General features: G+C 46.6%; 2 protein-coding genes and 1 non-coding gene across 8 annotated transcripts; 2 read left to right on the forward strand and 1 right to left on the reverse strand.

Annotated features, from left to right (window-relative positions):
• Positions 1-17,772: 17,772 nt before the first annotated feature.
• On the reverse strand, positions 17,773-28,366 carry LOC138521841 (NF-kappa-B inhibitor-like protein 1). Of its 6 annotated transcripts, none has more exons than XM_069634982.1 (7): positions 28,154-28,284; positions 27,819-27,916; positions 27,060-27,166; positions 26,073-26,374; positions 25,704-25,816; positions 18,766-18,898; positions 17,773-18,480 (listed from the first exon to the last, which is right to left on the reverse strand). In XM_069634982.1, exons 4-7 carry the CDS (start codon positions 26,341-26,343, stop codon positions 17,921-17,923), a joined length of 1,077 nt encoding a protein of 358 aa, XP_069491083.1. In that variant the 5' UTR covers positions 26,344-26,374; positions 27,060-27,166; positions 27,819-27,916; positions 28,154-28,284; the 3' UTR covers positions 17,773-17,920. The 6 variants fall into 6 exon arrangements, with proteins under 6 accessions (XP_069491083.1, XP_069491080.1, XP_069491082.1 ...); XM_069634979.1 differs by having other exon boundaries at positions 28,135-28,259; XM_069634981.1 differs by having other exon boundaries at positions 28,096-28,226.
• Positions 28,367-28,691: 325 nt separating this feature from the next.
• LOC138521840 (spliceosome RNA helicase DDX39B) lies at positions 28,692-113,408 on the forward strand. The gene is made up of 11 exons (XM_069634976.1): positions 28,692-28,896; positions 40,574-40,846; positions 50,754-50,881; positions 51,874-51,966; positions 52,337-52,520; positions 52,933-53,051; positions 63,085-63,216; positions 63,600-63,709; positions 63,790-63,934; positions 111,526-111,673; positions 112,693-113,408. Exons 2-11 carry the CDS (start codon positions 40,636-40,638, stop codon positions 112,707-112,709), a joined length of 1,287 nt encoding a protein of 428 aa, XP_069491077.1. The 5' UTR covers positions 28,692-28,896; positions 40,574-40,635; the 3' UTR covers positions 112,710-113,408.
• LOC138522167 (small nucleolar RNA SNORD83) lies at positions 40,332-40,408 on the forward strand. Its single transcript, XR_011283268.1, has one exon. It is a non-coding gene; the product is annotated as a small nucleolar RNA SNORD83 (small nucleolar RNA).
• Positions 113,409-144,179: the final 30,771 nt, after the last annotated feature.

Genomic DNA, 144,179 nt, shown 5'->3' on the forward strand with positions numbered 1-144,179 from the left:
TTGAATTTCTGGGCTATGTCGGAACGCATGTCCCTGATTTCTTGCAGGATTGAGGCGAAGCCCCTCTCCATTGCTATCGCTGAGGGTGCAGAGGCCTCCAGCTGGGCCATTTCTCTATCGTGGGGCAGACTGTTGTTGTTGCTTCCTGCCTCTTGGTAGAGGTATTTCTGTAGGTTCTCCTGCCAGTTCATCTGGTTGCCCCCTGGGCCCCGCTGTTGGGTCTTCCGCGGCCCCGTTGGGGGGGGGGGGGTGGATCGAGGGTTCCTCTCCCGGGCCGGCCAATGCTTTCATGATGGGGGTGCCCCAGGGGAAGGGGGGGGGCAGGCCGGGGCCACCCCCCTCTTGTCTTAAGTGTTCCATCGCCGTTGCTGGGGGGGGGGGGTCGCTTACGGGCGGGCACATGCCCCGCCGATGCCGGGCGGGGGCCTCACACCCAATTCTGTCTTCCCGGGGCTGTCAGTGTCCTCTATGCACTCGGGGGGGGGGGGGTGGTTTGGTTGGTGGGGTCTGCTTGGGCAGGCCTGGGGGGTCTCACCCTCGGGGGGGGTTGCCCGCGGTGTCCCCCGACCCCCACCCAATGAGACTTATCGCCTCTTTAGCTGTTTTTGGGGGGGCGGGCACACGCCCTGTGCGGACCTCCAGGGGCCACCACCCTCACGAAGTCCAGGTTGCAGGATTATGTTCCTCGGGGGGTAGGCGGGCTGTACTCCTGTTCCGCTTGAAGATTTGGTGGGGGCCCGTCTGTTCAAGGTCGCCTCTCAGCGGTCTTTGCATCCTCTGTTGGGGGAGCCCGGGAGCCAAGACCGAGCGACAGGGAGAGAGGGAGGAGCTCCTTCCTGAAGCGGGCTGAGGCGCAACCCTGGGGGCCTCCGCGCCCATGCCCGTAGTCCCATTGTCCTTGGAGGTTGGGCGGAAACAGGGGGGTCCGGTCAGGGCTGCGTGCTCTCACCTTCTGTGGTCCCGGACTGCCGGAGTGGCTTTCACCCGCACGGGGGGGCGGGGGTGGTGGGGGCCGCCGCCTCGCTCCAGGGCTGCGAACCTGTCATGTGGGGGCTCGATGTCCCAGCTCCACGCTCCCCTCTCACGAGTGCGTGGTGCCGGACGGGAGGGGGGGGTGGCCCCTCTAGCACGGTCCTCCAGTTCCTCCACTGGTCCCGCGGCCGATCCAGCCTCTTGTTGCTTTTTCTCCCCCAAGGCCACAGAGCCTGTTCTCTGTGTCTCCCGGGGGTCCCGGACATCGCTTTTTCTGGCAGGGGAAGCCCAGGAGGGTCACCATCCGCCCTGGTGCCTTTGATCCGCTTGGGGGGGGCTCAATCCCCATCTCGACCTGGCTTTGGCGGGAGCTTGGGTTTTAGGCAGCCATTGCCTGTGCGCCCCCTGGTGGCCTCCTCGATGCCTTTCTTAAGGTCTCTCCCGAAGCGGCCCATAAATGAGAGCATGCACTCGTCGATCTCCGATCAGCGCCCTTGTTGGGCAGGCGACGTCGGGGGCATTCGGCCCAGAGTTTATTGTGGGCCTCTGTTCACAGGCATGCTCCCCTGACCTCCTGCTTTTCTTTGAGGCTTTGCGCGGCCTCTCCACGTCTGGAGGACTGATCTTCCTGTAAGGATATTTGGCGTGTTACAGTACAGAGTACAGCACTACTGCACAGGTAGCAAACAGCACAGAGTACAGCACTACTACACAGGTAGCAAACAGCACAGAGTACAGCACTACTGCACAGGTAGCAATTTTTTTCGCAGCACCACCACAAGGGTGCGGTGCATTGCTATATGGGTTACCAGATTAACAAGGAAAGACAGGCTATTCAGTCAAAAACGATTTTAACATATAAGATGCAAATCTATTTTTACAGTTAAAAGCACACGTGCTCATTTAAAAATGCACACTATTTTCACCTGAAATGCCTATGGTGCGAGAGACACATTTGAAAATTAACAGCTAACCTATTAACCATTAACCTGACTAATAAAACCTTATTTAACATAACCCACTAATAAAATGTGTTCTCCACTGCAGAATTAGGCATACTCTGAAAACCATTTAAATGTGTGTGCAGATTTTTTTTCTTCTCTTCTTTGTCTGCTTCTCTGTGTTTTTGTGCACAGTAACTGCAGGAAGAAGGAAGTCAGATTTGCAACAATTGCAAATGTATAAGCGAAGCTATTGTTGAGAGTAGGAGGATGAGAGATGATGGATTTCATTGGGACACGTCATACAGAGGGCTGAGATGAAAGTTTTAGTGGGCAGTATCGGGGGAAAAAGACAGGGAGACATTTTTCTGCACTACTGGGGAGAAGACCTGGCTGTGGGACTCCTGACTGAATGCAGATCCCTGCGTCCTGCTACAGTCAAGATTTGGCAGTCGAGATTGGGGAGAGCTGAAAGAAGGACCTTTCCTCTGGCTGAGGCGTTCCTATCTGAAAAAGCTGAGAATTCCAGGCAATGAACCCGGTTTGAGAAGGCAAGCGTTCCTTTTTGCTGGAGTTAATCCAAGGGAGCCACATTCACAAAGAGAACAGCCAAAGAGAACAACTAAAAAGATAAGGTAATGAGAAGTGTGGGAGCTGAGTGTGTACGGTAATATGCAGTCAGTGTAGGATTCCTGTGCATGCTTTAATCAAATGCTAATGTTGCAATTTGAGTTCTGTTCTCCGCCACGCTCTTTGCAGTGTGTCATAGACAATGCTTTTACTGTACCATTTTATTTATTTCTGTAAAGAGTGAGATCGTGTTTAAATGCAACTTTTATAATACAGAAAAATATTTGAAAACAGACGGGTGGTGTATTTAATATTTACCATTACAATGCCGATGAAGTGGGGGAGATTTTTAAACAGTGCAATGGTCATTTTAAGACAGATGTGTGCATGTCAGATTCAGTATGAACAGTTGTGAGTGATTGTAGCATAGCTCGTTGGAGGTACATGAGCCAACGGGAAGAGAGACTCTCAGAACATAGCTCCCTACCGTATATAAGGTAGTGGAAATTACCACAAGATTACCATATATAGCTCTCTGTCGTAAATAAGTCAGTGAGATCGCCCATGGTGGCACACTATCACTGAAAAATGTGGTTTTCCTAAAATGTAGGTCTGAGGTCTCTCTAGTGATTACACAAAAAATCTAAGCAAAGATAAGGGATTTTGGACATTGGGGACACAAATAAAACAAGGGAATTATGCTCACCAATATACCACCAACCGCGCCTACCACCCACGCATACCAAATATGCATGCCTGGTTGCTGAAATAATGCATGTTCACTGTATTATTGTTGTACATGGCCCAATCTGAATACAAGGAGTGATTGTTGCTAAGTTATATTTCGGCGGTAAGAAAATACCGTCAGGCCCCAAATCTCCACAAAATACCCTACATATTTATGGTGCGTTGCAGGCCGGGAAAGTGATCATAGAGTACCTACTGGGCGTGGCAAGCGTGTCTCACACTGCCATTTGCACATTAAAGGGAACCCATTTTATAATAGCAGTGTGCCACTAAAAACGAATTTCAGAATGTCACAAAGGGAAACCACATTCTCAGATCTAGTGCAATATTTAGAGGCAAAGTTATTTGCACATGGGAATTGGTCTTCGAATAGCACGTTAGAATGGAGTAACCGCATTCAGGGTGAGGTGCAGAAAGAAAAACTAGACAGTATTTTTGCAGAAGGCAGCATAATTCAGGTCTGCCTTACAAGATTATTGAATGCAGCCGATAAAAGTGCAGAGAAAGACTGTTTAATACGGCTATGCGGCAAAATATGGTTTATTTTAAACAAGTCCCTGCGAATGCAAGAGAATGATACTCAGCTAATTAACAGGTTAAAGACTGAATTAGAAGGGGCAAGTAAAAATCAGGAAATGTTGAGAGCAGAATTGGATGTATGCCAAAAAGACATGCAATTAAAATACAGAGACTTGATACTCAGTTATCCAAAAGCAAGAAACAATTTGAGGATAGTGAGCAAGAATTGGCACACTTAAAAGCCTTAGTGGATCACATTAGGCAGGATAAAGATGAAGTTGTTTCAGAAATGCAGATTTTACAAAAAGAACATTGTGAAAAAGAAGGTGATCTCCAGAGTGCAGAACAAGAAATGATTAAAATGATCCAAGAAAGAGACAAGAGAAATAAAGAGTTCAATGAATGCTAAATGCAAATGTGCGAAATGCAGGAGGTGATTAATAAAATGAGTGATGAAAATAATTATTTGCATGATGAAGCCAACAGACTCCTTAAAAAGTGTAAGGACTTAGAACAGCAAATGTGCATTCCCAGGTCCCAGGAGAGGCGGCAGGGTACATTCAATGGAGTGGAGGTGATTTCTAGCTCTGCCCAAAGAGCTAGTGCCCCAGTGGCTGGGCCGGTGACTGAACTTGGTTGCAGCGCCCTTGGGGGATTTGATACTCCCATTGGGGGCAGCCACCAATCTCATACACCTGAAAACAGGATTGAATCACAAAATAGTGCAATTCCATGCATTGCAACAAGTAGCCCCATAAAAATAATGAAATCCATTAAAGCCCTGATCAAACCATTTAAAAAGGGAGGAGAATGCTGCATTGAGGATCACTTAGAAGCGGTGCATGACATTTTTAAAGCACTCCAGATACCTAGGGAACAGTACAGACAATATTTTCATTTAACTTTAGATGCCCCGACGGCCAGCATCATAAGGGGATTAAATGAACAGCAGAATATGACATGGCTGGAGTTTGAAAAAGAAATTAGGCGTCATTTTTCTCCTTTTCAGTCATTGCAGGAGGCAAAGAAAGTCGCGTACACAATTACTGCTGGACCTAATACATCCCCTCGCCAATTTTTACAAGACTTAAAAAGAGCATTCTCTCGCTTTGATGTATCTTTTGACTCAAATTCCAATGAGTTTAAAACTGCATACTTCTATGGGCTACAGAAAGACATCATATCCCAATTGGTCCGTGAATTTGACCGTGACAAGTCCCTTGAATGGATTGTACATCAAAGCACAAAGCTATATGAGGTACTCTATTGTCAGGTAGAGAAAGTGATAACATGAAAGATACTAGGCCTAAATCTAAAGAACCCTCAGCCACAGTAATGGAAATCAGGTCAGCCAAAATGTCCCTTGAGTCTGCTCAAAGCCAAGGTAAAAATAATGTGACACCTGAACAAAGGGGTAATCAACAAAGATCGCCATTTCCTGTACCAATGTTCCAATCACATGATCCTAGTAATAGAGAGAGCTACATCAGCCCTAGGTATCAAGGGGACAGACCCCGGGTAGGATATCGGCCTGATATGGCAGGTATGAACAATAACCAGAGACAAAATCAAGATCAAAGAAATGATGGTCCCTACCAGTCATTGGGGACACAGAGCAGATTTGATCCCAGCACCATGATATATGGTAATCAGGATAGGCCCCGATATGTGGATCGATTTACTGATAATGGAAATCAACATAGGGGCCAGTACCCACAATCTGAGAGACAGGACATGAGGCAAAACGTGAACTACAATCCACGCCAGTACAATGATTCCCCACCAGGGGACTATAATCAAAGGATGGGTGCAACCCGCTCCCCTCCACAAATGAATCAAGAGTTCAGAAACCATCCCAACCGACATCAATCACCTGAGAGGTATCAGAATAGATCCAATCAGGGGGAAAACAACCAATATCGACCTAGGCCACAGAAAGAGGATCCTAGAGAGATGGAAAGGTTCCAGTGCCTTGAGGCCCAAGTGAAAATGTTAGCTGAGCAAATAGGAAAGCTCTATACAGCGCAAAAACAACCTTCCAAAGAGGGGGCTGATGGCCATAGCAATGACCGGGGGGCTTCCGAAAAGTGACTAAGTACTCATGATAACTGCAGTGCCAAAATGACAGATTGCTCTGATATAATTTTGCATAACAACTCTGAGATGACTAATGGATTAAAAATGAAAGTACCAGTAAATGAAATTGTGATAGAAAGTGCAAATACTTCTAAAAAAGAGGTACGGTTTAAATTAGAGCTAAATAAAACAGTAAAGATTTGCACAAATGAAAAAGAAACATTAGGAATTCCAAAAGAACAAAGGGACAGATTTAAGAAAAATGACTCATGCATGGGGAATACCAGTGAACAGGGAGTAAGTGGGGATGCCATAGCTCCTTCCCTGGGCAAGCAAAACAATGACCAAACACAGACAGAAAAAGGAAATACTCACAAGGAGGGTACAAGTCAATCACCTGAAGAATTCTTTGAGCCACATATTTTTGAAGAGGCTGAAAGGGCTGGTATGACACTAAATGATCACAAATGCACAGAATTAAAAAATGACAAATTGCTGAATGATGTTGTTACACATGTTCAGTTGGAAGGTTGTAATGTGGTCTCTGATGTTACCCAGATGGATGGGCGAACAGTGGCCACACTCCAAAAAACCTCTGAACATGGAGAAATGAATAAAATATCTCGCACAGAAATGGGTAAAAAGGAGGGAAAAATGTCTTTTCATTTACCAATGTGCTTAGCCAAAAGTGAAAAAGACCTGAGAAAGGTGAGCCCTGAAATCAGTAAGAATTCACATTTCTTATGTGTATTAGAGGAAGTTGAGGACAGATATTATGCACCCATCACTGTAGAAGAAAAATGCCACACCTTCGCTATGATTGACACTGGCGCACAGGCCACAATTATGTCCAAGGAGCTGGTAAAGAGTATCAATGAAGGGAGGCCTCCACAGAGTCAGATCACAGTGAAGGCAAATCAAGGCCCAGTGCATAACTTTAATGGGGAGGAGGTGCCCATCATAGGTGTAACTGAGGTTGACATAAAAATAGGAAAGCACAGAATGAAACAAGAGGTATTGATCACATCTATTTGTGAAATTCCATTTCTGATGGGGACAGATTGCCTGAAAAGATTGTCTCCTCTCATAGATGGGGTGAATGGAGTGCTGTGGTCCTTAACCAAAAAACCATTGAGGCCTAAGAAACTAAAATCACAAAACAGCAATATAAATGAATGTCACACCGTTGCCAAAACAAATGATGCTGTGGAGGTATATCTCCAGAATAGCTGCATACCTAGTGTCACTGTTATATTAATGTGTCAAGACAAAATGCAGAGCGACAATGAAAAACTACCTGTACAAATATACTTGGACCCAAGGAAAGATTGGCAGACTGCCATAGATGAGCACACATTACGTTTCTATTTAAAAGAGAAAACATGCAAACAGAATATTGCTCCTAAAACAGATTCAGAAAAACACATTACCACTCTGGCAGAAATACACATGGGAGATGAGCAACCATGGGTTCATGTTGGTATAAATGATTATCTTAAAACAATAGAAGCCACTTTAGCACTTGAACATGAAAGGAGTTTCATTAATGAGAAATTGTTGCAAAAAATTATGGAGAGGGAAGAAATCCCGAAATTTAGGATTAAAAACCAATATGTTTCTGGGTTGGACAGTCCAGACTTTGAAAACCGAATTGCAGGCAGATGCATGCTTAAAATTAGCATTGGGCAGAAAATAATTTACCATAATGTATGGATAGTGAGTGGAGCACAAAATGAATTTTACATGGGCAATGACATCATGCACAGAATGTGTATGGTGTTAGATTTCCTTAATCAAAAAATATGGTCACGCCTAGGTGGTCCGGCACCTGAATTTGAAGACAAAAGAAGGGCTTATCATTGTGCACAACTGGTTCCTTATGCAGTCGAATTACAGATGAGGAAAAATACTATTATTCCTGCATTTACAAAACAGTTTGCAATAACACTGAAATGCAAAAATGGACAGCAGATGAAAGGCTCTGATGCATTTGTATGCCTGAATGAATCCATAAAACAGCAAGGCCTGGATTATGAATACATTCCATTGGTAGACATTGGTGAGGGATCTGTAAAAATCATGGTAAATAATAAAGGTTGTCAGGATATTCATTTAGAGGAAAACTCCCCATTAGGAATGGCCATACAAAAATCACATTATACGGCAGATTTAAATAACATGGTGATTGGGAATATTCCTGAAAAATATGTAGATGCCAAGGGCGAGTTGCCAGAACACCTGGACTCTCAGCCCAAAGGAATATTTAAAATTCATTCTGTGTATCCTTATGATTCAAATGAGACAGTGTGTTGCCATCAAGAGGATTGCATAATATTTAATTTAAATGAAAATGAAACAGGAAATCAGCCCATTGAAGTGGAAGCTGATATGCCAAAATATTTAAAAGTGGCAGCTCTACAAAAAGATACAGCCACACAGTTAGAGGAAAGCGCTGAGAGTCCTTTACCAGAAGAGTTTCCAGAATTTTCCAGAATGGTAGAAGAGCAGATCTCCTTAGCGGATGCATGTGACAGCGATGAGGATCGAAACAATCTGAGGGAAATATTTATGGAGTTTAAGGATGTATTTGCAAAAGATGCTTATGATTGTGGTTTAACTGATTTACATGTGGCCACACTACCAGAAGGTTGTAGCAGAAATCCAGTGTTTGTACGCCAGTATAGACTACCGCTGGCATGTTTAGAATCATTGGCAGAGATTATAAAAAATTTGGAATCACGGGGAATAATCAGGCCCATTCATAGCAAATCCAATACGCCTATTTTAGGTGTGTTAAAGCCAAATGGTCAATGGCGGCTGTGTGCAGACTTAAGAGAGTTAAATAAAAGAGTACCAGTATCTAGATGGCCACTACCATTCATTGATCAGGGCCTAGCTCAGATACATGGTTCAAATGTATTTACCACATTAGATCTCACATCTGGATATTGGTGTGTGCCATTGGCAGAGGAGATACAACACTTATTTTCCTTTACATTTGACAGGACTCAATATGCCTGGCTTAGAGCTCCGTTCGGGTACATCAATAGTGGGAGTGAATTTGGCATATTTTTGAGAAAGGCCATGCCGGATGCAGCGGAAAGAGGGACAATAGTTTATGTGGATGATGTCCTGATAAAAAATGAAAGCCTGAAAAGCCATTTTGATGAAATAAGACATGTACTTGGCCAATTGCAGAAAGCAGGCGCCAAAGTATCTTTGCAAAAAGCACAATGGTGCAAGAAAAAAGTGAACTTTCTAGGGCATGAAGTGACTGAACGTGGGCTAAATCCACAAAGGAAGAAAATAGAGGCCATACAAAGATTAAAAGATCCTAAAGATGTGAAAGGAGTAAAAAGTTTATTAGGGATGACAGGCTATAACAGAAAGTTCATTGAGAATTATGCAGAAATCACTCAACCATTGACTAAACTGCTTAAACTAAATACTCCCTGGAGATGGGAAAGAGAGCAGTCTGATGCAGTGGCTAGATTGAAGGAATGTCTTGTAAAGGCACCATGTTTAGCCTACCCCATAAAGGACAGGGATTTCTTTATAGAAATAGGTTTTTCTGAACATTGTATGTCAGCAGTATTATCACAAAAACACGATTTGAATCACAAAACCATTGCATATGCAAGTAAGGCATTTTCCCAAGTTGAAATGAAATTTAATGAATGTGAAAAGGCCCTATTAACCACTGTGTGGGCGCTACAACATTTCCGCCCCATTGTTCAGGGAGAAAAGGTGATTATTGAAACAAATCATCAACCTTTGCAATTTTTAGAGAGTAAAAGGATTAGATCAGGCAATCTAGCGCAATCCAGAATCACTTCATGGACGCTGGCATTACAAGGTTTTCCCGTAGAAGTGAGATATGGACAAAATAAAAAGAGCCCAATTGCTCAAGGGTTAGCTGACTTACATGACTGTGCAGCTGAACAAATACCAAATGAAATGGAAGTGGAAACTAGTTTGCAGGAATTTGAACAATCATCACACAAAGCTTTTGATGAAAAAACATGCAAGGATTTGCCAACTGTATATGTGGATGGTTGTGCTTTTCACATTGAAAATGACAGTAATAAACAGTTAGTGGCAGGAATAGGAAATGTCTGGTTGAAATGTGAAGGCGTCCCCAGTATAGGGATGAGGATTGGGGATAGGAGCAGTCAGGTGGCGGAATTGGCAGCCATCTATAAAGCAATTGCTACTGCAGTTGATAAAACGTTCAGTGAAATTGTCCTGGTGACTGATTCTGACTATGCACGGAATAGCTTTGTGGAGTATTTGCCTGGTTGGAAAGCAAGAGGCATGGTTACATACAACAAAAAGCCACTTAAACATGGGAAAATGATACAAGCCATAGACAAATTGGTGTCAGAAAATAATTTAACAATATACTGGAGAAAAATTCGTGGGCATTTAAAAACACCAGGAGAGGATAAGGAGGGAAATGATAAGGCAGACCATCTGGCTAAGATTGGGGCTGTGATGGGAGAATTGCTACATATTGATTATTTAATGGGTGAAATACAAATTGATGCAGTGACACGTTCTAAAGCACCAAAGGAGATAGATCAACCGGTGGTGCAGTGGAGTCATGACACGCCAGACCAAGATTTGATTGAGGCACAAAAGAATGATCAAATTTTGGGAATCTATTATAATCATTTGATAGATCCTGAACAAAATCCTTTAACAGAAAAAGATTGTATGGGAAAAGAAGAGTTGAGGGTGTTATTAAAGAACAAAACACGAATTAGATTACAGGATGGGCTCATGATTAGAGAGTCCATAACAGGGCAAATACAGTGGGTAGTACCCCTTTCATTCAGAGGACTAATGCTACACCATGCACATGATGCCATAACTGCAGGCCATAGAGGTTCACAAAAAACATTAGAAATACTAAAAGATTATGCTTACTGGCCACATATGTCCCAAGATGTGGAATTATATACTAGAGGATGTCTAGTATGCGCCCAATTTAAACCTGCTTCACCAATGCATAGAGCACCATTGATGAAAAGAGGCCTAACTCTCCCATGGTCAGATTTGCAAATAGACTATGTAGGTCCTTTAAAAAGGTCGAGCAGGGGACACCGTTATATTTTGAGTGTGGTATGTTTGATGTCGAAGTGGATTGAGTGCATTCCTGCACCAGATTGTAGTGCGCAAACAGCAGCCACATTACTGGTGAACCATGTGTTCTCAAGGTTTGGGTTGCCACAAAGAATTGAGTCAGACAGAGGAAGTCATTTCACAAGTACTCTAATGAGTAAGGTATGGCAAATACTAGGTGTGAAAAGGAAACTACATATCGCATATCGGGCGGCGTCCTCAGGTACAGTTGAAAGAAGCAATAGGTCTGTTGTGGATATTTTAAAGAAATTTGTGGCAGAAGCAGGTTCCAGCTGGGATTTGCGTTTACCATTGGTTTTGATGGCAATCAGGTCGACTCCTGCCAAAGCAACAGGTGTTAGCCCCCATGAGGTCTTAACAGGTAGGAAAATGGTGTTACCACAACACCTACTATAGAGAACACATGAGCAAACCCTTGTGAGTGCATCCACAGTTCATGAATATATTGATGAACTGAGGAGACATTTGCAACATGCATTTGCTTTTGTGCAGAGAAATCTGGAAAGAGCTGCTGACAGTGCAAAGTCATATTATGATAAAAAGACATCAGTAAAGGAATACAGTGTAGGGGATCAGGTGTACAAGTTTCATTTTGGAAAAAGTAAACAGAAAAATTCTAAATTTCTAGCGGCCTGGCAGGGGCCATTTCGAATTATAGATAAGGTCTCTCCTGTAGTGTATAAAATTTTGAAAAATGAAGGTGAAACAGCAATAGAGCAGTTTGTCCATGTAAATCAAATTAAACCATGTCATCCCAGACATGAGATCAGGCAGCTTGAGCATGTAGAGACAGATAAAGTCCCTTGAACAAAAAAGGAGAAAATAAGTGGGTGTAGTCAGGAGGCAGTGACAAAGAAGTTAAAAAAAAAAAGTTGATTGTTATGATGGCACATAAACACTGTAATATATGTAAAAATATATAATAAATAAATAAATAAATGCACATATAATGGAAGCTCATGGTTGGTGTGCAGAGACTTTCATCAGAGGGATTTGCCCACCTGTCCTAATCCTGGCTGTTCAATAGGGAGGTATTCTCACTGGCCTCTGCTGTCCCATGACCTTGCACACTTGTGATGTTTCCTGAGAAGGGTGCCCAGGGAGGCCTGGCACTCCTCGCCCTGTGGACTTTGGGTCTTACCCCTTCTCTTTGAGAGTCCCTGATCTCCTGCTTGCCTTCTGAGAAGGCTTTAAAATCATCCAAGGTACCCAGCTGTTTGCAGATTGGCCCCAAGCCGGCGCAAACTGCCTTCTGAATCACCCTCCCCATGGAAGGGTGCAGCCACTGGCTGCAGTGTGGCTCGTCCGACTCTTCCGTGGAGCTCTGCTCCCTGTGGTTCATTGTGCTGTTGCAGGCACTGGGTTTGTCTCACATGTTAACTTGGGCCTGTTCCTCGTCAGAAAACTAGCAACAAGGCTTACATGTTTGGTTAGGCAGGCGAAAAAGATCTGGGAAGCTTTTGAACAGTATTTTCTTGGGACTATGCACATGTGTTTCCTGCCGTGGGGCTGAGACTGCATTGCGACCGAGCTGAGTTCGTTACTGAGATTTTTTATAAATGAGGTTGGCCGCCACGTGGCGCTGCAGATCGCAAAGCGTATCCATGTATTTACTTGTCTGTAGAGCACCGGGTCTTGCCATTGGGAAGGGAGGCCGCCGGCTGTCGGTGCCGATAAATGCTGCTGTGAAACTGACTCGAGGCCCACAGAAGTGCGCAGGCGAGCACCGGAACCCAAGGTCCAGTTGCGCTTGCCTGTGTGCTTACGCAGAGTCTGCCCGCTTCAGAGTCAAGTAATGGAGCGTCGGAGGCCCCGTTGCACAGAACTGAATCGCGGAAACATTCCACCTCACGAGCGCAGCACTGTTGCAGCTTTGCACTGCCTTGCCCTGCCAGCAACGGCTCGCACACTAAGTAAAATAATAAGAAACTTTTCAAGGTAATAACGCTCACGCAGCCTCACACGCACACATATGAGAGAAAGTAAAAGCCACTTATCTGCTGCTCGAGCAGCAAAGAAAAGAGGAAGAGTTAACCAGTCAGGAGTGGCATAGCTTCAGCTGGACTACAATTGGCTGGTAGGGTCACATGGATTTTTCTCATCCTACCAAGCCCAAACTACAAAAGTACTGGTTATTCATGGTTATTGTCGTTTTTTCTTGTTTGTGCGAGTAACAGTACTTTTGTAAAGAAGCTGCTCGTGAAGTAGAGAGTAGAGATGAGCATAATCCGAGCCTCCTCTTGACATTGAATCAAACCGTCTCCAGAGCCCTGGTTCTCTCCAGGCTGGACTATTGTAACAGCCTCAATCTAAATCTGCCTGCCTCTACTCTCCGCAACTTATCCAGAACAGGACCACAAGACTTGTCCTTGGCCTCAAGCCCAGGGATCGTATCTCTCCAGGACTGAAATCTCTGCACTGGCTCCCAGTGGCTGCGAGGATTAAGTTCAAAACCCTCTGCATTGTCCACAAGGCCTTCTGGGGCCACAATACCTTCAACTTTCTCTTCCTAAATATCTTCCCTCACGAGCTCTTCGCTCATCCGCCTCCAACTCCCTCAGGGCAGTCACTTCTCCAAGCAACAAATTGGTGGTAGATCTCTCTCTCTCTTCGGCAGGGGCCTCCCTGAAACTTGAGAACCGTCTCCGGTTCCAGAAGCACCTCAAAACCTTCTTCTTTGCTTCTGCTTTCTCTCCCCCAGTGAATTCCTGGATGAAACTGCACTGGTTAACTGGCCACTCTTTCTGATCCCGGGCCCAGCCAGTTGTACACCTGCACTACCTCTCTGGCAAACCCCTGCACTTGGGGACTATTTTCTGTATCCCTACAGTCCCCCCATCAGCACTTATGTCTGCACTTACCTTGCACTTGCCACCATCTGGCTGTTTTTATTTATTCCACTATCCCATGTACTGCACTTTTCCCGTTCCCTCTTCCCATGCACTTGCCCGATCTGAATGACACCTGGCCTAGTAAGATCATTGTCCGTCTTTCCTTTGTTCTCCCTCCCTTGCCTCATCGCGCCTTGAAACACTTGTGTATAGGCGCGTTATAAATGCCATATCATATCAGAACACACACTCACTACCTCACTTTCTCTGCCTCTGCTCTCCGACCTCTGGGATATTCCCAATCCTCCCCCCTCTCTGTCTCTAGCAACACTCATCCCATCTTTTCAACCTGCCTTTGCTCCCCCCATATTTTCTCTTCTCTATACACTCCCCCACTCTCCTCCCTTCCTCTACTCCATTCCCCATCTATGTCTCAGTCCTGATCTTCACTCTTCATCTATCTCTCCAAACTACCTCCCTCTACCCTCATTGATTGATATTTTATTTCTATCGCGCTGGTACACAAGTGTTTCGGAGCACGACAAGGCAAGGGAGGGAACAGGGGAGAACAAAACAGCGATCTTACTAGGCCCAGTGACATTGAGAACGCGCAAGTGCGAGGGGGAGGGGAAAAGTGCATGGAAGGGGGAGAGGTGGAAAGTGCATCAGATTCAGCGTATCCTTCCCCTTCACCCTCCTCACCTGGATCTTCGGATGAAGTTTCGGGAGTCTCAATCATCTTGCTTCTCCTCCTTGGCTCTGGTTTGACTTTCTTTTCCGTTTTAACGAAGAGAGAAGGGCGAGCTCCTCCAGAGGCCACTTTGCCTGAAAGAGGAACAGACAGGCAGTGGGGACTCCAAGGAGCCAACCCCTACCAGAGAAAAAGCCTACGGCAGAAAAAACCCTGGGATCTTGTTGGAGCTGCAGGATAGATGTGGAAGAAATCAGGATGGAGTAGAATCTTCCGACTGACGTGATGATAGCAGGTTCGCTAGACTGAAGGTAAGTAATCCTCAGAGCAAGACTTTGGGTTCTTAACCCCAATGAGAATCAAGGGAGTACAGCCAGCAAAAGATATTGCCCTCATACAGTTTTCCCAAAAGGTGCATACCACTGAATGGACTCGAGTGAATGTATGACCTTATATGCACAAGAGGGAATGCTATAGCACAAGGCACCAACAGTGACGCAAGTCCAAAAGAAGACAGTGCAGAGACACAGCGCACCGTGCAAAATGCACAAGCAGGAAGGAAAAGCAACGCCGAAGCGAAACAAAGAAAGGAAAGCGGCGTCTCTGGGAGGCAGAACACCTAGCAGGAGGCAGGAATGAACAGAGTAAATTCGAATGGCAAAAGAGAGCAACGCGGCCTGTAAGCGTCTAACCTGAGTAGATCGGGTTGCAATGCGCAAAACCAGCAGATTGGAAGCCGGCTTGTAGTGGGAAATAGACTAGACGGCTGGATGCAAAGCGGTGGAAACGTGACGGAACCATCAATGGAGGCGCCAACGTCTCCATAAGCCGCATTTGCGATGCATGACACTCTCCTACCATACACCAACATTAACACTCACTCTTACATCTTCTCTAAATCCCCATGCACTTCTCTCCCTCCATTTCTCGCCAACCTCACGATACTACAGTCGACTGGAACCACACACACCTTATCTGCACTCTCTCAGAACACTGGGCCTCATATGCTTGGCGGTGGCCTTGCCGGTAAACCGGTAGGCTGCCGCCAAACGTCTGAACATTTCCAGCGCACGCGAATGGGCAATCACTGGGGCAGTCCGGTCCCGCCGGACCCGGTATTTGCCCAATCGCGGGCGCTGGAAAAAAAAAATGCTCCCCATTCCCATTTGAACCCCAGATGGCTCAATGGGAATGGGGAGGTCGGATGCACCGGCACCATTCAGAATGTTGCCGGTGCATCCGACATGCTGTGATCGCGGGTATCGCTCTGCCCGCCAGGTCAGACCTGACTGGCAGAAATGCACCCTCGAGCACAACCCATAGTTTGCCAGTCCGGGTACTACGGTACCGGCAAGCTTACCGGTACTCCAGTTCCCGGACTGGCAAAATTGTAATGAGGCCCAGGGTCTACGTCTCCTCAGCAGTCCACTCCATTGTTCACCTTCTGTGCCTTCTTGGGTCCACCACCACTACACCTAACCTCAGTTGAACACTGTTAAATCCTTTAATAGGCCAGCCTACCCCCTTCCATCACTCCTCCTGCCTCTCAGTGGTGTCCCTGGTCACTTCCTCCTCGTGGCCAATCTCTGGCAAAGCTATCTGAGGGATGGGCCTTCCTCTTCAAAGCTTTAAGAAGGATTTAGCCCCAGCCCCTTTTCAATCTCCATTTGTGGGATGAAAGCCATGTGCTCAGGCTGCTTCTTTTCCTCATGGTTTGGTTCAGGTGCATGGGAGTTTTGTTTCCAACTAGGTTTGGGGAGACTGTCTCTGCTGCCCCCCCTGCAGTCCTTTTTCTCATTCTATTCGCTTTCTGTTGCCCCACCATTCTCCTGGGTGCGTTGGTCAGGAGCTAGGTGTCTCATCCCATTTTGGGAGCAATAATTCATAGTCCATTTCAGGCCTGATCTGGATTCCATTCCTCTGGTTCCAGTCCTGGGAGTTGCAGTCCTGAAAAAGATAAGAGTGCAATGTCGCTAGAAGAGAGGCTTATCGGCATTGTAGAGAAGGAACACTGGTACCAGCAGTCATATACAATACACACTCCAGCGTCAGGGACTGCCGCCACTATCCAGCCCCAACTTCCTCACTCCACCTATGGTATACACCCTAGAGATAGTCTATCCTAAATCGGATTGGGACCCCATTTCTCCCCCCCACACCCAGGCCTGATGGGGCCATGGCCCTGTAACAGCATGTGAACCCGTTGAGCATCAATACTCATGACACACAAGTTCCTGACACAACATGGACTAGCCTACAGAAAACTACCTAGCCCTCACTTTGTACGTCATTTGCAGTAGGATTCCATCAATCTTCTTGCTTTCCCGCTAAAATGGGCCCTTTAATTTTACAGTGGGCTGCCCTGTTCAAATAGATGAAAAGAGCGGCTTAAACAGAGGAGAAGCGAGTGCTAAAAATCAGAGACGGAAGTTAGAAATGTGTACGAGAATGAAAAACAAAAAAGGGAAAAGGGTGCAAAAGAAGAGATTCAGATAACAATATCAAGTAGAAAAAGCATGCCGGAGGAAGGTAGTAACAGGGAAAGAGCAGGACTGGTTAGGCAACAAGGGAATGTAAATGGGTGTAAGTGAGTGGGAATGTACAAGAACAATTAAAGAGGGAGAGGTGAGCATATTGTGTCAGAGGGTGTTCATGTCTCGGGTGACAGGGACATGAGAATAAAGCATGTGCGAGAACCTAAAAGATAGGGAGGGAGAAAGATATACAGAAAAGTGATGAGCTTGAAGAAAGCATGAGGGAAAATGAAATTCTAAAGGAAAGAAAGCAAAAAAGTGTGAAACTGCGAAAACGCAGAAAAAAAAACAAACAGATATAGAAAAACGGGAAAACACTGCAGAAGGATCGAAAAAAGAAAGATCACACTGCAAAAGAGACAATTCATACATGGAAGAACAGTGAGGAAAATTAAGAAACTACAACACAAAAACAGAGTGAAAGTCAATCCATTAGAGATCCTTGGAATTGGAAAATGCAACCAGCAAAGACAAAATGTAGGTTAACGGGCCCAAAGGGAGAAAAAGTGAAAGACCCTCAACAAGATCCAGACCGACAGAGAGAAGCACTAACACTGTTATTATGCTGATCCAACTAGTGAGTACCTGCATGTCCTCCTCTCCTCACTGTTTAAGGCACTGCCACGTACTGTACACAGAATCACCTTCCAGCAGCAGCGGCAACAACAAAAATCAGGTACCGAAAGAAGAAGAAAAAAAAGGCTTTGACGGATATATATGGAAAGAATTAGAGAGCAAGAGCAACATAGCTGGAAACGAAGTGGTTTACTTTTCACAGCATGAAGCAAAATGTGGAAGGTAAAAAAGGCCTTTTGTCCTTTCACCATCACATTGTGCAATTTTGTGCCAGGTGTAAACAGAGTGAATTTTCAGAGTTCAGTGACCATTGCCTTTTTATTTAGCATCCTCGGCTAACTTATTCAATCTCTGTGAAAGTGCCATCACTGTGTCCAGAATGTGCTGACGTTCAGTCTCATCTAGACGAGTTCCACAGCGCTGCTGGAACCTGTCTGGGTGCCACAGGGCCTGCTGTCGGCGCAGGTAGCTGCGGAAGGCCGATTGGTCTGAAACATCAACGCCATGTGTGATGACACCAATCATATCCTCAATGCTGCCCGCACTGCCACCAGGCCAGGGGATGTCTCGGTACCGCAGTTGGTGAGAGGCACTGTGTGAAAAGACAGTGGCACATCGCCGCTCGTACTGGTGCTTCTTGCTACGTGTCAACTCCTCCCGGAGCATGCTGGCCCTCTGCTGGTACTGCCGGTGTTCCTCTTCTAGCCGACGGCGGAGCTCCTGCTGCTCCTTCTCCCGCTGTTCCTTCTTGGCTGCTGCAGCTGCTTTCGCTCTGTGAGTGGGGTTGGTACTCTGACGTTTTCTATCATATTCTCTGGCCATTCGCTCTGCCCAGTCAAAATGGTTTTCAGGCTCGGGGTCAGTCCTTGCAAAATCATCTGTGTTGCAAAAAAAAAAAAAATTAAAAACATTTTTTTAAAAAAAGAATGTATCGCTTTTAAGTACAATTTTCTTAAGTATCACATATGGGACGGTAAGGTAACTGCCATCCATCAGCAGTGCTCTAAAACTAACCACTTTCCTTCCTCCATCTTCCCCCCAAATCTGGGTGGACTTCATCACAGTTTAAGAAAAATAACAACTGAACTATCTAGCAAATAATGGCTGGTCATGCTTACTTCTCTTTCCCTCTACCACCTGCATCTTTTTCTAATCATTCTTACCATCGTATTGGCCAAAGACCTCCTGGTATTCATCCATGCATTCCCCGAAGAGCTTGGCACGGAACGCCTGCTCCTCGTCACCCCTGAAGTTATCCGGTTTGTCTTCCCCATCCCATGGCGGCGGGGCGGGGGACTACAGATAAAGAAAGCACACACACAAATAAATGTTATCTCTTTGTAGGCATGAGACACAGTCAAAGCCCACACGTTTCCATGTACCCCCAGCAGAGAGAAAACCTCTAGCCCACAGGTCCTGATGTTAGCAAACAAAGATAACATGGCTCTAATAACTTGGTACTAGTAGCTTAATGGCTCCACTCCATCAATCAAGAATGCCTTATTCTAGTGGGATGACGAAGGGACCTCCCCAAGCTACAGGATGATGGCCCTAGATGGAGAGGATCCTAGATGGAGAGGCTTTCGCTGGGGAGGAGACTGTTATATTCCTGGCAAAGCGTTTCTAGCGCTTACCATAAGACATGGACCCAACGCAGAGGAATGAAATGCACCCCTACCCACAAACCAGAGTCGAACCCCCACCCTCTTCCCAAAACCTCAACCACCTTATTAACTCAAATTATGACAACGCTCAACGCAGGCCCTGCTAGAGACATAGCTCCACTGAGGTATGGAGTCTGCATACATGCATAAACAAGTAATACAAACTAACATCCCTGCTTCTTAAAGACACAGTCCAGCAGCTATATCAATGACATGCAAAGACATGCTCTTTACCCTTCCACAACAACCTATCACACGGAAGCACTAGTAATGATGCGCCTGTGCAGGACTTTTCCACACACCATCCGCTCCATGAAGGAGATGCTGCAGTTTCCAGGTTTAACTGAGTTTGGTTAACAAACCAACCCTCCTCCTATTCCCAATACCACCTGAACGCTCCGGCGTCCATTTCTGTGCTCACCACATAGCACTCCCTCCCGCCCTCGTGCACACCCATTGGCTGGAAGAAGGATCAGCTGACCAAGGAGCCTCAGCCTTCTCAGTAGGCCCCCTAACAACCCACAGGGCAGTGTTGCCCGGGCAGGCAACTAAGGGCTACAGCAAAGGGAACTTCCAGAGGGCACCTCCCTCGCCCGTTTGCCCTGGGCACCATCTACTGCAACAATCAGGTATAGTGGGAAGAGTTGGAAGCACAGCAAATAAAGTACTCATGAAGCCTTGCCACTACTTTAATACTGCACCTAGAATGCTGCCACTGCGCTGATGTTAGCTGCGCTCTTCAGTTTGCCATTGTTTAGAACGGCTGCCTTTGAAATTCTGTCACTGTGTTGAAGCTGGTTGCGCTCTAATGTTTTAAATTTAGTTGCCACTGTTTCCCTGTGATGTATGCCATTGTTTAAACCCTGCTCCCTATGAATTCAATGACTATTTGAATCCTGCTGCACTGTGAAGTTTGCCCCTGCTCCAAATTCTGCTGCCTTTTGAATTTTGCCACTATTTGAAACCCTACTGCTCTTTAAAGTTTGCCACTGGGCTAAATCGATCTGCCCAGTGAAGTTTGCCATGGTGCTAAATCTAGTTTCTCTGTGAAGTTTGCCACTGCTTTAAATCCTGCTACGCTCTGAAGTTTGCCAATGTGTTCAAGCTAGCCTCGCTCGGATGTTTAACACCATTTCAAATACTGCTGCCCTTGAATATTGAATCTAGCTCCGCTTTGTAGTCTTCCGCCGTTTTAAATCCTGCTACCCTTTAAATTGTGCCACTGTGCTGAATCTAGCAGTCGTGTGAAGTTTGCCATAGTGTTGAATCTGGCTGTCCTGTGAAGTATGCCACGGTTTTGAATGCTGCTACCACTTGAATTTTACCACTATTTGGATCCTGCTGCCTTTCAAGTTTGTTGACTCCAGCTGCCCTGTGAAGTTTGCCACGGCTTTATATCCTGCTGTGCTCAACCACCTAACCACCCCCGGCTCCTCTCCAGCATAACTCACACATAGCAGACACACCCAAGGGGCCAGCCATACTACACATAACACCACACATCCGCCACAAGAACAAACAGCCATAAACAACCTAGACACTGCCACTACAATTACGTAGCATCATGCACTATCTCCTCCTCCAACCCTACAGTCTGGCACACTCCTTGGTCTGTTTGTCCCAGACCTATCTGTGAGCACTTCGGCTTCTGTCCTTTACCCCACTAATGGGGGTACTTACCCCACCTCCACTCGAACTCCCTTCCCCAGACATAAAAAAAGAAATACCCACTCTTAAATAAGCCCTCAAGTGCTACATTTGCCTTGAAGGTCAAACACCCTCCTCTTTTTCAAAGAGATATAATCCAGACCAGGAGAAAGATTGAAAGGCAAGAATCAGGAATAAAAACAGTGAAATAAAAAAAAGCTTGAGAAATGAAAGAAAGCAAAAGAACATTCATAGAAAGAAAGTTCTCGAAAAGTGGGTTAGAAATGAGAGAAAAGGATTACAAACGCTAATTGGAAAGAAAAAGCTTGAGAAAGAAAATGTAGAAACAATGTTTTAATAGTCAAAGGAAAAGAGCAATGAAATAAAAACATCCCACCTGCACATAAGGATACAGTAAGTCACCTTGGAGATCCATGGCCTCATAAAAAGGTATTAGACTTGCAGCATTCGGTATCTATGTGATCACTGCCCGCATAGAAGACTAACAATAAACATAACTATTTAGTTTGATGTTCTTAACCCCAAATATAAGGATTCTAGATTTGGCTAAAGCTTATGTACATCCTTTTTTGCATCTGCTTCCTCTCTTCCTTTCCCCTGCTGATGCACCGATGCGCCGCGCACTGGTTACCCTCTGAACTCGGTCCCAGACTCCTGCATGTCCAGATGCCCTTGCACTGCCTCTGGGCTCCCCAGCACTTAAGGCTCTGTATCTGAAACCGAGCAGTCCCTTCTCTCTGCACTTATGAGCCACACGCTGGCTGCACTTATGAGTTAACTGCACTTCCCTCTTCCCCCGGCACTTCGCCCCTTCCCCGATCTGAATGAGACAAGGTCTAGTAAGATCGTTATTTTGTCCTCCCTTAGTTTCCGCCGCCTTGTTTTGTCGTGCTTAGAATCACGTGTGTACAGGCGCGTTATAAATGCCACATCGTATATCGGGAGGGTGTGTCTCAGGCTTTACGTTCTTACAAATTGGCCTTGTAAATTCTTGCCTAGGTTTTTATTAGAGCAGCATAGGAAACAGAAGCAGACAGAAAACGAGGGTGCACGTTGGTATGGTAGGAACAGAAGATTACAATTCTGAGGCACTTGATGCAGGGCCTCTGATCGCTGCCTATTCACAAAGAGTCTAAATGCTGGTGCAGCATAGTGCCTTTTCTCTTTTGGGTGGAGGAGGGGCTGAATTACACTATCAATACCATTCCGGACCACATAGTCTGTGCCCTCACTCGCCCTTAACAGCAGGCCAGTCTCATGCTTTCCTGTGCCACTGAGCCGACAAAAACCTCAAACTCAAGGCCTCCCAGGTGCAACACTGCCAGTATTTCTTGTTGGTACTTGAAGGTTCCAGCCTATTTGGAGCCATGCATATTTCACCTGCTTGGCCAGACCATAACCGTATATCATTCTTGATAAAAATGTAAGCAGAGCAACCCCCCCCCTTCAACCTCGCCCCACCTACCCACACTAGGAATAATCGCAACAGAACAGTGGAGAAGTTGCTTCCTCTACTACAACCGATCACCAATGCCACCACTACTAAACATTCAGACCCCACGGTCTTAGTGGATCTTTTCAACCATACTCTACTTTAAACACAATTGCACCTCTTAAACTGTGCAAGGCCAAACCCCTCGTGCTTTTAAACTCATGGTTCACCCCACACATTAGATGACTGCGCAAATCCAAAAGAAATGCAGAAGCACTCTGGAAAAGTCATCCAATAGCTACCAACAAAGATACATTCCCAATAACCTCCCTCAACTACAAGGAGGCGATTCAACAAGCTTAAAAAGAAACCTACAACAACTACATCACTCAAGCTAAATCTACCACCAAAGAACTCACCACCTCCAATCATCTGCATCAAAGACCACCTGGTGCACTAACATTCAGTCAGCACTACTGGATAAAATAGCGATGCTACAAAACACAATTGAAGCCAAGAAACTCATGCTCTTAGAGGCCACACCCAAACCTTCCACCAAGGGCACCGACTTCAGGTTTTCCCGGGGGGAGCGGTGCCCGAAAAAAAAAAAATACTAAATTAAGAAAAAAACAATTTCCCAATTAAAGTATAGGGAAACGCAAATGGCCTTTCGCGGGGGGTGCCTGGGCCCCAGAACACCCGCGTACTCAGCACCCGTGCCTTCCACCTAAACGCCTTTCCTAAAAACACACAACTTATCTCCTCTCACTACCAAAGAGGTAGAGGACATCAAGACAAAGCTAAAACCATGAAGAGGCCAGGGTGACATCAGCCCCACCCCTATCATTAAAGAGGCAGCCATGGATCTGGCCCATTTCATCAGATCAATAATCAACTCTTCATTTGAATAGCATGGTGCCGAACAACCTAAAAGACACGTGGGTTCTCCCATTATTAAAAAAGCTGACTCTAGACCCTAACATTCCCACCAATTATAGACCTATCACCACGGTTCCATTCTTATTGGAAATCCTTGACAGAGCAGCCTACCTGCAAATTGAAAAGCATTTAGAAACGAATAACCTCCTTGGCCTCAGATAATCAGGCTTTCGGCCCAGGCACAGCACAGAAATAGCTTTGATTGACCTCAAAACACAAAATCGAGGAATTAAAAGACAGGCAAAATGGCCCTCCTCCTATTATTAGATCTGTCAGCTGCATTCGACTTAGTTGATCACAAAGTCCTCTGTCAAAGCAACCACTTGGATCCAGTCCTTCCTCGATAATAGATCAATGAGAGTCTTCTCACCCTTGGCCTCTGCTGAGCCTGCACCAGTTCCCTGCGGAGTACCCCAAGGTTCATGCAGGTCTCCCACCTTATACAACGTATTCACAAAGCCCCTGTTCGATAACCCGACTGTCTGGGAGTCCCCTACACTAATTATGCAGACACCCAGTTACGCATACCCATCACTGGAGACTACGATACGGACACTAAAGTACTCTACAGCATCATACAGACCTGGATGGCTAAGCATGGTCTCAGTCTCAATGACGAGAAGACAGAGCTTCTCCTCTTAGACTCCAAACTAGGATTGGTCATTACCAAACTACTGTGAAACACTTTTTAGTAGGAATGTATCTTCCTTAGAGGACAGCGATTCCTCTGAGCCTCTCGAACTTTGAAAGTCCTCGCCCCCCAAAACTACTTATTGATGAAAATGGTTAATTACTGTATTATTACGTTGATTGTTATTTTCCTTTGCTGTTTTTGAAAAATTTCACTAATGCACCTCAACAGCCTTTCTCCTTTCTTTTTTGAACTTATTGGTTTGTTCATCTGACTGTAAAGTAATGTCCTTTCTGTTCATATGAAATGTATTCAGATTGCACAAACTTGAGACCAATGCTCAGCTTTGATGCCCATTTTCAGACATATGCATCCTGCTTTTGTCCGTCCTTCTACCTGTGTTGGCCAAAATGGCATGTATCACCTTGATTGTCCTACTACCATTGTTCTAAACATGTAAATTAAATTCATGTATTTTTGATACTAATGAGATTATGAATAAGACCGATTCATTCCAAACTGGTCTAAGCAATTCACTACATTTGAATTCTAACAATTATTCCTTTTGGGTTATTGGTGATCCACTAAGAACACCCAATTAGTTCTGTCAGAACAATATAACATACAAAACTAAAGGTATGTTCCAATTCTAAACCGGCGGTTACCACACCCCCTAGTTATACACTGTTGTAGACAGACCAAAGTTCTAAAACTCAGACTAGACTAACAATTTGACTCTTTCAATATAGAAGGTAACTCTGTCAGGGTCTACAAGGATGTGAAAACACTTAGCATCTACATCGACTTATCTCTAACGCTATCAAGGCAATTCAATGTGACAGCCTCTTCAACAGCATACACCTGCAAGTTAATCACTGCATACAGACCTTTCCTTACAGCACCTAACAACATCACCATAGCTTGAGCCCTAGTACTCTCTAAATTAGACTACTGCAATGCACTGTACCTTGGAACCAGTCAACAGAACCTGAAAAACATGCAAGTCCTACAAAACAATGCCATTAGGTCAGCACTGAATATCCCCAGATCCCAACATATATCAGACTCCAGATGCAACCTGAACTGGCTATCAATCAAGCAAAGGATTGCTTTCAAATCCCGGTCACTTACCCACAAGTGTCTTGCAAATCTGACACGGTTACTTGTCCAATAACTTTGCACGCAATACCTCAGATCGCCCGGCTAGATCTACCTATGCACACTGCCTCAAAGTCCCCAGCTTCAAGCTACAGAAGGCCGGAGGCAGTAGCTTTCCCGTTTTAGCAGCCAAGTTATGGAACACCTTACCTCTTCCATTAAGAGCTACCATTAAGAACTGAACCTAACTATCACCCATTCAGGAGAAATGCAAAAACATGGCTCCTCGCCAAGAAGCCTAGACATCCCTCTGCCGTATGCCTGTTCGCTAGCTAACCTGCAGTACCTTGCTAATTGTATATATCGGCTGACTCTTGCACTAACAGCATATGTAAGACATGTATATTTGTAAATACTGAATCTTTGCTTTGTAATCTTGTAAATTATTTTGTATGTCTGTACAGTCTAACCTGGTCATGTAAGAAATGCGCCCAGATGCCTCAGGGCTGGGAGCGCTTTACAAATAAACAAAATACAAATACCTACCCAAAGTCACCCAGAATGTCATCCTCATGAGCAAGCATCGAACAACGTCTTCTCATCCTACCCACCTAGCTTTTACTCTGGCACTCTAACTATTAAGCATGCTTGTACATTCCATATCCATACCTGCTCAGCGTTTCCCCCCTTTAGGAGATCCCCAGGGGTCTTTCCAGCGTGGTTGGTGATATTCATTGCGGCCGGACTATGTCTCTTGAGTGGGACCACCAAGTCTTCATAAACTGAACGAACAAGAGCATTTATTTTAGTATGTACAAAAACCTTGTACAGTACTGTAACTTAGCCTACACCATTGTTATCAATTCATACCGTTAATATAGTAACAGGTAAGCTGTTACAAAAGACAGCAATACATTACCCGAGATAAAACGAAGTTTTATTTACAAATCTCGAAGGTTCTAAATGAGTTTTGGCCACAAGGATGTCTCGAAGTCACTGTGGAGCGTGCGTGAAAATATTAGGATGTGAACATCTTACCTCTCTTCCCATTGCATGCTGCTTTCTTAGCAGCAACATGCAAGGCTGTATTACCCCGATGGTCCTGGTTCAGGGGACTGGCACCATGCTTCAGCAGAAGGTGCACCACAGCATCATCCAGCAGCGCACAGGCTAGATGGAGGGGTGTGCGACCCTTACGCGCAGCAAAGTTCAGGTTTACGCTTCGGTGCTTCCGGAGGTAGGACTTCAACTTGAGCACACTGCCCTCTTCTACATAGCGCAAGAGCTTTTGCTGCTTGCGGGAAGCCATGTCGGGTTAGATTAGCTACTGTTCGTGCAGGCTAGACCGAAGAAAAAAAATACATTACACACTGGGTTTTAAACATCAAAACAATAAGATGACGGTAGAGACATCTTCAAAAAGATGAAATAATAGATAATACAAGCAAATGCTGACTGCTCCTTTAATGTTCAATCATTTGGTCTGCCAATAGCCAAGTCTCCATCCCGAAAATGTACTATATTTGGATGCGGTGTAAGCACCACCACGGTAAAGGAATTCTACACATCACCATATCCAATTCCTACTACTAAGATGGGACCACCCATGTACATGTCAAGTAGGGTCATACAGACCCCCCATATCCAACCCTCGCTGTAGTGCAGAGGTAATCATAACAATAATGTAGCAGAGCCCCATGGATCATCACATTCAAATGGTGCTGCTGTCCACGGATCACCACTGCATTATTGTAGCAAAGTAATATAGACCACCATGTCCCGTGCAGTGCAGGACTCAACACTGTAGAATCCCATAACCAACCTGTCTTTCCATCTTACACAACACACACTGGCCAGTCAAAGAAAGAGCAGTGACCCAGCAGCTATCACTTTAACAGCCCTTACACCTCTGAGCAAACACCCAGTAAAATGTACACCTTACCTTGTTCACCACACCATACCACACAACCTGAAAGAATGGAAGATCTGGAAACTTATTAGCAAGCACACAAGGAGGAGTCATACCTTTCAACCAATGGAGTCTCCAAGCGTTAGAAAGTCAGACGATTTTGGAAGGTGGTACCATTTTAATTAAATAAAAGCCACACCTTTTGCTGTAAGATTCTGGTAACCTATAAAAAAAGACACACAGCTTATTGAGTGTATGAAAGGGAGTCCAGGGCAGGTGAAGGATGGCGAGTAGGGAGGTCTATGGATACCACCACCTCTGGGAACACAACCTTCATGTGCCCCAACCCAAATCCCGTAGAATCTTCTGAGCACACAGTAAATATCAGCACACAATAAACGGGAGTTCCAATCTGCCAACATCAACACAACCGAGTTTCGCAGATTGGCAGACCCTCTTAAAATCACCAATCCCAAACCACCCCGACTCTTGCAGAGTCATGCACCAAGAGGCATCTCAAATATTATTAAATATAGGGAGTTATAATTGTCAAAACCAAGTCGTATTACATTGCTATGCATGTAACTATGCCATCCTTAATTTGCTACTACTCAAGCCCATACCCCTCAACCTTTTCAAATGCAAATCAAAAGGTGGGTGAAAAAAGGGCATTTAAATTTTACGAGTGAAACTTCAATTAACACGGGTGAGTGGACGGGTATGTAAACCGCCCCCACTTGGCAGCTCAAAGGGCCCTTATTGTCAGAGCTGAAGGAAAATGCAATGTGGCCTCAACCCGTCCTCCGGAAGTCGACATAGTATCACAAGAGGAAGTGGGTAATAATACTGGCAATTGCAGATTTTAGTCACCGTACCGCAATGATAAGACACAGCTGGGACACATCTCACTCAAGCGAGAATTTCAATGGGGAGTTTGCTTCTCTTGCTGCCACCGCCAGGCCATACCATTTGCCTTAACAGTGGAAAATATCATAGTTAGAAAAATGCCTGCTGCTGAAGCAGCAAACAACGTCCACGGACAAACTGAAAGGAACAGAAAGGGCCAAATACGCGACAAACCGATTCGAAACAAAAAAGAAGCAATTCATTTAAACAAGGCTACAAACAAATAAAGATGTTAAACGTCATTACGTAAAATATTACTGTGCTGGAAAAGAAAATGGACGTGACTAGACCATGGCTCCTATACCCTGGGCGAGAGACGTCACGGGAGACCGGGGAAGAAGGGCCCGTTATGATTAGTGCGGTCCGTCCAATTGTCTCTCCTTCACCCCCAAAAAGCAGGACACTAAGCCAAAGGAAAAGGCGCCGGTAAGCGGCATTGCCACCCACATACGTATTACGGACAGTCCGCTAAATACGTCAGAGCCATAGGCTTCGGCAAAAGACGAAGGAACCGTCCATCTTGGAGCGGACTGTACTCCATTCACATTCAAAGATATTTCGTAGATAACCCCTCATTTGGACTGAAAAAACACAGAACGGCGCAAATTCAGATACGCATTATACTTAGAAAGCATTGCTAAATATAATACGGTACATTTCTACTCGTGTGAAAATATCGAAAAAAAACAAGAAGTGTATTTATTTTAGAAACAAGTTCATGCATTCATGTTCGGCATCCTTGCATATCGGGCAAGGACTCTTATTACCACTGAAACGGCCACAAGGTAGGTAAACTCGCACGACATGCGTGCGTAAATTAAAATAAACCCGCACATATAGTCCTTCTGTTATGCCTATGAAAGAGGCGCTCCTGGTTTGGTTTCTAGTCGTGGGAGCTAGGGGGCGCGGTATCCTGTTGTACGCAGCGCGCGCGCGCGCACGCCGGAACTGCTCCATCGAGCCACCCCCCCCCCTCTCTCTCTTTGACAGCGAAGAACAGCTCCGCGGACACTCAAAGGGACCGCACCGCCGGCCTCACTCGCTAAGGTAAACCCGCCCAGCGTGCGGCTGTTTCTCGTCATCCCTCTTCCATCCGCGGACCCTTTTTTTTTTTTTACTAGCCATTTTGGTTTTCTGATGTGGGATTATATCCCGGCGGACCAGCGAGACAAAATGGAGGCCCTCGAGTAACTGCCTTAATTAATCAGGCGCGCACCACCGCCAATCCTATTCGGCGATGGCGGGACGGTGATGCCAGGGAGGGGGCAGGGGGTACGATCCCGGGGGCCTGGCCGCAGCTGTATTTTGATATCTTAAAGTCCTGCTCTGCTCTCCCCCGAGTCACGGAGGCCTTGCAGGCCAAGCGTGCGTTCTCCAGTCTGAATGAACGCCCGCCACCCCTAGCCCTAGTATTTAGTTTGTTTCTGTGGATCCCGGAACTGAAACCCTTTAATTAGGGCTGTCGATTTCGACCCAGTTCTATCGTGCACAGCTAATGCCACGAACACACCCAGTGGGGGTCTCCTGGGGCAGATTTATTTTCATTGAGACCTACGAGACAGTGTTTCGTGCCTCCTGTGCTTTCTCAAGACCTTAACTTGTGCTGTGGAGGAGCCACATTATATAGTTGGTTGTCAGCAGCAGCTGTTATGTGGTGTCAGAGATGTGTATGGTAGTCGCGACAGGGAAACGCAGGTGCTGACGGCGCACCAGTTCCAGTTTTCCATGTCACTAAGGATTCCTGCCAAATCGAGTTGGGGGGTTTGGGGGGCTCTTGACGCGCAGGCGTCGTGGTACCCGTGTCTCCTTTATTTCATTGACAGTGAATCCTGATTTATTGCCGCCATCACGAGCATCCATTGGCAATAGTGTTAATATGTCGCACTAATTGAAATGCTTTTGGGGCGCAGAAACTCGAAGCCCAGTATATCCAGCGGCACTGTGTTTTGCACAGTACTTTTTGGCTAAACACTCTATCTTGGTACATCGTTTAACGGCGCAAACTACGTCGCTTTCCCTGGTTTTACCAACACCGTGGCAGCGAATGCGAGTGTTGTAAAGTTTCCTGTGCGCCAATCCGGCTATGCATTCTGTATACATCTGGCGGTCTATGTTTTTGAGGGCCTTATGTAACTTTTGGGCTTTTATTCTTCTGTATCAGCTTAGTATATGCGCGGGCATAGCATTCCCAGATTGGGACTTGTCGGTTTAAGATCCATTAATGCACACATGACTAAGTGGGCACTTGGCATATTTCTTTTTCAATTCGGCGCGCTAGTAAGGTGGTATTCATGCCATTAACATGTGTTGACGGTAACATTGCCCCCACTGCGTTGTTGTCTTAATGTTCCGAGTGGCATCAAAGATCATCTTTGCATTTAATGTACCATACGTATCGCACTAAAGCCAAATGGTGATGCTTTTGAATTAATTGTAACCACTGGCATTGCTCTGTTCAACTTTGTGCCACGACGAAAAGGGACCGATCATTGCTACTAGGTAGAATACAGAAAGAATCAAGACGCCCTTACAAAAAGCAGATACCAAAAAATTAGCCTCATCCTAAACAATAGAAACACGGTTTTGAGTGGAGTAAATTAGTCTCCCTCCTGGCTTGCTCTACATTTCTTTTGGTTTGTTACTGTGTCAAAGCTGAGTCCTCCGACATTCAGATCTCTTGACATGTCGTGGTTCCTCCCAAGCCTTCGTTTTTATTCATTTGGTGTGTGTCACCACCTGTTGCACTTGCGCGGGCTCTGTCATTTGCACAGCAGCTGGAAGTCTTGGTTTTCTAAGAAGGAACCACTCTCGCTCATGGGACACTTGGCCACTTTCAATCAGGCGCTCGGCTAAAACACAGCACAGTACACCGTTATGGTTTATTTGGTATGATAGTTTGTAGTATGCCGAGGGATGCCTCTTACCTATTGGTGCTGAAAAGATCATGTTAGCTGGGCATATTTACTTCAGGTTCTAATTAAGGTAAAATGTGGCCTGGCATTTTTGAAACTATTGGCAACATTATACTGAGGAGCCAAAGCACATGTAACTGTAAATATGTTAACGTCTGCTTTTATTCAATGTTTAGCGAGGTATGTAAACAGCTTGAGGAGCACACTGAGGTATGTAAACAGCTTGAGGAGTACACTTTCACCCAAGGGTATCATGGCGCTGGGATAACATAGAACAGGCGAAACCTAGGGCCTAGAAGAGAAGGGTCTTCAGAGATTGCCTAAATTGCAGGTGGTTATTAAGTGTGGGGAGCAGTGCGTTCCACAATTGCGCAGCAGCCACAGAGAAGGCCTGACCGCCCCCACTCTAGTGAGACAGAAATAGGGCACACATAACAAGCCAGCAGACCCAGACCAAAGCTCATGATTCGGAGGTTGCGGATGAATTTGTCACACAGGTATTCAGCCCCGAGACACTGACGGGTGTGATGAACCAGGCTGTGATTTAAGTTAAATACTTTGGGCCACAGGCAGCCAAGTGCAATGCGTCAAGAACTGGGGAGATAAGCCCTCCATACAGGGCTCTCCTAGCAACTCGGGCAGCAATACAAGCGGCTAAGAACAAGGGCAGCTTCGGGAGGAATAAGGGGAGCCCTTTCCGCAAGCTCTTCAATTGGCATGTCCCACCTTACAACGGCCAACATCTGATAATCCAGCGAGATGGTGGAAGAAAGCCTAACCCCAAGATTCTTGACAGTGGTTACCGGAACGGAGAGCTGAGCGCCGACGGCCAGAAAGAGGTCACCCAGAGTGCAGAATCAGATGGGGCGTCCACCACCAGTACGTCTGTTTTGTCTCCGAGTTTCATCCAATCTCCCACGGCAGAGACACTGGAAGAGGCACGATGACATTTCAGCCTGAATCCGGTCAAACCGAATCAGGATTTCATGAGCATATGAGTAGCATCTAATGCAGAAGGAGTGGATGAGACACTCAATTGGCTGAATGTATATTTTAAGTATCATCAGTGACAAGGCAGCGGCCCTAAATGACACCACAAGAGGGGGAACACAGGTGTGTAAAGAAAGGAGTACTTGGGCTCTCTCATCCAGGAATGAGGTGAACCAGGCTAGCAATGCCCGTCTGGGCAAGCCGAGCCAACAGGGTGGGGTGGTCGGCAGTGTTAAATACTGCTGATCGAGTAGTATCAGGGCACCCACCCGCATCAACCAGCCTAGCCATATTTTCCTGAACAGACACCACGACACTGTGCTCTCGCTGGAATCCTGACTGGAATGAATCGAAGAAGCCTGAGGCCTCCAGATAGGAGGAGAGGAGTGGAGAGATCAAAGCCTCTAGAAGTTTCATAAAGAAGGGTATTGATGAGATCGGATGGAAACTAGAAGGAAGTGGTGTCCAGAGAGGGTTTTTTAAAAAGAGGAACGACAGTGGCTTGCTTCAGTTCCTTAGGGGTGTACCCTGCCTGGCTGGAGCCGTTGATACCCTGTGTAATCTCGCCCAAGAGGACAGTGGTTGTATCTTTCAGCGGCAATAAATTAGGTGCACAGCAGGGGTGTCTATTTCCCCCTTGTATTGTTTGCCCTTTTTATTGAACTCTTGGTCATTTCGATATGCAGTGATCCTAATAAGTGCTTTACGAATGGTGCCTTTTATTTCAAAAGTTCTGCTTTGTTCGGGTGATATAGTATATGATGTGTGGCTGTACACAAGTGTTTCTAGGCACGTATTTTCTGATGTGTAATATTCCTTTCACTTACTGATGGGTGTCTTAACTGGGAGATTATCTGATTGTCAGTTATTCCCTGTAACAATATCATGCCACCAACTTTTACTTGGAGTGATCCACAATTCATGGGCCAGTAAGTTTTCAGATATTTGGACATCCAAATGACGGACTTTTATCCGATGTTGACATAATAATCAAATGAAATTAATGGAGATGGATGCATTACGTAAGAAAGGGGCAAATCAAACTCAGGCTCTGGGGGAAGATTAGGGCTATTAAAAATACTTTATCTCCAAAATTGTTTATTAAGTATGCTGAAACTTATAGCAAAGCCAATTGTCGGGTTCAAGGGGGGGAAAGCAAGAATTCTATTGGATGTTCTTCAATGCCCAGTGGGAGGATTTGGATACCCCATGCTAAAATTGTATCTTGCAGCATATACCCTACATTCATTAACTTAATGCAGATTCAATAGGAAAATCCAGACAGTTCAAATTGACCGATGCTGTACCTCTGATTGCACTGCCCATCTCCTACCCTTGCTAAGGTTCAAATGTCCAACCACCCTGGGCAGCTCCAGCAATCTCTAGCCAACATTGCCCTTGCCGATCCAACACCCTCAAACCATGCCCCTCATGCTGTTTAGTGCTTGTGTTCCCTCTGCAGTCGCTCACGCCACAGAGATCGACCTTCTCACGTACAACCATGACTCCCTCTTTGTCACCGAAACATGTTTGTATGTAGTCAGCGTCTTCTACAGGAGTGATTGCCTCTTATCCATCGTCCCCTCTCACTGAACAATCTAATTTCAATAACTCACCTGCTTTTTGCCTTTATTTTACAAGGAATCCATTACCGTTCACCTCATCTACAAACCACCTGACGGGAGTGACTTAATTGCCAACATCTCCAGCTTGCTTTTCTCTGCCAAACAAGCGCACACTTAAAATGTCTTTCATGGAGATGTTAACGTCCCAGCGTTTTAATGTGTCAACCACAGTCAAAGCACACTTTTTGCACTTCCAATATCATGGACGTTATGCAAAACCCCACAAACGAATGCAACACCCTAGACTTATTCTTTACCCCCCCCCCTCTGCGCAGCCCCTATTTGTATTTAAATCCAAGGCACTTTACAGTTTAACAAGAATACATCAAACGGGGAACAGAAGAAGCAACAATATATATGAATCAAACCAAAAATCCTTATCCCAATCGCTGCCATACTTCTGTTGACCACAACCCACAAAGGTCAAGCTAAACACCACACCACTCATTGCCACACATTCACAGGCTTTCCGGAACTAGAAGCAACGTTTGCAGACCTCCCCACCAAAGGGAATGACTTTGTCCTTCTAGAATTATTCAACAACTCTATGAATCTGATGAATGGTCCTGCCCCCTTATACGCCACCCAGGCTAAGACCAAGCAATCCACCTTTGGTACAGACCTGAGCTCGCCATCATCAAATGCTCAATTGGATCCCTAGAGAAAAGATGGTGCTAAAACCGTAACCATGGCACGGTCACCAACCTCTCCAGTATTGTACAAACCCTTCACCTGACACTGAGGTGCAAGCAACTCAGTAAAAATTGAACTATATCAACTGTTGAAAAAACAGACAAAATCCGACAGATCATCAAATCAACCTTGAATAACATTGGTGCCTCCGGATTCCCTTCCCCTGTGCACTCTAGCATGCACACTGCTGCTCTGGGTGAGTCCTAAAAACAATTCCCTCTCTGAAACCTACTTCCGATATCCTGGCCTCCATTATTAATCAATTGATCTGCACGGAGCTCAATGCGCTTGCTACTTAATGCATCCATCACAGAAGGGTCATTTCCAGACACCCTCAAGACTGGTCTCCTACAACCTCTTTTGAAAGAGCCCGATGCCTAGATGACCTGGCTGACTGCTGGCACATTATGCACCGCCTGTTGATTGGGAAAAAGTAGTCCCTACACAACCACTTGTCAGAATCGATCAACACCTAAACCATTATCAAACAGTGGATTGTCCCAAGCATGGAGACGGTCACCATGCAGGTAGTGGATGATGCCCTCCAAATCATGGATTAGGGCAGTGGTCTTCAAACTTTGTTGGCTCCACCCCCCCGCCAAGCAAAAATTGGGCAGCCCACGCCCCCCACACACAAAATGGACAGAATGTTCAAATGGCTATGACCTATTGCGCACATTCACTGCACCCTATTCTCTGTGTAGTCCCTGGGCTCCCTCATCCCACTCCTTACCAGTCGCGGTGGACGAGGTTGGGATGGAAAACCACTCAAACAGCTACAGCCTCCTTACCATCAGCTGCCGCCACAAGAATGCAAAAACCTCTGAGGCTGTGGTCCCCAGGACTGTAGTGGGTGGGGCAGGCTGGGTCAACATTTGGAAGAATGGCGAGGCATTACTTTTGATGCTTGGGCTTTGCAGACTGTAGCACAAGGTTACTGCCTACCAATCTTTAGAAGGCCTCCTGATTGCCCACTCTCAAAGTTCCGGATCTGCTCGTTTTGCAGGAGCTTGACACCCTGCTGGAGAAAGTGCCCTAGAGCCGCTGCCTGTGGTAGAGAGGAACCGAGGGTGGTACTCCTGTATATTTTTGATCCCAAAGAAGGATGGAGGATTGAGGCCCATCTTGGACTTGAGATGCTTGAGCACGTTCCTCAGAAAGGACAAGTTCAAGAGGGTCACACGTTCTCAGATGCTCCAGCATTAGATTTTAACATTACTTTAATGTGCCTATCCATCGCAAGAAGTACCTGAGGTTCACCATTGTTTAGCATTCTGCCATTCATGTTTACCAGGTTGATGGAGGTAGTGGCTGCAAGTCTCGGTGGGGGGGATTCACATCTACCCCATAATGGACGATTGTCTAATCTGCACCCGTTCAAAACGGTCATAGAGCATCTCGGCATCACCTTCCACTCTATCCACACGCTGAGCTTCTCCTTCCATTACAAGAAGTTCCACACGGTACCCCTCAAAAGCTTCAATAAATTTAGCAGATGATCATGAAGTTTCAATGCGCCCAATGTCTACCGGCCTTTGATTTTCTCATTGCATCCTGCATTTTTCTGGTGCCAGTGGCCCGGCTAAGAATGAGGTCTCTTCAATGGGTCCTTGGATGCCAGTTGTTGCAATTCTCTGGCAAAGTAACGGATGTACTTCAGGTCAAGCAGGAGCTTCTGTGGTCGGCCTGCGAGGAGAATGTGTTGACAGGGGTACCCTTTTGGAGGCCATGGCTGGAGGTTAGAGTAGTTGGGGATGTCTCGCTCGTGGGTTGCGGTGATCACACCACCTATTATCGGCAGTCGTTCCATCGGAGTCCAAACCACACTCGGCTGCTGGGCGCTGAGGGCAGCCGGACTAGCGCTGATGGCCTTTCTGCCCTCCATACAGGGAAGCAATGTCCTAATAATGCCGAACACCACATTGGCCATACGTTACCTCAACACAAGAGGTAGTGTAGGGTCACTATCACTGCAGAGACACAATGCAGCTCTGGTTTGGGCACTTCAATGGAGAGTGGGGGGGGTCAGCGGAAGATGCTCTAAGCAGGCAAAGCAATCTCCCGCAAGTGGAAGCTAGAGCAGGAAGTCCTTCAAGCGAGATCTTCGCCCTCAAGTGGACTTATTCGCGTCCAGTGGCAACCTGTGGACTGGAACTTTCCACTCCTGTACAGGTTTCCTCCAGTCCCCGTCATTCCTCACTCAGGAGGTAGAGTACATTTGAGAAGTCCATGGTCCTCATTGCCCCCGGATTGGGCGAGGAGAACATGGTACCCGAACCTTCTGGACATGCCATCTGCCATCTAATTCATCTTCCCAAAAGATTATCTGCTATCACAAGAGGACGGTTGCATTGGACCCTGAACCTTCATGCCTGATTTCTGAGGGGGTGAGATTCTGGAATTGGGACCTCCCGGAAGATGGAATGGAGGTGTTGCTTTCGGCCAGTAGACCAGCAACAGTCTCCATACCGCTGCTGTTGGAATCGGTTTTGTAGCTGGTGCAGAGATAAGAATGTAGACCCGTTCACCTGTATGACACTGGTGGTGCTATACATTTTTTTAAAAATGTTACTTCATTTGGCCCATCGGGGGCTACAGGTTGTGATTGCAAAGGCAGTGCTTTCTATCCTTAAGCGTTCAGAGCAAGGATCGTTCTTGAAGATCCCTTTGTGGCCCATTTCTGAAGGGACCGTTTCCCTCCTGTTCATTCATTGTTCCCGGCTGTGGTCTGAAACTTGTGTTAAAATTCCTCGTGGGCGCTAGGTAGTAAGAATTTCATCTAGCACAACAAATTGCCTTGCCTACATTTTACCCACCACGCACCCCTTTGTCGTCTTGATCCTAAAGGGCCTTGAGCTTTTACACCTTTTAGAATGGCAGAGCTTAGGCAAGATGACCAGCTTTTTATCGGGTATACCAGGCACAAGCTAGGTTTAGCTGTAACCAAGCACGCCATGTCCCTCTGGATTATCCTTTGAATATCAGAATGTTACAGCCTAGCGGGTAAAGACGTCCCGGTTGGACTACCGGCACACTCCACTAGAGGGGTTCCAATGCAGGGCTTGTTATGCTGCAACCTGGTCCTCTATATTCATACTCGCGCAAATTATTGCCTGGACTCTGCATCTGGTCAAGAGGTGAGGTTTGAAGGCTGTATTAAACAGCGTTAATGAAAAATAAAATCTCTTCCCACCTCCAATAAGATACTGCTTTGGGAGGCTATCAAAGAAGAGGAATACGTGGAAGGACCCAATCCCATTACTTAACCCTGGTAATGTTCTTTATAATGTTTTTGTGACTGGATGTCCCCACCCCCCATGTATTCCTCGTCGACCCTCCCATCCTGCCCCTCAAGTGAATTTCCATGTATTACGCCCTCTTCTCCTAAAACGTTGGGCCATTCTTAAACTAGAACAAGTGATGATGAATATATTCTGTACAAGCAGTTGCAATTCGAATTGCGACGATTCAATATATAAAGAGCTTTGAACTGACCGCATTGTAACTTATGATCAAATGAATTAAACTACTGATGGACATAATGTCTACTTCTAAGCGATTAGAGAGTACAAACAAGTGTAAGGCCCGTGGATACCATCTTTGAAAGCTCCAAATAAGATTGTGTGGCAAAATATCAATTGCGAGTGTGTAATAGTTTTCCATTTCATATGAAGTAAGACTGCTCTGCCTTGATTTACCCATGCATGCCACAAATTCAAATGAGAAGTGTATTGGTTTTTTTTTTTTTTTTTTAGTGAAAATAATATAGAACACTTTTATTTTCGCTGTAAATTTTTTTTTATTAAGGCATATTAACATCTAATTTTTATGATAGAATGTAGTTGCGAATGTTTTTGTTAGTCGATTTATGTATGGTTATATTGTAAATTGAAAGGTTGATTTAATCAGCCAAGCAATAAAAAAACTGCGCAGTGCATGCTATATATAGTTGGTGACGTCATGCTCGAGAGTGGGCGGGGGCCATCGATGGTGCATCGGGTAGATGCCCTCTGCTGAGAAGTTTCAGAAGCAGCTGACCCTGGATGGAAGCTATGAAAGGGAGGAACAACTTTGGCAGGATTTTCTCTTTCATGGATGGATGGATATTGGTTTTTAACTTTATACTTCCTGATGCCGTGGCCTTATTCCATGCTATTAATGGCATGTAATACATAGCCATACCTGAATCTAGCCGACAGATATGGGGTGTGTTGGCACTTTGACTTCTTGAAAAAAAAAAAAAGACCAATACCCCCAAAAATAAGAATAAACATACTCCCAACTAAAATTAAGGAAAGTGACACCTAGAACCACGTGCCCCTACTTACACCCACACAGCTCCATAGATCTGTTTAGACCAGTAGTACATGTAGTTCCACAGGAAAATCTACTTTTACAATAGTTAGGGAGGGCTAAGCGTGTATCCTTTTAATGTGCATGAATAACTAGTTGAAAAATAATTATTAAACATTTCCCTTTATTCACTTAACTCAGTGGGAATTAGACTTGATTTTTACTCCCTAAAATGTTTTATTCCCAAATAGCGCTTAACCACTGCCTGATTTAGAAACCTGTCCTCTCACATTTGTTAGCCAAAGCACAGTTCTTAATCTTGCTCACTCCATTTCTGAGCACATCTTTTCTATCCAGTCGTCAATTCTAACATCCGCTTGGGAACCTTGAAGTTCATTGGGTCTCATAATATGGACTACCTTTGGAATGTTGTTCAAAGCTTTGCGCGAATACTTTGGCAATAAACCCTGACTTGTGGGGGAAATATCGTGCTAAGTAATGCCCCTTGATACTAATCGGTTGAGAAACGGCGTTTGTTTTTCTCGACTTGAATAAAAAGCTACAAAATAAGATTGCCACCTGTAGTCCCTTCTCACGGCGGCAACTGCGATGGGGCACTGTGAGTACCCACGAGGGACGAAGAAAGCGCAAGGCCAGTGGGAAGGGAGTTGAGAACGGGGGTGCGGGCACGCACGTACCTCGGTAATGACGGTTCAGCGGGCGGCCTAATGCTTCTGAGCAGGCCTGGGCCGAGGGTTTAACCATGTGGTTAAAAACCCTGTTCTGGACCTCCCGATGACCAGGAGGCCGCTACACCCTCCAGCCGTGTAGAATGGTATTTACACGTGGGAATTGTGTACCGTATACAGCAGTATAATTTTTAAAAGATTCTTAAGATAACCCGTAGTGTGCGTTATTATACCTATAAAACAAAACTTTCTTGTATATTTCTTTGCACCCGTTTATGTATTTGAGCGCGGGCCTAGCTTTGAGAAGCAACAGTGCTTTACAGAGGTATAAACCAATACAAATGCATACGAGCGCTTATCAGTGGTAACAGAACAGATAATACAGCAGGGGTAGGGATACAGTGCAGAGGTACAGCTGTACTGCGGACCGTGGGGGGTGTCATCTAGTCAGGTGGCACAAGGAACAACGTGATGGCCTGGGTGTTGAGGAAAGACTGCTTGAAGAGGTGGGTTTGGGTTCTTTTCTGATTGTAGGAGCGTGGGGGTGAGTCTGATGCCAACGGCGAGGAGGTTCCGTAGTCTTGGGGTGTGGGCAGAGAAGGCTTGCTTTCTGGTCCTTTCCTTTTTGCTGCAGCGTATTTCAAGTCTGCGTGTGTACTGCTTCTGGTGGTGCGCTGTCCACCGGAGGTGCAGATTTTCTTCATATCTGGGTGGCTTGAGGGCGACTGCCTTATAGATGATGCAGCAAGAATTTTTAAGGTGTTTCGTGCATGCAGTGGGAGCCAGTGCAGGTCGATGAGGGCTGGGGTGATTTGGTCCGATCTGTGTAGACCCTTGATGAGGAGTGCGGCTGCGTGTAGGGCCCTTCTCAGGCGCGCAACGGAGGATGACAGGAGGCCTTGCCCCCACCTAGTTACTCGCATTCAAATATACATTTTAACTTTTTGGATCCGACAGTAATAGTGGTCGTTTCTTCCATTGGCACTATTTGTCCAAAATGACCCATGGAGCTGTGTGGGTGAAGTAGCAGGGGCATATTTTTTTGCTACATCCTGCAGTAACATCAAACTTGGTGCGTGTAGACCTGTATTATGAGATGCAATGGCAGCTGTAAAGATGCTACTGATCCAACCTCTAACCTATCCTGTTTCTACCAACTGGTCACTGCTTTGAAAGGATAGTTGTTTTTGTTTAGTTGGTGTATTACTGCTTTAGGTGCAGTTGCGTGGCTTACCCTAGCGCCATTCCACCTCTTTGATTAACTTGTGCCCCAGCAAGCAGCCATGTGATGCAAAACATGAAACAATAGCACTTTGTGTAAAGATGACCATCGATCTATCGCCCTTGACTGATGAATGAGGGGTGTGCAGAAACAGCATATGCAGTTATTGCAGCCCCAGTCGAGTCGTTCATGTGGAAGTAATGTGTTGGGCCAGTGAGTGTTCTCCCCCCTGTCTGTCTTTTCGCGGAGCTTAAAAGGTCACCTGCGTGTGAGTAATTTTTGTTTGTTCATCCTTCGCAGAAGATACATTGCCAGATCTGCTGTATAACCTCCACCGGCTCGTTTTTTTAATCCTGGGTACTATGGCCGAGAATGATGTGGACAATGAGCTCCTGGACTATGAAGATGACGAGGTGGAGAACCAGGCAGGAGCGGACACTGCAGAGATCCCTGCCAAGAAGGAAGTGAAGGGTTCTTATGTCTCCATCCACAGTTCTGGATTCCGTGACTTCCTGCTAAAGCCCGAGCTGCTCCGTGCCATAGTGGACTGTGGCTTTGAGCACCCCTCTGAAGGTATGATGCCACCAGTGTGCACTTGCTGACCTCCTGTCGGTTAGAGTCGTCCCACTTCTGCTCCATGATGCATGGTGCACTATCAGACTGGCGTTTGGAATTACGATGTGTGTTGGCTGCGTGATGTGAATTGCCATCCTTGTACTCAAATCAGTTTTTCTCTCGCATTTTATTATTGACTGATGAAGCCACTGGTTTGCTTCTGCTGTCCTGCACACTTTCCAGTGCTGGCAAACCACTGCCTAAACCCTTTCTTTAGAGGCAGAACATGTCCGCTTTTATGCCGTTGCACGATTATTTCATGCCGTTGCATGTTGCAGCTTTCAGGAGTCATCGATTAGCCAAACCTACGATTTGAAAAAACAGGTTCTTTTCAGTATTTCAAGAGTACCAGGCTTTTGTTTTTTTTTTTGCAGGCAAATATGCTTTGGCAAAGCCAATAGATATGACTTTGCATGTATAGGGGGTAGGCTTTTGTCCCTTTTGGAATCTTTGCAAATGGCATTATGCTGTTGGCCGTGAAGGATTTGGATGCAGCAGTTTGTGTATAAACCCGTGATGCTCCTAATACATCAGACCCTGTTCTTTAACCTCGTACAGAAGTAGTTATGGTATCTTATATTAACTCTGTTCTCTGCTGGCATTTGCATGCTCTCCAGACGTGTTGAGGGATCTAAAACACAGGTGGGGTGTGAGGTTAATGGTGAGAGGAGATGATGCACGATATCTTTGCTGTTTTGGCACATGATGAAGTATCATGAGCTCTGGCTGTGGGGGTTAGTTTATAGGCGTTCTTTGTCAAAAACCTAGGGTGCAACCCCTGCACTCGCCGCTAGCCATTGACTAGTGATTTTTGGCGAGTAAGAAATTGTGTGCTGTGTGCATGTATACAGTTGAGGTGGCAAGTGACTGTTTTTGTGGTTGGCTTGCAGCTTGAATTTTTGCCCCCTTGATGGAGGCATATGTCCTCGTGTGCCCGTGGTGCTAGTATGTGTTGGCTTTGGGTGTGCCATCTATTTTGGTTGTAAAGGTGTGCAGTGTCTTGGGGGGGGGGGGGGGGGGTTGCGGTTTGGGGATTTGATTTGTGCGTAGGTGATATTTTTTTTTTGGGAATGTAGCGTTTGAGCAGCCAGGTCTCGATGGGTAGACACACCGAAACCACATATGACTGATTACAACATGGCATGCTAAATACAACATGGCATGCTAAAGGGCATGAACATCTAAGTCAAAGAAACTTCCAGAAAAGTCCATGCAACCTGGTCTCCTTTTGGAGACTGGTCCAGTTTTCTTTGTCTGCCGAATAGATGCATTTCGCCCTACATGCCACAAGGATCTGGGAATTGGCAGATGTGCGAAGAGGGCAGTCCGGAGACACCATTCATTATCCTAACAGGGTTTGGAATTACTTGGAGCTATTTACCTCATGGTTAAGGCCTAGCAGAGTCTGACTTGACACCGACAGCAACCAGCGGCTACTTCCTTCTCCCCGTGCCAACTGGTGCTATGCAAACATGCCTATGTGACATTACATCTGTTGGGAAAGTTTATACATCAACATTAAGACACATCTAGAATACTATAATTTATCATATATGTGCAACAACACATAAGCCGCACCAACAGCACACGCGGACTGACACCGGTCCAATACCCGCACCAAAGCTCAGCACCCAGTGTATACCGAGTTGAAGCTGCCAACAGAACACCACTCCTCTCAATATCCTACTCCCTCTTCACCTTACTAACTCATCCCACCTTTATCGTTTGCAGATCCGCCACAGCGCCTGGGGACCAACTCAGTTGGTGACGGTGCGCGGTACAAATACCTTTTAACATTGAACATATATTAGAAAAGTTAGTTCCCATTTTATGGGAGTTAATGTTTATGTAACAGCTCCTGGATCCCAACAGATATCTCCTCCTTACTGAGAGACGGCGAATAACTCAGAGTGGCTTTCTGTTTCTGCTAGTCCAATCCTTATTTCGATCCCTGCATAGGCTGTGGGTTAGATATGAGGCAAGAACTTGTGGTTCAGAAACACTTGCCTGAGATTTTAAGAACCCAGACACCCCTTTCGACTTCCTTCGTATGTAGGTTGGCAGGCTCTGTTCCATCTCAAATCAAACTCGTGCTAGTGCCAGCTAAGACTTCGGCTGTAGGAGCATAAGGCAGCTTTTGCCAAGCAAACCCAGAATAGTTTTTTGAAGGAAGCACCAATACAATGGAGCTGGAAGCTGACACTGGGGGGGTATGGGGCAGGCACTTGGGCGGCATGGGACCAGGAAAGGGAGGTGGGTGGCAGATCACCCAGTCTCATGATAAAGGGGAGTGGAAGGTGTGTGGACCTAGGTGTTGAGCCATTCATTGAGCAGGAGGGTCTTGAGCTGTTTCTGAAAGAAGCAAGATGGAAAGTTTGTGGGAGTAGACTGTGAAGTCATATGTTCTGATTATTTCCTTCCTGCACAAGTTGAGTTGACGTCGGTCTGCAAATGTGCTTTCTCCTAATGGAGATGATGCAGCAGGGTTTGAAGAGAATACATGTGTGCAGCAGGAGCCAGTGCAGTTCCATGAGGGCCGGGTCGATGTGTCCTATTGGTAGTGCGGTAATTGCTGCAACATGCAGGCCCCATCAACAGGTTGCCAGGGAAGTTGCCACACGACCTTCCAGAAGGACCTTGGTACTATTTTATTTTTATTTATTGGGTATTTATAATTCGCCTATACACTTCAAGCCACAAGACAGAAGGCTGGGGGAACATGGGAGGACAAACAAACAATCCTACTTGGCCTTGTGACGTTCGGAATGTGCAAGTGCCAGAAGAGAAATGGAGGGGAGGGCCGGTCTGGATGGAAGAGCCTGTGAAGAAAAAGTGCCAGGGGCTGCAAGGGGTACAAGGGTGCAGGCCCAGCCAGACAAGTGCAGCGGGAGGGGCACCAGGGGCAAGTGCAGGTTGCAGGGGGGGGGTGTCTGGAGTGCATTGGTAGACTGGTAATGGGGGGGGGGGGGGGTGTACTGAAGAACTTTGTAGGAACCAGACCGTGACATTAGCAGGGGAGAGGAAAGGAAGACGATAAAAGGAAGGTCTTGAGAAGCTTCTGAAACTGGCGATCGGGCTCAAGTCTGAACGGGGCAGGGAGACCCTTCCAGAGGAAGGCACCTGCAGACAAGAGATCCACCCACCCCGCCTGGTGAAGCATCTGATTTGCAGAGATTTGGAGCTAGACGGCGATATGGCTCTAACAGGGAGGTATTTGGGGAGAGATGGGTGTTGAGTGGTCCCAGGCCCCAGAAAGCCTTTGTGGGTGATGCAGAGGGTCTTGAACTTGATCCTTGCAGCAACCGGGAGCCAGTGGAGAGATTATAGGGCTGAGATGCAGTCCTTGGGTTTGAGGATAAGTCTTGCAGTCCTATTCTGGATTAGTTGAAGGGAGGTGTTGGGCAGATTAAGGAAGAGGCTGTTGCAGTAGTCCAGCCTCTGAGGCGGTGCAGCTGAAAGTGGGTCTTCTTGGCAGGGTCCATGATGGGAGTTTTTTGCCTCACAGGAGGGGGCCTTTGAAGGGTGGCCTGAGTGTGGGAGGGAAAAGGGGGAGCTTGGGTCACAATGAGAAGGATATCCAGTCTTACTGGAATTAAGGCAGCGATCGTTAGCAGAGCACCGTCCCTGAATAGCAGGCAGGCAGTCAAGAATGAGAGGAAGAGGAGGCGGAGGAGGGAAGCTTGAAGGACAGCTGCGGTGGAGATCACTTGGGCTAGAAGAGCCAGGTAGATGTTATCCAAGGCAAGAGGATGAGCCCTGAGGGACTCTGCAGGTGTAGAGTGAGCTGACAATTGACTCTCATGAAGCCTTTCACAAGGCCATCAAAACTAGGCTTTTTGTCTAAAAACGATTTCCACCATGTATTTGCTCTTCTTTGCACAGTCAGTAATGTAGCCTTTCTGTAGCAACTGTCATTACCTGTATCTTGTACTCGCCAGTAAGCAAACTTTTGGGCAGCAGCTTATGTAACCCTGAATCAAGCCTCCCTATGCTCACTTTATAGCGCCTCGATGCTCGCGGGCTGCAGTGCGCTCTACAAATCTAAATAAAATGGTAGAGGGAGAATGGCCCAGTTGAACCAAGTCCAGAGCCATGTCCATGATGCCAAGGGTATCGCAAAGCTGATTTATCAGGGTGCCATTATTGACAGCACAAGAAAGATGAGAACTGAAGGAGAGCTTGACTCGAGATTAGAGTAGGTCTTCACTAGCAGCTCTGAAGCCAGGCTGGTGGTTGTGGAGATGACCAATGGATTCAGCCTGTTGGATAAGCTGGGAGATGGCCAGCTTCTCCAAGAGTTTGCCCAGCAAGAGGGTCTTGGGAATGGGGCGGTAGTTGGCTGGACAGGAGTGGTTGGCAGAAGGCTTTTTGTGCAGTAGTTGCACACTGGAGTTCTTGAGGAGTGAGGTGGGAGGATCCAGTGACAAAGAGTGATTGCAGAATCTGCCAAGTCTGCAGCAAGGGAGACAATACAGTGTTGTCCTTGATGGTTCTGGAAGAGCAGGGGAGCACCTGTTTGGATGAGACCTTCATAGAGCGGACTTGTCTAGTAACCTCATCAGGTGTTATGGGAGAAGAGTAGAAGGGGAGGCCTGAGAGAAGGGGAGGAAGACTGGTGCGGAGTAGATGTGAGGACAAGATTTCCTGCGTTTTAGAAATGGAGCGAGGCCAGAAAAGTGCAGAGTGCCAGGGAAGGCAGAGAAGTGGAGATTGCAGGTGGGTTGGCGAGTTCCTGGCAGATTTTGAAAAGTTCTGCCGTGTTGGTGGCCACAGATGCTGGCTTGGATACAGACCCTCTTCTTTGAGCGGATAGTCTGTATTGCTTTGGAGTAGGCGGTGGGCCAGTTTGTTGTCAAAGGATGTGCTCGAGGCCTGCCACTTCTGAAACGCAAGTGCAGAGCAGTCGAGCAGAACGGCCATGTCAGTCGTACCAGAAATTGCATTTGGAGGCAGGTTTCATGTGTAACCTCCTGCTCAGGTCGAGGATGTCCAGAGTGTTTGAGATGGTGAGTTGGTTAGTAAGGGCTGTCGGAGTGAGTCTGCGGCAGGAGTTGGAGGGGTAGTGAAGGCAGCGGCAAAAGCAGCAACTGACACTTGCTTCATAGGTCAAATCCTGGAGGCTGGGTGTAAAGACCGGAGGGAGGGGGTCTGTACTTCGCTCTCTATTTGGTAGAGGAGAGACACAGAGACCCCTGCCAAGATTCTCTAATATTGGTAGTTGTGGTCGAGCAATCCAGGCCTAGCTTCTCAGGAGGTGATGCTAGCTGGTTCTTAAGTACAGTGTAGTCCCCAAGCACCCACAAAGGAATGTCCACACTGTATCGGTTAAAACAGTCTTTATATAATTAATATTCAAGGTCACGTACACCATCACGATAACTCACTTTTGTACTCAGAAATCAACAATGGTAAATATATACAGTTCTAAGTGGTACCACTAACGTTATCAGATCTCATTAAAGTGCATACGGTCAGAATGACACACAAATCAAAATAAAGAGGAAACCAGCAGTAGAGGGAGGGAGGAAGGAAAGCAAGATGGTTGAGCAGTTGGCAGAATACTGGCCCCGTTACCTAGACACAGTTGTGTGGAGATCTCTCCCCCCTCCCCCAACACGGCAACCTGTAGAAGAAAGATACAAGCCCATTCCATATATTATTCACACTAGACTTTCCAATAGTTCTGCAGCCCCAAAGTACCTGGCGTTGTAGCGTTGCGCGTCGGGGAATCGACTGCCCTTCTTGAGTGTCCTCCCTTTCAGGCAGGAGTCACAGGTCGTCAAACGTCCGACGGAGAACAGGTCGAGCTATGACGGTGAATTGGCCGCGTTGTTCCTAGCGGTGCTCGTTGACTATGAAGCGTAAACGTCCTGCAAGGAAGAGGCGTGCGGGGCACCTCGGTGTCGATAGTTCTGGACCGCAAAGAGTTGAAGAACTGTGGCCCAGCAAGGGTGTCAAGTCATTGGCGTCTGTGGTCTTTGGGTGGCGGGAAACCCACCGGGGGATGCTCCTCTGCGTGTCGACGGTCAGGCCTTCTTCAGCAGGATACAGTGGCGACGATGTGGACGAGAGCGTCCTGGGATCAATGAAGTTCTTGGGAAACGGGAGCACGGCGGCTCCAGTCGGCGGCGGCGGTCGTCAACAGTGGCGGACAACAGTCCGGGCGCTTCTCCTTGGAGTTCCGCAGCAATCCCCTTATCGGGTCGGCAGCCTGTCTACCAGGGAGTTTAGGCAAAGATCAGCTGTGCACGATGGTCCCTCGTAGGTCGGGAAGAGGGCGCCTTACCAGGTCCTCTCTGGGTCAGTCCTTGAGGCACAGCAGCTTTCAGATTGCAAAGGAGAGCAACCGCAATTCTTCTCGTCCAGCAGGGCTTCAAGATCAAGCTTGTTACTCGTCGTAGTGGACTTCAGCTTCTGAACACGATTCCTAGCAGTGAGGGGTCCCCAGAGTACTGTTGATCTCTCATTCCGCTGGGTCACACTCAAGCATCCAATCACGACTAAGGGCATTCATGCAGGGAGGCAGCATATCAGGTACACAGTGCATTCAGGCCATTCACTTCCCTCCAACACTCGCAACAAGTTATGCGTATTGGGACAAGTACCAAGCCATTCAACACTTCATGCCTGTTTCGGGCAGAGCTGTCTCAACCATTGTGTCAAACACCAGATACTAGACATCCACAACATAGAATGCGTATTCGTCACACACTCCAGTCACCCAGGTCCCACCCACAGGCGTACCCAAACCATACAGTCGTTGAGAAGGCTCCAGCCAGTCTGGTTGGCATTTCCCCCACATTACCATATATGGAACTTCACTGAACAGCCAGTCAGGCGGAAGGGACAGAGGCAGGGCTTCCCGGGACTTCGGGGAAGATCAAGTTAACAGGTGATGGAAGGCAACAGTCTTTGGGGGCCATTTTGTCTCCATCGGGAATCTACTGATTCCAGTGACTGGGCCTGGGCATCACAAAATGGAGGACGCTCAGGGCACCAGTCATTTCAGCACGAAGCTGCCACCGGCCCGTACCCTGCTCTGTGGGCCACACTTAGCTGCCCAAAAACATACACTAGGGGCACAGGGTTGTACCCCTACCCATGGGTGCCATAAGGGTATCCCATGGGTCTGTTCACCAAACCAAGAGAGCTGCACCGCCAGGCATCCCACATGAACTCCTGCACGGAAAACATGACAGAACACACAATAGAAAGCAGTAAAGGACAAGGATACGGAGGCCATGCCCCTCCGATGCATTTCCAGCATCACAGCGGTGGCTCAGCCAGGGGGCCCAGGAGGTCCATGTGAGAGGAAAGGAGAGCATTATCTCCAGGAGAGAGGATTAACGAGGGGGTTTGAGATGAGAATGTCTGAAGAGATGAGAGCATCCAAGGTGTCTGGCTGAGTGCATCGGAACGTAGGGAAGAAAGGTTGTGGAATAGCCCACAGGCCGCATTGGGAGGTCTAGGTGAATATTGAAGTCTCTGAAGAGAAGCTTGGAAGAGGCAAGGAGAGAAGTGAGGCCAGCCCATTCATAGAAAAGTGAAGTGGGAGACCTGACGAGGGGGCCTGTAGATTGTGGCCAGAGTCAGAGAGACCAGGAGAGACACCAAGCCTGCAGACAAGGCATTCAAAAGAGGAGTAGGCCTGAGTGGTTATAATAGCAGAAACCCTCTCTGGGAAGATCAGAGCAATCCTGCCCCCAGACCGGTTTGACCTGGGCCTAGAAGAGGATATTGTAGCCCTCGGGGAGGAGTGTCCAAACTAGTGACAAAGCTGGCACTGAATCACATCTCGGTGAGAGCCAGGGTGTCTCGGTCTTTAAGGAGTTTGGCAGATCGAGAGTTGAGGGTAGCTAAGTGGAGCAGATGGAAGAGGACCAAAGTCTTGGACAGCAGATCTGAAGTTATTTCCTGGGATGAAGGGCTTGATTTTCTGCCGGAGAGAAGGTTAGTACCAACAAGCTGAGGGTGACTGGTTTGTGCCCTTATTTACATATGCACAAGTAATAACCGTCTCAATGTAATGCGGCACAATAGTGGGAAATTTATTGGGAAGGATGCTGCGCAGAATGGGTTTGATGCCCACTCGAAAACAGATATAAATGCAAAAATCAACAGCATGGAAACACAAGCCCGTAAAAGCAATATCCATCAACTTGCCAAGTTGCAGTTCACTCACTTCCACGAAGGGCTGGCTGTCGCCATAATCGAGGGTTCACCATGGTACAATTGTTCTGCATCAAATCTGCTATCCTTCTCTTCGCATATGTCGGACATCTGCAAAAAGTGCTACTACCAACTGCACCTCCTCCGAGGTATTCTACCTGTTCTCACTTTTCCCCCAGAGGCTCATCACATCGAGAGCCCTAGTTCTCTCTAGGCTGGACTAATTCAACTGCCTCTCAATCTTCTTACTTCTACTTTCTGTCCTCTACAACTCATCCAGAACAGAACCGCAAGACTTATTCTTGGCCTCAAGCCTTGGGACCACATCTCTCTGGCGCTGAAATCCCTCCACTGATCCCCGTGGCTGCAAGGATTAAGTTCAAGACCCTCTGTATTATCCACAAGGCTTACAACGCTCTTTCTAAATACTCTCCCTCTGGAGTTCTAACTCTTTGGGTGAGCCGCTTTCACAAACAGATTTGGGGGTAGATCTTTATCCTCTGCAGGTGCTTCCCTCTGGAATAGCCTTCCTGTCCCTCTGTGTTGAGCCGCTGCACCTAAGTTCTGGAAACTCCTCAAGACCTTACTTTTGTCTTCCTCCTGCTCTCTCCCTCTCCCCTGCTAACCTCCTTTTCTCTCGACCCTCCTTTTCCTCCCTAACTGTTCAGTTATTGCTGACTGGCTGCCTGGTTCACCCCCAGAGCTTAGAGGTCCCAGGCTCCCCGCCAGTCTTTTGCACTTTGATCCTACGCTCCATGAGAGTGGCAACCTCTCCGCACCTGGGCCCTGCTTGGCCTTTGTGCCCCCCCCCCCCCCCCGTACCTTGGTCTGTATGTATGCATGACCCAAATGTACTAGGACCAATTAGTTCATCTGTCCTGTTCCCCCCCCCCCTTCCCACCGCCACCCAACCTCCCTCCCTCCAGCGAATGACTACTGTATTCCCTTATTACCATCCCCCAAAATGGTGAAGCGCAAGACTATTTACATCCACATATCTAAGAATCTGCATAACTAATACAAAATGAAGGATCCAAATATTAACATAGCCGTTTCTAAGAACATACGAAAGTTCTTTTAAAAAAATAAAAAATAATTAAATGCCTTATTTGGGGAACAGCCTGGCCTGGGCTCTCAGTCTCTGCAGCTGCAGTTCTTTATTTTCTTGCGTCTGCTTTTTGATGTCTCCAGCACGCAGGGTGTTCCTCTAGCAGGAAGCAGCAGTGTGTGGGTAGAGGCCCCAAAATCTTTATTTGGCTCGGCTGACTGTCTGATGCAGCCCGGCATTGATTGCCGCAGTGGGGGAGGGGGGGGGCAAACTCTTAACTCAACCCAGGGCGCGTCTGCCCAGTCACCTGAGATGAAATACTGCCTTGGAGAAGTGAAATGGCAGGTAAATGTCTGCACAAATGTGACTTGTTTTGGATCCTGACCTCTTTGAGGTAATGGGACACTTGTGTTTTTTTTTTTTTTTGTTTTTTTTTTTGGTGCGTTGAAGCTGTAAGTGATTTATTGGTACTGTCGATGAGGCGTTGCTGGTGTGATAGTCATTTATCTGTTCGGTGGATGGGGTGAGATACTGGTGGTAGGCATGCCAATGCTGATGGGTTTGTAGTACTGGTTACGCAGGAGGATGCTTTCTAAAGAGTCCGAAGTTATTGACCTGATAAACACTATGTCCTTTCTTGTTTTGCAGTCCAGCATGAATGTATCCCTCAAGCCATCCTAGGGATGGACGTCCTGTGCCAGGCCAAGTCTGGCATGGGGAAGACTGCAGTCTTTGTGTTGGCAACTTTACAGCAGCTGGAACCCGTGACTGGGCAGGTAACTATTAATATCACCAAAGAATGAATGGTTGAGGGGTGAGTGGGGGGGCTATTCGGGCAGTAGAGCTATTGATCTTGGGCACAAGACTGGCTCAGCATGGTGAAGGCACAGAACCAAGGAGTGCAGTGTCTCCCTGGGCTGGGGTAAATACTATGCTTTCAGCACTAGGTGGAAGGCATGGGGCAGACAATGGCAGAATTGCATTGTCTGGATTACAGGGAGTAAAGCAGCAGCCTTAGGAATGCATTCAGCATTAGTGCAGCATGTTCCGCACAGAAGCGAGGGAGGCACATTGAATGATTGTAGCAGAGCTGCTAGACTACGATAGCCCCAATATAAATACAGCGTGTTCAGATCAGAGTGAGACTGTGGGATAATAAGACCATGGCACTGCTTTCTGCATGGTTGCAGCTTCCACTGGGGGCAGAATACCGGTACACCATGGGAGCTTGTGCATCAGGAAATTAGAGTTGGCGAAGCTGGATCAAAGCGATTGGGCAGCAGGCTCACCACTGGAATAGGTATTGTTTTGGTACAGCATGTTATTCCTAGAATTGGAGCCAGCCGGACCAAGAAAGGCAACAGAGCCATGGGGCTAGAATGGAACCAGCAGGTCCTAAAATTTGCACTAGCTCTGGCGATTAAGAATTAGCATGCTGTGTGCATGTGGAGTTTTGCGTGGGTGGCCTGTTACGCTTGCCTATAGTAACTTGGAATTATTCCCCCTACAACCAGTATTAATATTTCATGTCGAGCACGGAGAAGGAGCATTGCTTGCTCTTGTTAATCAAGCATTTAGAATTGGAAGGCTGAAAATATTGCCCTAGCTATTTGAGCAGTGCTTAATGATGATCTAACCATTTGTTTTCACCAGTTTAGTATGTTTGGCACACTGTGCTTTTTTCTGGGTTCTATTCCCGGTTCCGTTATGGTTGTGCCAGTGTTTGTCTGCCTTTATGGTGGATTCTGACCAGTCTGTGCTCTTGCAGGTGTCAGTCCTTGTGATGTGCCACACCCGAGAGTTGGCGTTCCAAATCAGCAAGGAGTATGAGCGATTTTCGAAGTACATGCCCACTGTGAAGGTAAGTGAAATGGGGGCTGTGAAATTCTTGGGGTTTAGCTGTGCTCTAAGTTTTCTTAGTAGTGGATTCCCACCTTTCTCTGCCGTGCCCACCAGTGCTTACTTGATGCCCAGGTACAGGGAATTGCAGGGCTCTGTGCTTTTCCGGCACCGAGCCCTCCGCAAATTGTCAGCAGGCTCATTTTAACCCTGCAGTGTAATCTCTTGCTGGAACATCCGTGTCTCCCATACCTTCCTCCATAACGCATCTCCCCACCCCCAACGTGCAGTCCACCCCTTGTTTTTGTGCATCTGATCAATCAGTGTATATGCAAATAAACGGTAACATGGCTGTTGGTCACCTTACATCCGGTCTTTCCTCTCTATGCTAGGTTGCGGTTTTCTTTGGTGGCTTAGCCGTAAAGAAGGATGAGGACACTCTGAAGAAGAATTGCCCCCACATTGTGGTGGGGACCCCCGGCCGCATACTTGCCCTCTCTCGGAACAAGACCCTAAATCTTAAACACATTAAACACTTTATCCTGGATGAGTGTGACAAGATGCTGGAACTACTTGGTGAGTATTGCTATTCCATTGAGAGAATTGGTGTGCATGATCGTGCTTTTTGGGGTGGGGCTTCAATAATTGTTTCGAACAAGAAAGGTGAAGAGTTGTATGTTTAAGGGTTATCCTGAAGTACAAGAGATCTTCTACTTGAAACATAACTTGTGACATAACTAGGCATCTAATATAAACTTGCTACTCTTGAATAGCCTGATTTTGGCGGCATGGGTGGAGCTCGTTTGGTGAAATGTCAAGGACACATGGGTAGGATTGATTAGTAAGTCTGCTGCCTTTACTGCTAGTTTATGTGAGTCTTCCCTGCAGTTTCTTAAAGGTAACTTATTTTTCCAGTTATGTAATTACATGGAAAAAACAGGAACGCCCAAGCTCTTGAGCTAATTGCCCTCCCTTTCGCCTCTTATAGATATGCGCAGAGACGTCCAGGAAATCTTCCGCATGACCCCACATGAGAAACAGGTCATGATGTTCAGCGCCACACTGAGCAAGGAGATCCGGCCCGTGTGCCGCAAGTTCATGCAAGATGTAATTACCGCTTCTAAACCTTCTTTCACTCCACCTCTTCCCCCCTGCCAGCCCACCTGGACACTCAGCCTTGCAGCCCATCCCCCAAGCTGCAGGTGGCAGAAAGAGAGTAGCACAGTGGTTAGCAGTAGTTTAAATCAAGAATGTCAGGAGAGGTGCAGAACAGTTCCACCATCGTCCGGGAGAATCGTCAGAGCCATGCGCAAGCTGCGTCGGGGTTAGTAAAGGCGATATCGGGCAATCAGTGGTTCGAGGAGTGGCTGTTAGGGAGTCAAGGTAACCTGCACACAGGCTGCACCTGGAGAAATGCTGGTGTCAGGGAGAAGTCAGTCAGGCAAGGGTAGTGAAATTCCGGAAGACTTGCTCGGGTAAAGCTACTATTCTCAGTGCCAGATTGTAGGAAGTAGAACTAGGGCTTCCAGAAGCTGCATGCACTCAACAGTCCACACTTCCAAGCTGCAAAAACGCGCTGCTCTATTCTCCCCAGAAGAAGGCAATAGGAAAGACCTGCATGGGTTAGATCCTGAAAGGTGCATTTAGGCGCAGTATACAGGCCCAGCCACACAACCTGGCACAGCCACCTGCCATCATCCCCTTCCCCTTTATTCCTCGTAAACATGGCGAGTTACGTATGCTGGAGGAGTGGTGATGGAGAAGAGCTCACGTACCGGAGGTCCGCTGCTCTGTGAACCCATCCTGCGAGTGGGATGACCGTGGGATCCCTGGCCTCTGCGCACCTGATGTCCAGCAGCACCCTCGTGTTTGCCGAGGAGAAGGCCACAACGGCGACTTGGCTGGGTTCCCTCCCTCCAAGATCATCTTATCCTTTTTCCTTTGTTTTGTAATGTATGTGACTTCATTGTCTTTTTCTTGTGCTCTTCTCCATGTGTACACTTCAACATTGACATACTGTTTTAAATGTTGTCTCCCTCCTTGTCCCTCTCTATCTATGGTAACCCACTAAATGGACAACTGCCCTCCATTTCCTTTCTGCATGGCAATTTGAGGAGTTGTGCAGAAATATAGCAGCTTTCCTTCTGGGTCGTGCGTTGTTTCTTGGATACATGTCTCATTAGCAGTGCTATAAGCAATGGGGTTCCCCTGTTAACATCCTTATGGCTGGCTTGCAATGTGTTGGATGGTCTTGTGTTCACAGTAAGGTAGTATTATTGAAAGGGTGGGATAAGATGTTCAAAGAAGCCATCATAATGGTGACCCACCAGTGCCGACTGAATGAATATCTTGAAGCGTGTAGATTTGCGGAGAGTGATTGTCCTTTATCAGTGCATAGACGTTATGTCCGAGTACTTGTTTTAAAAACCTTCCATGGTGGAGCTGTTTGATATTGAGTGGGACGCAGCGTATGTCTGTTTTACCAATTTCACAATTTAGTATACTGCAGACTGTCTTTATGCTGCTAGAGGATTTTTGTTCCAAGGATGAACCTCCCCTGCAAGCCTTTCAATTGATATCCCTTTCCATACTGTATTCATAGTTTCTGAAACGGCTTTTTTTTTTTACCCAATTGGTTCTATTAACCAGCTTGGATGTTAACAAAATACCCATTGGGTATAGGGGGTTTACATCTTTCTTTTATGGTCCAACAATACGTCCCATAAGAGGGCTTTCTTGTTCACCTTCTGACCCGCATAAAAACCACACACCAACAAGCTCTTGAGACTGGACAGGACCCTACCTCTGCAATATCTCGAACATTGATTCAACCTTCCCTAGCTGCAACTAGATACCACTGGACTGCGGAATTGTCAAGACTGAGGTGTAGACACTGGCAGGTGCATTGGGTATGTGAGTGGGAGTGAGGAACATGTTGGGTTGTTGGGGAGGCTGGTAGAGGTGGCAGCGAGATGTGAAATAGGCCACGAATTCAGAACGGGCTCAGACCTAACCTGAGGCACAAGCTGCGCACACACCCCATCTATGAGAGACTACGCAATCCCGACTCTTCAATTTAGGATAGAGATGCCAACTAACCAATTCCACTAACCATTTCCTCCTCTGCATACACCTCTCAAACTCCAAACCAAACACAACCACAAACCTACAGCACAACAAACTGCACACACTTCACTACACTGCAACAACAAAACATAAAACACACAGACTCGCACAACAGTACATAAAGGCTTTCGGCCGTAAACACCCCAAGCCCAGCCAACGGACCCACCGGGCTGAGGCCGCCAACAGCACATCACTGCTCTCTTGCACTTTTTCCACCCTCCTCTCACTAACTCTCCCTCAGTCTTTCAGAGCGCCAGGGGACCACCCCGGTGGTGATAGTGCGCGGTACAAATGTCCTTTAACATTAACACATTAAGTGATTGCATTGACTTTGGCATGCAACCTGACCGGGGGTCAAGGTCCTCCGATGGGATTAGTATTGTGCTGGATGCATTTCAGAAAGGTCCTAGCCCTGTTGGATCTCTCTCCAATCCTCTTGTCTTCCATTGCTGGTGGGGGGAGTTTCTCAGACCCTGTACACAAGTGAGAGATGATGCCAGCGAACTTTCTCTGTGTGTGTTGGAGTCTTACTTTCTCTCCGCTCAAACTCTTCACTGTAGAGCCCAATGTCTCAACTGTACATATTTTAGGGGATCTGACTCCCATCAAACTTTTTTTTTTTTATCTGGTCACCCTCAAAGTGCTCAGTCTTTGATATTTTATCAGTCTTCTCCTTTCTACTGAGCAAAACTGCTACTAGGGGAGAAATCGGGGTACCTTATGATGGTGGTTTACAGGGAAGGAAATGTTGAACCCCGTTTTAAGCACTCCCACGATATAGTGCAGGTGTTTTGGGCAACGTATGACGGCTGGCAAAATGTGCACAACCCATTGTGAAGCGTGGCAAGTAAGAACTGGTGTGCTGTTAGAATTGAGGTGGCAAGTCAGTTATGGCTGGCTAGTAGCTTGTAACGTTGACCATTTACCCATGGTATTCCCCGGCTATCTCGTTGCCAAAGCAAGTCTATTTCATCCCTTTCCATACAACATAGCACCTGGGAGAAACGGGACAATTTTGTCTCCCAAACCACGAAACTGCTAGTCTCCATCTTTGCAGGTCTCCTCCATTTTGTCTGTGATGTAGTTGAGCTAATCTTCAGAACAATATTTAACCACATCAACTCAAACAAGGCCTGATTAATGTTTGGATCCTAGAACACATTGCAAATTCTAAATTACGTGCTAGGATTGAGATCACGAGGCATACTTTTTTTTTTGTGTCCCCATTGCAATGCCCCTTGTGTGGTTTCTGCCCCTCGTGCTTTGACAGAGGTTCCCTAGTTTGAATTAACTTTAGGGGTGAAAGCGGGCAAACCCATCACAGTCCATGCTGAAGCACGATTCCCTCGATATTATTTAATGTACTCAAACCTTAGTAAGTGGACTTTTAGTGCCCAGCAACAACCCCCACCCCCCCAGCCTGGGATATTTTTCGCCCCACTAACAGCCACCATAGACACACTTAATACTTTCTTCTGCACCTGAAGCGAACGGGTTTCCTGGGCCTGAATAAAAGCATGTTATGTTAATTATCTGTTGGGCAACCCCGTCAATGATGAAGTTTGTGGACCAGTTACGTTTGCGGAAGCACTTTTTCAGAGACAAGAATGTTTGTAATTATTTTGTCTCTATTTAATAAGGCATTCGGGCTATAAGATTTGCACATCCTTAACCGCTTTGGAAATCTGTATAATTGTGGCCTCTCCCATGTCTGTGACAACCTCAGATATTTAAACAAAGATGTAACTGTTTGCCAGCGCGGTTACCGTTCAACAAGAGAAGGTCTTCTAAAACAGCACTGTGAGGCTGCCTGATCTTGAACCTTTGCTCAGCTTTAATTCAATGGAGAGAACCTCCTTTATGGTTATTGGGGGAGTCGAGTTCACTTGCTGTTCAGGAGAGGTTCTCGGGAGATCAAGGCTAATATTCACAGGTGGTTACCAAAAAACAAATCCGTCCTCCAACCCTTGGCCATTTCTTATGCTACTCCTTTGGTCTCTAATCAAAGGTACACCGATTTTACGGTTCTTGATTTTATAAATTGGCTAAACGTCTGTCTGGCTTCTCTTCCTTGTCAATACTTTTCAAGTTCCTCATTCCTTTTCATTGTATTGATTTGAAGCATAGACAATTGGTGACACACACCTTCGTGCCTCTTAAAGGCCTTTAGAGATCCTAGAACCCTATAATGTGCTGCTATTGTATTCAATTCAACCTCCACTACATTTACATGTCGTAGCTAGTTTTTATACTGCTGCAATCGGACACCCTCCTATAGGAGCTTCAAAAGCAATCCACAAAGTATGCGCTGTTTGTTAGGAAATATTCAGCAGAGATTGAGTATTACGTGCGCATTGCCTCCACTACAGCGCTCCGTCAGTGCATGTTGAGGTATGGGGCACAGCATCTATTTCACTCTTCCGGTGAGGGTACAGGACAACGTTATAAGACAGTGATTGGTGATGAGGGATGGTCTAATACACCTCCTCAAACAAAGGGAACATTTTATTAGGCATGAAGTGAGTAAAAGGTTAACTCTTTAACCCCTTAGCATACGGAATCTTGATGCGTCCAAAACCCAGCAAGGGGAGCCTCCTGCAATTCCACAGAAGCCACGTTGCCTACCCCAGGAGGGGTCCAGCGTACCAGATCTCGTACACTTTCTATGCATGGAGAAGGGGGTGGGGTAACAGGAAATTATTCTGTCCCTCATTGGTATTCGCCATAGATAAACTTGCTTCTCTGCCAATGGAAGTCCACCAGCATGGTAAAGCTACCATCTGCATTGAACCGAGAGGAATCGGCTGAAAATGTAGGAAGCATTCTAGCTAGGTTAGTTCTTTTGTCGAAGTAGGGTCTGATCTCGCCATGTGTTGCTTGAACATTGCTGCATTTGTGTTTGGCTTTATATAGCAAGAACATAGCTATTGTGCAATGGAGTAACCGATTCCCCCTTCCCTAACTCTTATGCATTAATGTTGAAATTAACCATAGATACTATCGACCCACAGACACTGATAGACTGAAACGTCCTTAAAGCCCTTTCACCTCCCCATCCCCAACGTGTGTTCTCCCCAATCCCCCTCCCCCTTCAAATCAACAACCTCCATACAGGAGTAGTTGCCATTTCTTGCCTTGAAACTGCACCCCATCCCCCACCCGCCCAGGCAGCATCATGTACATCCGTTTCCCAAGAAATTACTTGCTGTTCATTTACTCTAGCAGGGATGACTACTACCAAATGATCGTAGTGATGGCTCCTCCAAAAATTAACTGGTCAAGGAGATTCTATTCCATTTGAAATTGATATACAGGTGCATCAATCATGGTGAGAGTTCCATTATGTGCAACTAACACCCCTTCCATCAATTGTACATTTGCGTCATAAAGTGGATCTTTTCATTGCAATTCTTCTGTGTAGAAGACACTTATGATTTTAGTTTCTTTGTGTTTGAGAACTCGTAATTCAAAACCCAGCCCCTCATAGCCTTCTTTGATTAAGGTGCCATGACATGAATCGATGTTGTCCTTGTAATGAAAGGCGACGCTGCTTCGGAATGTCCAAACATGGAATCTTTGTCTTGTCGCTTGCACTCTCTTTCGTGTACATGATTTCTTGCTGCAATTCACAGAATGCTTTTGAAGGAATTGTATATCCTGTGTTGTGAAGACGGGCATTTAGGTTTTACTCATCTGCCGGTCTGATGCCGAGCACCTACGTCCTACAACTCAAAATGTCTGTTGTACTGTGTAGCCTTGCAGGATCACACAATGAATTCCTACTTTGCAGTTCACACTATCTCTGTGGTCTCGCCCTACTATTGCCACTGCGCCTTTGAGCTCTCGTTGTCAGATCTTGGTACCGTATGGGACCAAGCCTGACTAGCCGTTGAACCCACCAGGGATCTTAACCACCATCGACTGCTGAAAGCAACCACACTATTGTCTGTTGGAATCTTTTTTTTCTTTCATACAAGCATTTCTAAAACCTCTTGGTAGTACCTCCTTATCAAGAGGTATCTCCGCTGGAAGATGGTTCACCCACAATTTAATTTCCTTTCGCTAACTGCAATTCGAGGTTCTCTCACCTCAATAGGTTGACTCTGCTACAAAATCCGCCTTACCTCTATTTCCTCCAACTTGTGTGCTGATCTGGGCGCATCTTAACGGTACCCGGGCTTCCGGGTGATCATGAGCAGACTACCCCAAATGTCTTGCTGGGCCACCACCCCAAGCTCCGGTTGCATTAATTTGCCAACCGTGTTATTTCCTCCTCGGCCCTCCTACCCTGGGGCAGGCACACTCAACCAACTATCGCTGTTACAAGGATACGCACAGGGCATCCATGGCCACACCACCCCAAGACAAGGGCCACTGCTCCTTACCATCCAGAGGTTCTATGAAAGATTTAGTCTCTTGTGACTGCCTTAAGTGGCGTCACCCCAGAGTGGTACAACCGGACCTCCCTCTGGCAACCTTTCATGCAGAAGGCTGCCGAAGTACACTTAAGTAGGTGCATTGAACTAATGTGAACATTTCTACTGGTGGAAAGTGCAATGGCTGTATTTCAGTAATATTCCCAATGGATGTCGTGCCCAGCCAACAATCACAGAATTCGGATCCAATCTACCATTATCACATTTTCTTTTCATAGAATTATATACTGTAAACTTGTCTTACCGTTGTTAGGGCTTCATGAAACCTGGTCACAAACGTTTATTATCAAGTAGTAATGCATGAGTGTTTTTCAAGCACCGCTCGTTTTGTCCCTTGCTCTTCTGGTAGTTTTTTCATAATCCAGCCTTGTGTACCTTCTGGACCTGGTCTGCAGTTACCCTGGTCTGTTAAGGACAGCATGGTGGTCTTGGGTCAAACCGGGTGCAGAGTCAGCATACCCACTTAAATTGTAGGTCTACATTTGACCTGAGGGCCTTTTGATGGACTGAGTGCACCTTTACATGAATAATTTATAACAACATTTTGTGTAGGGTTACATGTCAACAAAGCCTGCTACCAAATTAAATGTTACCATTTAGTTCTAGCCTAAGGTTCCATGGGGTAGACCTTTTCTCTTGGTTGAGTACTTTTGGCCTTTTGCTTTCAATCCATTTAAGATACTGGATCATTAGGAGTTTGGCAGTAAGCAATTCTCCCAGTACTTGCAAAATATCATGGATTCTGGTCTGCCACATTCAGTGTATGGAGTTATTACCGCCAGTGATATTCCAAGGGAATACCACGACTAATAAAACGGCTGAATAATTTTAACATAAATATGTCTATTTTTATCAAAACTTTTTGTGTATGGTAATTCCAAATTGGCCTAAAACCATTTCCCTTGTTTACTGGGCAGAATGCACTTACCTTCAGTACAGTCAAAATAACTTGTAGAATGGGCCATGGTAAGGATGTGACGAGGTGGCTATTGCTGGTGTCCCCTCCCATGTAAAGCCTGTTTTAATTGATCATTTTGGCATTAAATATACAGTAGGTTGTAATGGAAAAATAAAAATGACTTCAGTTTACCACTGGCGGCACTGGTATTTCAGAAATGCCACAACTACCAGTAGTATGCAGAAAAGGGTGGATTCGCAGAAATGCCGAGATATGGTGTTAGGACTGAATTTCTATACTCTGGCCTGGTGGACAGATGTATAGGAGGCCAAACTAGTTTAGTAATGGGGACAACTTTGGGAGCTGTAGCCAAACCAGTTTGAGGTAGCTAGGCGAGTGGTCAAGGCTAAGTCTCAGGAGGGGCAAGCCTGGTAAGGCGCCTTCCATGAGTACACAACGGTGAACAGTCAAGGAACACACGTAGACTGGTACAAATACATATTTTTTTTCATGGCCATAGAACACTATGAAAAATGACTACTACTAGCATGTAATATTGCACAAACTAAATAAAAGACACAATTATTGGAGTAGGGCAAAATGCATAGCGCAACCCTATATGCCGCATTAGAGGTCCACAGAGATACAGCACTAACTTTAAAAGTCCATCCGTAAGCTGTGTGGGGGGACTTTGGGCCCAAGTTCCACACAGTTTGTTTATTGAGCATTTGTTAGGGACCTGTGCAGCAGCATTGTGTTCCAAGGTGCCACAAGGTTATTAATAAGAATGGCAAAACCGGAAATGTACATTTGTTTCTACTAGGCCTTGTGGCAAGTTCTGTGAGACAGGGCACATTTGTGAGACATGGCACATTGTCGGGCTTTTGCAGTCCAACAATTTGTTCTGGTGAATAAAAAGTCCCCCACTTTTGGATTGCTTGCGCAAGCATGCAATGGCAAACTGTTGGAGAACTGTTTAACAGTGAAACTTTTAAAAAGGGAGATCTGAGGTTCAGGGAAGTACTGTTACAACCGCACCCACCCCACACTCCGGTTCTTCGGTCTTTGCATGCCTTCCGAAGAGGGTTTTAGGTCGCTTTTCCCGCTGTTGGTGACAGATGCTGATGGTTTTGGGGGTGGAGAAGGTAAAAGAACTCTATTCAGGGCCCGTCTTAGCACAGGACTGGATGCAGGAAAACCTGTAAGACTGCCACTGATGCACATCGACACGGGGAAACGCTTGTCGCAGTCTGACTGTGCCTCGTATCTCAGGTTCCCTTGATGTCGGAACCACAACATTGGCAGAGAAGAGTTCAGTGGCATAAGCGTTAGATCACCCAAGTTCCAGGCCTCGGCACAAAACAGCGATTGTCTGCAGTGTGGTAGCCCAAACTCCATGGCCAGCCACTGGGTGATCCAGGGGCGCTTCGGACGGCTCTTCGCAGGACCCCATGCTGATATTGAGGGCGATTGTTCCCACCACCCTAAGGGCCTCACAGAAGCATTTCATAATCGCAAACCCCCACTGGAAAACGCTCTATGAATTGGGCCCTAAATGTCCAAGCTCTCTCGCAGGACCTACAAGACTGGGCTCTTCATGACCGTAGCAGAAGCTTGTCTCTAGGCCTCCTTTGGATGGGTTCACGGTCTCCTTAAGTCTTGCAGTTGAACAGGGTACTTGGCTCCTTCAGGTTTCTTCCAGGATCTCTGGAACTGGTGCAGAGGTCCCCTCCTTATCCAAAAGCCAGGTAAGAGTTGAAACTCCCACTAGCTAATTAAAGATCTGGCCCACACATCCACCCCAACAGTGGGCCGATTGGGACCACTGGTGTCCCAGATCATACATATAATTCGGACACTCTGAAACCAGTTTGTGGATTGGGACCAGACAGTCCAACCCATTTACTGGCAGCAAACACACATGGCCATGCAGTAGCCTGTGAAAATCCTGACCTTTTATGGACTTCCAGTGCCAGAGAAAGCAGGAAGAATGGTTAGTGACAAGATGGTCAAGGGACAAACAAAAAATCCTTGTGGCACTGCCATGTTTGGACACTAGCCACAGTAAGGTAGCCCATTGCAGTACGGCTAAACCAAATTATACACAAATAATTGCAAAAAGTAATTCCTGCCACCAGCTCGTCCCTTGGGTACATTACAGTAACCAAAAATCCGCAGTCTAGAGCAGAACAAAATGTACCCCATTGTATAAGTTACCAAAAGTGGCAACAGTGAACAAGACTGAGGGGAAACCATGTTTCCCAGTACTGAGAGCCTGAAGGACATATCAGTTTTGCCATGACAAATGAGCAAAAGCCAGTGTAGTGAAGCTGAAGGCATCACTGCACTGTAAAAAGTTAGGTCGTATTAAATAATGGCTAAATGTTTGTGGCTCCATTTAAAAAAATAAATAAATCAAAATTGAGAGGTGCTATAATGAGAACCTTTCCTGACGTGTGCTGCCAGTATTAATGCAACAAAAATCTGCTGTATACTTGTAGAATTGTATTAATTGGGAACCCCAGGCCCATAGTTAAAGTAGGATATTTGGACATGAGAGATCCTTAATGAGGTGTGGTATGCTGACTGATAAGTGCCCCTAGCCCCCCCCCCCTTCTTTTGCTAATCCACCAAAATAGAGCAGGTAGCTCGGTCGTTTAACCCATGGTTTCCTCCCCAGCCGATGGAGATCTTTGTCGACGATGAGACCAAGCTGACCCTGCACGGTCTGCAGCAGTACTACGTCAAGTTGAAGGACAATGAGAAGAATCGGAAGCTCTTTGACCTGCTGGATGTGCTGGAGTTCAACCAGGTAATTTGGGGTCCTAAGCAACATCCTACAGCTGTGTGTGAATGTTTTTTAATGCCTTCGGAGCATGCAACCTGACTTAATCTGACAGTTAAAAATACATTTTTTTTTCTCAGGTTTTTCAAACCTTTACATTACAGCCAGACGATAGAATTTTGGTTCAGGGCTCTGGTTAGCTGAGATTATCTTTAAAGCATTGTCCAAGTGATGAGCTATCGGGCAGATGGCCAGTGGATTACTCCTGGTGACTGCAGGATGCCCTCTTAATATAATCCCATTATGTCACCTCTGACATCTGGGTCAGCAAGGTCTCTTAGTTCAGGCTGCTCTGAATTGTCTGCCTTCTTTCGGAATACTCACTGCCCTCATTACTCCCTGCACAACAGGTGGTAATCTTCGTGAAGTCTGTTCAGAGGTGCATTGCACTGGCGCAGTTATTGGTGGAGCAGAACTTCCCTGCCATTGCCATCCACAGAGGCATGTCGCAGGAGGAGAGGTGAGTAGTGGTTTCACTTAATCTAGGATTTGATTGGTCTGCACATTTCTTGGCAGTATTAAATAGGACATGTATTGCAGGTTATCCCGTTACCAGCAGTTCAAGGACTTCCAGCGTCGGATTCTTGTAGCCACCAACCTTTTTGGTCGAGGAATGGACATTGAGCGAGTAAACATAGCCTTCAACTATGATATGCCTGAGGATTCCGACACCTACCTACATCGGGTAAGTACTTGAAGCAAAAGTGGGCCCAGATTGGCTGTTGCAAAACCTACTGAAGGGCTGCCTCACCTTGTTTTTATGTTTGAATTAGGGGGTCAGCCAGAGATTGTTTATTCAGCATGTCTTATTGAAGGTTATACACTGTTAGTCATCTGTCGTATCTTTGAACAAATCTTATATTTTAGAGCTAGCACATGAACCGTGACTATTACAATCAAGGTTCTGACTGCTGGATTCAAGCTCCTTGAAATTAAGTTCACACAATAAATTGCAATTCATATCACCTTCCATTTAGTACATGGTAAAACCTGTCTTCAGTGTAGTGCTTTCTGTGAGCTGCTGGTCTCTGGCTGTTGAGTAGTGTATGCCCTTTGCATTCCTGGAACTTTTCTCCAGGATGCCACAACCCTTCCTACAGCATGCACAGGACTGGATCAATTAGTCTAACATATCAATTCAAATGTCGGTAAATGGATCTTGGGAGACATTTATACACAATCGCCAATATGGCCACGTAATGTGAAAAGCCATAAGCCTTCTGCAGCCCATACAGCAAGTGAATCTCATCTTCACCACAGCATTGCTTCTAGGCAAGTTCTGCCTTCTTTGTGCTATTTTTTTGCCAGGCATGGTCTCCAGGTGCTCACGTGGCTCTGTAAGAAAAGTTAGTAGGGTTAGTTAGTCTGGGAGAAAGGGATAGGATAGAATTTGTGCTCCTCTGTTGATGCAGGTAGAACTAGTACGAACTAGCGTCTGCATGTGATTTCTGGGTGTGCTTTATGTGCACTGGGACTTATGTCTGTAAGGGTGGTGTCCAGTGTCTGAGTTATTAGGTTTGTAGTATGATTGGAGGGGTGTGCGGTTTGCAAGTTTTTTGGTGGTTTGTATCACCAGCTCTTTGGGAGTGTATAGTACATTAGGTTTGAGGGTGAAGAGATGAGAAGGGAGGTGGATAGTTTGTTTCAGGTGATCTCTGGGTGTTAGTTTTGTCGGTTCTTCCTCTAGATTTTCCTGTTTTTCCTTTGGTCCTGGTGTATGGGTTGCAGAGTGGCCTGTTCAAATGAAATATAAACAAATGGTACAATTAGTGTGGCTAAATTCAAAAGCGGCAGGTTGCAATTCTAGTGTGTAGTTGGTTGTGGTATTGAGTAAAACGCAAGTGCACGTTTTCCATCCAGTGTGGCCAGTCTGCTGCATAGAGTGAGAAACGGGAGAGTATTCACCCCTACTTCCCTTTGGTCCTCTATTCAGGTGGCCAGGGAAAGGCATCGCTTTTTTATCAAGACCCTGGGGGTGGAGGATCACTTGAGGATTGGGAATGTAATGCCCTTAGGCAAGACATGCTATCCCGCTTTCCTAAGTGACAGTCAATTTAACCTTCCCACTGTTATGGGCTGTTAGTCAGTACCCCCTCATTATTCCACACACAGGCAACGGAGTAGGGAAGATTATCTCTTCACCACTTAGGTACTTGGATGAGGAAGATGCATCCCAAACACTGGTCGGGCAGGTCTGCCTAACTATGGTCGGGCAGATCCAATTGATCAAGCACAACTGCAGCCTGTTACTGCAGGTACATAATATAGCTTTATAGACCTGCAGTGAGGGCTTTTACCCGGGCGTTATGGGTCCTGAAGATCGAGTTACGCGAGGGCCTTTAACGAGGCATCATATGCACAGCGGGTGTATAGGAACACTTTCATATACACCAAAGCAAGTGGCTCCATGTTGCAGAATAAAACATTGAAGCTGCTTGCTTTGCAAACACCCGATTTGCGGGCTGTAATCAATCTGCGGGCTATATCAGTGCATATAGCCCACAGATTGACCAATCGGCTTCCCAGAAACACCACTAGGGTGTTCTCATATGAGAGGCAGAAGGGAGAGCCCAGCAGAGAAGCTCGAACTCGTGAAGGGAACCATGTAGGAGAACCAGGGGGCCTGCTCTTCATGGGAGCAGCCGTGGTGGGACTGGACGACAAACCAGGACACCCGCAGACCCAAAGTACAGAGAACAATGTCTGTGAGGAAACAGCAGGGCTCACATTACAGTGTTCCCTGACCTCAGAAGCAGAGCAAAAACCGCAGCAGAACAAATTGCATCTAACCTTCCAGTTGACTACATTAAAGGCCCACAGCATGAACAGTGAACTGTGAGTGAATGCAGTGTAACAAGGCAACAGCTTGGCAAAGGGGTGTTTTACATGGTGGCAGGGCCACAAGGCAGTCCAGGAGAAAAGGAAATATAAGATTGTGCCCTAAAGTCAGGAGGCCAGTACAGAGGAGTCGAGGCAAGCTCCAAGGAACTTGTTGGGCTGAGAAGTCCACGGATCCTGGTTGTGACTGTGTGGTTTGACCGCTACGCTGAGACTAGAGAATCCTAAATGGTGAAAGCTAAAGACCTCACGAGACAAGCTTAGCAAAACCACTGCAACTCTTGAACAATATTTGTTTTGATAACTGAGTCCTGAGACCTTTTTCGATTTTGAGTCTACTACTTGGAACCTGGGGAAGGGAACCCCAAGGAATGGTCATGAACTAAATTGCTTTGGAGAAGGTAACTTTTTTTCTTTCATGGAACTTATGTTTCGGGAAGGGGCGCTGAGAGAAAGGTGTGAGCTGGAAGAAGCTCAAACTACATTAGACTATTGTAGTTGTGAGGGCAAGGGTAGGTTTTGGACACAGACTTTTAAGTTGGACTCTTTGACAACGACTTTCCTTTTGTTCAGGTAGGGAAAACCCACATTAGTAAAGGGCAAGTTAGGCCTTCGACCATCCCGTCTGTCGTACTTAATGATGCTTTCACAATTGGCTGCATCAAGGCAAGTTTTCCTTGTGTATAGGCAATAATTAGGCCACTGCTCTTCAAGGTTACCTAGTAATACTGCAGTGGTTTAATGCTTCATTAATTAGAACTGGTATTAACGAGAGCAGCATTGGAGTAAGCTTCCCTCGCCAAACGGGTACTTAAGTTGCCTCTTGTACGCAAGTACTGTCCACTTGTTTCCATTGCGCTGAACAGGTGCAGCCTATGCGCTGTTCGACTGTTGGATATAATGACCAGAATTCCTGTCATCCTACAAAATCCCTTTTTCTTACTTAATTGGAAGTAGAATTAAGCACACATTTTCAGCATGTTATAAACTGGGCTCCAGTCCTGTTTACAGCAAGCTTTGTTTAATATGTGCAGTAACATGCAGGTTGATTCTTGTGCTGATTCCTCCTCCTACTGCTGCAATAGTGGATGCATCCAAGTGTGTGGTGTAGACTGGGTGGGCGGGGAGCAGTCGATTGACTCACCCCAGACAGCACTCTTCTTCCTGCACCCTCTATCCCTCTCCTTGTCTTCTTTGTTTGGTGGAAAGGGAACTTAATCTTATGAGACCCCTGTACTTGTTGGATTTTCTGACTTGTGTGCTGTTTTTCATCTCAGCCAGGCTAAATCCAAACCGGACTGGGAGTGGCTCTACTGCCTCATAAGGCAAGAGTACTCCAGTGTCCCAGAGATTCTACCCCATCTTGCTGGTCATGTGGCTAGGCTGGTGGCAGCCGTTTATATGGTGTACACCATGTGGAAATAATTTTATCTGGTTGACCAACTCTTCCAACTTTGTTTACATAAGTCCTGGGTGGTCACATATACTATCCTTTGTGTATATGGAGGAAGTGACCATGCTTGGTTACATGCCCGTTTCTCAGGACTGGGAGCTTTAGCTAGCCTGAATCCAGTTCTGATTGGCATATACCTGTCCGGTATAGTGCAGATAGTGTTGTGCATGCCTGGGCCCTTTTTGAGTCCCTGGGTGTGCTTGCAGGGATTTTAGCAGTTTGCTGACCACCTCTGAACATGGCATGGTGTGTGATCAGGTATTGTGCACTCGCTCCCAAGTGTATGAGCGCTGCAGCTGTCCAACTCCCCAGTCGACTGCTGCAACTCTGTACTTGCACTCGTAGAAGATCTGCTTCCACAAGGAAGGATCAGCACCTCTGGCGCTCCACTGAATCGTACTGCAATGTGGCCTCTCCCAGTTGAACAGAAGGAGCGAGGTGCAGCACTCTTTCCCCTGATGTTAATCGCCTCTCCTGCTCCCAGGCCGCCTCCTTCTCGATGTGCAAGTCCCTTTGCTGCTGCAACCTTGAAGGCTGATTTAATTATTTGCAGTGACACTTTTAGATATGAGGTATTCTCACAAAGCTAAGGACGTGGTGAGCCAGTTTTACGGTGTAAGAAAGTAAGACGTTTACCAGGGACAAAACAGACCATTATACACACGCCGTACAACGGTACATCTGTCTCCTCCTTGAAGACTTTGCCCTCAACGTCCTCGCTCTTACTGAGACGTGGTTCAATGCCAGATCTGCTGCCCTTGACACTTTCCACCCTGAGCAATACAACATCCTCTCCAAACCCAGACCCGGTTGTGGAGTGGCCCTGATTTTCCCTGAATGGGTCCCTGCCTCTATCCTACCTACTCAATCTTACTCCTCCTTCGAATGCCTCGTCTTCAGGGTCGGGGTCTCCCACTCACCTTCGCTACCATCTACAGCCCACCCTGGCCCCATCTCTCCTTCCTATCTGAATGGGCAGACCTCACCTCCTCCCTCTTGACCCCTTCTTCCAAACTCCTCCTCCGGTACTTCAATAGCCACCTCAGCTCCCCGATCAGCCACCTCACAGTTCTGTGACCTCTGACTCCCTCTCACTATTCTTGCTTCTGGTCCGTCCCACTCAGCCAGACCCTCTGGATGCCTCCATCTTTGGAGACATCCCGATCTCTAACCTGTCACCACCACCCTCTCCTGGTCCAACAACTCTCTTCCCTCCTCCCATTTGGAGCCCCTTGGCCCTCTGAGCCTGCACTGCCAGCCTCCTTCGCTGTCATGAAGTGTTGGTCGCTGCCTTTGCGTCCAACTTCATCTCCCCCCCGCCCCCCTCGGTCCCCTGCTTTTTACCCCCCCTCTCAGTCTGTTCTTGATAACCTCCAACACCCTTGCCCCTGCCATGAGGATCCACTTGAAACCTGCCTCCAGTGCAACAGCTGGTATTACTCTGATCTTGCTTCAGTGCAGAGTTGCTGAACGGAAGTGGCAGACCTCTGGTTCAACCTCTGACCAACTGGCCTGTAGGCTGCTCCAAGGCAATATTGTTTCTCTATCTGCTCCAAGAAGCAGGCCCACATCAAAGCGTGCATCTCTGGAGCTACTAATCACACAGCGGAACTTTTCAAAATATGCAAGGAACACGCCAATCCATCTGCAGTCTCCACCACCTCTTTCCTCCCTTCCCAGGCTTTCTGCACTGCTCTGGCCACCCACTTCTCATCTAAAACCCTGGGCATACTGTTCCCCCCCCCCCCCCCCCCCCCCCCCCAACCTCAATCCTGCTATAGCTCACCGGCCTCCTTTGGCTCCCCTCCACCCCCAACACCTGATGTGGGCTCTAAAGTTGTCCTCTATGAAGGTCTCATCCTAACAAGTGCACCCCTGCTCTTCTCGAACCATTAAGGAGAACATCTCTCCTTCTGTAGAATCTTGCAGATTTCTACAACCACTCCCTTGCCACTGGCTTTCCCTCTTTTTCAGAAGCACTCCCTTCTGCACCCTCTCCTAAAATGGAAAAGTACTGGCCCAACCCGATTTCTGCATCTTGGCTTGGGTTATTGCTCTTTGTATGTGCTGCTGGTGACTTTTTTTCAGCTGGATCTCCATCCGGGTTCTCCCACTCGCAGGAACACCCAAAACTGCTCCTTTTGGCCACTTTGCAAAAGGAAATGCTTTCTGAAAAAACAGCCCATGAACAGCACAGTTGGTTTTCCTTTAGTCTCTTTACTGATCTGGATGGGAAACTCATTTTACTTGTGACATTTTTTCTTCTACGAAAGACTTTTTTGAGCACTTATAATGTAAAGTGGAGTAGCACGTTTTTAATATTTTATAAGGCGTGCCAAGTGACCCTGGGGCTTACCGGCACCAACAAACAATACAGAGTAGAGACATTTTACATGTTTTTCCAGCATGGGGTCTGGCATGGATTCACATGCTCATGAATATTCCCAGTCAGGCCGGGAATCCTCAGTAAAATAATTTTCACTTTACTTACAAACTGTATTTATCAATAAACCAATCGCTGAGCTCTGGGTCATACTGCCCCCAGCCAATGGCTACCTTCTCTGGCAGCATCTTCAGATTTTTACAGCATGTTCGTGTTGGGAGTCCTCGTGTTTTGTTCTGTGAGCTGATCTACTTTTTTTCGCGCTTCTGTAAAAAAGTTATCTTCTCTTCACAAATTGAGCCCGTGTGCACTTTCCTACATCAGCTGACAAGCAGGGACCCGTTTCAATGCCCCCTCGAGGGCAGAATCGTCAAGTTTCATCCAAGATTCCAGAAGGCCATCGGGTCTTTGCCGCACTCTGGACCATGTCGGAGAAGGAAGGAAGCTCCTGCAGCTGCGCAACACGTTTGAGGACAAACGCCGTCAATGCCTCTGTCTCCATCTGGATCACAAGGCAGCAGATTGTGAAATCTTCCTCATGTTCTCCAAGAGAACCGTTAAGTACCGTCACAGTAGGCGGCGGCGTGGCTCAGCCCCAAGGCTTCTACCCCGTGGAGGATGCATTGGTATTCCTCACCCAGGACCGGTCGGTCTCAAGAGTGGGCTTCTAAGGCCTTTTGAGGTCGCTCCATTTGTGGCGGCCCAAGACAAGGCCAAGTACCGCAAGTCCACTCCGTCGGTGGCGCTGCTGTGCCAGCGGGTCCCACATCGGGCAGGGTGCAATTATGATCTTCATCTGCCTCCATCGCTCCAGCTCCTCCTCGAAGAGGAAATCGGCTAACCTGGCCAAGCTGCGGGAAAAGCCAGAGAAGACTAAGGCTCTGGAAAAGACGACCGACCTGCCGCAGAAGGCCCAGGTGAAGTCAACGATCGAGTTGGTGGGGGCGGCCCTCTCGAAGGCCAAGGGGGCTGACCCAGACAAGGTAGCCCCGGCAATATCCAGAGTATCCCTGCCCCTGAGACCGGAGACATTGGCCAAGCTGGCTGAGAGGACACCGGAGAAGAGGATGACAATCTGAGCCTGAACCTGACTCCCGGGGATGCATCAGGAAGCGGGGGTTGTGGGGGGCACCCGGTCCCCAGCGCTCTCCAGAGGCGCAGGACTTGTGGCACTGGGCCATCACCCAAGATGTTCCTCATCCCTTTTCACCTGGTGGGAGTCAAACACCATCGCGGACTCCCTCAGCAGGGAGCTGTGCTCTTGTCACGAGTGGTAACTTCAACAAGATCAAGTGGCCTGTCTCTTCCGCAAGTGGGGCAGACCCCAGATTGATCTGTTTGCGACAAATTCCAAATGCCAGAGATTCGCCAGCAGGTTCCACCGGCCGAGGAGCATGGGGAAGCCTTTTCCTTCCCATGGGAAGGCCTGTTCCTGTATGCGTTCACTCCGTTGCCTCTCCTGCTGCAAGTAATCAACTCAAACGGTGCTGATGCAGCATGATTCCCCGGTGTGGTCGAGGCGGAATTGCTACCCAGATCTTCTCAGCCTGTCAGCATCTTCCCCCGGTTAAGCTGCCAGCAGTCGTGGATCTGCTCGCCAGAGAATGGGGTGCAATAGTACATCACGACACAGGCTCGCTGGACCTGAAGGCTTGGCTCCTGCAGCCTTAGAATTCAGAGGGTACGAGTTACCGGCGGACTTCAGGGAGGTCCTTGCCAGGGCCTTAGCGTTTTTGACTCTGAAGTGCTACAGGCACAAGTGGAAATGTTTCGCAGTGTAGTGCCGTACACGGAAGATAGTCCTCGAGGGGGGGGGGGGGGCCTGCCCCGCCCCGCCCCGCAGATTCTTCCGTACTTGTTGGCCTTGGCCAAGGTCGGGGGCTGTTGCACGCCTCGATTAAGGTGTATCTGGCGGCTATCCCCTCTATATCAGGTCTCCAGGACAGTGTTTTCTTTGGGCCACCGTCTAGTGAAGGAGTTCCTCAAAGACTTTCATTCCCGGCGGTGAAGCCTTGGGCCCAGCGTGGGAACTCAACGTGTACTGACAAGGCTCATGGGGCTCCCTTTGAGCCTCTGCATCAGGCGCCTCTCGTTCCTTTAGTGGAAATCTGTTTTCCTCGTAGCCATGCCCCAGTGCCTTTACTGCCTGTACCCGACACACAGAGGAAGATTGTGTTTTTTGCCAGGAGATGACGGCTCGCACGCTGAAGGATCGGCATAGGTGGCTGAAAGAGTGGCTACAGGCCAAGTTCCCTTCTCTGGGTGGGTCCCAGGGGCATGCCTCTCCCAGTTCCAAGAAAGCTGAGTGGGCTTCTAAGGCCTGTGAGGACACCTCTCCCGCAGGGGTCCAACAGAAGACTAAACACAAAGTCCGCTGCCACCCGAGCGCCACTGCGGCGGGCTCCTCGGCAGCCAGGGCACGTCCGTCTTCATTCACCAGTCCACGCTCAGGATCTTCGTCCAAGAGGAAGTCGGACCATCTGGGCAAACTCAAGGGGAACCCCAAGACCGACCTGCCGGAGAAGGGGGATGGGGGCGCTGACCCTGCCCTAAGGAGAAGGCCAACCATTACAAGGCGGATGAACAAGGCTAAGCAGGACAGGGGACCGGTCCTGACCGTGAAGGCCCAGGCACACCAGACTAAGGCCCAGCTTCCACAGAGGGGGGTGGTGGCATCCCTCGCAAAGGCCGCCGAGGCTTGACCACAGGGTGCACCCACGAAGGCAAGAGGGTCACTCCCGGCCAGGAGGGAGTCTTCTTTCCAGCCCATAGAGGAGACCCTGGAGAAGATGCTGGCCATCTCCCCGGGACCGTCCCCTCTGGACATGAAGGGGGTGGGGAGGGTGTGGTGGTCCTCCAGGGCAGGAGCTCATCTACCTTCAAACCATCCAGGAGGAGAACGTTGTTCCCTGCGACGAATACTAGGATACCGTTGAGCAAGGCGAAGGAGAGCTGCAGGGCGACAAGGGCATGGGCCCCGTGCCTGTGCTCCAGCTTCCTATTCCAACTCAGCCGCCACCTAGAGACCTCTCGGTGAACATTCTCTCTGCATTGCATACTCTGGTCTCCGAGATACAGACGAGGATGCCTATTGCGACGGGGGAACCGCCAGCCAAAAAGAGAAAGAGGCACCCGCTGCTTCCTTGCCGCCCTCTTCCCACCCTGAGGAATGAGACGGACGCGGATGCCGGTGGGCTAGACTAGTTTCACACGATCTCCAGAACTTCAGAGCTCTTCCAGCTTGCTCCAGAGGAGAAGGAGGGCTTCTTGTACCAGTGCCGTGAGGCGAAGAGAAAGACCATCCTCTCAGTCCCACTCCTAGATGGTATTTGGGACGAAGGCTTGTCCCTCATGAAGAACCCTTTGAGAAGTACTGGATGCCGGACTCTGCGCCCAAGTGCTTTCAGGCCCGACCGTTTCTGGACTGTAGAAGTCGTTGGGCGCTTCTTCCTCGGCAGCGTCCACACCTCCGGACAGCGAGGGGAATAAGTTAGATGCCATGGGACGACGGGTTATCTACTCTGCAGGCACTACATCGAGGCCGCCAACACCCTCGCCATCGTAGCAAGCTACGACCGAGAGCTGTGGTTCAAGATCGCTCCCATCCTGGACTTCCTGACGACAAGAGGTCGGAGGCGTTGGAAATTCTGCAGAAAGGCGAGGTGGCGTCGCACCACGCAATCACGGTGGCCACTGACATCACCGACACAGGGTTCCACCAGATGGGCAACTGAGTTTGCTGCCGTTGTGGCTGGCACAAGGCCACCAACGTTCAGACGAGGGTTTTGGACATGCCCTTTGATGGAGACTCTCTCTTCGGGAAGAGTCTCTACAGGCCATCGAGACGGCACGTGCCTTGGGCACTCCCAACAGCGACTGCCGTCCTTTTGGCCCTCAGGAGGCAAGTCCCAAGGATCTTCCAAAGGTTTCAGCGGGAGCTCCTCTTCTTACCACCAGCCCTCCTGCTCCTCAGCCCAGGACCGGTGGCCCGGCAGAAAAACTAATCTCTGCTGTTGCTGCAGGTGTGGGCCATGCTAAAGGGCGTGATGGAGCTCGTCCCAGTGCGGCTCCGGGGCTCCATAGTGTACTCTGGGTACTTCTTGTGAAAAAGCCTGGGGGCTGTAGGCCCATCCTCTACCTCCGACGACTACAAATGCATCCAGTCCCAAAAGTTCCGAATGGTCACTTTGCAGCATGTGCTCAGACAGCTCAAATAGGGAGACTTGTTGCAGGACTTGAAAGATGCGTAATTCCACATCCCAATTCACAAGCATTACCAATTCAACGCCCTTTCCTTCGGATTGAAGTCCGCTCCAAGGGTTTTCACCAAGTGCCTGGCGCCAGTGGCGGCGTATCTGCGACTACAAGGCTACCACGTCTACCCTTGGACTCATCCGGGCCAGCAAAAAGAACATCGCCGTCGACCACAGTGAGGACCGTCCGTCCAACTGATAGATCTGGGGTTCTCTGTGAACTATGCAAACTTTTGCATGACTAAATCGCAGGATGCGCTGTTTCTGGGATCCTGGCTCAGCAGTGTCATGCCTGGCATCACCGTCTGAGGAGAGAGTGGTGGCTATCGTGGGCTAGGTGAAACAGCTGCTCGCTCTGAAGATGGCCATGGTGAGGACCATCAAGTGTCTGCTCGGCGTGATGTCGTCATGCATTTATCTGGATTCAAGTGTCCGGAAGCTCCCAGGACAAGATCGCGCTCGACGAGGGGTTCTGTTGGCAATAAGATGGTGGGGCGTGCACTTTCATCTTACCAGAGGCATGGATTTCCAGTCCCCACCACATCAGGAGACTAACGATGGATGGGGTGGCCACACTGAAATTCACGCCAGAGGCCTGTGGCTGCCGGAGACTTTGCACATCAAGTTCTGGAGCTATGGGCAGTGTTTTGGGCCCTCAAATCGTTCTTGCTGTTCCTTACAGGCAAGGTGGTGCAGGTCTTCAGAGACCATACCACCACAATGTTTTACATCTGGAAACGGGCACCAGATCCCGGTGCTCTCCGAAGAGGCGCAGGATTTATGGCACTGGGCTGTCGCCCAGGGGATGTTCTTTATCCCGTTTCATCTAGCAAGAGTAAAGAACACGGTCGGACTCCCTGAGCAGGGAGCTTCACTCTTGCCACGAGTGGGAACTTCAGTGGGACCCAGTGGAGAACCTGCTCCTCAAATGAGGCATTCCCCAGATCGACTTGTTTGCGACGCACACCAAGTGGCGAAGGTTTGCCAGCAGGGTTCCCCAGCAGGGGAGCATGGGGGACGCATTTCATTCCCTTGGGAAGGCTGCTTTCTGTATGCGTTCCCTCCCTTGCCGTTGTTGCCTCGAGTCATCAGTCAAACGGTGCCAGTGCCGAATGATCCTCGTCGCACTGGAGTGGCCGAGGCAGATCTGGTACCCGAACCTTCTCAGCATGTCCGCGTCCCCACCGTCAAGCTGCCAGTGGTCACGGATCTTCTCGCCAGCGATTGAGGGGCCATTCTTCACCACGATCCAGGGTCTCTGAACCTGAAGGCCAGGCTCCTGCAGCGCTTCAATTCGGTGGCTACGATCTCCTGGCGGACTGCAAGGAAGTTCTCGCCAAGGTTAGAGCATAGTCTACTTTAAAGTGCTACGGGCTCAAGTGTAAGTTTTTTTTTTTTTTTTTTTGTTCGTTCCCAGAAGATCGACCCAGTGAGGGTCAAGGCTCCTTGGGTGCTTCCATGTTTGTTGTCGTTGGCCAAATCGGGGCTGGACCACGCCTCCAAGCTTCATCTGGCGGCTATCTCCTGCTACACCAGATCCCCCAGGACGGCCATCCTTGTGGCTGCATCGATTGGTCAAGGGACTATTCGCGGGTGAAGGGCCCGGTGTTGGAGCTCAATGTGGTGCTTACTGGGCTCATGGGACCTCCGTTCGAGCCTATGCGTACTGCACTGCTCGTTTTTTGTCGTGGAAAACTGCTTTTCTCGTGGCCATCACCTCTGCGTGACGAGTGGAAGAGATCTAGGCCCTCTCCTGTAAACCACCTTAATTGGCGTTCCACGAGGCGAGGGTGGTGCTGCGGACGCACCCCTCCTTCATGCCCAAGATGCCACCGGACTTTCACCTAAACAAGCCCTTGGTGTTTTTTTTTTCGCTGCCGGCTGAAAGGACTTTGCACTCGCTGGATGTGGCTAGAGCGCTGAAGTTTTGTGGCCCGCACAAAGAGTTTCCGGAAAACCTCAACTTTTGTGAACTTTGGCGCTGTGAACCATCGGAAGGACCTCTCCAAAGCTTCCATTTCCAGGTGGCTCTCTGGCTGTATCCCCCACTGTCACTGGTTGGCAAACCGACCAATGCCTGGCTGTCCCGAGAGCCCATTCCATCAGAGCGATCGCTGCCACAACGGCGTTTCTGTCTGGGGTGCCCCTGCTGGACATCTGCAGGGCTGCTACGTGGAGGTCTACACATGCCTTCACAAAATTCTACTGCATCGACGGATTCCAGGGAGAAGTGTCAGCAGTCCTGCGCAACCTGTTCGCTTGAAGGTGAGCCTGGTGAGGAGGTAAGAGGTGCTTATGTTGAGCCTTGCCCCCTCCTGTGGTTGTGCATGTGTGTATTGCTATGTATTCTTTATTCATCTTCAAATCGGCATGATGTAGATGACCTTTCCATCTACAGGCCGCACTACCCAGCAAAAATTCTAGAAACCTACGTATATAAACTAACCCAAGAACACGTAGAAAAACACCACCTGCTGGACCAAGCTCAAATCGGTTTCAGACAATCGAGCTGAACGGAAACGGCACTACTATCCATCTGGGAACGACCTCAAAACTAATGCAGACTCCAACACTACCTCAGCCCTTATTCTGCTCGACCTCTCTGCAGCCTTTGACAGTTAGCCGCGACACCCTGACCAAAAGACTAGAAGACATAGGCATAACAGACACAGCACTACGCTGGACCAAATCATCCTAGCAGACAGAACAGAAACTGTATGGATAAAACCTTTCCACTCCACGAGTTGACTGTGGCGTGCCACAAGGATCCTCACTATCTCCACTACATTGCAACATCTATCAGACTCCGGTCATCAGAATCTTTGCATGTTACAACTATGCAGATGACGCTCAGATCTACAAAATCAAAGACACCGATGCCGACCATTCAACCCTAATCGACTTAGTCTTCAACTGGATGGATGCCAACAACCTGAAAATCAACCCAGGAAACACAGACATCATGATCATATCCAAAGACCAAGAGAACGAAACCACCATCCTATGGCCTACGGAAATGGGAAACTCACCAATACCATCGAAGGTAGTAAAAAATATGGGAGTCTTAATGGACAACACCCTAACCCTAGAACCACAAATAAATGCAACAGTGAAGAAATGCTGTTTCCGCCTCCACACGGCAAGAAGAATCCTAACTTTCCTCTCCACGCACAAAACGCTCACTATCGTCACCCTAATCGTGTCAAAAATCGACTATGCAAACAGCCTCTACCTCGGAATACCTCCTGAAGAAACTGCAACGGATCCAAAATGCAGCAGCAAGACTACTCCTCAAACTATCCAAAAGAGACCGCATCACTCCAGCCCTAAACACTACACTGGCTCCCAGTAAAACATTGCATCACCTTCATAACGCACAGGGCAATCGGCGACAAGGAGCAGAATTCCTACAAAAGAAAATGTCTACAAACCAACGAGACCCCTCTGATCAAGCCACAAAATCCGCCTGGAACTCAAACCATACCTTAAGAAAAAACTTGGAAGCACCTCCTTCTACCACTTAGCCTGGAACAACATCCCAAAAGAAATGAACACTGAAGAGCACCTAAAATTCAGGAAATCACTAAACCTGGCTCTTCAACACCACAGACTAAATCTGAAATCGAAAAAAGAAAGACAGACAACCCCGAACCGACATGGAAGCTCCCACGGCACCTGGACGGGTGACACTGGATAGACTAGAACACAGGCGACCCGCACGGAGACTGAGTCAACTACCGCAGACAATTCCACCAACACCATTTCCACACCCACCCCTTAGTTACCGCCAGGTACCACAGTGTTGCGGAATTGTCGAGATATTGGCAATCACCTCACTACCTAAGATGTTGACATTGGCAGGTGCACTGGGAGGATGGGGGGGGGGGCTATGAGAGCATGTTAGAGGTGGGGACCATAGGAGTAAGGAACCTTGTATGCCAGTCGGACCCGATCAGGACAGAGCCGCATCAGGGGAGAGTACGCAAGCCGAGCGCCTCAATTCAGGATAGAGACGCAAACTAACCAACTCTACTAACGATTTCCCCTTCTGCATACACCCCTCAAACTCCAAACCGAACACAACCAAAACCTACAGCACAACAAGCCGCACAAGCGCCACTACTTTGCAACAACAAAACAAACACACTCTCACAACAGTACATGACTACCGGCCGCAAACACCCCAGGCCCAGCGAACGGACCCACTGGGCTGAGGCCGCCAACAGCACATCACTGCTCTCTTGTACTTTTCCTGCTTCCTCCCACTAACTCAACCTCCCCTCTTTCAGAGCCACCAGAGTGCCAGGGGACCACCCCAGTGGTGATAGTGCGCGGTACAAATGTCTTTTAACATGAGCATGTGAATCCATACCAGACCCCATGCTGAAGAAGGAACAAGTTGCTTACCTGTAACTGTTCTCCAGCATGGGTCTGGCATGGATTTGCATGCAAACCCTCCCACCTACCCCTCTGCGGCTCATCTCTTGGTCCTACTTTACATGCTACCAAATCTGAAGATGGCTGCCAGAGGAGGGAACTAGGCAGAGGGCATTTTTTGGCTGGAGGCAGTATGACCCATAACTCTGTGATTGGTTGTTAGGAGAAGGACCATACAGAAATGAAACTGATTTTTTTGTTTACCGAGGTATCTGAATTACTGCAACCGATCAGGGGACAGTTTCCCACATGAGTGGTGCATGCACAGCTGGTATAGAATCAGTCTTTGCTACAATCCTTGTGCATAAGTAGGGGTCTCTAGTCTACCCATCAACCCTCCCCTTGGATTTTCTACCCACACCCGGGCTTCCCATCAGATTGTGATATGAAAGAAGGTTCCTTCTCTTTTGTGTTCTCTAAATCTCTCCTATCCATCTCTTTACCTCCTCCTATTCCCTCCTGCCTCTTATCCCCACCAATCTTTCCCAGTCTTCCTTCACAATCTCTCCCTCAATCATTCTCACACTCCTTTTTAGTCTCTCCCTAGTACTCCCTTCTCTCAAACCTCCTCCCTCTTTACCAATCTCACCTTCAACTATCTTTAACCTCTACTCTCATTTCCTCTCCCACACCCCATCTCCCTATTCCCTCCCAAGTACTCGCCAACCATTCTACTCCCTTAAGCTTCATACCACACTTGCAAGCAATGCCTCACCTGCATGCTGCTCCAAATACATCAGCACTTTCTCAGCTGTCCGCCTGGTCTTTTGGTCCACTGTTAGGCAGAAACCTGTGCAGTTCCCTCTGGGACCACTGCAAAAGATTTAAGACTACAGGTGTTTGGCAGTAAACCCACTTGGTAGCAGTCTGTACCACACAGATTCACTTGGTAGCTGTGGCTGAGCAGTCAGACTTCCCTCAAGAAGAGTTAGGCAGTATACAGAGTATTCACAATAGGTCAAGAGAACACAATAGAACAAGTAAACACTGACCAGGGCTTGGTGTAAAAGAGATATAATTATTTATTTGAAACCACATCTAGAAAAACACACAGGCACTAATATCAAGCAGTTCAAAAACACGGTCACTAAAATATGTACACTCCCTTCAACGATTAGTTAGACAAGTCTTAAGTAAAGCAACACTTATTTTCAGACAGCGGTGAGCGCTTAACGAAGATGGCACTCTAATCAATCGGTTTAAAAGGGAGAGAAAGGCAGAGCAAAGATAGAAACAGATCCCAACACTTTCGGAAGAACACAGTAGGAGAAGGCAGGTTAAAACCGTAAAGGCAAAGTTAACAAGGCCGGACCCACTTTAAGAGGCTCCGGTCGAAATGTGTCCAAGGTCACACGGTTCAAAGTGCCCAAAAGTCTCGCAATCGGTTCAGAAAGAGTTGGACCAAAAGAAAGGGACCAGTTAGATGGTCAAGGCGGCCAGCACAGTCCAGAAGGTTAAGGGATTATTATTACCTTGTAGCAATCTTTAGATTGCGGACACGGTACCTTAAAGTGGTGAGAACACTCCAGCGGGGGCAGTTGTTCCTGGCAGCGGATGCAAGTCGGTGCTTCGTCCGGGGGAAGAGAGGATCTCGTCGTGGAGGAAGACAGGAGTCCGTTGCACTGCCAGGGAAGAAACCAGCCGCAGAGTTTCTCAGGTACAAGGAGCGGTCCGTTGATTCACGGTTCAGTGGTGAGTGGCTATCCGGCTGCCGGGGTGCTTGGCATGGGCAGTTTGACCACAAACCGGTCTGGGGTGCGAAGAAAGAAGGTAAAACTGGTTGTGCCCACCAAAAGAAGCCTCTCCAGCCGGGAGATCTTCTGTCATCGGGAAGTGGTGAGTCGGTTCTGCAGGGCTCCACCGGTGGTGTCATCGTGGTAGGTCGGCTCAGCTTCTCCCTCGTCGGATTCTCAGGTCCTGTGGTGACTTCTGAAGTTCCAGTCCCCAAAGCCCTGCTTATATGCAGCGTACCCCCATTCACTCAGCCTAGCTGTCAATCAAACATGCTAAGTGGTGAGCCGGCCGGCTCACCACTTGGGCCAATCACACGAGTGCGACTTGAGTTACCAAGGTAACGCAGTCCAGGGTGCCTAAACCCCCTCCCACACCCCCTGTGGTACCCAGACAGAGTGGTAAGCCCGCCAAAAAGTGGAACAAAGGGCTCGACTTGGGTTGGAGTCACAGAAGAGAACACAAACGCCATTTTTAGAATCGAGTCTTGGCAAAAAAATACCAACCGGCGGTATGTTCGAGGCTATGAGAATTAAATAATTAAAGTTGGTAGCCTCGAACAATGGGAAAATCCCATAGGAAAATGTATGCGGTCGAATATAAAAAGTAGTTTCCACTGCCACCAGCCAAAACTCGATCGGGGGGGGGGGGCGGAGACGTGCCCCCTCGACTAACAGACCCCGGGGCAATCGAATTGCCCCGACCAGTACGTCCACAATATGATGGTTTGTACTGGTTTCTGTTAATAATTTGGGACTAGTAAAGCCAATGGTGACTTTACATGCCCTGGGAGACAGTAGTCAGTGCCAGGGTATGGAGTCTACGGTGGGGTGTCACTATGACACCCCTGTGTTACTGCACGGAGGGTGCTGTGTAACACACATAGTAAAAACACATGAGACCCTATGGAGTAAAGGACCCCATAGCCCATAAAACACATTAACAGTCAAAGGAACACCATAAATCATGTCCAAGAGTGGGAGAAAGAGTCTCACTCTTGGCAGGAGAAAAAAACAAACTCCTGAAATCCAGCAAAGCTGCTGGGGGACTCACTAGGTTAGGAAATTCAGCCTCAAGAGAGAATTCCCCCTAACATCCACCAACTCTCCTCCTGATCTCACCCTAACACCCTTAATCCACCCTTGTGAATTTGGGTATTTCATTCCCGCGTTGCCCTTAATCACTGCCCATCTCACTGTCACTTTTGCCCGTGGGGCTTCTGTGACCATGCGGTCAGCGTTCACGGTGTGCATATTTTCTTCAGCCCCTGGAAGTTGGTGTTCCTGTAGGTAGTTTGGATGGTGTCGGAGGAGCGACTGTCTGCATCCCTTCTTTATTCGTGCAGTTTTCCAATGTTGAATTGGATCCTGTAAGCAACCAAGTACTCTGCCCAAAAAGCTCGAAGGCATGGTGGCACCAACATTTGAACCATAAAAGGCACGTTCATGGTCTGGGCCCCCAAAACGTCCCCACCCTCCCTTCAGCAGACATGGTCAAGGACCTGACCATGTCACACTGAGCACCCTGATATTGAGTAGAAAGCATGGTAGAATTCCCCTGAAAGGACAAAAAGGACATGCCTGAAATGGGTTAAGTCTGCACAGTAGAAAACGGGTGATGTCGATGTGGTAAACTTCCCCACCAACTTAGTCTGTTGGTCTGGCCCTTAAAAGGAAACTTAAGATCTGAAGAGCTAGGAAGAAATGTGTTCACCCAACGCGTCCATTGATCTCTTGGTCTGCCACTGCTGATGTTTTGGTCTCCACAAAAAAATGACTCATCACGGTCTTGCCCAAAGGTTGAGCGTGGAAGTCGTCTTTAGTTGCTGCAGGAAAGAACTCCCTCTTCTGGACCCCCTTCACCCCAACAGCACCCCACTCTTTCCACCTCACCCTGATGCCCTGGAAGGATGGAGGACTGGGGGAAACGGTACAGATTATTTACTAATCACAAAGTGGGGCACAGTTGATGCCATATAAGGATTTACAAATTACACCCTAATATGAAAAACAAGCAATTTATGAAGTTGACAGTACACAAGGTTTTTCCTCCTTTGTTTTATCTCTGGATACATATTTCCACATTCTGAAAAAGAAACCTTACTAGTACTGTGCTCCAGTTCAGCATTGGGACATCCCAGAGCATTTTCTCAAGTGCATATGGCTGCTTATCTGTGGAAGGCGAAGAATATCCATACTCTGTCAGCAAAGCAAATAGAATGTTCTGGCAAGTTTAGGCATTCCAGTCAACATGAAATTGAGTCCTTTCTTGGTGGCGAGACTTAAGTTTCTACCAAACAGAAGTGTCAGCCCCTAGGATCATCCAGCCATTTAAATGCAAGTCTGGCTTCCTCCTTTTATAGGAGCAAATGACCCTGTGTTAGCTATATTGGCCCTCTCTGCTCTTTAGATAACTTCTATGTTGTGCTTGTGAAATCAGTTGTCACAAAAGACGCTTTGCTTTCCTTGGGTTGGAATGAGATTCTCCTTCCAGTCTCTCCTTATCCTGGTGGTGTAAGCACCATAATCTCCCTCAAGGGGGGGAGGGGGTCTTTACAAATACTTTGCCACAAAAGTCTAACTGGAACAAGTTAGGGTGCACAAATGGGCACCAAAGGAACATGGTCTGCGTTCGGATAGCTTCTTTTTGAAACTTTGTGGTGTATGTTCGTTGGCTGCTGAAACTGGCCCTACGCTGCACTTGGCGTGTGACCTGCTGCTAGTTACTCTGAGGTGGCAGGCCATCCATGATTGGACCATACATTGTTTTAGGGATGGGGTAGCCCTCTGCCCAAATTGGGGATGAAAGGAGAGTACGTTGTCATTGCAAATGGTCTATCACAACAGCCACGCATCTTGAGCTAAAGAACAGCTGTTGCAACTGGCATTGGCCTGGCCAACCATTGGTTTTGGGACCTCTACCGTCAACTCAACTAGGAAGACCTGAATCGGATGCTTTCCACTTCTGGGCTACTTGTTCCTACCAGTCCAGAAGCCCTATTCTCCACCCATCTCTCTCCCAGAATTTGAGTCTGTTCCCAGTCTGTACTTGGCCCCACACCTGCCTGGAGTTGCAATGTAGGTTTGCTGTGCATACAAACTGTGCCCTGAACGTTCGTTTTTGGAGTCCTTGGAGTCCTTTTATTACTGGCACTGCAAGTTTTCCATAACTCTTGCCAGCTCGCTTCCACTTCCTGGAGGAGGTGGGGCCCAGACTCGATCACCTGACCAGTCACGTGACCTCAGCCCGAGTGAAAAGTCCGCCCCAGCCGCCTGAGAGGCGTATTTGCTGTGCATACAAACTGTGCCCTGAACGTTCGTTTTTGGAGTCCTTGGAGTCCTTTTATTACTGGCACTGCAAGTTTTCCATAACTCTTGCCAGCTCGCTTCCACTTCCTGGAGGAGGTGGGGCCCAGACTCGATCACCTGACCAGTCACGTGACCTCAGCCCGAGTGAAAAGTCCGCCCCAGCCACCCTCGAGGCGTAAGCCCTGGAGGCAGAAGGGCTGGTGCTGTTAGGCTGTTGGCCGTATTGTGGCGTTGGCGTGCTGTAATCCGAAAAGTGCCTCCTGTTGTGTCCAGAAATTCCATCCATGGTGAAAAATAATGTAAGCAGATTACATCAGGAATAAGAACATTATTTGCACATTCCACGTATAAAGACCATCCTGGTGGGGGGCGGGGGAGTCGGACTAAGGCCGCTCCTTAAGCTGTCGGGCGTTCCCAAAACCAGGTGGTTATTTACATTTGCCTGCTGCTCATCACTGATGACACTTTACATACAAAAAGCTAAACAATTCAGTCTTATACAATTAGTGCATTCAATCAATGGCTAATTTTAATCTTGTTATAAGTGTCATTTATGAAATACTGACTTTGATTCACTCTTAATCTTTCTTAGTAATGATACTCATTTGTATTTTACAAATTGTGTTAAGCTATGTTTTATTGATAGCTCTATTTATAGTGACACTGTTTGAAGATCCCCAGACCTCATATCTCATTTTCGGGGCTGCGAAGATTCCTTCTCCCTTATTACCCTTAGTAAATGGTGGGATCTATGAACATCAATTTTTTGAGGTTGTAGGAATATATTTTATATTTTTGCGCAATCACTCTTGCACTTTTAACTATAACCCATCCTGAGTAGTATTTTGGCTGCTGTCCCGTTGCTTGGTGGGAGAACGGCTTCTGATCTGAAGTGAGGTTGTTATCCTACTCTTATATATTATTGATTGTGTTCCATTGTGTGACATGTCTCGACAAATTAACTCGTTGAAAACAGGAATGCCAGAGCACATGTCAAATATTTACAATCCTTTGTCCCCTCTAACAAAGAAAGCTTTAATTGGTAAAAGACTCAAAGATAATAAAGACAGAAAGCGTGCGAATTCTCTAAATGTGGATATTTGCACCTTCTGTACAAAAGATACTGTGGGGTTGGGAAAATCTAATTCCCCACAAAGCAAGATAAATACGCTGCCAATTCCGAGCTCGATCTCGGTCATGGCTCCGCATTCAGCCTGTACCAGTGCTTCGGCCCTCGCTGAATTAGAGGAACCAATGACTGACACAAGAGCTTGTCTTGATAATGTACAACAAATGAGCAGAGAAGTAACGGACGCCACGATCGCTATGGCATACACAACAGGAGAAATATTTATCTCCCAAGTAACTGACAATGTCGATACTCATTCTGAAGTGTGTCCTGTTAAATCGCCTACGGTTGCACCTATTTGTTCCGTTGCAGCTCAGCATTTACTGCGTGCTGAGTATGTAAAAATAACAGCAGGAGACTTTGGTAATGATACTTTAGCGTCTCTGAATGCATCGAGTCCACTTGAATCAGTAACACATGAGGTGATGTACATATGTTCCAATACGGGTGATCTGATCCAACTAGATGACAACTTACAAAAACCTCTAAGTATTACCCCTGACAAAGAACAAGTACCAAACACTACTCCAACATTGGCGAATGAGAATCAGGATTTGTACAAATCACCAGTACTGTTTGAAAAATCTTCATCTAATATATCAAATGTCTCATTTATAGCTCCAACGCCTAGACGTACTAGATTTAACGAACCCGACAATAATCATCCGTATTTTATACGTGATAGTCAGATGCCATACAAAGACAATAGATTCTCTTTTCCTGAGGCATCGGCACTGAATAATACTCTGAGTGCTATGAACACGGCCTTATTGTCGCTAGCAAAGCTATATGAATCATTGGACGAAAAAATGACAGGTCAGAACAAAGAGATTCATATGTTACATTCACTTCTCAAAAAAGAGCCACAGACTCAAAATCTACCAATCTGTTCATGTACATTTGGGCCAAAAAGTCAATCGACCCAAACAAATTCTTTACAAGATCTGGGTTTGATAGTAGATACACCGTTAAACACACCGAAACAAATAATAACTGCAAACGTAGCTATCCAGGGAGAAAGTGTCCAATTACCATCGGTTAAACTGACAGAGGTAATTCCAAAAGTACAAGGTGTATCTTTTGCACCCATGTTTACTACTTTGAAATTGCAACCTTCAGAATTTGTCCGGCCTCGCGAGCCGGATACAAGTTGTGCAACTCAACAAACAACCGTTAATAAGAAAAACCTGTCCAAAGTAAAACAAGCTGCAAAGCTAGTAATCTCTGCTAAGAAAAAAAGGAAATTGAACCTGAATATTGAAAATAATTGTAGGAGAAAGGAATCCCTAAAATATCAACCGCTTGATGATTTGCTTGCCACTGTGACATTAACTTCCCAACCCCCATTGGGACTTACTGGAAAAACCCCAATTGAGAGCATTGCAGCGCAAGTTAAATCAATAAAGGGGCCCTCAACCTCCTCAGTTGCAAATGAAGAGCTGATTATGAGTTCCACTGTGGGTCCAATTAAAGCTAAAACACTAAACGAAAATGCACCAAGCACTACGGTTGATATTATGCAGGATTTACGGGAAGAAATAAGAGCCGCTTGTGAAAGACATTCGAACGCAAATGAGGTTTTGGTACAGTCTTTATACAGTACCCTATAGAGAAAACCAGGCTAACAAAAAGAATGGTGACATTTCAGAAGGGAAAAAGGTATATGCAAATGTGTCAAATGACAAAGACGGCGTGTTGATCTGCGCGACGAAATACGAGCTTCCTTTCAAAAATACGCTAAAGAAAATGAAGCTCTTACAGAAACTATCAGATTAGCCAATCAGGGTTTATTAAACAAATCTGATCAGTGTAATCAAACTATAATCAAGGAGAAATCTAATATAGAGCTCATGTTGAAAGGGCCAAAGATGCTACAAATGTCAGCCCCGCATGACCTGATACATCAGGGGGCCGCGGGGCCTACAACCATCACCAGACAGCTCAAGAACCAGCAGAGCGAATCTGACCCCGGGGTTTTTAGGCATCTCGGCAAAAATCAATATAAAAATCATCATCGTCTCCTTATTAAATGCTGTGGTTACCCTTTTGCTACATATGACTTGAATCGAGCTAGCATTTTGAACATTTGTGCGGAAATTATCGCACTTGATGATCTAACCTCAGCCGATATTAGCCTGGTGGAATTTGTTAATGATACAAATCTAACAGAAGCACGGCTGTTTATTCCATCAAGAGTTGTACTAAATACCTTGTGGCTAGCCCGAACTGCATTTTATAATTTAGGTTTTATTTTATCACAAGATACAACTACTCAAGATATGAAACAATTAATTACTGACCGCCCAAAAATTAGAACGTTTGGCGATAATGTAACCTCACTGCTTACAGAAGCAGGGCAAGCACAAAATGTATGGAGAGATGATAATCTCAATGTGAGACTATAACAACCCCAGACACTGGAATCCATCAGCCTACTCTCCTGGAATACAAGAGGCCATAAACATTTTATTAACAACAAAAGTAAAGAGCTCCTCCAATTTGATGTATCAGTATTCCAGGAGACATGGCTGCGAGTGATACCAGTGTGGGATGATTATAATATCTATGTGGTACCTGCCATCAAGCCGCTGCAGGGTCGCCCTATGGTTGGCTTGCTGATGGCTTTTAGAAAAGATAAGGACATCGAAGTCATTTGGCACAGAACTCCATCACCGTGTTTTCAATATGTTAAGATTCAGTTAGGTCAAACGTTTTGTGCAATAGTGAACATCTATTGGGGGAAAAAACACTTGTCATCAAATGTATTCTTTGAAACCTTAGCCATGATCCTCGATTAACTGTTAATGGATGAAACCATTATTAACACATTCATAATGGGGGACCTACATTTACACCTTTTATCTTCCAAAAACTTGAGATCTATGTCAGATGAATGTCGTTGGTTATCCATAATGGCTGATCGAAATTTTGTCATGGTAAATGGTTCATTGCAAGGGGATTTTCCTCCCAAAACCACCTGGCACAATGCTGGTAGTCATGCAACTTTGGATTACATTTTTGTGAATGATCACTTCCTGAACAATATAACTGTTTTCGGTCAATTCAACCATCATGAGTGATCATAGCCAGCTGCGGGTGATGTGATTGGCCTAAAATTAGGAAACAGTCTCAAAATATTAATATGTCGAACTTACAGGTCAATAATGCTGGTAACCGTATAAAATGGTCCAAGTCAAGACTACGTCAGTTTAGAGAGGTCTTGTGTGAGCGGTATACTGGTGATACCGAATGTGAAAGCGGATATTATGTTCATGCCATGCAACTATTTACTACACAGGGGTTGCACCCCAAACGAGGTATACATTCTCACCCTCATGCCTTTGACCTTGAAGTTAAATCCAAGAAAAGTGAATTAAGGAGGAATATAAAAAAACTATACAATGGTTGTGGGTCAAATCCTATGACAAATCATGACAAGATAAAACAACTAAAAAGGGAACACAAAAAATGGTTAAGAGGACGTCGTGCCTCCCAATATCAACATGACGGAGAGGTAATGATGCAACAGATCATCCTTAAATGCTCAGGGGGTATATGGGCTCTTCTAAATAAAACCGCGTTTAAAAATCAGCCTTCCCTAATGGTGAATTCTATTTCTCAACATTGTTGGAGGACCTTTTTTGGCAATATATATACCACACCAATCACAAATATGGGATTAAACTGGGACAGTATTGTAGCCGACCACAATGTGAACTTTGATTGTGATGACATACTTTTTTTTTAATATCGAAACTGAGCGTCTCAAGAGCAGCCGGGCCAGACGGTTTACATAATGCTATAATAAAACAAAACCGACATTTATGGTCTACCATATTACATCTCATATTTAAGAATATAATGGCTACAGGCTCCATTCCCCTGAATTGGAAAACATCGATTGTTCTCCCCATATTTAAAAAAGGCGACAGGACTAATCCGGCCTCTTATAGACCTATTGCATTGTTAGATTGCCCGGGGAAAATCTTTGCCCGTATGATATTAGGTGAGTTTAACAAATGGCTAAATCATCTAAGCCACAGAGATCCTTTTCAGACAGGCTTCGTTCCCGGTTTGGGAACAGCTATCAATTTAATCACCCTGAATTCTATTATTCAGCAAAACAAACAGTATCATCAACCGTTATATGTAGCATATGTAGATTTTAGGTCGGCTTTTGATCTTGTTCCCAGGGAATTACTCTTTAAGAAATTGATGGACCTGGGGTGTCCCTGGCATATACTTAAATGGATAGTTGAGCTACATACAAATACATCAATTCAGATTCGCATGAATAATGATGGGTTGCTCTCTGAACCCATTGACACCTCGCGGGGTTTGAAACGGGGTTGTCTGTTGGCTTCTGCACTATTTAATTTTTTTCTTTTAGATTTTGGGCTTAGTTTCAAGGGGTTGATTACTGACCCACCAAAATTGCTTGGAATAGCCATTAATTGGCTTCTTTATGCCGATGACATGGTTCTTTTGTCTAAAACACCAGCAGGCTTGCGCACTATGTTAAAGGCGCTAGATACATATGCCGAGAAAAATTGTATTAGTATTAATACTACAAAAACACAAGTGATGCAATTTGGTGTCAAAACAAGACAAAAATCATGTAGTTGGCAATTACAAGATACTGATCTTTTGGTTGTAAAATCATATATTTATCTAGGGGTATGTGTGAATAATCATACATTTGACAAACCGTATGAAGATTATCTTCAGCTGAAACATCTCAGTGCAATATCACAAGTCCGGATAATTCGGGCAAAATATTGTAAATTCACTATAAACCCCATGATTATATATTACAAGCAAAAATATATCTCCACAATTCTGTATGGGTCAGAAACAAAAAAATGTCAAGCTTATCATTATTGGACCAAATATGAAAGTGCTTTTTGGAAAAAAATCACTCGTTACCCAATTCAGAATCTATGCCGATTATTAGACATGAAATGGGTTTAATATCAATCTATGCAGTATATAAATGGAAAGTCTGCCAACTATACAGAAAATGTATTATGAAAGATAATACTAATGGGTTACTCGCCATTATATCTCAATATCTACTGCTAGCAAATGATAATTTTGCAAAAAAATGGCGAAACTGTGCTAAAAACTTTCTAGATGGGGCTGATATTACTGAAATTTTACTTATTGAAAACCCAGATAAAGCCAAATCTAAACTGTGGAGATCGGATTGGATTAAGACCAGGGAAGCGTGCATGAAAATATCGAAATTCAGTTTGAATCCGTTTGATTTAAAATCACAGGGACTTGTAGAGCAATACCTGAAGCAATCCCCTGGTCCTGATCACCGATCAGATTTCCTACGCTTTAGATTAAATATATGGCCCACAAGAGAGATATTACACAGATGGAAGAAAATATCAGACCAAAGTTGCCGTTTTTGTAATCAAGAGGTAGAGACGCTAAAACATTTGGTAGTTGAGTGTGTCAGTTTGTTAACAAAGAGAATATTGTACTTCAAACATTTGTTTAATGAGACTGCAGTTATTATGCAGGAGCAATTATGGTTAGTATTGTACACAGGACACTCAAAAAAATCAAGGTATGCAGTTGTAAATTATCTAAATTCCCTGAAAATTAAGATACATGATACAGCCGATGGTTAACCTTGTAATTTATACTTAAGCAACCGTTATATATGTGAAGCTGAATGAAAGCGAGAGCAATTAATGTAATGATGATCAATATTTTGGTTCATTGATGTATTAATGTACTAATCTGTGTAAAATTAGGAAATGTTTTTGTTTTTTTTAAAAAAAAAATGTTATAAATTTGTTGAGAGGTCGGGTTTAACTGACCAAAACAACAATAAAAAAAATAAAATGTAGGTTTGCACAGGCTATTTCTGGCTTCTGGGATCTCGTCATCCTTCTGCAGTATCACTGAGGAAGGGCCTGCTGGAACCTGAAGTTTGAAGCACTTCTCCAGAGGGCCAGTTGGCCCTGTCCTGGGGGTCATACATGTGTCCATCCCACCTTAAGCTCCTGAAGGGTGGTCCCCTTCTGCAGGGACCAAAATCGAACCCTCCTCACCCCGTCATGCAGTCTGCCTGATCGTGATTTGGCTGCCTCGGTAACCCTCCTACATCAAAGCTTCTGGTGTGCCTTGTCTCCACTCTTTTCCTGTTTTCTATGAAACATAATTTGTTCTAGGGGCTAAGATTGGCGTGCCTACATCCGGTGACTTGCATTTAGCTACCTTACCAGGCCAAAGCTGTGTAGCCTTGATGCATCTGTCATCCAGAGTAGCAGTATCTGCTTCAGCAGCTAGCAGCAGCCCGATCTGATGTGGCCTCTGCCGCCCATGCTCAGTGCGACTGGGCCTGTGCAGCAGGGTCTCGGGCTCCATTAGGCGTCTATTGTTAGGCGATTAAAAAGCACTTGGCCTCCTGTGCTGCTAAAACAAGCCACTCTAATATGAGCACGAAATCACGAATGTTGGCTCATTAGTGACTATTGTCCCCTACTTTCGGATAGGGGGTTGGGCGGGCCAATCACTGTGCGGCCAGCTTCTGTGACGCTTGCGTTTTGGAAGATGTCATAAGCAGTAACCACTCTGGCTGATTGACAGCCCATGCAGAAGTAGGGTATTCATTTGCCACTTATTTTAAGGATAAATACTACTTCCTAATCCAGTTGAGCTGACCAATTTAAGTGATCTTGCTCGCGCGTCCGCCTTTAATCCGACTCTGGGATATGGGCAGTGGTTCCCAGTTTTCCTTCTGCAACCACTTTTAAAGGTAAAGGGGGTTAAAAGTGTCGGGTTCAACTGTTCTAGGAAAAGCCATCCCTTCCTATACCAGCATGTTGCCCCTGTGCTATCCTACGTTCACTGTACCTTTACTGTATAGTGTAAGAGGATTCAATTCAACACTACAGCTAAGTCAATGCCTAGTCTGGGATACTGAATGGAAACCCTTATTGATATATCTTTATGTCCAGTTCATGCGTTCTGGATGACTACCCCTATATAACACCCCTCTCTTAGAATCCCCCTGACCCCACTGAGCCAAGAAGTAGGTTTGTTTTGCAAGTTAAAAGGTTTATTTGAGAATTTAAACAATATAGATATATATCACACTTTATAATAAATTAATAATTGGATATCACACTTAATCTGATATGATAAAGATTAACAACGGAGAATCTGGCACTAGCACACTTGTGAATAGGAACAGAAGAATAAGGTGGTAGAGAATGCTTTATATAAGTCAGATGGATGTAATGTTGAATGAAAATGCAATACAGAAAATACTCCATATGATTTCAACAAAACAATGTAATCACTTTTCTCTGGCAATCCCCTCCCCCCTTTATGCAATGCAAGGAAATGGAAGGAAAGCACACAGTTCTCAGAAATGCAATCAAATGTAATTCAGTTCACCCCAGCAACTTAGACTACAGAAGTTTACACACAGGCCCAAAATGCTTTTATATGTGCTGGCAATGAAGTGAAAAATATACTAAAATGCTTTTAATTCCCTCTAGAGGTTCAGGGTGAGTGGTATATAGTTAATATTAGTCCAGGCTCACTTTAGCAAGGATCTAGGGTGTAACTAGCAGGTTAAACGAATTTTTGGCAACTGAAAGCAAGAAAACTGCTGTTTTCACACGTTGAGAAATTTGCAAATCGCGGTAAATTCGCGAGTGCGTTTTCCGCGATTGCGGCAAAAGTATCGGGGGTAGGAATGCGGTTCTAGGTTCGTAGGAAAGCCACGATTCTAAGCTTTCTGAGGAACGTTACTGCAAGTCTCTAGCACAAACGGTTACGGAGATATGAGCGATTAAATAAAGGGCGTTTTTCAGATTTGAAATTTTAAAGTTCAAAAAGACAAGTGCAGCTTGCAACTAGAAAATGACAAGTGACAGCTTTACAAATGACAGGTGACAGTTAGGAGACAGTTCTACTTAGATTAGAATAGGATTGAATTATATTATTTTAACTAAGAGATTGGTTCTGCACAGTTCTGCTAGGTACTCGCACTATATTTTTGAATTAAATGGGCCTCGCCACGGATCTGGTCAGGTTTTAGACTGGACTCTGGTCTCTGCACTTCAGTGGTCTGGGTCAGCTCTCTCTCTAGCCTCTCTGGATTCTGGATATTGATAGATTTGAAGTCTGGATCTCTGGATGTGGTATGGTCCGGCAGAGCGCGTTGCAGCAAATGGAATTGAAGGTCTCTATCTGTCCTGACTGTCTGCTTTTATGTGTTTTGAAAATGGGTGTGTGTGCAGCATCACTAGGCTCTACCCCTCTCCACTTGTCATTGGCCACTTCATCCGCTGCCACTTGATTGGGGGAATGAAATGAAGTGTCATCATGATGAGGTCTGTTTATGATACAGAGAACCCACCCCTGTCAACTTTACACACAATCTATATTTGCTCAAAAAACATATTTGCACAGGTACACATTTGTTTAAAATTACATGCACCCTTCACATATCACAGGAGGTATACCCTGTCCAAATCTGTAACATTTGCACTTTTTAACTGATTTTGCAATTTCGGACATTAACCCAAATTTACACACATGTGCGCAAGGGGTATGGACATTAAGTGATGAAGTGTCAGATTTTTAACATACATACATTTTGAGTAATATCCTCTTTTCCGCTAAAACCCCCCTGAACATACCACCGGGTCCTAACACGTCTTAAAATGTGGGCAGAAAAATCACAAGAATTATGGTGTCATTTAAATAATTTTCACAAGTCCGTACTATGAGTTATTCATCTTTTTAGAGTTATGTTCTGGCCCCAAAGGGGTGTGGTTCCCCCCAGCACAAGGTTGAATTTCTGGTTTTTCCAGTTCTGCCAAGCCAGCTTGCTCTCACAGGCAGTGCCCCTCCCCTGTCCTTCCAGGAGGAAGCTCCATTTACGACTCCCGCCAATAAAACATTTGCCTGAGTCAGGACAGGGCTTTGTTCAGAGCTCCTGTATTCTGTGGGGGCTCCCCTTAATTCAATTATCAGAGAGATGGCATATCCTTAGTGTGGCCAGCAAAAGGCAGATAGGCCTGGGAACACAGCTCCTGATGGGGGGTAGTTGCCAGGCAAAATTGGAATCTCTTTAAGCCAGTTTTTAGCTACATGTCATTTCTGTTCCCCAGTTTTCTGCATTCAAATAACTAACCATTTTCTACATATGCAGCTAGAATGCTGATTCTACGTTTAAAACTATGACATTTAAACAATTGAAACCTATGTGACACTCAAAAGTAGGTCACTCAGTCAATTTAAACATTTAGATTTTTAGTGTCTTTCAGTCCAAATTTACTTAAACTGCTGAAATCCACAGCTCAGCCAGTCTTGTTATAAACCTTCAAGTCACTTCAGAATATAACTTTACATTGGATCCACCTCTCAGTAAGTCTTTCTTTGGCTTGCCTTGGGTTCATTTATTCAGTTTTACACAAAATCTGGTGGTTTTAAAACGCCGGCTTTCTGATAGTGGTGAGTACTGGTACTGCACCCCTTTTTGGGATTTGAGATAATGAATTCCCAACAGTTATGGGTTTGCTTTTGGCAATCAGCATTGCCATTCCCAATGGTTTCAGACTACTGTGTGGGTAGTCCAATGGTGGTTTTAGGCAGTGTCCTTCTGTGCCCATAACATTGGCAAAAATGAGTGGCAGCCTATTCTTCATGCATTTCCCTGGGCATTTTCTGGGAAGCTCTGGCCATCATGATGTTTTCCATGTCAGTACTGCACAGTTTTGAGGTAGGGCTTGGATGCGTGGATAAAAACATCCCACAAGCCCTCCTCTTGCGATGGCCATTCTGTTTCACTGATGGGACTCGCAAGACCTGGGATGTTTCCTCATCTTCTTCCAATAGATGGCACAGTTCAGCATCTTTTCCTCCATCCGGTACTGATCGATCGGTTCTCCTCGCCGGTCCTGATGGGAATTTTGGGCGGTACACCGGGCCCGTTGCGTCTCTGCTCCCGGTCTCCGGATCGTCCTCCTTGGCCCGTCTCAAGGTTTTCTTTCTCCTAGGACGACAAAGGAAGAGCGGCAATACCTATTCATAGACGTTTTTCCACCACTGTTGAGATAGTGGGGCAGCATGTGCATTTCATCATAACGAAACATTACATTCTTATTTTGAAAAAAAACAGTATAACTAAGACAGTTTCATGCAAATCACAATGTTTTAGAGACTAGATGTGGTATGTTTTATGGTTGGAACTGAATTAGTCTGAGACAGTACCCGCTAGGATTCCAGAGGATTCCTCCAGTTGTTGCAGAGTGCGCCCGGGATGGCAACATTTCAACTGGTTTATGTGGACCCACTTGTCTTCCCCCTCTGCCAAACCGCATTTGGGGATGTGGATTTTGTAGGCCACAGGGGAGATCTTGTCGATGATCTCAAAGGGTCCCTTCCATGTAGGCAAAAATTTGCGCTGCTTGGCCTGGTTCCTTTGGAAGTTGTATAGATAGACCCGGTCTCCCACCTGATATTCCTTCCTGGACGTTTTCAGGTCATAATGGGTCTTCATGCTATCAGCCGATCTTTCTAGATTCCGCTGAGCGTAAGCAAAAGCATGTTGAAGGTGTTTCCTTAAATTCTCCACATACTCATGAGTTGTGGAGGCATTTATCAGTGTCTGCTCTTGGGTCCTGTAGAGCAAATGCTGAGGAAGCACCATCTTGCGTCCAGTCATCAACTCAAATGGTGACATTTTGGTTGCAGATGAAGGGGTAGATCTGATGGCCATTAGGACCAGAGGTAATCGGATATCCCAACTTGGCCCAGAATCTGCCACAAACTTCTTTAATATGCTCACAATGGTTCGGTTATATCTCTCTACTGCCCCAGAAGAAGCTGGCCTGTAAGCAATATGTAACTTCCTTTTGACCCCCAGTATCTCCCACATCTTTGTCATCACTTCACTGGTGAAGTGGCTACCCCTGTCTGACTCAATCCTTTGAGGTAGACCGAAACGGGAAAAGATGTGGTTAATCATCAGGGCAGCTGCTGTTTCTGCCTTGCAATTTGGGGCTGGGAGACATTCCACCCACTTGGTAAACAAGCATGTCACAGTCAACATGTACTGATTCCCCCTAGCAGAGCGAATCACGGGGCCTACAAAGTCGATTTGTAAATCTGACCATGGCAGTGTCATCCCCCTCTTTTGGAGAGGCGCGCGGTGCGTGAGGGATGATGGCTGAAATTGTGCACACACAAGACACCCCTTCAAGTATTGGTCGAGGTCCTGCCCCATGTGTGGCCAGTATGCAACCTCTCAAGATTTCCAATGTTGTGTGAAACCCCCTATGACCGGCGGTAGCCGCATCATGGGCGTGACTTAACATCAGGCTTCGGAATGAGGTAGGAACCACCCACTGATCGTGGCCAGCTTTGGATTTCCTTACCAGCAAACCGTCTTGGATTCGGAACATTTTTGGACATTTCATCAACACTCTTAGGTCCTCTTTCCCAATGTAATCGGTATCCATCAGGGGAAAGTTCTTAGGGTCCTCAATGTGCTGGTAAAATTTACCAATTATTGGATCCCCCTTCTGAGCTGTAATCAAATCAGCATCAGGGGTCTCCTTGCTCCATTGGGCAATTGAAAGGTCGTTGTGAGCATTTGTCTGGGACCTAGTGAATAGCAGTGACCTGGATTTCCCCCAACAGGGACTCGATCTCAATTAGATCCCCTTGGATGGCCCCGGTTTTGGTCAGCTGATCAGCTAAGTCGTTTCCAGTTTTGTCTGGTCCCTCTACTTTGGAATGACCCTTGATCTTTTTCCAATAGATGGTCATCTCATTCGAGGTGACCAGATCATCAATGTTTTGGATCAACTTCCCATGTTTCAAGGGTTTGTTGTTGGCACATAACAAGCCTCTGGTTTTCCAATTAACCAGGTGCTCCACGAACCCTTTCCGTACATAATCCGAATCTGTGATTATGACCAGTTCGTGGAGTTGATGCTGGACAGCAGTGAGGATGGCCTGATGCACAGCCATCAATTCTGCCACCTGACTACTTCGGGGACCAATTTTGTATCCAGCGGAGGGTTCTGGGGACTCATTCACCCATGCATTCCCTACGCCGGCCACCAGTTCTTTCTCCCCGTTGTTGTCAACATGGTAAGAGCATCCATCCACATACACAGTGGGCATTCCCTCACTCTTGTCCTCTTCAAAGACTTTGTGTGGGGAATTAAGGTATGCCTCCGTGTTGTCCTTGATTTTTAGACTTTCGTCCTCGAGACAGTTTTCTCTGGCACAATCATGCAAGTCAGCCAGACCTTGCGCGAGGGGACTCTTCTTGTTTTGGCCATATCTGACCTCCACAGGAAAGCCTTGCATTGACAGAATCCAGGAAGTAATTCGGGAATTACTCACATTTCCGGCCCGGATTCTGTCACTTTGGAGATATTGCAGAGGCTGGTGTGGAGTCTCCACTATGACGTGTTCCCCCTGGATAAACGGGTGGTAATTCTTCAATGCCCACACCGTTGCCAGGAGTGCCTTCTCACAATCGTTGAATTTTTCCTCCACAGAGGATAAAGTTTTGCTCGCATAAGAGATTACTTTATTGACCTTGTCATGCTTTTGGTATAATACTGCTGTCAAGCACGTATTAGAGAACCCCGTCTCCAGGAAGAACTCCTTGTTTCTGACAGGGTAAGCTAGGCAAGGCGCTTGTGAGAGGCTTCTTTTGAGTTGTTTTACCGCCTCGGCTTGTTCTGGACCCCATTCCCACTTGACCCCCCCCCCTTCAGGAGATGAATCGGGGGTCTGGTGATCTCTGCGTAGCCCTCAATGAACTTTCTGCTGTAATTAGTCAGTCCAAGGAGGCTCCTTAGTTCCCGCAGAGTTGTGGGGTCTTTCAGTTTCTGAAGTGCTTCCACTTTCTTTTCCTGGGGACAGAGACCCTGAGGAGTAATCTCATGCCCCAAGAAATTAACACGGGTTCTACACCACTGCTTTTTGAAAGGAAAGTTTTGCTCCGGCAGCCCTCAACTGTGTCAGAACATAACGGATCTCCGCTATGTGTTCCTCTACAGATGAACTTTTGATGAGGACATCATCTACATAAGCCAGGTTACCCCTCGCACCCAGGTCGGGCATGGCCTTATGTAGGAAAATGTTAAACTCATTACCGGAGTTAAGGTATCCGAAGGGAGTCCGGGTCCATGTGTACTGCTGGCCCCCAAAGGTAAAAGCCAGCTTGTATTGGTCCTCCCTACTGACGGGCACGGTCCAGTACCCATTGGTCAGGTCTATTGCAGTGAATACCTGTGACCCCTGGATCTGGGCCAGCCCTTGGTCAATGTAGGGCAGAGGCCATCGGGAAGTATGGACCCGTTTGTTGAGCTCCCTGAGGTCGGCGCAGAGTCTCCACTGGCCGTTTGGCTTCAATATTCCCAGCACCGGATTATTGAAGGTGCTGTGGACTGGACGGATTATTCCCCGGGACTCAAGGTTCTTAATTATTTCAGTAAGGGACTCCATTGATGCGAGAGGCAAGCGATATTGCTTTACAAACACTGGAGTCATGCCAGGGTCCGTGGGGATTGTTGTTGTGTGGATGTCGGTGCGACCGCAGTCATATGAGTCTACCGCAAAGAGATCTTGGAAATCCAAGAAAACTTGTTTCAACTTTTGCTTTTGTTCCAGAGTCACACAGGCATCAGCTAAGTTGACTCTCTCTTCCACCATCTGCCTGAAGCCTGGAAAGACTTCTGGTTTGGCTATTTCAGCGGCCTCTTCCAGCTGGGTGGAGAAGTCCCTGGTCAGAGTGCTGATTTGGACTGGAGGCTTCAGGTGGGAAAGGCAGCCCTCATGGACCTGGAAAATCACCTCATCCCTCCTGAAGTCACAAGTCACATCTTCCTTACCATAGGGGCAGGAAGTGTACACCAGGAAGTTCCCCCCGTGCCGGGTAAAAATCCTGTCTGGTGTTGTATTGTCATCACTGTCACTGTCAAAGCAGTCCTTGGGGATTGGCCCTAACAGTTCATTACCTAAATCTATGGAAAAATGTCAGTCATCAACCGCCATTCCAATAATGGTGCCTGCGGCTAGAGTAATACTCTTTAAGTCGCTGTTATCCACCTCTATTGGAATGGTGTCATGTTCTATGTTGACTAATGGAGTTGGGTTTACCCCTAACCCTTGCAGTTGGAGAGAAGCATTTAGATGTATGTAAGCATCAGGGTTTTGCAAATATTGTCCTCACTTCCAGGGAGAATTGTCGGGTCCTTTCTGGGATGGTGACTTCCTCTTTGACCTGAATTTCAACTGCATAAGGTAGCAATTGAGCTGACCTAAATGCTTTTTCTGGATCATCAAAGCCCATGGGATTATCCGCTAATCGGGACCAAGCTTTGAAGTTTATTAGGTCCAAACTAATGGCAAAGCGATTGAGAATGTCAAAAGGCGGCAGTGACGTCTCGCACGACCCAACAATAAACAATTATGGACTATGCTCTTGTTGCCAATGGAGATTTTGAGCATACACCTGCTTGGCAGGAGATGTTTGGAACTAGGTGCTTCCAGGTCCATTTCCCATTTGTCTATCAATTTGAAGGTGGGAATGGCTGGATCTTTTGTGAGTTGGCGAAACATGGCTTCGCTGATGAAGCTTTTACCATTTTTCACACACACTCGGGCGAGAACAGAGTCCTTCCCATCATTTAACTGGACAGGGATGAACAACTGCTCTCCAATTTGCTGAATATCAGCCAGGCTCTGAGCTGATTTCACATCTTTCTGGACTATAGGAGTGAGAGCTTCTGGTTGTGGATTAGTATAGAATCTAAGAGTGTTTCCTTCCAGCGTGGAGTACCACTTTAGACTGGAAGGAAGGTTGATTTTCAGAAATAGAGAGGACCCTCCACCACCAGTCTCTTGTCCTACTACTATTACTGTCACGTCTGGAATTTGGCTATTCTGGAAGTGAAATACTACTTGGTCAGATTTTTGTTCAACCATGTGGCAGGTGCCGTTTAAACTAACATGGTTGACACTCTGTTTTAATTTTATTGGTCGGCTAGTCTGGGTCCAGAGGACCTTGTTTACGCAATCTATTAAGGGTGACAACCTCCTCAGGAGGTCATTCCCCAGTAAACAAGGGGTGCCCTCTGGAGTCACTACTATGACCGGGTGTTTCACCTTGTGTCGCCCGATCTTAATGTCCAAGTCTGCAGTCCCCTCAACGGGAATTTCCTTCCCGTCAAAGTTCTGCAGTTGTCCAGGAAGGGAGGTGAGAGGAATTTGGTAATTCTCTCCCCTTCCTGCATTCAGTTTGTCAAAGGCCCTTCTGGATAGAAGGGTAGCTTGAGATCCAGTGCCAAAATTGTTCCCTGTACTTGTACCAGGGCATAGTATCTTCCCTCCTTCTCCTCAAGGGGGCACAGATAATGCACATTTTTGGACAACTGGTGGGCTAACTTTCTGGTTTTGGACATCGCTAGCGAAGAGATTTGGGTAGAATTCTGTGGAGAGCCTTGGGAATCTGAAAGAAAAATTTGGCAACAGGAGATCAGAGCCATTGTGGGTTCCCCTGGCTTCCGTTCCGGGCCGCCCCCCCCTTTTTGGAGGCAGTCACCAGGATGGGTTTGAACCAGGGGATTTTCTTGCTGTTGATTTTGGGATGAGATGGTGGGCGGCGGTAGCTCAGTCTCCACATCTCCCCAGTCTGGATTTGCATCCCTAGGGACCCATTTTTCTTTGGGAGGAGTTCCCCCCTCTCTGGAGGAGAAGATCCTTTTCCCAGGATCCTCTGAGGATCCCTCTCCCTCAAATTGGAAGATCTGTACCTCCTCCTCAAACTGAGTCCGTTTGGGTCTTTTGTTTCTCCTACCCCCCCTCTGCTCCTTAGGAGGCAGACTTTCAGGGGCAAGAGATTTTGTTTCCGGTCCCTGGTTTCCAGGGGCTGTTTACAAGTGAGGAAGGAAGCTTCCTCCAAGGCTTTACACACCCCTTCCCTTTGTGCCTCCTCCCTGGGAACCGGTGAGTTATCGGGGTGCTGCCCCCGTCATTGTTCTGGAGCACCAGGTCCAGAGTTGGGTGCGTTCTGCGCCGGCACGCCCATCTGAGGGTTCTGCTGAGCCCTCAGTATGCGACCCAGATCCCGCGCCATGTTTTGAACCTGGCGCTCTAACTGGGAAACCCGCTCAGGCTGATACGGGGCCCTGTTTTCTCCCCTGGGCTGATCCCGGGAAGGGTAGCTGTCCCTCCTCTGGTAATACCCCGGGTTGGGAAGATTTGGGTACCCCTCCACCCTTGGCCTCCCCTCTCCCGGATTCAGTGGTCTGGGCTCAGGGAATTGGGGAAAGAAGGATGGATGGTTTTGGGGCTGAAAGTTGGGTGGATACCTGGGGAAAAAGTTCTGCCCAGGATTTGGAGAATTTCTGCCCTCCTGTGGGAAGTTAGGAGGGAAGTTCCCTGGGTTAGGTGCTTGGCTGGATCCCCCCCCTTGGGCTGGAGGAGTCCACACATAACCCAGGATGGGTCGATTTCCCTTGTAACGGGGACTTACATAATCAGGAGAGCGAGGGACCCCATTTGTGGGGCTGCCTCCCTGGCTCCCTGTCTGTGACTGGCCCGAGGACCTTCTGGGCCTAGCATTATTAGGTGTAGGTAGGTTTTTAGGCCCCCCATCTCCAAATCTAAAACGGGGGTGACCTTTACCTCTGCCACCTTGGCAGCAGCAGGGGTGCTGTTGGCTTTGGGGTTTTTCTGGGCATTACTTTTGCTATCTACCGGTTTCTGCACCTCATAGATCCGGGTAGCCTGTTCAATGACCCAGTCTAAATATCTTTTCTCGTGAAAATCCCTCACGAGCTGGGTCATAATGTATTTGGGCAAGGCATGAAAAAATGTATTAATGAATTCTCTACTGTCTGTGCGCACCCTTCTGGTGGTCTGCGCAAAAGCACGTTTCAGTTATTGCACAAATTCTTGTGGGGCCTGACCCTCCCCACATTGCAAATTGTAGGCTGCCTTGCGAGCCTCTTGAGGATTTCTGTGAACAGAAAAATGTTTCAAGATGGCCGCCTTATAGGTGGACCATCTTAAATGATTTTGGTCCTCCAGCCCCGCAAAGAAACTGGAGTATTCCGGGGAGAAGGTCCACTTTACATATTGAATACAGCTTTGGCTGTCCTTCAAATGGAAAGTCTCCATTTGCTCAAACAACTCTAAGTGCTCCCAAACAGAATACTTAGCGTTGTTATGGTAAGGCGTGATGACGCTCCTGATCGCCTTAATCTGCTTTAAGGGGTCCTTAAGCAAGGCCCTTTTTGCCTTACTGGCCCTTTTGGTTCGGGTAACCCTGGTCCATTCATCTTCTGACTCAGAGGCACTGCTCCCAGAGGTTCCTGTCAGTTCTTCCAGGTTTTCCCGGATTCTGCGAGCCTGGGAATGGCTGGCAGAATGTGGGGACCTGGTCTCCTGTGTCCTGTACCGCTCAGAGGAGTCTTCAGATCCCTCCTTGCTGCCAGGATTTGATGGGTACCCCCCCCCCTCCTCTGACCTATCTGGGCAGAGGTTTTCAGGATGCCCTTAATGGGCCTACTCTCCTGGGGTTCCCCATTAAATTGCACTGTGCTTGGGTGCCCATACCCGGATGCCCGCCCCTCCATTCCTGGGTGGTACTGGCCTATGAGCCCCATGCTTCTGGCTGGATAGTAATCTGCCATCCCTGTGGCCCTGTGCTCATGAGCGCCAGGGGACATGGGGGTGGCAGAGTCCAGGGACTGAGGGAAATAAAGGCCTCTGGTACTAGGGCTCCTGGGGTTATGCTCAGGAGTTTCTCTTTCCCAGCGAACCTCATCTCTATCCGCCCCTGCTCCCTGTTGCAATGCAAGAGCCTGCGCCTTCAGTTCCTCAGTTAAGGCCTTACTAGACTCTATCAGTCTCTCCTGCATCACTACCTGTTGTTGGAGCCTATCATTGTGCTGGCAGAGAGCCTCATTCTCTCTCTGCGTTTCCTGATTGGTCCTGGAGCACTGGGCCAGTCTTTGCTGCAGGAGGGTTACCTCCTGAGCTGTGTCCCTATTGGCCTGCTCCTTTCTTGCCAGAGCATCCTCCACCTTCCTGGTGTGCTCTAACAAGTTCTGGTGTTCTTTTTGGAGGTCACCCAGTCCCTGGTGGGCCAGGTGATTTTCTTCCATTTTCCTTTTTAAGTGGCAGACTTCCTGGCCTAAGGTATCCCTTTCCTGACAAAGAGCCTGCATCTGTGCCGCCAGGTCGTCCCTTTGCCTTTGGAAGGCACCCGCTTTCTGTCGCTCCTGGTCAAACTCTGCCTGGGTATCCAGGTCTTTCAAAATCAGTTTATTGCTCTCTGCCTTCTCCCTATCTAGGTGGCTTTGCAGGGTGACTACCTGCTCAGCACATGCCCTATTGAAGTCTAACTGTTGCTCCAGCTTTTTCTGGCTCTGCAGTAGGGAGTCCAAACCTTCTTGGTACTCCTTCTGCAAGGCCAGAAATCTGGTATCCTGGTCAGCCTTTTCCTGTTGCAGGATGTCCATATCCCTCTTTATTTTAATGATGTGCGGTCTACTCTCATTTTCTGACTCCTGGCTCCCCTGCAGCCTCTGCTCAGAAGAGACCAGGTCAGATTGGACCTTCTCTAAGGCCATCTGTCGCTTATTCGCCAGACCTTGGCTTTCAGTACATTTATCCTGCATGTCTCCCATATATAGGTACAGGTATGCCGCTATCCTAACCATCTTGTCTTGTTCATCCTTAGCCTTAGGAGCCATGTATAGTTCACTCAGGGCCACATGTAAGGGACCCTGATCTCTCCATATATCTGACCCTGTTTCCGTGACCTGTTGCGTGATGGCCTGCAACCAGACCGTCTGGTCCTGGTGAGTCCACTCACCTCTCACAAATAACTTATGTAAGAAGTGCTCTCTGGCTATTTTCACGTCTACTAAGGTCGTCATTCTGGAATTTGAGTTCCTTCCTGACTTACAGAAATTTGTATTTTATTTTTGCAAAACAGACCTTTTTCTTAGAGCGTTCCTTTGAGGAGTGCTTTACAGCGTAACACAGCGTGTGATCCGACCGGATATGTGTATCTGGTCAGCTGGCACGCTGTATTAATCTGCACAAGTGATAGATCTAATCCAAACGTCCGGCACGAGCCCCCAATTTGTAAGAGGATTCAATTCAACACTACAGCTAAGTCAATGCCTAGTCTGGGATACTGAATGGAAACCCTTATTGATATATCTTTATGTCCAGTTCATGCGTTCTGGATGACTACCCCTATATAACACCCCTCTCTTAGAATCCCCCTGCCCCACTGAGCCAAGAAGTAGGTTTGTTTTGCAAGTTAAAAGGTTTATTTGAGAATTTAAACAATATAGATATATATCACACTTTATAATAAATTAATAATTGGATATCACACTTAATCTGATATGATAAAGATTAACAACGGAGAATCTGGCACTAGCACACTTGTGAATAGGAACAGAAGAATAAGGTGGTAGAGAATGCTTTATATAAGTCAGATGGATGTAATGTTGAATGAAAATGCAATACAGAAAATACTCCATATGATTTCAACAAAACAATGTAATCACTTTTCTCTGGCAATCCCCTCCCCCCTTTATGCAATGCAAGGAAATGGAAGGAAAGCACACAGTTCTCAGAAATGCAATCAATTGTAATTCAGTTCACCCCAGCAACTTAGACTACAGAAGTTTACACACAGGCCCAAAATGCTTTTATATGTGCTGGCAATGAAGTGAAAAATATACTAAAATGCTTTTAATTCCCTCTAGAGGTTCAGGGTGAGTAGTATATAGTTAATATTAGTCCAGGCTCACTTTAGCAAGGATCTAGGGTGTAACTAGCAGGTTAAACGAATTTTTGGCAACTGAAAGCAAGAAAACTGCTGTTTTCACACGTTGAGAAATTTGCAAATCGCGGTAAATTCGCGAGTGCGTTTTCCGCGATTGCGGCAAAAGTATCGGGGGTAGGAATGCGGTTCTAGGTTCGTAGGAAAGCCACGATTCTAAGCTTTCTGAGGAACGTTACTGCAAGTCTCTAGCACAAACGGTTACGGAGATATGAGCGATTAAATAAAGGTCGTTTTTCAGATTTGAAATTTTAAAGTTCAAAAAGACAAGTGCAGCTTGCAACTAGAAAATGACAAGTGACAGCTTTACAAATGACAGGTGACAGTTAGGAGACAGTTCTACTTAGATTAGAATAGGATTGAATTATATTATTTTAACTAAGAGATTGGTTCTGCACAGTTCTGCTAGGTACTCGCACTATATTTTTGAATTAAATGGGCCTCGCCACGGATCTGGTCAGGTTTTAGACTGGACTCTGGTCTCTGCACTTCAGTGGTCTGGGTCAGCTCTCTCTCTAGCCTCTCTGGATTCTGGATATTGATAGATTTGAAGTCTGGATCTCTGGATGTGGTATGGTCCGGCAGAGCGCGTTGCAGCAAATGGAATTGAAGGTCTCTATCTGTCCTGACTGTCTGCTTTTATGTGTTTTGAAAATGGGTGTGTGTGCAGCATCACTAGGCTCTACCCCTCTCCACTTGTCATTGGCCACTTCATCCGCTGCCACTTGATTGGGGGAATGAAATGAAGTGTCATCATGATGAGGTCTGTTTATGATACAGAGAACCCACCCCTGTCAACTTTACACACAATCTATATTTGCTCAAAAAACATATTTGCACAGGTACACATTTGTTTAAAATTACATGCACCCTTCACATATCACAGGAGGTATACCCTGTCCAAATCTGCAACATTTGCACTTTTTAACTGATTTTGCAATTTCGGACATTAACCCAAATTTACACACATGTGCGCAAGGGGTATGGACATTAAGTGATGAAGTGTCAGATTTTTAACATACATACATTTTGAGTAATATCCTCTTTTCCGCTAAAACCCCCCTGAACATACCACCGGGTCCTAACACGTCTTAAAATGTGGGCAGAAAAATCACAAGAATTATGGTGTCATTTAAATAATTTTCACAAGTCCGTACTATGAGTTATTCATCTTTTTAGAGTTATGTTCTGGCCCCAAAGGGGTGTGGTTCCCCCCAGCACAAGGTTGAATTTCTGGTTTTTCCAGTTCTGCCAAGCCAGCTTGCTCTCACAGGCAGTGCCCCTCCCCTGTCCTTCCAGGAGGAAGCTCCATTTACGACTCCCGCCAATAAAACATTTGCCTGAGTTAGGACAGGGCTTTGTTCAGAGCTCCTGTATTCTGTGGGGGCTCCCCTTAATTCAATTATCAGAGAGATGGCATATCCTTAGTGTGGCCAGCAAAAGGCAGATAGGCCTGGGAACACAGCTGTGACTCAAGTTTCACTCCTGATGGGGGGTAGTTGCCAGGCAAAATTGGAATCTCTTTAAGCCAGTTTTTAGCTACATGTCATTTCTGTTCCCCAGTTTTCTGCATTCAAATAACTAACCATTTTCTACATATGCAGCTAGAATGCTGATTCTACGTTTAAAACTATGACATTTAAACAATTGAAACCTATGTGACACTCAAAAGTAGGTCACTCAGTCAATTTAAACATTTAGATTTTTAGTGTCTTTCAGTCCAAATTTACTTAAACTGCTGAAATCCACAGCTCAGCCAGTCTTGTTATAAACCTTCAAGTCACTTCAGAATATAACTTTACATTGGATCCACCTCTCAGTAAGTCTTTCTTTGGCTTGCCTTGGGTTCATTTATTCAGTTTTACACAAAATCTGGTGGTTTTAAAACGCCGGCTTTCTGATAGTGGTGAGTACTGGTACTGCACCCCTTTTTGGGATTTAAGAAAATGAATTCCCAACAGTTAAGGGTTTGCTTTTGGCAATCGGCATTGCCATTCCCAATGGTTTCAGACTACTGTGTGGGTAGTCCAATGGTGGTTTTAGGCAGTGTCCTTCTGTGCCCATAACATCGGCAAAAATGAGTGGCAGCCTATTCTTCATGCATTTCCCTGGGCATTTTCTGGGAAGCTCTGGCCATCATGATGTTTTCCATGTCAGTACTGCACAGTTTTGAGGTAGGGCTTGGATGCGTGGATAAAAACATCCCACAATAGGTAATGTAATGCATTACCGGTAATGTACTTTTTTGTGCCCCTTTTGATTCACAGGCTTTGCTCTTCAACTGTACTTCGCGTCAAACCTGCCTCCTCCTAGTCTAACTGTTCACCCACCCTCGTATTGAGATTTTGTTGACTTAAGTGTGAAACCCAAACTGGTTGCACATTTAGTTTGGCTTCTCGGAAACCTTTTGTTTGCCTTCTTTCATCCACGTTGTTTGGATACACAGTGGCATTTAATGTAGGCCCCTCTTGAGGGGAAGCCCCCGCGCATTTGTGACTGCTTGGCCAGGGATTTGTACACATTCCAATGATTCAACCTGACAGACTGAGCAAGGTCCTTTCAAAAGACGTCCTGTGAGGAAAACCACAACTGCACAAATTGGGGTTTGGCAGAAACCAAAGTTGCTTCATATCATGGGCGTAAATATAGGCGGGGGTGGGGTTATGTCCCCAACTTCTGTGGCATGCCTTTTTGTCCCCCCAACTTTTGGTGGGAGGGCAGTGGGGCCGCAATCTCCAATTGTGTAATTGGACAGCGCAGGCCCGACTGGGGTGCCCAGCAAGGCTTGCACTGTCTCATTACATAATGCGGGGATGCCTGGAAGCCGTGCTGCAACACATTCAGCGCCGGGATGCCCTGCATGGCTCAGTCCCTCACACTGGCTGGCCTGACTCAACAGCCAGGGTGCTGAACTGGGTGTTGCAGGCCCTAGCACCTGTGCTGCCACGCTAGCAGCAGCACTTCCAGGGGCCGCAGCACAGAGAATCTCTTTCCGGCTTTGTGTTTGTGCGACACAGACAGGAACTAGGAAGTTCATTCAGCTTGCTGGTTTCTGTCTGGAGGTGCGTGAGTGCAAAGAGGTTAGGTCGGTGTAACGCGAGACGTGGCCCGGGTGGCATTTCAAAGCAGAGCAGAGGTACTTAATTTATTTTTTTTAAAAAATATTTTTAATTGTTGAGGGGCTGGGCTGTTGGTTGACCCTAGTGAGGGCGCGTGTCACATCTGGACAATGTGAGCAGAGCTCACAGTACACATTAAGGCCCCAGGTATGAAGACACACAATAACAAATGGTGCATTCTCTGTGGCAAGTCACAGCTCTGCAACGCCTCTAAAAATTAGGCTTGCCACTTTTCAGATGCTACTAAAGAACCACCATCCTACTTTCAAAATTAAGTTGGCGGAAGGTGCGCCCTCCCCAAGTAGAGTGGAAAGAGTCAAGCTGAAAACCTGTGACCCAAAACTGTCGTACTCTGCAAATTCTGTCAAATGAGTTTGAGTGCTATACGCCTGCCAAACATGGTAAACTTTTGTTAAGCAGTTTTTGTTCTAGGTGCGCAGAAGGAACTGTATGGGATTTTGTGTTAAAAGCACACGTTTAGAAGCCCTGTATAACTTTTCCCCCCTGCCGCCAAAAATAATCTTCACCAAACTGGCTAAACATATTTTGAGTTTTGCAGACACTTTTTCAGGACGGTTTGGTGCAGATTAGTAAATGGGTGTCATGGTTCAGGTTACAGGCCACCAAAAACTGCTTCACTTACCAAACTAAGCAGGGGAGTATCCAGCATTGTAAGAGTGGGGGTGGTGGGCGTGAGCAACGAAATGCAGTGTGCAGAATTCCACATGGTCTCATTGGCACCCCCAAATCACCCACCCCTGCCCCAATCAACTTTTTTGGTGACATTAGTGGAAGATGGGATTTTAACACACAACAAAAATAAAACTGACGCAGGAAACTGTTTATAATCATAAAATCATAAAGTCGAATGTCATAATGTCGGAAGTAAGATAGTCTGGGGGGGGGTAGTGGATTTCGAATTTTTTTTTTGGTTGCTTTTTGTTCGAAATGGGGGGGTACCCCAACCCCCCCCTTTTTTGCAATTTTTTGTTTTACCCCTTTTTTACCCCCGGAACCCAAAAAAACCAAATATAAAATTTGCCATTTTTTTTTCCACATAATGACTGCACACCGCAGGAAACCCATCTATTAGAGCTCTGTCCAATCCCTCTGAGGCAAAATGCATGCAAACGTCCTATATTATATGGATTGCACCAACAGAGTTGACTTAACAGAAAAGGACATTGCAAGGCGCATCATCAGTCCTTGATACTTGGCGGCACCATGAAAGTGACTTTAGAATAAGTTGCCATAAATAAGCCAAGTGACAAATAACTTTGTGGTGCAAAATACCTAAATTGCACTTTTGTTATATGTGGAGCAACTCTATAGTCATTCGGCTTTTCCATTATAATAGCATGATACATTAACATAAGTGTTGAAGTGAATCGGACACTTGCAGAGCTGCAGATAAGGCACAAGATGATTACATGATTTGCTCAGGATCACACACACTTGGTTAAATAGTGAAACTGGGATGTGGACAATTTAAGTGCCCACGCACATCTTTCCAGGTGTAGTTCATATAGATATTAAGGTTTTGCTTTACATTTCATGTGCTTAAATTATAGCAATGCCCTGGAAGTAAACCACATTACATAATAAACTAGCCTTTCATAGTAAACTAACCTTCTGATGTTTGTTAACATGCAAAGTCACAATAGCATCATGTTGATTAATGTGAGCCTAACCAATCCCCTTTGGGGTTTAAAGCCATAGTCCTTTTTCATAAAGCATGCAACATTATGCACCCTTCTCACTCCCCATCCACATTTCTAATGGGGACAAAAGTCCCTGCTAATAGAACCCCCTCCCCCCATTGGTGCCTATTGCTCACATTGTAATGCTCTGTTGATACAGAGCATTGTGAGGACCCTCTGCTGCGCAGAGCTCCTTGGGACATTGTCCTGGCAGCGAGACACCTCTTCCATTCGGAGCGGGTAAGTTGCCTTGCTGCCTGGACAATGAGCTTGCTGAGCAGGAATTGCTCAGCACACATTGTCCTGCCAGCGGGACACCTTTACCGTTGGGTGCCCTCTTTGATGTGCCGAACGGGAGAGGTATCCTAATGACAAATGTCCTGGTCTGTCTCTTAAAAGAGCCAGGGGGGGGGCAGATCGCCTGCCTCTCCCGCTTGGTACTCCACTGCTGGAGCCATTTGAACACAGGAAAACATACCTTCATTTTAATCAGTCAGAATCTTGTAGAAAATCTATCGGCACGTACACACATGGTGCTGTGCATAACCCAAGTTTGGAGATATATGGCATTTAAACATTGATACCAAGTATACTTGGTCACCCACTGCACTGCATTAACCGATGGCTTCTGCCTTTGAATGAAAGGAAAGATCAGGGTAATTGCTGACATTCCAGTGAATCTGTTCGGCCGTGGCTTTATAGTTCAGCTAGGTCAAGTCAACTTAGCCCAAAATGCCAGGGATCAAGGGGTGATCAAGTCTGGTCTGCTCAATGGACGTTGTGCCACTGTTATTGTAGATGTGCATAGCCATATGTCAAGAGGTGCTGGGTGCATTTGTGAGTGTGTGTATGCAAGCATATGTGACTTTTGTGTCTGAATGATGAATGATGCATTGTTTGTATGTTCTATTGGAATTAAGTTTGTGAATGTTATGTTGTGTGACTGGGTGGATGGCAGGCCGTCTGGAGATGTGTGGGGGCCCAATTGAATTTCAAAGATAGGCCACCAGTTTATGAAAGTTATAACTCAGCGTCAGCAATGGAATCTTGTTGTAGTAGTCTAGTGTTATCCCTCAGGGATTTAGGTTGTTTGACCGAGGTACAAAATCACGTTGAAATTGACCGTAGTCATTTTTGCTGCAAATACATTTTTACCTTGGTACAAAAAACCAAACGTGTGTCGGATGTGATGCTGCGGGGTCCCCTTTTCTTTTCTTTTGTTGGGTCCCCTGCCACCAATGCTGAGGAAGCGGGGACACCCCTGCAACTGCCAAAGTAAAAAATAGCAAACATGTTGAACGGGGGACACCCCCAACCACAGCTCTCCATGTTCAGTATCTTCAGCTTTGAATTAATGGTGGTGACCGAATTCAGTCAAATCTACCATTCAAACAAATTTTATCGAACAATTTGGCCGAAACGATCCCTAAGAGCCATACCCGCCCTCGCTCCACGTCACTGTCCCCAAACATTTTCAGCAAAGTTATTCCACTGCTTCGTATTAACTACTAGACACCCCAGGCCAAGATCTATAATACACATCAGAACAAGTGTATACCATTGTAGCCTCTAATCACAGAACTTTGCTGAATGCTTCTCGCGTGCCTTCAATGTGAATGTTTGAAGTTGCAAAAGTGTGCACAACTGCACTGAAGGAAGTAAGAAAGTCATTCTTCAGCATTTAGATGGGACAGATTCAACCTGAGGAGTAGGAGATGTGGCAGCATACCTGTTAAGCAGAAACGGTTTTGTGCCTACTTTACTGGGGTAAATCTGAGAACTTTGTTACTCTTTACCACTTAAAAATTCTGCTAAAACCTTTTTTACGTTTGTGTGTCATGATTTGCAAAAATGTTTAGTGGTGAATATATTGCTCAATTGGGGAAAAGGTCAGGATGCGAAGATTCTTAACTTGTATTGTCACTTTTGTGAGACTGTTTCAAAGTTATCTTTCAAATTTCCTTCATAATTGGCAAAGGCCTAGCCTATGCAGGCCGTAGCCCTGCACAACTGTGCTGTCCCTTTAAGATCTTTCTCGTTGATCCTTTCCAGGTAGCCCGAGCTGGTCGTTTCGGCACAAAGGGGCTGGCTATTACATTTGTGTCGGATGAGGCAGATGCAAAGATTCTGAATGATGTGCAGGATCGCTTTGAGGTGAACATCAGTGAACTTCCAGATGAGATAGACATCTCCTCATACAGTAAGTGACTCGACCCATGTGACTAACTGGCTGGGGATGGAAGGGGCTGCAAAGTTGCCGTGGGAGTGGGTGTTCAGATACCACGAGTCCTCTCCCGTTGCAGAACAAGAAAATCCAATTAGGCGGAATGGTGCCATGCTGGAGACAGCTGTGGTTTGGGACAGAAGGTGACATTTACGCCTAAAAACCACATGTGTATATGCCTAGGGCACGGACAATGCAATATTTTAATATTGAAGGGAATTGACGTTTCGCTGCATTGTTGGCAGCATGTGTCACCAGCACCAAGTATTTTTTGCGCAAACCTTGTCTGTGAAGAGAAAACGCTTCACCTGTCCAGCCACCATCCCTCTGCTAGCAGTGAAGTGTTGGAATAGTAATTGGCTTTATGATAAGACTGTCTATGCAGTACCATCAACTGCTGTTGCATGTTGTGGGCCCATCCTGCAAATCAGTGCAGTTTAATGTTCATAGTGTTTTCTGTCCATTGCGGCTTCTTGGGTGTCGGTGCTGGTCTTGTGAGACTGTTGGGCTGAACTATCAACAAAAGAACTGCAGCTGTTGGAATGTAGGATTTTATTTGTAATCTGCTTTTAGGCCAAGGGAGCATTTTAAGTGGTCTTATTCTCCCTCTGGTCTTGGGTGTCCAGTGGTCTTGGAATAGGCCGTTAGACAATTAAACTGCTTGGCCAATACTATCTGGAGCAGACATGGAGCCATCTGGCCTGGTTTCACATTCACAGCACAGGCGAGACTGCCAAATGTTTGGTTTTTTTTTTTATTTTTTTTTTTTTTTATCGCGGCATACCACTAGATTAGGTGGAAAGCTAAAGCATAGTATGTGAATCTATAACCTTTGCCCAACTTGTTTACGGGCAAGTCAAGGGATTCTTACTGGCCTTTGTTTCTCTTGTTCTGTCATGTTAAGGTGTGACTTTTCCAAAGTTTCTGGGGTGGGGGGGGCCTTTAATTTTGTGGGTGTTGATGCCTCTTCTGACGTGAACCTCTTTTCTTTGCAGTTGAGCAGACCCGATAAAAGAACATTTCCTCTGGTCGCCTGGACACGTTTTAGTTCTTGGCATTGTCTTTTATTTTATTTTGCTTTTACTTATGAAGAGAACGAATGAGGCGCCTGCGTCAACATGCCCCATGACTGCTGATTGTGGTCTCTTGATTCTCAACATCGTGATGAAATCCTAAAGATGGATGTAAACAGCCAACCAAGGCTACTCGCTTCTAGAAAGGGTAGTGACCCATGCAAAAGACACTGCAGCATCAACACGTCGGGAAAAGCGTGTACACGGGCATGTTGGCCTCTTAACTCTGTAGAATACGAACTTGGTGTGAGGTGTATTGGTATGCATTTTGGCTCCGCCCACACTTAGGGCATGTCTTGTGATCTCTGGCAGTGCTTCCTGAAGGGATACTGGTCCGAGGATATTTGAGGAGACATCACCATACTTCACCTTCCTTCCTGCCCAGAGCTCTTCACACTTAGCAGAGCAGACCTTGGAAGAAGTTCGGCTCCTGTGATGACACTAAGCCGATTCCAGTTCGACAAAGGATATTTTTTGTTTTAGAAAACAAAGCACGAGATGGTGGTCTTTTATACAAAACTTGGGCGTTTTTGCATGGAACATCAATGGCCTACACAGTCTGTCCGGTGTTCTTGTGTTTCTGACTTTACTGTATTTGTTTAAAAAAAAAAAAAACACCATCGTTTGTACATATGAAACCAGTGTGGTGTAGTCTTTTTTTTGAGTCCCCTTGTTGAAAACTGAAGTGTCCACATTTGTGTTGTCATCTAACCTGTGTTTAGTGTGGTATTACTAGTGATATAAAGCTGGAGTACCTCGTTAAAGCACAATAACCAGTTATTTCTCACAAGTAGTATTCCAAAAAGCACTCCAGCAATCACTTATCACTGGAGGCTACTAAGTGCTCCCAGAGGAGGGGTTGTAAATATTTTTCCTGAATTCTGCATGCACTAGCCCAAACTATTTAGGCGGTTCTATACATTTAATTCCAATTTTATTTAAATAATTGGTTGACCTCATGCATGAAACTGCCCACATTTTGGGGAAAAAAATGTAGTCCCACCATCTGTTTTGTATGGTAACAGATGCAACATTTCTATAGATTCCAGTTCAACAATAAACCGGAGCATTTTGCAAAGTCTTTTCATGCTGCCTGTGTTAAAACAATATATGCCAGTGTTGCCTTGTGAAACATTTTCATTCTGAAATTGCCCAACACTTCATTGGGACATCAGTACCACCTTCCGCCCCCCTCACCCCCACCCTCAAATGTTCTAGTCCTTCACTCCTCTCTTCCCACCCACTGTGAATTTACCAAGCTACTAACTAACCGGCGTGCCTCAGGAGATCCCCTGCATCCCAAGCCTGACCTGCACCAGAACTTGGCAAGAAAAACAATCTTTATTTTCCCAGAAGAATTCAAATCCACCTACATCAAGCCTCTCCACCAAAAAGCCCATACTGGACCCTTACATCCCGATCAATTACAGACCCATCGCAAAAAACTGTTTCGTAGCTGACCGAGCAGCATATTCACAACTGCGCCAGTTCACAGAATCCAACCCGATTCTCGCCCCTGCCCAATCTGGCTTCAGACGCAATCGCGTGACGGAATCTTGCCTAGTTTCTATCTGAGATGTTCTTAAGGCATTCTGGAGGTTGCTCCACCTTTAATCCTACTCGATCTCTCGGCAGCCTTTGATGCCATTGTCCATGAGGGTCTGGTGGTCAGACTTCACTCTCTGCATCAATGAGACGGCTTTGAAGTGGATAAACCTCCCTCTGCAACAGATCCCAATTAGTGCAGGGCCTCCTTTCTACTCGCCCACCCAGTTTGATCCCATGGCCTAACCTGCTACAACTATGCAGATGACACCCAAATCTTTAAAGACCCGCCCGCCTCATCCCCTGATCTTGCAACATGCCTCTCAGAAATTGAGCTCTGGTTGACAGTCAACCACCTCATATGCAACCCCTGGTAAAAATGCTCTCTGCATGAAGACCGCCCTCTTCCCCACTCCACAGCCGCTCTGTAGGCCCTCCCCCACACAATATAAAACCCTTGGCTACCTCATGGATTTGGACCCTGACCCCCTCACATCAACTCAACAGACAAAAAGCTGCTACGTATATATTAACATTCTCTGCTGCTTCTGTGCAGCAGTGGCCGTCATCCTTTAGTCCTTACTCCATGTCAATGCCCTATACCTGGGAGCCACAGTCGCCGCTGAGTAAACTCCAACTGGTGCAAAACACTGCAGCTAGGCTCCTAGAGAAAACATCTCACCCACTCGGTCCTTCACTGGCTCTCTATTGGTGACAATCCACCTTCGAGGCAGTGGGCATTACCGACTGGGCACACCACAACACAGGACCAGAATACATGCAGCACAAAGTACAGGCCTAACGGAAACCTCTGATCAGGCGCAGCACTTCGCCTCGCCGTACTTGTGACCAAATCAAGAATAGGGAGAGGGGTGGGGGGGGGCTCATCTTTCTCAATCAAAGCACCCACCATCTGGAACTCTATCCTTTAACCATCTGTAGCATAGAAGATCGCCTAGCCCTTAGAAAGGGTCTCAAAACCTGGCTCTTCGCTGCAACAGCCTGACCAACTCCTGAAATCGTTCTCACGCCGTAAAGGGACGGATGGGGTACCTGAGGAGTTGAAGGGAGGGTGGACTCGCTGTAATCCCTCCACCCTTCTGAAGGTACCCCAGTCAAGCTTTTACAACACGCCTAGTGACATGTTTTTCCAAACTGGTATTGGTCTTTTCTATGGAACGGCAAGCACTCCTCTGCACAGGCTTTACCCACTCGCCTGCATTGCTAGGCACACCCCATTACATGTAGTATCTTCTACAATAGAATACAGCTGAGACCATGCAAGAATTCTGACCAGCTGTTAACATAAACTGACCCTTATGACTACCCCTCTCCTGACAAAGCACCCATTCTCTCATTCAGGTACTCGCCAGGGACCTAGTCGCCCCAATCCACCTTCGTGCTGGCTAGAAATGCACACACTTATTTAGAAATGTGTTTTTCACCTCCTAAATCTTGGACTACAGCACTTCCAGGCCCTACCAATGGCAGTAGACCCTAATCAAGCGACATCTAAGATGCCAGTATTGCCACTGTAAAACCATTGTCATTTTGTCTATGCATAAGGCGCCTGGGCATGCCAATGTTACTTTCAAACTGTTTTAATACATGCTGGCATGGCATTATACAAATGCGCAGCTTGTGAATTAATGTTTTGGATTGAAAGGCAAGGGTAGTCTGCCATCTCGTGGTTGACCCGGAGCATTGCAACTTGTTAAAGTTGAGGCTCCATCTATTTAGCACAGAGTAGCATCCATTTGTGGTGTATGCTAGCAACGATGCTAGTCTGACTCCCTCCTGTTGAAGTGTCTTCCACCCCGCCCCTTTTAATCGGTGTAATTAATGGAGATGAGCAAGTGAACATAAAGTACTTGCATTCATTTGATGCAGTGATATTTTTGTTCAGTGCAGGGGGAATCGTTTGAGAGTGTTAATTTAGCATCTTTAACATTTTGGGTCTAAAGCTTTTACCCTACCTGCAACCATCTTCCCATGTATAGACTAGCATAGGTTCTGTAGCCGCTGTCTTCGATGTGACTGAGGAAAGCTTGTGAAGGTTTTTTTTAAGGCAAACCCGGTAGAGGAAATGATAGCTGGCCCGCGCCATTAAATATGGAGCTAAAGCTTTGCCAGAGAAGAAGGTGCTCGGGCTGAAGTAGCAGCTAAGCCGAGGGGGGGGGGGTGGGTGGGGGTGTTCCAAAATTGCGACATGAACAAATGATGTCAAACACTAACTGTCATGGACACTGAAGGAGACCTCGGGATCGTGGGTACCAATAACATGTTGGATGTAGCGGGAAATGGTCTGTAAATTGTGTCAAAGCGGAATGCCAGAAAAGGACATGGTGCCGAAAATACTCCTAAACCTATCACTCGGAAATCAGCTCAGATGGGCAAAATGTTGCCCAAAGACTGCAGAAAACCGTGTGATGCTGAAAGGCTGCAGTACATACAAAGCACAGCACCTTGCCATGTCCTGGTGCAGCAGAGCTTAATCAAGGAACTGAATACACTTATTTTTGACAACGGTCCCAATGTTAAAGAATTGCTCCCGCTTGAAACATTAAAGAATATAAAGCGAATGAAAGGTTAAGCTAAGGGGAAAAGGGCAGATGACGGGCCCATCTGCTGCTCCTTGCAAATTGCAAGGGTACATATGTATTTGTATTTATTTTGTTTATATAGCGCCTTACACCAAAGTGCTGAACATCATAACATGATACATAAAACAATAACAGAAGAAGAAACTTACAATAATGAATCGGTCCAACAAAACAGTGAGAAGAGCAATTAAACTGGAGGGAAGGGGGGAGCTTAGCAGTAGAACGGAGAGGGAGGGGGAGAAGGGGAGGGAAGGTGAAAATGAGAGTGGAGAGGAAGGAGATGATCAAGGGGGAAGGAAGGAGGGGGAACAGGAGGGGAAGAGGTTTCATGGCAGTGAACGGAGGAGAGATTTAAGGGATGTGGGGAATGAGAAGGAAGGAATAGAGCGGATAGAGAGGTAAGGAGCTGTAAGGAACTGAAGCGTGAGGGGGGACCAGGATCCCTATTTAAGATCATCTCCACGAGGAAACAGTCTGGTATGACTACATTATGGACCCCACAAATAATTCCATGTGGTCAAATGTGAACCGAGCGGATGCATGTCGAAGAAAAGCTTTGTAATGGGTTTTAATATGAAAAACCAGGCATTCCTCATTGAAAGCAAGACCCATTTCACATTCCGTTCATTAGTGAACCCTACTGTGGGAGCACAAGATACATTTAGGCCAATGGAATTGAGGATGGTGAAACAAATAAAGCCCGAAAGAAGATATTCTTTTCCCAAGGCCCTGCCAGGCCTCACCTTGTCATGGCCAGCTGATGGTAATGGGTGTTTTGTAGAGCACCTCTGCCATTTTGGTTGCCGTATTGGGGGCGAGGGGTAGAAGTTTGATAGAGGAAAGGCATGTGTCAATTGTATGGTGTTCATACGGGCAGTCTGCAGGTACTGAGTCTTTCATTCTTGGTGTGTAGTGGCTGATGAATCTTGCATGTGTTTCATAAAGAACGGAAAGCCCAACATTTATCTTCAAAGCGTTGACCTAGTTAGTCGCTGCTGTGTGTGGTAGCGGGGGAACGAGTGAGCGTTCATGTGGTTCTTGTGTTTGTAGACAGCTTGCTGCCATTTGCAAAGGTTGATTGCTCAAGTATTTTAAGGTGGAGGGAGAGGACTGTGAATCAGTTAACCTAGGGTGAAACTTTGGTTTCTTGTTTTTGGTCTGGTATGGTTGGAGTATTTGCCTTTAGCTTCAGTTGACGAGGGTTCTTTCTGCTGTGGGTTATTGTAAAGGGAAGACCTGCCCAAATGACTGTTCTCCTTGGCTGACAACTTGTGTGTAATTCAGTCCGATTATATTTGAAGAGCTTGCTTGGAGACTGACGATAAATAATTCTGCTTCCATTCTCGGTCGGTTGAAAATCCATATTTTTGTGGTCTTTTTTTTTTCTTTCTATGCTCACTTCTGGACCTAGATTTCTGCAGTTTGGTCGAAGCAAAAGGGAAGGGATATCCTCGATGTTTCTGATTGAAACTTGGTGCTTTTTACTGAGGCTGGATTGATGATTGTGCTCTTTGGTGGATGATTTTCCCAGTTGGATTCCTGACCATTACTGTAGGCTGTCCCTAGGGTTTTAAAGTGAATCCTCTGTTTGGTAGCTGTTTGAAATGTTTAAGGATTGGGTTGATGCCAGAAGTCCCAAGAAGTCTAGCTGCTGCATTTTCGCCTTCATTTGTTCAGTAGATAATCTGAAGCTACATGCGTGGAGGCTGTGGGTTTAGTCCAATCTCGAATGTGATTGCTGCCATGACATTGTGTGTGAAGATCAGGCAAGGGATAATGCTCCTGGTTAAGAGCTGAAAGCAGCAGCTCCGCAATGATGGTCCGCAATCTCAAAATTGAATTGCAGGTTAGAGGCAAGAGTCTGAGGTTTTTTGATTGTCAAAGTTTTCATTTCTTCAGGCCAGCTGCTTGCTATAAGTGTCTGACGGGTCTGTTTTGCAAATAAGCTCTTTTTTTTTGGTTAAGTCTATCATAGAAGAATCGATGTGTGCAAGGCATGTGCTGGGATCTTGTGCATTTCCTGTAAAGTTGTGTTTGAGATTGAAGATTGGACTCCACTGGAGTAGTTACAAAATCTGAGACCTGGTTCTTTAATTGGTCCCAGAAGTGTAGTCATATAGATGATGGAATGGAGAGGTAAGAGACTGGCCTATTGTGGTACTCTACATGTAAGGTTGCTTTGCCATATGATGGTGTATAGAGAGTGAGCGTAGTGGTGTGATATGGTGGTTATCAGTAAAAACGCCCGAGACAGGATGTGAGCGGGACGGTGGGGACATACATATGTAAAGCGACAGGATGGATAATGGATACAGATATAAATGGGGATACAGGTGCATAACATAAATAGGGGATACAGATATTTGGTAACGTGATGAACAGGTGCTGCCTCTATCCGTGACCTCTGCACCATCAGCACTGCTCGGTGAGTGATGCACAGGGTCTTGAAGGTGGCCCTTCATCCAACTGGGAGCCAGTGAAGCGTTCTGAGAACTGGAGAGGAGTGGTCTCTTGGGCCGAGTGCTAGTAACAATTTGGCGGCAGAGTTTTGTGCTCTTTGTAATTTAATAAGGTGGTATGCCCGGACTCAAAGGTAAAGGAAGTTTGCATAGTCCAGTCTTGACATTACAATGGACGTAACAGCAGCAACTCTATTAGGAAATGAGAGTTAGGGAAAAATGCGTCAGAGAATTTTGAGATGGTAATGACAAGACTTGGAGATGTTGATTTGGCAAGAGAGTGAAAGGTCAGTCCATGGTGCATTCAAGGTTTTTTACTGTGGGAGAGGGGGTGGGTGGTAGGCCCATGGATGGGGCATGGGCAGAGGGCGGGGGAGAAGTTTGGTGTTGCCGCACACCATGATTTTGGTTTTAGTGGTGTTTAGGCAGAGGTGGTTTGTAGTCCTCCAACGGTCGATATCAAGGAGGTAAGCTGCGAGGTTGTGCTGGGAGTTGGGTTCTGGGTTGAGGAGTTTCAGGATGATTTGAGTATCATTGGCGTAGTTATAGCACAGGATATTGTGTGGGTGGATGATACCAGGGAGGGTGGACATATAGAGGTTCAATAGGAGGGCTGATGGGCATGCTCCTTGTGGTACTTCAGTATTGACTGGGAGAGCGGTCGAGGTGAAAGTGGAGAGGAGGGTTATTTGTTTCCTGGTGAGGAAGGAGGCGATCCATTGAGAGCGGTGCCACGGATTCCTATGGAGTGGAGGCGATCAAGAAGGATTGAGTGGTTGTGTCGAACGCAGCATTCGGCCTAGCTGTTTGCATACAAACACGACCCCATGATCACCTCATCACCCTAATAACACACCTAGCTGAAGCACATTCCAGCTTGCATAGGCGTTCCTCAGGCCTTTAGCAGCCAGAACCCAGTCTGGGTGTCCACCCACCAGACTGAACACATCTAACTGATTTCTTCAGCACACCTATCGCTAAAATGCAGCTATCATCTAACAATTACACCAGCTGCACACATCTGGTGCACCCATGCACCATATGACTCTACTGACTTCAACTGCGGTTCCCGAGGAGCTTCAACCTACCAGCGCTTTGAGGTCATACCAATGATATATAAGGCGCTATATAAATGCCAAGTAACATAACACGTTTCATTCCTGTGGAGAAATGAAATTCCTTTTTAATGTGATGTCCTTTAATCCTGTTGGCAGAATCCTATTGTTAATGTTGTCCAAAGTGTCTGTTGGCTAGTAGGATGAGTGCACTAGATTAGTTGGCACCTGTGGTGTTAAGCAAATCCCATTTGAATTGTGTTTTATTGATCTAAAACCGACTTCTGCAGGATTCTTTTCTTGTAATGCGTTTCCATAGCTGTCAAGTACACAAAGGATTTTAGTGTTATAAAATTGGTCAGTAGTTTGCTGAGGTCGGCAGTGGATTTTTTTGGGGTGTGGCAGGCTGAAAGTTTTGTGTGAAGGTGTACGCCTTGTTCAGTATAAGAATTAAGGGTTTGGTAGGATGTCGTCATTACTTTGTAGATGTTGTGCGGGGGGATTGTTGGATGGGCATGTGTCTTAAGAGGCTACTGGAATGAACCATTTGAAGTTTATTTTGTGAGAACTGGACAGGTGTATTTGGGGGGGGGTCATGATGTTGAGGCGGTTTGCTATCTGGGTATGTGTGTTGATAGTTTGGAGGTCTTGTTTCCAATCGTACACAGACTTAATCTTGCGTCCCGTCCCCTTTCCTCCATACTGCATGGGTGTCCCTTCCAAGGGACGGGAGACAGAACCTTTTTCACCAGAAAAACCTTCTTCCCCTTTAAATTTAGAGCCACGTGGCGGTGTGGCCCTGGGAGCATGCACTGCCCTGACGCCTCCCTCCGGCGCCACACCTCAGTCCCCTTTTTCGCATCGACAGGAATGGGCCGAATTCACTAGCGCTGCTGGGTTTGGCTTCGGCCATGTAATTCCACGAGCGGATACTTCTCTTTGTTTATTTTGTCTTTTTATCATTCAGTTACTCGGTTGTCAGGCGTTGCGCTCCTCCCCGGCGCATGTCGACCTCTGCAGGTGTCCATCCTGCGACAGGCTCTTTCCAACTAAAGGCCCCCACGCCCTCTGCCTATGTTGCCTTGGCCCAGTCTACGGCTGGGCAAGCCTGTACTGTGTGCGATGCGCTCCCCTCAAGGTCTCTGAAGAACAGACTAGCCAGGTGGAGGGAGCTCTTCCAGCGATCGCCTCCAAAGGACCTAAAGGACTTTGTCTATCACCGATCCAAGCCCAAGGTAGGGCCGCCCTTTTCCAGCGCAGCCTGCAAGGGAGACTCCTTTCAAGGACTCGCCCATGGGGGAGGGACCGCTCAGGTCCTCATACTAGCATGAGTACCGAGGCTACATCAGCTACCGGCTGATGGGGTCAGGTCAGTAGATCCTCCCGGGGACAGTGCTGAGGGACCGGAAACGTTCTCTTACCGTTTCTTCACCTGAGGGGCCACGTCCTAGTACCGGCAACTTGTCTGAGGGGGCGCCTATATGCAGTTCTACAGGCAGATCCGCAGAGGGCGAATGCCTACCAGGCCTCGGTCTGAGGAACAGGGTAGGCCCCATGATCCACATTTAAGGAGTCCGGGGCGGGGCCCAGTGAGCCGAGCAACACGACGCAGGCATGTGGAAGGCAGCTCGACAAAATGGCTGCAGTGCCAGCCTTTCCAGAAACACGCCCAATACCGCACCAAGGTAGGGAGCAGGTAGAGGAACGTGTGTCTAGGTGGGACTGGTGTCAACCAAGTATGTGGCCTACAGCCTGCCCTTGATTTGCGCAGGGCAGGTTCCCGCTGTGTCCGTATGGGCAGAGCATGCAACGGCTCCAGCAGCCACGCGCTACCCCGTCAATATCCCCTACCACTCCGGCCTGCGAGGACAGATTTTGTTTAAAGGTTCCTCGGGCTCATGAAATCTCCTCAGATGGGGGACATGCTTTGGGACACCATCGGGGAGGTGCTCCTGCCAATGGCGCCCCTGTGCAACCTCTATTGCCCGCTCTGCCCCCCCAACCGATTGTGCATGCGGTTCCATACCAGCCTCTGCTACAGCCTCCGGTCTCCACTCCCCAGCCATCGTCTCCCAGCACACCTCCACCAGCACCGGACCCTCAGGTGGACATGAATGAGGAGGAGGACCCTGACGCACAGTCATCAGCCAAGGCCTTTCACAAACGTCTTGCAGGGCTGGCAGAGTACTTGGGCCTTCCTCCACCCAAAATTTAGCAACCAGCAGAGGGGCGTCCTCGCAGAAGTCCTCATGCTGCTTCCCACAGCAAGAACGGGGATCCCGATGCAGAAGGATGTGGTTGCCTTGGCCAAAAAGGGCTGGCTCAAGCCGCACTCGGTCCAGCCGGTCAATAGATGCCTGGACACAAGCACAGGCAGATGGAGAGGGATACTCTCTTGCTATCGGCCCACCCTCAGCCGCACTCTTCGGTGATGGCTGCGGCATCACTACTCCAATCTGCAGTCGGCCTCTTCCTCTGCAGCGCCGTTAGGCAAGGAGAAGATCTTTGAGGAGTACAGGAAGAAACTGTATTCCAACGCGTACCTGCATCTTGATCAAGCCAATGCGGATGCCATGCTGGCAGCCGTTAACCAGAGGCTTTGGCAGGAAATTGCGGATTTCCTCTCAGAGCTTCTGGCGCAGAGCCAATCACTATTCAAGGCCAAACTGGCAGAGGCCAAGATGGTGGCTCAAGACATCATGGAGTCTACCGTGGCCCACATCTGGCTGGGCCATCTGCATTGCTACAGACATGAGAAGAACGGCCTGGCTCCGTGCAACTAAATTCAACCCAGATGTCCAGGAACGTATCTTAAACCGTTCGTTCGAAGGGGGTGACCTCTTCCAGTCCACCACGGATGAGGAGCTGGCTAAAAAGAAAAACTGCTCACAAACGGCTAAGTCTTTATCCATCCTTACAAAGACCACGCCCAAAACATACACAGTCACAGCAGTGCTCGGAGAAGGGGCGTAGATAATGGAGGGGTCTGCAGCTTCCAAGAACGGAGGTCCAGGCAGCCTGACCATTGACAGACACCACATCAGTGCAAGCAGCAAAAGTGGGGTGGGGAGAGAGGAGAGTAAGGGCTTTTCCAGTCCCCCTCCTCCACAACAGCCTCTGAGAGGAAGAAGGCATGACACGCCCCTCCGGGTCCACGTGTCTCCAGTGGGGGGGCAGGCTTGCTCTCAATGCAAATTTTTTGGCGCCAGAATTTCGCGGCCCCGTGGATCCTGTTATCTCCGTGCGGTACCACCAGCCTCTCCTCCTTCACAGGTTGGGACAGCAACTCTTTTGGCGGAGATCCGGTCGCTCGTCGAGAGCCAGGCAGTGGAGGAAGTCCCAGCCTCCCAGCGAGGTTTGGGCTTTTATTCCAGGATTTTCGCATTCAGAAGAACCAGGCGGGCCCGATAATTGTGCTGGACCTTTCCACCCTCAACCTCTCCCTACCTCTACAAGAATTCAAGATGGTTATGCCAGCTTTGATAGCAGAGACATTGTGCAAGGGAGACTGGATGTGCTCCTTGGATCTGAAGGATGCGTACTTGCACGTCCTGATTTGGCAGCCTCATTGTTCTTTTCTACGATTCAGAATCCTGGGCTACAATTTCCAATACAAGGTGCTTCCCTTTGGCCTCAACTCGGCCCCAAGGGTCTTTACCAGGCTGATTAATACAGTGGCGGCTCTCCTCGGGGCTAATGGACAGCACATCTACCCATACCTCAACGACTGGCTCGTCAGGGCGACATCTCCGGAAGCAGTGCACCACACTTCCCACGCTCTCATGAACACACTGCACGAGATGGGTTTTTTACTCCAGCTCAAGAAGTCGCAGCTGCAGCCTACGCAGAGACGGAATTTCTTGGTGCTCATATGGGACACATGCCAGGAGTTTTTCCTTTGGAGGACAAGATCACGGCCATCAAGAGGGCCATGGCGCACTTCCACGGCAGAGAAGTGACCTCGGCCAGGTGGTACCAACACCTACTGGGTCTCATGGCAGCAGTCCTTTTAGCCGTCCCCTGCACGAGACTCAGTATGAGGATACAGCTGCACTTTGTGGCACCAGGAGCGAGGATCTCAGAGATGATGAAAGTTCCTCCTTCACTTCACCCGGACCTCACATGGTGGTCCAAGGACTGCAACCTGAAGACGGGCAAACCTTTCCGGCAACCTACCCCACAGGTCACCATCACCACTGACTCCTCTCGAGGGCTGGGCGGGCCACCCTGGAGAACCACTACATCCATGGTGCCTGGACCCGGCAGGAGTAACATCAATTGGTTGGAACCCCCCGGATCCCCCACTGTGCAGACTGGCAGTCAGCCTGTGGGAGTGGGCCCTGGAAAACATCATCTACCCCACGGCTGTCCAGCTGCCGGGGGAATCCAACCTGGAGTCAGGCTCAGCAGAGTAGGAGTGGACAACTACGAGTGGCAGTTGAATGACCTAGTACTACAGGAGATCTTCCTCAGCCTTTCCCAGGCCAATCTAGAGATCATTCAGGGTGCCAGGAGCAAGGCTACCAGGGCCCAGTATAAGAGCAAGTGGACCAGGCTCTGCCACTGGGCAGACTCTAAGGGCATCAACCCCATGGCTTGTACCCTGGACGACGTGTGCTCCTTCTCAGCGCACCTCGCCCATTCAGGCGTGCAGGTAGACACTTGCTGCACCTACCTGGCGGCCATTGGTGCTTACAGAAACTGAGGAGGAGATCTTCTCCTCTTCCAACCTGATCGTCAAACATTTGTAGGGACTTGCCAGGCTCTACCTGCTCATGAAGAGGCTGCACCCCGTGTGGGACCTCAACATAGTTTTGGATGCCCTGGCGCACAAGCCATTCGAACCAATGGCGTCCCCGGACATCAGGCTGGTCACCATTAAGACTGCCTTGTTAGTCGGCCTCCCCTCGGCTCGCAGCGTCAGCGAAATACAGGCGCTCGTCGCCTCAGAGCCATATGCTACTTTTCACAAGGATAAGGTAGTCCTGCAGACACACCCAGCATTCCTACCTAAGGTGCCTTCCGCATTCCAGCTCAACGAGGAAATGGTGCTGCCTTAGTTTTTTTGCTGAGCCCAAAGACGAGGCACAGAGTCTGCACTGCCTTGATGTCGGGTGCGCCCACAGGACCAAGGGCTTCTGCAAGTCAGACGCACTTTTTTGTCACCTTCGGCGGTGGATCAAGACCGGGTATCGGGCCTCCATAGCCCGTTGGATGGTCTAGGCCAGGGGTCTCCAACCTTTACATTAGCTAGAGCTACTTGTAGTGGAGGCCAACATTGGAGAACTACTAGCGGGCGATATTGGGGTGGGGATGTTTATAAACCTCTGAATTTTTACGAATATATTTTTGGCCCGATTATTTCCCCTCTATAAATAGATGGAATAACATATGCCTTCACGATTATATTAAGAACTTCAAAAACCTGCATTATTTATTAGTAGCTGTCTCATAAAAAGACAGATTTGTTGGGACTACCACACAAATATCCTGTAATTTTTGTGCCCCTTTGCGTTTTTTGCAGGCTTAAGGCATCTGGGCACATTTCTTACAGTTGCATATTACAGGTTACACAGGGAGCATTTGTACATCGTTATGCTATGATAATAGCAGTTGCATAGGTATGAATTTGCAGGATAAGGCATATGTATACCCAGCAGTGGGCACAGGGAGGTGAGGGAAATTAGTCCTTGTTAGTGCTTAGCCAGGATTTCAGACTTTTGGAATTTGTGGTAGGAAGGTTCTAGTCTGATACTGGTGGGTAGGGCATTCCAGGTTTTAGCTGCTAGTACCGAGAAACTCCTACCTCCTTCCTTTTGGAGCTTGAACCTTGGTATGAGGTAGTTGGCTTGTGAAGATCTGGTCGGGTGAACTGAGTTGTAATGTTTGAATTTCTTGCATAGGTACCTAGGTGCATGGTTATGTAAACATTTGTAAGTAAGTGAGAGGGTCTTGAATTTGATTCTTTGGTTGATTGAGAGCCATTGCAAGCTTTGTCTCAACTCTGTGATGTGGAGTTTTATCGGGAAGTTGGTTGCTGCTCTAAGCGCATTATTTTGATAAGTTTACAGTTTTCTTAGATTGTTTGTTAGTGCCCAATTATAAGGCATTGCAATAGTCTAGTTTGGTTAGTACAAAGGCCCTCGCTAAAGTGATGCAATTGTCAGGAGTCAGAAATGGTCTACAAGCATTAATGAGTTTACAGGTGTATGCAGTGGTAGACGCGGTGGCGTTAATTTGTCTGTCTAGGAAGAGGGTTGAGTCAATGTACATGCCTAAGGTTTTGACGTCCTTTGATACCTTAATGATGTTGCCATCGATAGTGAAGTTGTTAAAGTGATTGTCGAGTCTGTTCAATCTAACTGGAGTTCCTACCAAGAGTAGCTCAGTCTTGTCGTCATTTAGGCAAAGTCTTTGTTGTGCCATCCATGCTTGGATGATAATGTAAATGTCATTGTCTTTTGGAGTCTGTTATGTGGTTGCCTGAGATGGGTATAAGAATTTGGGTGTCAGCGTAGTTTGTGTATATGCTACCCATATGGTCTAGCTTGTCGAATAGAAGCTTTGTAAATATATTAAGAAGCGTGGGGGAGACTCAACAACCTTGTGGGACGCTGCAGGTGACAGCAGCAGATGCTGTTGGGGCAAACACTCCAGTGGTACCGTTGTTGAGGAATGATTGGATCCATGTGGTAGCGTCGTTGGAGAAGTGGGCTGCTGATATGAGATGGCTACAAAGCGTTTTATGGTCCACAAGGTCAAAGGCAGCTGATCGATCTAGTGAAAGGAGGAGGGCAAGTTTGCCTTCATCTTTTATAGTTTCTATCTGGGTTAGTAGATCTATCGGAGCTGTTTCAGTGCCATGCCTCGGGGCGGAAGCCCGATTGGCGAAGTCCCAGTCGGTTTCTACTCTCCAGGTGATGCTGGATCTGCAGGTAGGCTGCTCCGTCAATAATTTTAAGCCGAAAGGGCACTGTAGTGATCGGTCTGTAGTTAGTCAGGGAATTTGGGTCAAGGGACGGTTTCTTGAGTAGGGGCATGACCCAAGCATCTTTAAGGTTTGGAGGTACTGTGTTTGAAGAGAGGCATTCATTAATGAGGTAATGAAAGGTGCTAGCTCATGTGCAGTTTCTTTTATGATTGAAGCTGGGCAAACATCACCCATGCATCTGGACGGTTTTAGACTTAGGATAATGTCCTCTACTTCCCTGATGCTGAGATAGGAGAATTTGAATAGGTCAGATTGATCTGGTAGAGGCATTTGCGTTGGCAGTTGAGGCGTTAGTAACTAGGCTAGTCTTTGGTTTCAATCTTGTCCAAAAGCGCTTTTTGGATGTTGAAACACCAGGTGGTGTCCTTTTGAGCATGAGGTGAGTGAGGCTGTGGGTGTTTCCAACTCTCTAAGAATGTTGAATAATTCTTTAGTGCTGGATTCAGCCTTTTGGATTCGGTCATTGAACGAGTCACATTTAGCTAGAAAGATCGCAGATTTGTAGGTGGCAGAAGCTGTTGTGAAATTTTCTTTGTTGGGGGTTGAGGGGCAGTTTCAGCTGTTTTATTTTTTCGCAAGGTTCTTAGGTGAGGGGTGACCATGTGTTTATGTTGGCGCGAGGTTTGGCTTTGCGCAGTTTTTGATGAGCGATCTTTTTAATAGCGTCAAGTATAGTTTCATTATAGAGGTCAACAAGGTGGGTGGGGTCATCTTTGCACTCATTAGCAGAGGAGGAGATTGTAAGCGATTGTAAGAGGTTGTAGAAGAGGGAGTAGCTTTTGAGCTGTTATGTTCCTCATGTTTCTGGCTAGTCTTGGTGGGGGGGAGGAGGGGGCAATGATTTGTCAAGGTTAAGGTTGATGATCTTTTGTATAGAGAAGAGGATGGCATGATGATTTGTCCAGGTGCAGGGCTGGTTAGATAGGATGTTAATATTGCAGTTGGCACCTGCAATCCAGTCTAACTTTTCGCCTTTGTTATGGGTAGGTTGAGAGATTCGTTGGGTGAGGCCTAGTTCAGCGATACAATTGCTTATAGCTAAGGCTTTGGCATCTTTATTGTCACATAGTCCTAAATTGAGGTCTCCTTAGAGTAGGATTTGTGAGCCAGGTTTAGAACTTTTTGTAAGGTTAAGCGATATGTCTTCCTCAAAGGAGGAGAGCAGGCCAGGAGGTCTGTAGATCAGCTGCGCTGTTATGGTTGGAGTTGGCGATAAGGGTAGTTTGATTGTGAGGAGTTCTCCAGATGGGAGAGTTTGAGTGGGGGCTTGCCTAAGGCCTAGTGAGGTTTTTGCGATGAATGCAACGCCACCGCCTTTAGTTCTATCTTGCCTGATTATAGTGTACTGGTCTGGGATAGCTAGTGACAGCACTGGGCCAGATGTAGGTTGGAGCCAAGTCTCTGTGATAGCTAGGAAGTCGAGGTTGTTGGACAGAATAAGGCCAGTGATATCATGGGCTGCGAGTGACCTGGCATTGATGAGGCCTCCTTTGATAGAAATGTTATTTTCCAAGGGCAGTTTAGTGTTCTTAAAGTTATTTTCAGGAATGTTAGTTTTAGTGGGCGAGTTGTTAATGGTGTTAGCCTTTTCTCTGACAATTACTGGTAAGGGAGTAGGACGTGGTGGACTGATAGGTGCCCTCTTTTAGGGAGCCTTTCGGCCAAGTCTCAGATTTCTGATTGCCGTAGGGCACGGTATGTTAGGTGTAGGTTTGAGGGCGTACCGTTTTATCCATTGATCAGGGGTTAGTACTTGGTTTTTGGTCAGTCTTTGTGCAGTCCCTGTTAAGATTTTATTGACATGATGGTTAAAGTCTGGAAGGAAGGTGGTAGGTCTAATGCTGTCTGAGCAAGTTAGATTTATGGCCATGGACAATGGGCGACTCAGTTTGGTTTCTAGGTGAGGGGTATGCCAATGTGGAGAGTTAGATCGCCCTGACGCAGTATTGCTATAAGGAGGGTCTTCCATAGTCTTTAGCTTAAGCATGACTACGTTAGATAGTAAGCTAATAAAGGGTAGCCTGCGTTGGATCATGTTTAAGTTCACTTAGCCTGCGGCTAGTAGTCGGTGTAAATGAGGCCACTAGTGGGTAAAATGCAATTTCACTAGGTGGCTCAATCCCAGGAGCATATTAGTGTTACCTTAGCAATTGTGAGCTCCTTGGGTGTGCCTGCAGTTTGTATTGCAGAATATGTGGGACGTACAGTGCCTAGAAGTGAACTGAAAGGCGCAGTTTGAGTGTCTTGCTACAACAGAAGAAAGGTTGCTACGTTGGCAAATGGGCTATCAAAGGCTCACGCAAGATAATAGCTGTTGCAAGTAGAACACGAATTGGCATTGCTGACGAGGGGTCTAGCATATCTATAACCTCGTAATAGCTATATGGAAGTAAAAGAATAAGAGCTGCACGATGTGGTAAACAAATTTGGCATTGCTGGCAGGAGTAGCCGATCTATTACAGGGTAAGGCTACAACATGTGGCAATTTTGCATTGCCGACAATTAGGCCCGGCGTAGCTGAAACAGTGTAGTGCAGCTACGTGGGGGTTGCAAATTTGAGTTTTACTGGTAATTGGAACTGTCAAAGCTATAGTAGGTTTGTGCTAATACATACAGGTTAGAGACCGCAGCATGCAGAGACCGCCGTGATAGCGAGCGTAGTCAGAGGTCGATCCGGTGTTGCTCCTATGTAGTTTAATTACAGCAGGTATGCTAAAAGGAGCTGCTGTGGGCCTGGCGGCAGAGCACTAGGTGATAAGCAAACATGCGAGGCTTCTAGTGCTATGGCTCTGTAAAGTCATGAGGGACCGTAATTGTATGCAGGTCATGGAGATCGTCAACCACGTTATATAAGTAGACTTAATGATGATGTTTGCGCACTAGCGACATGCAGTAGAGGAATAAAAAGGGTGCAAATGTAACGTGGTTATGCTGCAGCAAGTTTGGCTTTGTGGGAACACTATTTTCCAAAGAAATGCTGATTGCGTTAACTAGTTTTCTTTGAAATGTTTTTTGTTGTCAGACACCACACCTACTCTGTTATTTGCGTGCCCCTCTGTGTTTTAGCACAGTTATATTTATTAAGATGTTATATGCTTGTCAAACTGGTTAATCACAAATAAATGCTTCTGTTGTGGTGGCAAGAGTTTTTAGGAAATTAAACTGTGGGTTCATGGGTGCCAACTTTTGATTTTCACTACAGAGGCAGACATGCCCCCACCTCCGCCCTGAACATAAGCAAGCAACCAGCCCAACCCATCCCCTGGCCAACCACCACTTTCCATTTGCTCTTAATGTTTCCAAGAAAGTGAATGCTGGGGGAGATGGGCGCAAATAAACACATGGAAACTCAGCGCAACTCGTACAGCTTCTGATGCGCCTCCGTCATCTAAAGTGCTCTATGGCTTTTCTTTCCTCTGCTTTAACTCAGGCTGAAGCCAAAAAACATATGCATTGCACAACGTCTGCCTTTACCTTAATTTTGGGGTGTGCTCTTCATAATGTGCTTCTGAATGTAGGCTTTGCATTGCGTAGGCAGCAGTTTACTTCTTCTTCTGCATAATTGCTAATTAATTATTGCTTTATAAATTAGACACTTTAACTCAGAACGCCATTGTCATTACACCTTTCAGGAACACATTGTGAATGCCTTTGCTAGCGTTACTCCAAGACTAGGCTAATTTGTACATTCAAACGCTGTTGATGAATGATGACAAAACGGCAGCGCAAGACGCCTCGTGTATTTAGTTGCATTCCTGGCTAGGGGAGCCAAATCTGTGCTTCTAATCTCGTCATGACTTGTTGAATATGAACTTGGGGGTCTCTAATGAACTCATCACCTTTCCCTCCTTAACCCACTCCTCGAAACACTTCACCCCCACCTTTTCCTCAGGCACTTGGAAAGGTGCACATAATAGATGACTGGCATGTTAATGAGCTTCCCTCCTCTCACCGCAACCCTGTGGACTGCAGTGATTTACAGTCCCTCTGCTGTGCAAGCAAAAAAACAATGTTCATAGTGTTTGTTTACATGCAGGCTTTCTGATTCCTGGCCGAATCGGACGTGCCAAGAACGCAATCCCAAGGTTCATCCGGCTCCTGAGCAGTACATGAACCCACCAAAAGCCGAACACAATTAAAATGCAGGAGCAGCAGGATTTCATATATCAATCGTTCATTTAATGCACCAGAGCATGTACGGTGATATTTTCATTGCGTGGCACACCCTGATCCTGCCCCAGCCCCTCTGACATCTCTGGCAAACAAGGATGAGCTTGCTCAAGCAAGACTGTGTCGTGGGTGCACACAAGACCATCTGTGGTGCTACAGGAGCCCGCAGAAGCAGATTGTGATACTGACATCTGTCAGTGAATTTACAAGCAGCGCTGCGTGGCCCAGCAGTCAAGCTCCCCACCTGCAAGCAGGACGACCATGGTTCGCATCCTGAACACGGACAGTAGCAGCAAAACACAAAGTGTTTATTTTTCAGTATCTCCACCGCGGGCAACTGAAGAGGCTTAGGCGAGCTACTGGTAGCTCGCGATCAACCGTTTGGTGACCTCTGGTCTAGGCCATCAAAGAAGCTTAGGAGGGAGCGCATAAACCACTGCCGGCCAACCTGCACGCACACGCAGTCAGAGCCAAGGCAACGGCCATCGCTTTCCAGCGGCTTGTCCGCTGGCAGGTCATAAGCAGGATAGCCACATTGGCCACACGTTCGGCTTTCTGCAAACAAGCAGAATTGATAATCAATTTGGCCCTCTATAACACTTTACATCACCATATTGGAGAGATGTATTTGGTCTCCATGGCAACCTGAGATTTTTATTGGAACACCATTTAGAATTCTGTTATTTCTTCATAACTTTCAGTTGGACAATTGCTTAAATGAGTTTCAATATATTAGGTTTTGAAAATATCATGCACTATTTCGCGCGAGGCGTCTCTTTACCATTTTTCCAATTGAAAGTAACAGTATTTTAACCCTTCCAAAATGGCCGACATGAGTTTAGATGGGGTTCGACCATTTTGGAGTATACAGCGATAAGCAGGTCAATAAAAACAACAGTTCACACAGCGCATGCGTGGGGAATAGATCGTTCAGTCAGGACCACCGGGGTAAGTAACTGTCGCCGGTCCCTAGAACACCCTTCAATATGTGTTCGCATGCCCACCTGTCTATAATTAGACAAGCGGCTAGCGCTCTAACCTAATGATTTACCTCTCTTTCTTTTACGGCTTTGCTCCAATGGAATGCTTATTCGGATCAACTGTTTTGTTACATCTACAGTCGGATATATTAACTGGGTAGCTTTCCGCAATTGCGAGGAATATAACAAGGTATGCCATAATTATTTTAAATTGCATAATTTAGCAACTCCAAATTGATTAATTACGACCAATGCCATAATCAATATCATTTACTTTAGGTTTGTACCTTCAGTACAACTACAACACGTAATCACGTATGTTCAACAATCAATCCAAGGTACCTTATATTTAGTTTTTTTAAATTAAATTAAACCTTACATTTTTTGGCCACTGTGAATACACTGCAATTATGCACTAACAGTTTTCCCATTGTTTTGTCTCTCTCTTTTTCTCCGCTCCTTCTCAACTCTACAACTTTGTTTCCAAACTGTTTATGCAATTTGAACCCACCATATTAACACGGTGGGTTTTCTTATTATCTGGTTGACAATGCTAAATGTATACAAATGGATCTGTGGGATCACCCAATAATGTATTAATTCCATATGCATTGCATGGTATAATGTTTTCTGCTACTTTTGGACTTAAAACGTTTTTGCCTTATATAATTTTACTCACGCCTCTTAACTAATGGGGGCATAAATGTGACCTACTTATCTTAAAAATTGGGGGTCATATCACCCCTACTGCCCCATGGTACTTCTTAAATTTTGAAATCCATGAATTTGCACTTTATGGTTGCTTTGCATTTATTTCTATGTTTTTCTCGTTATTTATTTTGTTACCTTTACAACCCCTTATATGGTTGACCAATATTTAATTTAATTTTAATTTTGATGTACAAGCCTCAGAGGAAGAGCAGTGTTGCTCGAAACACGTGTTAGGCTGTACCATACTCACCTAATAAAACTGCAAACCAAGCAGTGTCTTAAATTTGTATGTGTTGGCGCAGTGAGACTGGAAACACTCCTCCTTTACAATTGAGTGTAGACCCAGGGTGGAGAGGAGACCCTCCTTAAGCAAACTGGTTTCTAAGAACTGCTTGTCCGAAGGCCGTGTCTGATCCAGACCCGGCATCCAAACAGTGTTTGCAGAAAGCCTTAACTTTACCTCACAGTGGTGTATATGGGCAATATACCCACACAACCCAGTCACCTGCTGCCCTCCATCTAACACTAACCAAGACTGCAAGCGCAGTGTCCCACTTGGCTTTTTTTTGCCCAACCTTCTTGTTCTTACACTCAATTGTAATCGCCCATGCAGTAAGGAGGAAAGGGGACGGGACGTAAGAGTAATTATAAGTTACTCACCGTAGTGACTAACCTACTCTTGATTGATTGATTATCAATTTGGCCCTCTATAACACTTTACATCACCATATTGGAGAGATGTATTTGGTCTCCATGGCAACCTGAGATTTTTATTGGAACACCATTTAGAATTCTGTTATTTCTTCATAACTTTCAGTTGGACAATTGCTTAAATGAGTTTCAATATATTAGGTTTTGAAAATATCATGCACTATTTCGCGCGAGGCGTCTCTTTACCATTTTTCCAATTGAAAGTAACAGTATTTTAACCCTTCCAAAATGGCCGACATGAGTTTAGATGGGGTTCGACCATTTTGGAGTATACAGCGATAAGCAGGTCAATAAAAACAACAGTTCACACAGCGCATGCGTGGGGAATAGATCGTTCAGTCAGGACCACCGGGGTAAGTAACTGTCGCCGGTCCCTAGAACACCCTTCAATATGTGTTCGCATGCCCACCTGTCTATAATTAGACAAGCGGCTAGCGCTCTAACCTAATGATTTACCTCTCTTTCTTTTACGGCTTTGCTCCAATGGAATGCTTATTCGGATCAACTGTTTTGTTACATCTACAGTCGGATATATTAACTGGGTAGCTTTCCGCAATTGCGAGGAATATAACAAGGTATGCCATAATTATTTTAAATTGCATAATTTAGCAACTCCAAATTGATTAATTACGACCAATGCCATAATCAATATCATTTACTTTAGGTTTGTACCTTCAGTACAACTACAACACGTAATCACGTATGTTCAACAATCAATCCAAGGTACCTTATATTTAGTTTTTTTAAATTAAATTAAACCTTACATTTTTTGGCCACTGTGAATACACTGCAATTATGCACTAACAGTTTTCCCATTGTTTTGTCTCTCTCTTTTTCTCCGCTCCTTCTCAACTCTACAACTTTGTTTCCAAACTGTTTATGCAATTTGAACCCACCATATTAACACGGTGGGTTTTCTTATTATCTGGTTGACAATGCTAAATGTATACAAATGGATCTGTGGGATCACCCAATAATGTATTAATTCCATATGCATTGCATGGTATAATGTTTTCTGCTACTTTTGGACTTAAAACGTTTTTGCCTTATATAATTTTACTCACGCCTCTTAACTAATGGGGGCATAAATGTGACCTACTTATCTTAAAAATTGGGGGTCATATCACCCCTACTGCCCCATGGTACTTCTTAAATTTTGAAATCCATGAATTTGCACTTTATGGTTGCTTTGCATTTATTTCTATGTTTTTCTCGTTATTTATTTTGTTACCTTTACAACCCCTTATATGGTTGACCAATATTTAATTTAATTTTAATTTTGATGTACAAGCCTCAGAGGAAGAGCAGTGTTGCTCGAAACACGTGTTAGGCTGTACCATACTCACCTAATAAAACTGCAAACCAAGCAGTGTCTTAAATTTGTATGTGTTGGCGCAGTGAGACTGGAAACACTCCTCCTTTACAATTGAGTGTAGACCCAGGGTGGAGAGGAGACCCTCCTTAAGCAAACTGGTTTCTAAGAACTGCTTGTCCGAAGGCCGTGTCTGATCCAGACCCGGCATCCAAACGGTGTTTGCAGAAAGCCTTAACTTTACCTCACAGTGGTGTATATGGGCAATATACCCACACAACCCAGTCACCTGCTGCCCTCCATCTAACACTAACCAAGACTGCAAGCGCAGTGTCCCACTTGGCTTTTTTTTGCCCAACCTTCTTGTTCTTACACTCAATTGTAATCGCCCATGCAGTAAGGAGGAAAGGGGACGGGACGTAAGAGTAATTATAAGTTACTCACCGTAGTGACTAACCTACTCTTAGTCCCCTTTCCTGCATATGTCCCACCACCCTCCCCCCTAATAAAACAGGTGTCATTAGGCAATGTTAATCTATTGTCGGCTAGTCTATGGGGACTGAGGTGTGGCGCCGGAGGGCCGAGTCGGGGCAGCGCATGCTCCCAGTGGCGCTCCCCTGTGTATATACATTTAAAGGGGAAGGTTTTTCCTGATGAAAAAGGGTGTCTCCCGTCCATTGGAACGGACGCCCATGCAGAATGGAGGAAAGGGGACTAAGGACCTTAGTCACTACGGTGAGTAATTTATAATTTATTTTCATGGAACAATACCAATTTGCATTCTTTCCATGGCCTGATTGATGATGCTGGTTAAGAGGTGGGGTCAAGGGTGGCTTTGACTTTGGTGATCAATGGTCTGCCCATTGACAAAAACTGCGGAGAAGACCCTGGCCATTTTCTTGATTAAGAAGCACTGGTAATGCCAACGGTTTGTGCTTTTGTGTAGGCATGGAAAAGGCACTTGCCAGGCACAGCCATAGTGTTATTACCTGGCCATTGATGGTAGCAAATGCAAAATGGTGCAAATACCTGATCATCTAATAGCAGTGCCTGGAAAATGCTTAACACGTATACACTGTCACTCCTACTCAGACCTACTCCCCCTTTGAATGCCTTGTCTGCCGACTCTCTCTCCTATCCATTCCCTTACTGTGGCTACTATCTATCGGCCACCTGGGCAAATTTCCTCCTTCCTCTCCGAGTGAGCAGGCCTCTCCTCACTCCTGTCCTCAACCACTCAACTTCTCTTTCTTGGAGACTTCAACATCCACCTGGATGCCTCCTGACCCCCCTCTGGACAATTTCTTGACCTCTGCGACTCTCTCTCACTTTCTATTCTCCCATCTGGGCCGACTCATTCTGCAGGGCACACTCTTGATGGCCTGATCTCTTCTGACCTCCCCCTCTCTGTCCCTCTCTCCACTCCTCTCTCCTGGAGTCATCACTTTCTCCTATCCTCCCACCTCACCCTCCCCCCCCCCTAATGCAAAGCCACCTTCATCACTGCCACCCTCCTTCTCGGTCATCCGACCCATGAAGCGCGAGTCAGTTGAGGCTTTCGCTGCCACCTTCTCATCCCCCCTCCCCCTTCGGCTGACTCCCACCCTGACACAGCCCTCTCCACTCTGCTATATCTGATACTCTTGATATACTTGCCCCTGTCATGAGAATCCGCCTGAAGCCCAAAGCCAAATGTAACTCCTGGTATGACTCGTATCTCGTCACCCTAAAACGCAAGTGCAGGGTGGCAGAGAGGAAATGCGTGCTTCATGTTCATCCTCTGACAAACTGGCCTGCCGCCTGCTCCAAAGGCAATACTGGCTCTCGGTTCTCACCAAGAAGAGAGCCCTTATCCAAGCCAGCATCTCTGTGGCATCTAACAACTCGGCTGACCTCTTTAAAATCTGCAAGGAACTGGCCAACCCTGCTGCAGTCTCTACCTCTCCTGTCCCCTCCCAGGCCCTCTGCACTGCACTGGCCTCTCACTTCATTTCAAAAACTCAGGAGATCCTGTCCTCACTCTCCTCCTATCACCTCCCTCCCTCTATTCCCTGCTCCTCTGGCCCTTCTGCAGCCACCTCTCCTCCCTACTCTGCCTTTCCCCTTTTCTCTGCTGAAGAGGTTTCCAGACAAGTCCGATCTATGAAAGTCTCGTCACAACAGGTTCACCCCTGTTCCTCCAAAACTATCAAGGACCACATCGACTCCCTGGCTCCTGCCCTGGCTGACTTCTGCAATCACCCCTTCGCTTCTGGAGTCTTCCCTTCCCCCCTTAAGCACTCCCTTGTGCATCCTCTTCTTAAGAAACCCTCTTCCGACCCCTCCTGCCTGGCTAAATATCGCCCAATCTCCATCAGTCCCTTCTTGGGCAAACTCCTGGAGAAACTGGCCATCTCCCAGCTTAATCTCCATGCTGATTCTGTTGGTAGTCTTCATGACCATCAGTCTGGCTTCAGAGCTGCCAGAAGCACGGAAACTGCTCTCCTGAACATCCGTGAGGACCTGCTCTCGAACCTTGACTCCAACACTCCGTGTGTTCTCATTTTGCTCGATCTCTCTTCTACCTTTGATACAGTCAACCATGCCATCCTGCTCAACCGCCTCTGTGAAAACCTGGGTATCACTGGTCAGGCTCTGGCGTGGCTGACCTCTTTCCTCTCCAATCGACCCTCCCAGGTCCAACTGGGGTCCTTCCTCTCTGACATCTTTTTCTCTACCTGTGGTGTCCCCCAGGGATCTAACCTCTCCCCCTGGCTGTTCAACCAGTATCTGGCACTCCTTGCCCACTGCATCGCCGCTCTCTGCCCCAACTTTCAGTGATATGCGGTTGACACCCAGCTCATCTTCAGGCTACCCTCAGCCTCCTCCTCTACCTCCCTCATCTCTGACTGTCTGTCTGCTATCCAGGAGTGGTGTGCCGCCAATGACATCTGCCTTAATGCCAGTAAGACTGAGATTCTACTCATCAGCACACCCACTCCCTCCTTCCCTGCAGCTCTCTGGCCGGCCTCTCTTGGCCCTCTTCCTGCTCCCACCTGCAAGTCAAAAACCCTCGGGGGTCATCTTCGACTCCACACTCTCCTTCTCTCCTCACATATCTGACGTCTCTAAGAAGTCACACTACTAGCTGCACCTCCTCAGAGGTATTCTTCCTTTCCTCTCCTTCCCCAAAAGCTCACTGTCTCCAGAGCCCTGGTTCTCTCCAAGCTGGACTACTTTAACAGCCTCTATCTAAATCTGCCTGCCTCTACTCTCCGCCCTCTGCAACCCATCTAGAATAGGACTGCAAGACTTGTCCTTGGCCCCAAGCCCAGGGACCGTATCTCTCCAGGACTGAAATCTCTACACTGGCTCCCAGTGGCTGCGAGGATTAAGTTCAAAACCCTCTGCATTGTCCACAAGGCCTTCTGGGGCCTGGGGCCAAAATACCTTCAACTCTCTCTTCCTAAATATCTTCCTTCTCGAGCTCTTCGCTCATCCGCTCCAACTCCCTCAGGGTCAGCCGCTTCTCCAAGTAACGAGTTTGGGCTAGATCTCGCTCCGCGGCAGGGGCCTCCCTCTGGAACAGCCTTCCTGCATCCCTGAAACTTGAGGAGAACCATTTCCGGTTCCGGAAGCACCTCAAAACTTTCCTCTTTGCTTCTGCTTTCTCTCCCCCTCTCCCCTGCTAAATTCCTTACTGAAACTGCACTGATTCTGCAACTGGGCCACTCTCACCGAACTCGGTCCTTGGCCCAGCCACATTCCCCTTGCACTGCCTCCCTGGCAACCCCTGCACTGTGGGACTGTCTCTGTATCCCTACAGCCCCCCTTCCCAGCACTTGTCTGCACTTACCTTGCACTTGCCACCAGCTGGCCCTTATTATTTATCTTGTTATTCTTCTACCCCTGTACTGCGCTTTCCCCTCTCCCTTTCCCCTTGCACTTTTCCCTTCCCCTCTACCCTTGCACTTGCGCAATCTGAATGACACCTGGCCTAGTAGGATCGTTGTCTGTCTTCCCTTTGTTCCCCCCCTCCCTGCCTAGTCACGCCTTGAAAACACTCGTGTATAGGTGCGTTACAAATGCCATATCATATCACAAGCCAAAACTGTTGGCTTCCCCAATGCTCATTTTTAACAGGGCTTAAGTGAAGGACACGCATAGGGCTTATAAATAGTAGCTAAAGGCAGATCTGGTTAAGACATTTTTACTACACTAGTGTGTTTGCAGCTCCAATTAATTACCTCACACTGCTTTGAAAAAACACCGGCATGCACTTAAGAGTTCAAAGTTTGATTGTAAAGCTTGGGTAAAGTGAGCTCCAAGAGTTCCCATCTGGAGGGGTTTTGTGTGTGTGGGGGTGGGGGGTGCAACTAAGTGGTGCAATAACCCAAGCTAAAAATTAGTTTGTGTGGTGCTGCCTGGGTGAGGGTGGGCAAGGTGTACTTTAAACTAGTTAGTTGTTTGAGGTGTAAGGAGCCAATGTCGTTTTCTAGCCATAGTTTGAAGTCTCCCAATATTTTAAGATTTTGTCAATTTACCGCAAGGTGAATGACTGCATTTGCCAGGTTATTTGTGAAGATGCTGAGCTTGTAACGTGTATGAAGTTGTAAGTCTTTTGGTAGGTAAGTGACTCATCTGTTATCCTGTGGCAATAACCACAAAGTAGTCACCTGTGAGCCAAGTCTCTGTGATTAATAGGTCTGCTTTGTCTTCACAGAAGAAAGGCTATAGATAACTGAGGAGTGCTTCACTATAGACGGCATAGATAGTTTTTTTTAGTTGCTCCACTATGTCTAATTTGCTTGTGGTGGGCATAGTCTGCAAAGACTTAAGCAAATAATGTTTAGGTTGCTAGGTCTTGGGGGGGCGGGGGGGGGGAGAGGGGTCCTTTTGGTTCTGGTGACAGTTGGTAGGGTGTGTTTTGTGAAAAAAGGTGTACTTTCTGGTTATTTGCCTGTTCCATGGGGGAGGGTCTGGTGGTCTTGGGTGTGTGTTGTCCCTTTTCTTGAGGTGAATGAAGTTTCTACTCCTGGTATAGGCAGGTGTTTGATGAAGTATCTTAAGATCGGGGATGAGTGGTCTTTTAGATGGTTTGTTGGGTTTGCTGATAATGTTTCTGCTCGATTTACTTTTGTCTTGCAAGAAAACGGTATGCAGTGATTTTAACGAATACAAAGCAACAAATGGAATTTTTAGCGAACCCAAAACACTGAGAAAAAAACACATTTTTTAAAAATATATATGTAGTTGGGAATGGAATTGGTACTTTTGGGGGTGGAGGAAAGTATGAATAAGAAAGGGTTTTGTGGGGAAGCCGCCCCCCTCCCCCCCACCAAAGCAAGACAATTAGTTTTTCTTTTAGATGTTTCTGGTTGGTTAATTCATTCGTTTTGTGATTCGTAAAAATCATATGTAACCAAGAAACCCTATGATGGTTGCAGATGGAGGGATGCTGTTTGCTTACCTTTGGGCGTCCAGACTTGAGAGTATGAGGCAGCTTAATGCATCCGATGCCATCGTACTCCCACTATTTCTACTTTTCAGCATCCTTTGTACTTTCTCCTCCCATTGAGGCACTTTCTAACTGAAACAACGCTTTTGGCCAGTAATAACTCTCCGCAATCCCGACGCAGTAGCTCCGCTTTTCTCAGTGACCAGCTCTAGGATTTCACACTCCCTTCCCACAGTGGAGCTATCAACCACTATAGTCCAATCATCCTGAGCGAAATCAGACTCTTTCTTCTTTATAGATCATACCGTGAAAGCTATACCAGGCCTGGAAAGAGCAACGGGAACTTCCTGCGATACAGATGATACTTCCGGGATGAGCTCTGTGATGCAAAAGTCGTCTATGGAGGCGAACTGCTCTTGATCATTTGATGCTTCTAAAACCCTGGTCACGCACCTGACTATTCACCAACCGGGAGGATCATTTTGGTAGCGTCCTCGGAGTGGTAGCTTTTCTTTGGTTTCAATGGCAGTTTTTATCTTGTCTCCATACATTTGTTTGGGTTACTCCTTGGCCGAGGCTTATGGACCCTCCCTCTTTGGTCAAACTCATCATCATCTCCTCCTTATGTGCACTCTTGAAAACCACCTGCGGCACCCTGATCATGCATAGAGCTTGACGCGCATACGGTATCCGCGATGGGGGGCTATCAAACTTTCCTTTATTCTGCTTGATGTCTCACCTACTTCAATGCACACCCGACCGGTCTCCACTGTAGCAGGCTTTCCAACTAACAAGCCCTTGCCCTCTGCCCTGTGAGAGCTATTTCCTTTACGTTGCATCATTTTAGTTGTTTGGGGTATGGAATGCTACATAGATTTTATCTCTTCTCGAAGAATGTCATACTGTCTGACCAGGGTTTGTAGTGTTATATGATTTGCCAAGTTTGAAGTGTTAGCCAAAGAGGCCCTAATTAAAGAGCTATTAAGTAGTGTATTGCAACCGGCTGAAGCATAACCTGCATGGGGGAAGAACTTTTTCCCCAGTGCCTGCCAGATCTAGGGATTACACTCAATCAATCAAAAACAGAAGCGGACTGGCTGGACATAATAGAACAGAAAGCCCAAGCATTGGCGCGTCAGGGGTGCATCCTGCACAAAAAATATGGAAAATTCTCATATAAACCGATCATTATGTACTACAGGCAAAAATACGTTCCCATAATAACATATGGATCTGAAACTATGTTGAATACCGAACATGTAAACTGGGTAAAACTTGAGGCAATATTTTGGCGCAAGATCTTAAATCTTCCTCAATCATATCCCATGCCCAGAATCCGCTATGGGATAGCAATTCAATCCATCGGATCTATGGTACGATGGAAAAGAATGGACATCTATCGGAAAATAATAGCGGACGATATCACTCCTGCAATTCAAATTTTGAAAACCAATCGCAACGCTCTAAACAACACAATCTTAGAAAACTGGAAAAGATTAATCAACAAAGAAATGGAGAAAGAAGAGATCTCCGAAGAACTTTTACTCAACCGGCCGCAATATGACAAAATCAAACTTCTCCAGAATGATTGGATTCAAACCATTGATCAGAAAAACAACTACAAACGGACGCTGCACTGTAACGTAGACAACAGAAAACTTCATGAACCACAGCAATACCTGTTGAAGTTTCCTGACCCAAAGATCAGAGCAACTTTTTTACGACTTCGGCTAAATATCTTACCAACGAATGATTATTTAGCTGAAACAAGACAAATCCCAAAAGACCAAAATCACTGTCGGTTCTGTAAACTTAAGACGGTACCAGAAACCATATTTCACCTCGTGATGGAATGCCCCTCTCTTGCCATCCAACGAAAACAATTTGGGGGACATTTTGACATTGGATCCCAACAAATGATTACAGATAAAAGATGGGCGGCAATTCTTAGCGGAAAGAACAACAAACATATATATACAGTATCTCTCTACCTACAAAATATCCTTGCCCTCACGAAAAAGAAATCTTAAAAAGCAACGACCTTCCGCAGTTCCTTTGCCTGTTGCCACTGATGTCTATATCTCCAGCTCCATGGCCATATATGCTTTCTCTCATTCTTTTATGAATTAAAATGATGGAAAAGTTTGACACCAAACTAAAAACATCAAAAAAATAAAATAAAATAAATAAATAAATGGTTCCAGACCCTTCCAATCCCCTGACAGCTGCCTTACCATAACACATGCTATCATTGGTGCAAGACTGGACTACTGTAATGTCCTATTAGCAGGAACCTCATCTCAAAACATTCTTAATCATTCAAAACAATGCACACTGAGCCACCCTTAACATTGCCAAAAGGGCACACATCTCTGCAGCCAGAAAAGCAACTCACAGGCTGCCCAACTGCGAACGGCCCATCTTAAAGACCATATCCATCACACACAAAGGCATGTACAATACGGCACCCCCCCTACCTCTCCCAGAAAATCACTAAACCACAGTCGTCTAGACCCACCATATCTATGTATGCAAACTGCCTACAACAGCCCAAAGTAAGACGCGTAAAAGCTGGAGGCACCAGCTTCCCATTCATCGCAGCTAGACAATGGAATTCTCTCCCTCCCTCTTTGAGAGCGGAACCCTCATACTGGGCTTTCTGGAAAAACCCCTGAAACCCTGGCTATTTGTCTAACAATGCCATCACACACTACGCTGCTTTGCACTGCCCCACCCCACCCCACCTACTGTATGCTTTTTTAATGATGTTTATGTATTGCCTGAAAGAAAATGGTCCACCGTAACAACGCTTTGATGCCCTTGGGTTGCTGCATTCTTTATAAATGAAATAAATAAATAAAGGGGGGAAGGAAAGGGAGAAACTGCAGTGCACGAGAACAAACTGCAACACAAAGCAGAACAACAATCTAGAATCAAGTGTCCAGGAAAAGGGAAAAACTGAGGTTACTGCAACAACAGAAGAATCAAGAACCTAGAAGTTAATGCTCCGGATAGAGGGAAGAGATTCTTGATAGGGATAGAGGGAAAAAGCCTAAATTAACACTCAGATTTGACTTTCCTAGAAAGAGGAAACAAGCCTAAGATTCAAACACAAAAACAAATGCAAAAGCATGCAGATTTGCCTTTCCTGGAAGAGGGGAAAAAGCCACATTTTTCAAACGCAAAGACACTCAGATTTGACTTTACTAGAAAGAGGGGAAAAGCCAATGTTTTCAAACTCAAAAACAAATGCAAAAACTCTTATTTTACTTTCCTAGAAAGAGGGAAAAGGCCTAATTTTCAAAGACAAAAACAAATGGCAAACACTCAGATTTGACTGTCCTAGATAGAGGGAATAAGCCCCAATGGCTAGCTATGACAATTCACCTAATGCCAGATATGGAAAACATACAACTGCAACATGCAGCAGACTGC

The sequence above is a fragment of the Ambystoma mexicanum genome, chromosome 13, assembly GCF_040938575.1.
Source record: "Ambystoma mexicanum isolate Mex_15411 chromosome 13, UKY_AmexF1_1, whole genome shotgun sequence".
Taxonomy (NCBI): domain Eukaryota; kingdom Metazoa; phylum Chordata; class Amphibia; order Caudata; family Ambystomatidae; genus Ambystoma; species Ambystoma mexicanum.

Coding starts and splice junctions, on each gene's coding strand:
- LOC138521840 (XM_069634976.1), top strand. CDS start 40,636: ATGGCCGAGAATGATGTGGACAATGAGCTCCTGGACTATGAAGATGAC. Junction 52,521..52,932: donor CAAGATGCTGGAACTACTTG/GTGAGTATTGCT, acceptor CGCCTCTTATAG/ATATGCGCAGAGACGTCCAG. Junction 63,710..63,789: donor GGCATGTCGCAGGAGGAGAG/GTGAGTAGTGGT, acceptor CATGTATTGCAG/GTTATCCCGTTACCAGCAGT.
- LOC138521841 (XM_069634980.1), bottom strand. CDS start 26,343: ATGGCTTCCCGCAAGCAGCAAAAGCTCTTGCGCTATGTAGAAGAGGGC. Junction 25,817..26,072: donor AGCATGCAATGGGAAGAGAG/GTAAGATGTTCA, acceptor TTGTTCGTTCAG/TTTATGAAGACTTGGTGGTC. Junction 18,481..18,765: donor GGTCTTTGGCCAATACGATG/GTAAGAATGATT, acceptor TTTGCAACACAG/ATGATTTTGCAAGGACTGAC.